This window comes from Desmodus rotundus, chromosome 12 (genome assembly GCF_022682495.2).
Source record: "Desmodus rotundus isolate HL8 chromosome 12, HLdesRot8A.1, whole genome shotgun sequence".
Taxonomy (NCBI): Eukaryota; Metazoa; Chordata; class Mammalia; order Chiroptera; family Phyllostomidae; genus Desmodus; species Desmodus rotundus.
Genome location: NC_071398.1, coordinates 71,410,289 through 71,531,269, shown reverse-complemented (window position 1 = coordinate 71,531,269; position 120,981 = coordinate 71,410,289). Strand labels below are relative to the sequence as shown.

General features: G+C 45.6%; 5 protein-coding genes and 1 pseudogene across 5 annotated transcripts; 4 read left to right on the top strand and 2 right to left on the bottom strand.

Annotated features, from left to right (window-relative positions):
- Positions 1-31,333: 31,333 nt before the first annotated feature.
- IL19 (interleukin 19) lies at positions 31,334-36,898 on the top strand. The gene is made up of 5 exons (XM_024572594.2): positions 31,334-31,513; positions 31,669-31,734; positions 34,218-34,370; positions 35,345-35,416; positions 36,815-36,898. Exons 1-5 carry the CDS (start codon positions 31,370-31,372, stop codon positions 36,896-36,898), a joined length of 519 nt encoding a protein of 172 aa, XP_024428362.2. The 5' UTR covers positions 31,334-31,369.
- A 14,386-nt stretch (positions 36,899-51,284) lies between these two features.
- Positions 51,285-54,299, top strand: IL20 (interleukin 20). Its single transcript, XM_024572600.4, has 6 exons — positions 51,285-51,318; positions 51,482-51,669; positions 51,951-52,016; positions 52,135-52,287; positions 52,985-53,059; positions 54,072-54,299. The coding sequence occupies exons 2-6, from the start codon at positions 51,511-51,513 to the stop codon at positions 54,147-54,149; spliced, it is 531 nt and encodes a 176-aa protein (XP_024428368.2). The 5' UTR covers positions 51,285-51,318; positions 51,482-51,510; the 3' UTR covers positions 54,150-54,299.
- Positions 54,300-68,610: 14,311 nt separating this feature from the next.
- Positions 68,611-70,546, top strand: LOC112315952 (mitochondrial fission factor-like; annotated as a pseudogene).
- Positions 70,547-74,711: 4,165 nt separating this feature from the next.
- IL24 (interleukin 24) lies at positions 74,712-80,460 on the top strand. Its single transcript, XM_053916081.2, is given in 7 exon segments — positions 74,712-74,745; positions 75,390-75,414; positions 75,814-75,997; positions 77,136-77,198; positions 78,079-78,237; positions 78,670-78,744; positions 79,635-80,460. Coding segments are annotated over 7 exon segments (624 nt in total). The 3' UTR covers positions 79,719-80,460.
- Positions 80,461-80,490: 30 nt separating this feature from the next.
- On the bottom strand, positions 80,491-95,192 carry FCMR (Fc mu receptor). Its single transcript, XM_053916080.2, has 8 exons — positions 94,949-95,192; positions 88,217-88,549; positions 87,366-87,497; positions 86,235-86,457; positions 84,703-84,833; positions 84,283-84,441; positions 83,912-83,970; positions 80,491-81,707 (listed from the first exon to the last, which is right to left on the bottom strand). The coding sequence occupies exons 1-8, from the start codon at positions 94,983-94,985 to the stop codon at positions 81,540-81,542; spliced, it is 1,242 nt and encodes a 413-aa protein (XP_053772055.1). The 5' UTR covers positions 94,986-95,192; the 3' UTR covers positions 80,491-81,539.
- A 5,949-nt stretch (positions 95,193-101,141) lies between these two features.
- On the bottom strand, positions 101,142-119,480 carry PIGR (polymeric immunoglobulin receptor). Its single transcript, XM_024575443.3, has 11 exons — positions 119,322-119,480; positions 112,107-112,202; positions 110,840-111,181; positions 108,857-109,510; positions 107,265-107,603; positions 106,387-106,710; positions 105,302-105,479; positions 104,772-104,899; positions 104,015-104,146; positions 103,832-103,890; positions 101,142-102,703 (listed from the first exon to the last, which is right to left on the bottom strand). Exons 2-11 carry the CDS (start codon positions 112,147-112,149, stop codon positions 102,608-102,610), a joined length of 2,295 nt encoding a protein of 764 aa, XP_024431211.2. The 5' UTR covers positions 112,150-112,202; positions 119,322-119,480; the 3' UTR covers positions 101,142-102,607.
- Between the last annotated feature and the right edge of the window lie 1,501 nt (positions 119,481-120,981).

Below are 120,981 nucleotides of genomic sequence, written 5' to 3'. Positions count from 1 at the left end.
TGTGTGTGTGTGTGCGCGCATTTGGGGACTGGGACAGGGGAAAGAGCTAGGAGTGACTGTGATCAGACCCTTCCAGACAAACACACACAAAGGAGATTTCAAGCATTATGAAAGGGCTGCTGTGTCTGGAATATAAGGAACATGGAGGCAAAGAATGGTGAGGGTGGCGGAGACCTTGTCTGGTCTTGTGGAGCTAAGCCTAGCAGGTGATGAGTAAGTACTGACGGACAGCTGCCCTGGTATCTAGAGGGCAATAATGCTGGCTTCTTCAGGCATGGGGCCAGGCAAAGCCTGGAGACCAGCAACAACATGTGGCCAGGAACATTTTCAAGAAGGCCCTAGGGTGGGACATTGTGCTGAACCAGCCCTGGGGTTGACCTCTGGTTCACAGAGAGAGAGGGATGGCTGGATGGTGAGGTGAAATTTTCACTCCCAAATTGCAACCTTCTTCAGAAAGTACGGAGTCTTCCAACATTCAATCCCTCGTGAGTGGAGTGGGGTTTTCTAAATTTTGCAATTGAATTTAAGAAATCAAAAGGAAAGTTGTCTATTTCTATTTAAAAAAATATCAGCAGAAAGGGGCCTCCATACCCTCATGTCCTTATGAGACAGGCTAGGAGGCCAGGACAAGTGACATAAAGAAACAGGTGGTAGTTTACAACCATCTACCACAAGATAGAATATAAACGATCTCGATACTTTTACATTGGTTACATGTTGAAACATGACGATACTTTGGATATACTGGGTAAACTAAATTATTAAAATTACCACATTTTTCCATGTGTAATGTTCATTGTTTTGCCCAAATTTTTGAGGGAAAAATAAGGATGAGCATTATACATGGATATAATGGTACAGACCATGGGTATAATGATAAGTGTAATAATCCCGTGTATAATGCACACAAAACTGTGGGTGCGCATTGTACATGGCAAAATAAGGTAGTAAATCACACAAGCCTATCTTGCCCAACCACAGACTCTTAAGAGTAAATGGTTTACACTTCTCCCCAACCAGAGGGTAAATAGCTTAAATCGTCCTACTCTGGGAGGTAGATAAAAATCCAATTAGTGCCATTTGTGCCAACCAACACCCAAGGAGGGATGAAGTCAGGGGAATAAATCTTATTAGGGTGCATCAACATAAAGCTGATGAATATTTTATTGATATCCTCCCCTAAAACCTCCCCTAAATCCCCAGCCTTTAAAACCCTCAAGATGAAGGACCCAGCATGTGCTCTCCCCCTTTAGAGCATGCTGCACCTTTCCCTTCTCCTTTTTCTTCCCCCTAGGCACATTACCTTTGCCCTTCTCTCTCCTAAGCTCCAAAGGCCCTAGCCTACACAGCCCACCCGGCTCATTTCTACTACCTTTGTAACTTTCTGAATAAACTTTCTCTTATAATTTGAGATCTTGTCTCTGAATTCTTTCTTAGCTGAACTCAAGAACCAAGTTGCAGTTTTGCCACCTACACTGCCGGTAACATGTTGAGTTCCAATTCTGTAGCCCATGGCCCCTTAGTTAATGTTATGATGAAGGCTAGAGAGAGGTGATTTCTTGAGACCGCTCCTGCCCTGGGTGGCGTTTCTCATGGGACTCCAGGTCTCCTCTGCTCTGTCCCAACACTGTTTATACTGTGGTCCCTTCCTACCTTTCCAGCTCTGTCTCTATCCCCTCCTTACTCCAGATTAGCCTCCAGTCATGCTGGTCCTCCTGTCTAGCTCAGATGTTTGGGGTCCAGGACAGTCTTAGGCATCCTTTTCCCTCTTCTTTGCCTGTCAGACATCACTTACCCTCCAAGTCAATCCAAAGTTCCTTGTCTCTGTGAAGGCTTCCCCAACCCATTTGACCCAAAGCTTTCTCTTCTGTACTCTCCCAGCACTTATAGACTTTTGTTGCTACTCTCACCTCATGGTGTTATAGTCATTTGTTCTTAGTCAAATGAATTTGTTGACCTCTGGGACAAGATCTGAATTATCTCTATAACCCTAGGCACTAGCATCAGTGCCCAACATATAAGAGACTCTCAATAAATACTCTATTTGTTAATGAAGGATGGTTTATCTGGGCATTTGTCTGTTGTGGTTGGGTAGTATGATGACAGCTTTGGGAAGAATTCCAACAGGCAGAAAATGGAGAAAAGGCATTCCAGGTAGAAGAAGCAGTATGAGCAAAAGCACCAAGGTAGGAAAGCTTGAACAAATACAGAAACCTGGAGGGCAGGAGAGAAGGAAGGAAGGATAGAGCATACTAAGTGCCAAGTATAGTGCTGGGCTCTTTACGTGCATTGTTGCACTATGACCTTACCAAGACTTGGCAAGGTGTTTCTTGTTCCCAGAGAAGACTGAGGCCCAGAAAGGTCATACAGCTCATGGCTTGGTGACAGAGACAGGATTAAACCACTTCTGTTAGACTCTAAAGCCCATGGTTACTGGGACCTCTGAGAACAGCAAGTAATTCAGGTTGGCTGGAGCTTACAGTAAGTGAAGAGGAGCAAGAGGAGGGAAGTGCAGAAAGATGTACATTACAGGGTTGTGTTACTATTAATATCTAGTGTTTTCTGACCGCCTATCATGTGCCAAAACCTGTGGTAAGCACTTAAATATGTCACCTCATTAAAACTAACAGCAGCTCTATTAGGTGATCACCCCCATTTTATAGATAAAGGAAGTAAATCTCAGAGAATTTCAATAATTCACCTAAGGTCTGATAGCCAATAAGTGAGAGAGCTATGACTAAATCCAGATCTTTTGATTCCATAACCCAGGCTCATTGGGAAGAACTTAATGACTGAGTCATCACTTAAAATTCAATTCTGAATGACATAAATAGGGGTATTTTTTTTTTTTGACATAGCAAATTCCACACCTGGGCTTCTCTTCCAACACTGTCCTTTCCTCCCTGTGAATTCTGGCCACTTGTCCTGTGACCTCTACTCAAATAGACAGAACTGGAGCCCCATAAAAGCTAACTGTTAGTCTTTAAAAAAGACCAGTCTTTTGGCAGTTAAGAACTCTTTTTGAGAAAAAGAATGGATAGAAAGGTGAGGGGTATGTAAAAAAAAATTAATGAGACCTGGCCAAGATTTCAAGATGAGATGGAGCAATGGAGCAATGGCACTGGGAGGGCAGAGAGAAAGTTGTTCCCCTTTCCAAGTACTTTTCCATATAGGGATTCAGTCCTGAATGGGTGCAGTTCAAAATCAGCCTTGCTCAGAATTACCTGGGACTGCTTGTTCAAAGGCAGATTTCCTGACCCCACCCAAGATATTCAGAAAGTGTTTTCGTGGGGCCCGAGTCTGTCTTCTTTAAGAAAAAGCGCTCCAGAGATTCCACAAATTGAGAACCCTGCCTTCTGCAGTGCAGTTACACCCATGGGCTTTAGCCATTGGTGCCAAGAGAACTTGAAGTGCCAGGAACTTGGGGCTGGATGCCTTCCAGGTCCCTGCCCAATCAAAGCCACTGGCCTGGAGACTGTGTGTAGGAGTCCCCATCTTTCGGAATTAGTGATGTGGTTAGAGTAGCAACGTGACTCTGTGGACGGAGGAAGGTAGGTCGGATGTGAGAGTCTCCCTCCGTGAACCTGTGTGCGTCATCTCAGTCATAGCTTGTATCTTTACTCTCAAAAACAAGTCATTTTGTTCCTGTCAGCATCTTGGCAGGCCTGAACAAAGAAGGCAAGCTGAAATGGAGAGGGCCAGACACAGGCCTCAGGTGATGCTTTTGGTCATGGCTGAGATGGTGAGAGCAGGAAAGCATTAAATGGCTAGCTGTCAGCAGGAAAAATATATGATAACAGAAAACACTGCTAGAGGATGGAAGAGCTGTCTGCTTGCATGAGTTTTAGGGACTATAGCACTTTTGTTTTTGTTTTATATCACCAGGGATGGGGTGATCTAGACCAGGGTTCTTTAAAGAAGTGAATTTCAAGCTGGATGCACTTCAAAATAATCTGAAGCTTTAAAAAACAAAGATGCCCAGGCCTTATCCCATACTTATGGAATTCAGGCTTTCAGGGGTAAGACCTGGGAGTCCAATGAAAGATCCCTAGGGGACTGAGGAGCAACCAGCCTGGCGTTTCATTGCCTAAAGAGGACTGGCATCTGGGAGTCATGGAGCTGCGTCAGATGGCATCTGTCCCAGCCATGGCACAGAGGGTCCCTGAACTGGGAGAGTTAGAGCCAATGAACTCTGAAGTCCTTCCCTACACAGGCATTTTCTGGCCTCATTGTTAACCATTTCAATTTGTTTTTCTAAACCTCCTTAGATTTCTTACCTGGGGATTACCCCCCAGGTGGGGTGCATTGAAATCATATGGGTAGTGAGAAGCTGAAAAGGACTAGAGATGGAAAGAATTAGGGTGTATGAAGTCACTCCCTAGTGTGCATCTTTTGAGTCATAGGCTGCAGCTCAATACCAAGCTTTTATTGATATCAGTGTCTTTTTAGTCATAGTTCAAGCCTAGTAAGGAAGAGATTTGGTGCTTAAAAGTGTTCCTAATCAGAGATGCCTGACATCATAACCCAGGAAATCAAACACAGACACCAGAGAGCGACCTGCGAAAGAAAGCAGTCTCATTTGGGGGGATGGGGGAGTAGAAGATGGGCTGGGATTTTGCAATCTAAAATTTTGTATTTGTTTGGGTCCTGACATTTTGTTACTTTATAGGAAAAGTAGCTGTGTCCTTGATGGATTGAATGGGTGCTGATTCCCATGGGAAGAATGATCTGCACCCCAGAGGAATGCTTTTTGGAAGAAGACTTCACCAGTCCCCTTCCTTTCCCAGTCATACCCTGCTTCAAAGTTCCACTCCGTCCTTGACTCCTCTGTGGACACTGCTCTGGTTATTTAAGCACTAAGTGTTGTCCCCTGCCCACACTTGGCTGTGACTCCAGAGTACACTTGTATCTGTACACTTCATGCGGTTGTTCATTGTGTATGTATATCTGGTAGTTCTCAATTAGCTTCCTTGGGCTGTTATTTAACTTTGTGTGCTGGTCTGATATTCTCAGGGATGCCCTGAGCGAATTAGTGCACTTAGAAAATCCACTTACATGTCTAACAAATAGTTCTTGAGTGCCAGCTGTGTCAGGCATTGTTCTAGGTCCTGGGAGATTATCTCTCTATTGGACTCCTGGGAGTCTATCTATTATCTATCTATCTATCTATCTTTCATCTATCATCTATCATTATCCTCAGATGTAGGCTAAGGGGAATTATATAATATGATAAGGAAAATAACTGATCAGAAAAATAAATAACAACTCTATTTTTAGTCAATTTATATGCTAAAATATTACATCTGAGTGGAAGAAGTATGTTATTAGGCTGGAAAACATGGCTATTGAAGGAAACACTAAGATGGAAGCCATGATTTGCGAATGAACTCTTCACAAAACTAAATTAGTGAGTAAAAGATAAACCGAAGATAAATTTCCTAGAACACAGAAGCAAAAGATAAAGAAATGAAAATGAAAGAATAGAGTAATTCTGAAAAACAGATATCAAAGAACCAACTCCCAAATAATGAGTTTCTAAACTAATTAACATAGTCATTTCGAACAGAAGCTATATGTAGAACACTTACTGGTCTTAAGTAAAATCTCATTCTAAAAATTGAATCTGCTTACTGTATTAATCAGGAATCTTCAGGTTGTGTCAGAGTCCCAGCTCAAACTGTCTTAAAAAAAAGCATTTTAAAGTTCACTTAATGAAATCCACGGGTTCACCAGAAATCCCTCTCTTCAGCTCTGGCTTTTCTCTGGGTTGGCTTCATTCTTGGGTAAGTTGTTTCCATGAGGTGATACCTATTAGCTCTGGGCTTATATTCCTTTAGTTTTCCAAATCCAATAGGAGGAAAGTTTTCCTTTTCTGATACTGTAGCATTAACCTTAGATTAATTCTCTTTGACTCTGGTTGGCCTGGTTTGGGTCACTCACCTTTGAATCACTTTAGGCAGCTGAGAAAGGGTTGTTGCATCAGTTTCATTGGCAGTGCACTCCCTCTCCTGGAGTGAGAGGTGATCGGCTCTAGCCAGTGTCTACTTGTACTCCAGACAAGGGGGAGACAGTTTCCCAGAGGAAGACAGGGGTGCTGACTGCAGAAGAAAGAGGAATGGAGGCTGGTTAGGCTATGTAACTTTGTGTTGGGCAGATTAAGAAAAGAACTATTCTTAGACCTATTCGTGTAGAAATTTTAAGCCTAAAATATTACCAAATCCTCCAAAGAAATATGCAGGAAGAGGAAAAAGGTCACACTTGCATCAGATTTTTCTTCCCACAACTCTAAATGTTAAAAGACAACGGAACAACCTTCTGAATTGTGAAGGAAAGAAAGTGGTTGTGTGACCCAAGAATTCTGTACCTGAGCAAAGTGTCACTCATAATATGTGTACTCAGAAAATATAATTCCCAGGATTCCCCTGGAGCAAACTAGTGAGAAATGTGTTTCAGAACAGAAAAGTAAGGTAGAATCATCACCAGGTCCCGTGATTCTGCCTGTGAAATCGGTCCTCTTTCCATCATCCCATCTATTACTGCCTGAGTCCAAACCACCATCATCTCTCATCGGGACCATTACCACAGCCTTTTAACTAGCCTTTCTCTCCCACTCTTGACCCTTCTAAGTCATTCCCCACATGTTCTCCAGTGATTTCCTAGTAAGCTAGATCGTGTCACTTCCTTGTTCAAAATAATTTATGGCTTTGTATGGCATATGGAATAAGTTCAAGCTCCTTACTGTGGCCATCAGGACCTTGCCTGATTCAGCCTCTGCACATTATCTGCAGCCACACTGTTCTCTGCTCACCTCACTACAGTCACAGGGCTACCTATTGGTTCTTTCTGTGAATGCACCAAGCTCCTTCCCCTCTCAGGCCTTCACACATGCTGCTCCCTCTACTGGGAACTCTCTTCTCTCAATTCTCTCTTTGGCTGGCTCTCTTTCTTTTATTACATCTCAGATTACTTACACCACTTCCTCAGATGTTCTCTGAGTGCACAATCTAAAACTAGCTTTCCTGCTATTTTTCTTGGCACTCTTATTCAAACCAGTAATTACAATCTCTAATTACATATTTTCTGTTTACTTGTGTTATGTCTGCCTTGCCCTAAAGTGTGGACCCCATGAAGGCAGGGAACATATCTCTTTTGCTCACCACTGAATTCCTCTGTCTTAGCACTGTGTGGGACACAGTAATGGTGCATAGTAAATATTTTTAAGAGAAAGACAAAACATGAAAATGAGGTAACTATAAATACTCATAAATAGAAAAAAGTTGATGTAGTTGATTTTACTTAATTTCTAAAGTGGTGGCAAACTTTTTTTTTAAGAGATGAACTGCAATGTTGAAAAGTGTAGCAGGGGGCAAATTTTAAAGTTTTAGATTAAATGAACAAACACAGTATATACTGCTTTCTGTTCCTGGTTTAGGGCCATGAGAACTGATATGACCTATGTGATGCAGAAGCTCTGAGAACAGAATGAGCTGTGCATGTTGAGCAATGGTAACCTTGAAGAAAGGATACCATTCAGAGAATCAGGGAGAGGTAAGAAGGGTGTTTCCTGGGTGTGTGTCAGTGAGTGTGTGTGTGTGTTGTGGCAGGTAGGAAAAGACTAAGTAAGCAGAGATCTAGAATTGAGACAGAGTAAGAGAGTGGTGAGGTGAGAGATGAGGAGCACAGCAGGACTTCCATGTACCAGAGGACTCTCAGTAGGTTAAAATTCAGAAGAAATAGGGAAAATGCTGCCATGAGGACAAAGCTTTCTCCTTGGAGAGACGGTGGTCTGTGTGTGTGTGTGTGTGTGTGTGTGTGTGTGTGTGTGTGTGAGAGAGAGAGAGAGAGAGAGAGAGAGAGCCCACATGCACGCCAGCAGTAGCCTGAAGATTTTTGGTCTGTGAACAATAAGGACACCTTGTGGCACAATAAGGAAGGGGTGAGAAAGATGTAACAAAGAGGCCACAGGCACTAGAGGTGCTGTCCCCAAAAAGAAAGCCTGGGGGCAGCTGCATCACAAGTAAATGGGTGCATGAAGATCCTGGGTGACAGAAAAGAAAGGCAGAAAACTCGAAACAAACTTGCATGGCTCCCCAAGAACCCAGGAGCATGTCTTTTTTAGGGGGAGGGAGCAAAGTTTAGGTTGCTTCCTGGAAAGCAACCTGTATGTTGAAAATGATGTACCTTGAGGTTGGTCCCATGGGTGTTGCTGCCAGCACACTAGGGTGCTTAAGGAACAGAGGAGAGAAACAGATATAGCATTCTTAGGCAGAAGACCTGAGCAGGCTTACCTGTCTCTGCCACCTCATGTATATGTAACCTCAAGTTAGTTCAGTATCTTAAGACTGCTCTCATTGAAAAGAAGGGGTAATATTTAAAGATTCCACATCCCTACGTGTGATCCCTATATTTGTTAGGCTTTAATCTGTATGGTCAGTTATACTTGGTCCTGAACAGTGTGGGGAGTAGATGGGTGTGGGTCTCTGGAAATGCTCTCTGTGGGTCTGACCTCTATTGGCTTTTTCTGCCAGGTCCTCACTTTACATCAAGCTCAAAGTCAGACCCTGTTGGCCAGCTGAGTAGACTATTGCTCTGCCCAGTCTGCAGCAATGGTAGGGAATTCAAAAACGATTTTATCTTTAACCCAGTCTCTGAGAAAGTCTGCAATGCATTCATATCAACCTCTGGACATTCATTTATCTAGTTTCTAGGAGAATGACCAGGAAAGGTGTCCTTTTTCACCTGTTAAGAGCATGTGAGAAAATAAGGTTTGAAGAGTACTAGATGGCCCCATAGCAGGCTCCATTCATCAGGTGAGAACTACTTCAGACAAGAAATATGGTAGCTGTGGGAGTGGGCTGGGGTCAGTGAGAAGGATATATTTTCACGAAATGACTTGCAAGATACATTCCTTCATTTCTAATGAGATTGACAGGGATTTCCCCAGATTAATCAGTGGATGGCATGTTGTGGTTCAGCAATCGCCAGGTAGGGAGTCATTCATGCCCCCCATGCTTTTGAACACTTCACAGCAACTTCATCCTTTGAAGGAAATGCTCACTCTTCTCAAGACCCATCTCAAACACTCTTTATCACCACGAGACTCATAATTAGAGTCAGATCACAGCTTTCTCTGATCCAGGAGAAAATAGTTTATACAGTAGAAGTGCAAGGTTGTGTGCAGAAACTTGGGAAATAAATGTAGGAGTATCTTCTAAGGGTGCTAGACCAAAGATGATGAAATATAGCACTGCATCAGATAAAACTTATTGGGTGTATTTATTAGATATACTGGGTTTAATGTATTAGCTCTTACAACTGGAAGTAGCTCTAAAAATTTCTTGGTTGGCTGATCAAACCTCGGACTCAATGGTGGCATAGGTTTAATAAGGTAAGAATGTTAAAAACTACTTTGACATGATGTGGAGGAAGGCATTTAGGACATACGTCCGATACAGATGATAACGACTCATACAACTCAACAAAATAGGCAGAGGATCTGAATAGACACTTCTCCAAAGAGAACACAGAGTTGGTCAATAGATATATAAAAAGATGCTCAATGTCACTAATCATCAGAGAAATGCAAATTAAAACTACAATGAAAAGTATTTAGATAAGATAAAGAAAAGTATTCAGTAAGATAAAGAAAAATACCTCCTGCCTTTCAGGAGGCTGTCATTAATAAATCATCAGACAACAAGTGTTGGGAAAGATGTGAAGAAAAGGGAACCCCCATGCAGTGTTAGTGGGAATGCAGACTGGTACAGCCACTGTGGATAACAATATAGATGGTCCTCAAAAAATTAAAAATGGAACTACCTTATGACCCAGGAATTCTAATTCAGAGTGTATATCTGAAGAAACCCAAAACACTAGTTCTAAAGAATATATGCCCCCATACGTTTATTGCAGTGTTATTTACAATAGCTGGGATTTGGAAGCAAAACGAGTGTCCATCAATAGATGAGTGGACAGAGTTCTGGCCAAGATGGAGGCGTAGGTAGAAACCCTTCATTTCCTTGCACAACCAAAAGGAGGATAGCAACCAATCTAAAATCAGTAAACAACCAGTTTTGCTAGACAATCAAAGTGCATGGAACTCCGACAACCAAGGAATTAAAGAAAAAATCAACCAGAACAAGCAGACCAGTGCACCAAGACAAAGAAATATGCAGGTGAAAGAACAGAACAAACTTCAGAAAGAAAGCTAAGTGATAAGGAGATAACCAACCTATCTGAAGGAGAATTTAAAGCCCTGGTAATCAAAATGCTTACAGAAGTGATTGAGCTTGGTCGAAAAATGAAAAAACAAATGAAAGATACTCAAAATGAAATAAAGCAAAATATTCAGGGAACTAACAGTGACAGGAAGGAAACCAGGACTCAAAGCAATGATTTGGAACTAAAGGGAAAAATAAACATCCAACCGGAACAGAATGAAGAAACAAGAATTCAGAAAAGTAAAGAGATTTACAAATTTCTGGGACAACCTGAAACATTCCAATATCCAAATTATAGTGGTGGCAGAAGGAGAAGAACAACAGCAAGAAATTGAAAACTTATTTGAACAAATAATGAAGGAAAACTTCCCTAATCTGGTGAAGGAAATAGACATCCAGGAAGCCCAGAGAGTCCCAAAGAAGTTGGACCCAAAGAGGACCACACTAAGGCACATCATCATTAAGTTACCCAAGATTAAAGATAAGGAGAGAATCTTAAAAGCATCAAGAGAAAATGAAAGAGTTAACCTACAAAGGAGTTCCCATAACACTGTCAGCTGATTTTTCAAAAGAAACCTTGCAGGCAAGAAGGGGCTGGAAAGAAGTATTTGAAGTCATGAAAGGCAAGGACCTACATCCAAGATTACTCTATCCCGCAAAGCTTTCATTTAGAATGCAAGGGCAGGTAAAGTGCTTCCCAGATAAGGTCAAGTTAAAGAAGTTCATCATCACCAAGCTCTTATTGTATGAAATGAAAGGGAAGATAAATAATATGAACAGTAAAATGACAACAAACTCACAACTATCAACAAATGAACCTACAAAAAAAGAAAAACAATGAAAACAAAAACTAAGCAAACAACTAGAACAGGAACAGAATCAGAGAAATAGATATCACATGGAGGGATTTCAGTGGGGTGGGGAAGGGAGGAATGGGGGGAAAAGGTACAAGGAAGAGGAAGCATAATTAGTAGGCATAAAATAGACAGGGAGTTATAAAAATGGTATAAGAAGCAGAGAACTTAAAGAACTTATATGTACAACCCATGGACATGAACTGGGGGGGGGTGCTGGAGGGTTGGGGGTTGCAGGGCAGATGGGGGATAAAGGGGAAAAAATTGGGGAAACTGTAATAGCATAATCAATAAAAATACTTTAAAAAACAGATGAGTGGATAAAAAAAGCAGTGGTACATATATATAATTGAATATTACTTGGCCATTTAAAGAACAAAATCTTACCACTTGCGACATGGATGGACCTACAGGGTATTATACTAAGTGAAGTAAGTCAGTAAGATAAAGAAAAATGCCATATAATTTTACTTACATGTGGAATCGAAAAAACAAAATAAATGAACAAACAAAATAGAATCAGGCTCATAGATACAGAGAACAGACTGATAGTTGCTAGAGCGGCGGTGGGATTGGGGTGTTGGTGAGAAAGAGGAGGGGATTAAGAAGTACAATTTGGTGGTTATAAAAAAGTCACGTGGATGTAAAGTACAGCATGGGGAATATAGTCAGTAATATTATAATAACTATGTACGGTGCCAGGTGGGTGCTGGAAGTGTCAGGGGGACCACTTCATAAAGTATGTGATTGACACTGTGCTGTACCCCTGAAACTGAGACAAAGTAATATAGAGTGTAAACTGCAATTGAAAAATAAAATTAAAAAAGGATTTGGGAGGAAAGGAATGAAGTGATTTCATCACATGAGATCTGCACACCTACCCCCAGAAGCATCAATCAGAGGGCCCAAAGGACACTGTATTAAGACATCAAGAAGTACATTGCTGATGGTGGCACTTGCATCTTTGAAAAACTCATGGTGGCTCTTTCTGTGAGCCAGTTGTAGTGGTGGAAGGTACTTCTTTGTGTTGGGCTCCCTGATTGCAGGGGGAATGATGGCAGCCCGGTATAGCAGAAGCCAAAGGACAGAACTCAACCACCAGAGACAAGGGGGCCACATATACTATAAAAGGAAGCTGGGACACAGCGGCAACCAAACTGTTTAAACACCTGAGGATCTTAGTTCATAAGGTATATAGATGCCCAATCACCATGTTGTACACTTGAAACTAACAGTGTATGTCAATTGTAATTGAAAAATAAAATTTAAATTAAAAAATCTAAGGATCTTTAGTGGGACTAATTGATTGTGGTGCACCTAGGAACCAAAAGGATTGATCTAAATAAAAAGCCCAGTGGCCAACAACCTAACTTGCGTGGCCTCTCTTTCCATTTCCAGTCCTAAGCCAATTCCAGACTCAGAGTCCCTTGACTGAAGGGATGCAACACGACCCACCATCCTGCGGACTGCAGTGAGCCTCTCTCCCCAGCTATTCCAGGGCTTGCTTACTTATACACAGTCTACAGCACCTGTGTACAAAGTGGCAGTAATGGCGGAGTGGCACTGTGTGTAAATTCCCCTGATCCAGGCTTTTCTATCAATGCTGCTAAATGCTTCCCTTGCCAACTGAACTAAGCCCCTGACGTGACACCATTGCTTAAGAGGCCCAGCCAGCTTCCAGGGGCAAGGTGATTACATTGTATCCCTTCCATCATGGAGGGGAGCAAAAAATTTTCCTCACTGGAGGAGACATGTATTCTGAGTAGTACATATTTGCTTTCCTGAACAAGAATCTTCTGTCAGCACCATCTGTGACTACAGAATATGGTGTACTATAAACAATATTGTTCTTGATCAAGAAAGTCATTTCAAAAGAAGCACAGCAATGGAATGAACTGGTACAGGCACATAACCCACCACCCAGAAACAGCATCACTAGCCATCAGAGAGATGCGAATTAAAACCACAATGAGGTACCATCTCACACCAGTCAGAGTGGCCAACATAAACAAATCAACAAACTAATGTTGGAGAGGATGTGGAGAAAAGGGAACCCTAGTACATTATGGGTGGGAATGCAGACTGGTGAGGCCACTGTGGAAGACAGTATGGAATTTCCTCAGAAAACTAAAAATGGAACTGCTTTTTGACCCAGCGATTCCACTGCTGGGATCATACCCTAAGAACCCTGAAACACCAATCCAAAAGAACCTGTGCACTCCAATGTTCATAGCAGCACAATTTACAATAGCCAAGTACTGGAAGCAACCTAAGTGCCCATCAGTAAATGAGTGGATCAAAAAACTAAGGTACATTCACACAATGGAATTCTATGCAGCAGAAAGAAAGAAGGAGCTTATACCCTTTGCAACAGCATGGATGGAACTGGAGAGCATTATGCTAAGTGAAATAAGCCAGGTGGTAAAAGACAAATACCACATGATCTCACCTATAAGTGGAACATAATCAACAGAAGAAAAAAGCAAACAAAATATAACCAGAGACATTGAAGTTAAGAACAATCTAACAATAGCCAGAGGGGAGGGGGGAAGGGACAGTGGGGAGAAGGGTTTTCAGGAACTACTATAAAGGACACACGGATAAAACCAAGGGGGAGGGTGGAAGCAGGGGAGGGAGGTGGGTTTGGCTGGGGTGGGGTAGAGGAGTGGGGAGAAAATGTAGACAACTGTAATTGAACAACAATAAAATAATTTTTTTTTTAAAAAGAAAGAAAGCTGGCTTACTCAAGGTACTAGCTGGGGGGTTACACCCTAAGAAGACAGAAGTTCTTCCTCAAAGGACGTAGATTATACTTTGACTCATAGACAAAATATACAGTTCTGTGTTTCCCATTGACAAGTTACATGAGTCTGGGAATTAGAAATGGACATTGACTGGCTCTTCCCACTATTAAATCTCATAGCCTGCTCATGAATGTTTTGCTTCCAATTCCTGTGCTTTTGAGAGCTTACTGGTTTGGAGTCTTGATTCCCAGCTTCCCCCCGCCCCCTCCCTAAAATGCATCTACCAGGACATACACCAATATTACATTGATTTGGAAAATGAGATTGTCACCTGGCCATTTTGGGCTCCTTATGCTTCTAAAGCAACAGGCAAAAAAGAGTTACTCTGCCGGCTGGGTGATTGATATTGATTACTGAGGGATAATTGGATTGCTGCCATTCAATGGGGGCAGGGAAAACTCTATCTGGAACCCAGGGTACTCTCTGGAGTGGCTTTTAGGGTTTTCAAGTTCAACAGTAGAAGTTAATAGAAGACAATGTTCTTACCCCGTGCTAAAGGCACAACCAGTGATGATTCAGATCCTTCAGGCGAGATGCATTACCACACTGTGTAAAAAATCCCCAACCATCTGAGGCACAGGGTAAAGGAAAAGGAAATGTGAAATGGATAGTGAAAGGTGGAAGTTACAAATATCAATTATGACCTCATGACTAGTTACTTGCTAATTATGTGTGTATATATACACACACACACACATATATATTTCATTCTTCCCTTGCCTTCTTATTCTGATTTTTACAAGGTTTTTTTGAACTTACCTTTATAATTTGGTTTTCAGAAAGCTATGAACTGAATGAATACAAACACACCCCACGTGCCAGAATTTGTGGAATGCTACTAAAGTAATACTTGGGGGACAGTTAACAGCACTTAATGCCTATAATAGAAAAGAATTTCCTTAATCTGCCAAGGGTATCTATGGAAAACCTATAGATAACATCACACCTAATGGAGAAAGGCCAAATACTTTCTCCCTAATATCAGAAATAATACAAGAATATTCATTCTCACCATTTATATTTAACATTGCATTTGAGATGTTAGCCACTGTAATAAGGCAAAAAATAAAATTAGTAAATAAGTAAGTAAATGAATAAAGAAATAAAAGGCATCCAAATTAAAAACAGAGAAAAAACTGTTTTTATTCATAGTCTACTTAGAACATTTTATAGAATCTACAAAAAGCTTACCGAACTAGTAAATGAGTCAAGACAGGTTGCGGAATGCCAGGTTAATTACGCGAAATTGACTGTGTTTCTACATGTGTGAAGATCACTTATATTTCTACACAGCAGCAATGAACAGTCAGAAACTGAAATTGAAAAATACTACTTACAACAACAAGAAAATGTGAAATCTCTACTTAAATTTGATAAATGATGTGAAAATTGTGCAGTGAAAACTACAAAAAATTGCTAACAGAAATTAAAGACCTAAATAAGTGGAGCAATATACCGTGCTCATGGGTCAGAAAACCCAATGTCGTTAACATGGCAATTACCTTCGAATTGGTTTATAGATTCAACAAATGCCAATCATAATCCCAACAGACACTTTGTATAGAAATTGAAAAGCTTATTCTAAAATTCACGTAGAAATTCAAATGGCTGAGACTAGTCAAAAAGAACTTTGAAAAAGAAGAATAAATGTGCAGGGCTAACACCTCCTGATTTCAAGACATATTCTAAAGCTGTAATAATAAAAACAGTGTATAAATCTACACAGTTCAGTGAAACATAACAGAGAGCCCAGAAATAAACCTGCATACATCTGGATAAGTAATTTTTCACAAAGCTTTAAAGGTATTCAGTGAAGAAAATGTAGCCTTTTTGGCAAGTGGTTCTGTAACAATTGGATATACCTATTTTTTAAGTTTTGGAGTTGATACTGTAAGAATAGTTAAAATATGACAACAATAGCATAAAGGCTGGAGGTAGAAGTTAGATTCTTACCACACGCCACATTGAAAAATCGATCATAGATTTATATGTACAACTTAAAATCGTAAAACTTCTGGAAGAAAACATGGGAGAAAATCTCTGTGGCCTTGGCTTAAGCAATATTCCATAGATATCACATTAAAAGCATAATCCATGAGAGAACAAGCTGATGAATTGGAATTCACCAAAATTAAAAACTTGTGCTTTTCAGAAGGCACTGTTAAGAGAATATGAAGACAAGCTACGGAATGGGAGAAAGTATTTCCAAAGCATAAATCTGATGAAAGACTCGTACCCAGAAAATATCAAGTACTTTTAAATTTTATAAGAAACAAACAATTCAATTTAAAATGTGGGCAAAAACTTTGACCAGACACTTCACCAAAAGTGTTACACGGATGGCAAATAGGCAATGGGAAAATGTTCAACATCATTAGTCATCAGGAAAATGCAAATTAAAACTACAATGAGATACTACTATGTTGGGATTTATTAGAAGGGCTAAAATTTTAATAGTTTCCTATCACTATTGGTGGGCATGTAACATGGTACAACTGCTTTGAAACACAATTTGGCATTTTCTTTAAAAGCTTAAACAGACTACCACATAATCCAACCATTTCCCTACAAGGCATTTATCCAAGAGAAAAGAAAGCATGTGTTCATATGAAAACTTCTACACAAAGGTTTGTAGCAGCTTTACTTGCAATAACTTAAACTGCAAACAGTCCAAATATCCATTAGAAAGTGAATGGATAAAGAAATTGTGACATTTCCATACAATGGACACTGCTCAGCAATAACAAGAAATGAAAATGAAAAATATGTCTTTTATTTTATGGAAAAGACTAAACGGACTTTTTGGCCAACCCAATAGATTGTAGTTTTTATTTGCCTGTTTTTTCCTACTAGACTCTTAGCTCTTTAAGGGAAGAGAAACTATTGTGTTTTGTGCTCCCAGTGTGGGGATAGAGTATATGCTCCGTGTGTTCGATCACTGAAAGGTGTGACGATAAAACAGATTTTTGTAAGTCAAAATGATGTACCAAAATACCAGATTCGCAGCAGAACCCAGCACCTGTAAAGGGCCTCAGTAGTCAGATTCTCCTGGACCCGAGATTAAATGAGTTCAGGTATGTGAAGCATTTTAGTGCCTCGCCCATTGTAAGCGCGAGGTAAGTGTTTGCTGCAACCATCACTGCTACAACGATGACGACTTCTGCAGCTTTCGGAGGTAGAGCTGTCCTTGGCCAAAGTCAGTTTTGTTCTCCCACTAGGCTTTTCCCGTGAACAGGACATTGAGTGACCTTGGCACCCTCTCAGATGCTCCTCATCCTCTGCCTCCTCCTCTGCTGTGGGAGTTCCTTGAGGTTACAGTTCCCGAAAGAGGAATCCTTTGGAAGAGACAGTGTGCTCAGGGTTAATAGAGTTTGGGTGTGTCTTTTGGCAAAAGCTTGGTCCCTGGTCCAGTGCCAACAGCTACTCTCTTATTAGCTTCCATTGTAGCAGGTGGATGCAACTATCGTCACCTCCCAGGCGTGTCTTAGCTTCTCTAGATCTGGCAAAGCTAAGGAGAGGCAGACGTGAGTCAGTGACAGACTTCTCTGGTATCTGCCACCCTGGGATAAGTATCCACCTTCCCTTTGCCCTTTGAACCTGGGTTGTTCGGGAGAAAGCTGGAGGGAAAGCTCACCCATTGGTAAAGGCTAATTACCCTTGGGGAGAGGCTTGGTCTGCACCTTCACTTGAAGGAGGTAGCCAGGTTCTTCAAGTTCCCTGAGGCTTTGCTATTTCCCTGCCTTTCTGGGGTGGCTGGAGCTGAAAAGTCCCAGATTTCTACTCAACACATCCTGGCCCCACCCTGCCCGAGATCTGGGGGAACTTGAGCATTTTTAAGCAGAACTGTGATTAATATTTGGTGCTGGGAAAACTGCGGTTCTGGGATAAGCTTGAAAATTTTGAAGGGGAGAGGGGAAGGGAAATTTCCAAGATACCCCTGAGACTCTGAGACAGGACAGAGTTCTGGGTAAGAGGCTCAAGAATGGTGTGAACTGAGAAGGGTGAATGGGGAAACATCCCAGAATAGAAGGGCTGAAAAGCAAGACACGTGAGGACTGCAGATACAGAGTCCTGAAAAAACACATTTAGGGGCAAAGACAAAGCAAGAATCCTCTGGCGGATACTGGAGTCTTGGGGCTGGTCTGGGGGAAAGAATGGGATTTAGATTTTTTCCAGTAGTCTTCTCATCTTTCCAGTAAAACCTCACTTCCTTTGGGAGGCCTTCCCTGACCTGTGGACCAGGTGAGGTCCTCCTTTTGGCTCTACCTGGGCAGCACTGTCATAACCCCTGCCCCACTTCAGAGTTGGACTCTGGGAGTCCAGACCCCAGCTCCTCCCTTACTAGCACAATGCATTTAAGCTCTTTTTCCCTAGATTCCCTCAATCTGTGTACTGTGGCTGAAAATAGTACCTCCTCACGGGGACTGTAAAGCTGAAACAAAAGAATACACTGAAAGTGGTTAGTTAGCAGGGAGGCCAGCTCTTGAATGGTCATGGAGGTGTGATGACAATGACTGCTTAATGGCATTTCCCCTACTACTGTGAGGTCTGTGGGGGGCCGGAACTGTTTGCTTTGTCCAGCACGGTGCTCCCAGCACCTGGCATAGTGCCTGGCACATCGTAGGGGCCCTGTGTTTGTTGAATGACTATGTAAGTGACTAAGGTGGGCTCGAGTTACAGCCCTTTGGGGGCTAGGGTCTAGGGTTTTAAGTCACTGTGTGTGCCCTCTAAACATTTTTCTCAAGGTGACCTGAAACAGACACCAAGGTTATTTCTGGATGGATGACTATGAGCGACCATTTGTCTTTCCTTCTATTTTTTGTAGTCTCCAGAGTTTTTCTATACCAAACAAGGATGACTTTTCTAGTGGTTTAAAAAGAGAAAATGTTCTCAAACAAACATCACACTCTGCATTGTCTGGAAAGGAAGAGATGTGGCTAAAGGGTCAAAGTGGGTAAATGATGCGGGGGACGGCTTGGGCCTCTGCCCTCATTCCCACCTGCCTTCTCAGCCCTCCCCTTGGAGATCTAACAGGCTGTTCCTGCCAAGGGAATTCTCAAAGCACAAGTGAAGCTCCCGCTTTTCCTAACCTAAGAAGGATCTGAATAAGCAAGTTAGAACTCTAACAGTATCTCCATATCTTCAAAGAGAAAAAATATTCTTAATATCTTGTGGTGCCAAGAAATCATCATGAACCATAAAAGTCCTAGAGGAAAACATTAGCAGGAAAAATTCAGACATTCCATGTAGCAACATCTTCACCGATATGTCCCCTAAAGCAAGGGACATAAACGAAAGAATAAACAAATGGGATCTCATCAAATTAAAAAGCTTCTGCATGGCTAAAGAAAACAGCATTAAAATGAAAAGAGAACCAACTATATGGGAAAACATATTTGCTAATGATACCTTGGACAAGGGTTTCATCTCCAAAATATATAAAGAACTCGCACGACTCCTCTCCAGGAAGACAACCAACCCAGTTAAAAAAATGGGCAAAAGACTTGAACAGATGCTTCTCCAAGGAAGACATACAGAGGGCCCAGAGACAGATGAAAAGGTGCTCAGCATCATTAGCCACCAGAGAGATGCAAATTAAAACCACAATGAGATAGCACCTCACACCAGTCAGAATGGCCATCATAAACAAATCAACAAACAAATGTTGGAGAGGATGCGGAGAAAAGGGAACCCAAGTGCACTCTTGGTGGGAATGCAGACTGGTTCAACCACTGTGGAAAACGGTATGGAATTTCCTCAGGAAACTAAAAATGGAACTGCCTTTTGACCCAGCAATTCCACTGCTGGGATTATACCCTAAGAGCCCTGAAACACCAATCCAAAAGAACCTATGCACCCCAATGTTCATAGCAGCACAATTTACAATAGCCAAGTACTGGAAGCAACCTAAGTGCCCATTAGCAAATGAGTGGATTGGAAAACTGTGGTACATTTACACAATGGAATTCTATGTAGCAGAGAGAAAGAGCTCATATCCTTTGCGACAACATGGATGGAACTGGAGAGCATTATGCTAAGTGAAATAAGCCAGGCAGTGAGGGACAAATACCATATGATCTCACCTTTAACTGGAATATAATCAACAGAAGAAAAAAGCAAACAAAATATAACCAGACACTGAAGTTAAGAACAATCTAACAATAGATAGAGGGGAGGAGGGAAGGGACGGTGGGGAGACGGGTTTTCAGGAACTACTATAAAGGACTAATGGACTAAACCAAGGGGGAGGGTGGAAGCATGGGGGAGAGGCGGGATTCGCTGGGGTGGGGGGAAGCGATGGGGGGTAACTGCAGACAACTTAATTGAAAAACAATAAAGTAATTTAAAAAAAAAAGAAACCATCATGAGTACGTGAGCTGAGGGTGGAATGTCTTCCCCTGGTGTTCACCCTGGCACTGTTGCTCGATATCAGTGGATGGCAGAGGCCTGAAGACCCCAGGATGGAGGGAGCTCTAGCAGCTGCTCCATGGGGGAGAGAAGGAGAGTAACCAAAGTTCTTAGCTGTGCCTGGCTGCATGAGCCTCCAATCACTGAGCCTCAGTTTCCTCATCTGGAAAAAGGAGATAAGAACATCTTCCCTACCTAGGTGGGATTTTGAGTATAAGGCAATACCATGTGTGGAAGTGCTTTAGGGAATGAAATGGTGGACAGGCGATATTTGTGAATGGGAGGAGGACTGGGGGAGAAGGGGAAAGCACAGTCTTTCCTCAGTGAGTTGTGTGTCTGTTGCTTGCATTTTTAGATGAAAAAACATTTACCGAGTTTCCCCTTTTACTGAAGTGTTCTGTACATCATAATGTCTCATCTTCCTTTGTCCCATGTTATAGATGAGAAAACTGAGGCTAATAGAAGAGAGGCTGATGGGACTTGCCCAAAGTCACTCAACTAAAGAGGCAGAGCCAGGACTCAAACCCAGCTCTTCCTTCGCAGTCCTACTGGTGGTGACTGACTTGTCTCAGATTGCCCAGGACTTTCCCATCTTTAGGACTGAAAGTCCTGTGTCCCAGGAAACCCCCTCAGCCCTGGGCATCCCAGGATGGTTGGTCATCCTAAGTCTAGTGCTCATTCTCTAACTCAGTGTCATTTGGCTTTGCCAGTCACAGTGGGGCTGCAGAGCTAGGGGAGCCAGAAAGTCTTCACCCCTGCTTTTTCCTCAAAGTCGATTTAAGACCCCAGCCCTGGGAAGACCCTTCCACAGGAAGGACTAGCCTGAATAAACCCAACAGAAAGACCCTGTGGGCAGCTCCTTTCTAGCATCAGATCTGTTTCCTTGTTTCTGTAACTTCCATCACTGAGCATGCTGTAACTTGCTCTTAGGTAAATAGGTAGAGAAGAGGCAATTCTTCCTTTCTAGGTGAATACTCCTCCCTATGTGCTAGTAATTTCTGACACATGTAGAAATCATACATTTTGTAATGTAGGAGGGCCGGGCAGGAATTATCATCCCCATTTTCCCAAATGAGGAAACTGAGGCACAGGGAAGTCGACCTGTCCAATGTTATACAGCCAGCAATGGCCCAAACTACCCCCAAATCCAAGTCTCTGAAGGTTTTTGATTTGGAGCTCATGGACTCCTGAAGGTCCGTAGGTCAGAGGGAAAGTTGTGTGTCTGTGTACTTTGGGGGAAGGGTCATTCTGCATATTTCATCAGTTTCTCAAAGAAATAAATCAGATTTCTTGCATCTGTAGTCTGTGTATGATTAGCCTTTTCTATGTTTAAACATTAATTGTGTTACAAGAAAATGTTCAGTGACAGCAAGTTACTCTGGCACTTAAAATATGCCTGAGTGTTACAGTGCTTCAAGGGCATTAGGCAAAATGAGTGATTTTACTTTGATTCAGCTGGTTAAATTGAATTTTTTCTCTCTCCTTCTGTTTGGTATTTATTCAATATTTATAAAAATGTCATGTTCAGAATATTTTCTTCTGGTACCATGTTTTGTTTAATCCTCTGCGTAAGTGAACACACTGAACGAAATCCAACTCTTCAATAGCCAGAGTTTCCTGCCTCGAATCTTTCCTGCGAGCTGGTTCTTTTGGACACTGGCAGAGAAGCATGCAAACTCTTAACTCTGATTTTTCTATGAAAGGCTTCACCTAAGGGGCAATAAAGAATAGTGTTTCTATGGTAAAAATCCAGCCTCCCCCCACCCAACCTGGCACCTGGCTTAGAAGACAAGCTGTTTGTGTTGAACTCACCAAAACTCTGTACAGGTGGGTGAAACACTGTACAGGTGGGTGTGGGAAAACACCAAAGAACTATGCAATTGCCTGTGCCTTTGGGAGGTCCCATTCTTTGTCATTCATTCCTTCATTCACTCAATAAACATTTATGGAGTGCCTACTATATACTATTTTTAGAGGTAATGAACATAACATGCAAGATCCCTGCCATTACGGAGCTTTATATCCAAGCAAGAACTTGACCTTAGACTCTCAAACTAAAAGGTTGATTTTTAAAAAGGAGCCATCTGGTCACCAGTTAGAATGGAGCAGACACAGTCTCAAGCCTCCTCAAGTTTCATGTCTGATGGGAGAGAGATTTTAGAATGGTTCAACAAACCTAAAGTGAAAGTGAAGAGTACAAGTAAGTCCACCAGTGCTGAAGGGAGCCCAGGGGGAAAGAACGCCATGAGGATGGCCAGAGAGGGATTCCTGGAAGAGCTACATCTTGCTTTCAGTTTGAGCCCTAAGCTTAAAGTTCTAGCTCACTGCTAAGAGATGACAACAACTGGCTCCCACTCAGCTTGCCAGATTGAGTGAACCTGTTCCTGGAGTAGAATGGAAGTTTAGCCATCCCAGGGGAGAAGGTCCTCTAGAAAAGAAAGGCCAAGTGAAAGGACAGGAACCTAAGAGCTGGCATAGTACCACTGAAGAGTGCTCCTAGATGGGGTTTCCTCCAGAAAACAACAGAGGCAAGATGTAGTCCTTGTGCCTGGCCTGCTCTTATACCTCAAGTGTTTCAGATCTGTCAGCTGTGGCTCTGCTGCCCACGTACTACAACTGCATGGACGGCCTCCAGCCCGACACCCTCCTCCTCCCAAGTCTCCTGAGGGGAAGATCTCCCCAGGAACTCCCTGGCTCCCAGTGCCCCTGGGAGCAGCTCTTTTCAAGTGACATGGTTCATTTTAACAGTAAGGGAAAAACCACATCCGATTTCCACAGAATCACAGTTTCTGCTGACATGCCTGGATTTGTTGGTTGGAAAGGGTGCTCTCAAGCTATACTCAATATTATTTGCTGCTGTGCCTTTTCTTTGCTTGATGGGAATAGGAAGACATTTTGAAGTCCAAAGAGGTGACAAAGGACAAAAAAGAGCGCTGGACTGAGAGTTCAGGGATGTGGGTTCTGGTCCCTGATCCACCACTATTCAGCTGTGTGGCTTTGGGCAAGATGCTTCTTTCTGAGCCTCTGCCATTTCTGCATCTGTAGATGAGAAGGCTGGACCAGACACTCCTTCATGTCTGGTAGAGTGAAATGGCTAAGAATAGTGGGATGGAGTTGGGCTGCCAAGACTGCGTTTAGCTTTGCCACATACCTTCTGCCTGGATTCCCTTGGGCTAGCTAACTGACAGCTCCCTCAGCTCTCTCTTGTGCAGCAAAAGACACAAAAACTGTCTTTCTTGTGGAGCAGGTGTAAAGATTAAAAGAGATACCACATATAGGTGATTCATATATGTGGGCGAACATATAAGTGCCTGGGCGGACATATGTGCTCAATACTTCTTAGTTTCACTGTTAGTTGAACTCCTCTGTCTACAAATACTGAGTTTGTGACCATGAGAAACACAAGATAATAGGATGAAAGGAACATGAAGCATTTGGACCTGATTCCATTCTTCCGATTCTCCTGGAGCGAGTTGAGACACAAGTGCAGGAGAGCAGGACTTTGCCTTCACCCAGTGGCTCAGGCCTCCATGAATGGACTTGAATGACATGTTACCTCTGGAGAGGTGTTGTTGTGATATATTTATATTGGCAGGATGGGGGAGGAAAGTGAGCACATTTGTTTGGGGTCTTATAAAAGAATTAAATCTTTTTCTTCCATTGTAGTAATCTGATAGATCATTTCTAAAATCAAGAAATCAGAAATAGCAATAAAATGTGTTCTGGAGCTAAATAGCAGAAGAGGAAACTGAATGTTGAAAGCTGTTACCTACAGGGCATAGGATGGGGTAGGGAGGACTGGAGCAACTGGCTGCCGTTTTTCATCATATATATGACCTCTAGAGTTATATAAGAGCAAATCTTTGGTTAAAAATAAAGATAAAATTACAAAATACAAATAAATACAATCTATTATCCCAGGGTCTGTGGCCAGGGGGGATTTACTGCTTAGTTAAGGAAGTTTAAGCTTTGGGCCCCTCACTTGCATGGTCTCCCTTCAAGTTCCTGGAGGGACCTTAGCAATAGATTCACATGTCATATGTTTTTGTAAAATTCACAAATGAAGGTACATCAGCCTTAATCAGTTAAGATCAGTGTTCTTATTGATTCTGACTTCCGCTCTGTCACACTTCCTCCCAAGTCAGGTGACAGAGAGGCCACAATATCTAGGGGATCTGACTAAAGAGTAGTTGACTTGAGGTGCATTTGGCCTTTACAGAATTATATTTCCATGGCTTGTAATCACATCCGTGTGTGGTTAAGATATTGCTACCCATCTGGGGTAAGAATGGCATCCAGGAACGCTCCTTCCCCACACTGTGCTGACTCGTTACTGTAAGTGAGCAGGCAGTGGGAGAGAAGGAAGGTTTGAGATGTGCTGAGACAGAAGGAAGTGTGCTGAAGTTTCTTCCAGGCATCGGACATGTCAAACTGGAAGCCAAAGATTTGGTTTTCATTAAAGTCTAGTCAAAATGGGGAAAATTAGTTAAAAATGCAATACATACGATTAGAAATGAGTCATATACTTTTTCCTCTTTAGATGGGAATCTCGTGGAGCAGAATTTATCAGAATTTCTGTGTTTGTAGGTCACAAAGCTATAGCATGCGTTATGCATTTCAACTATCAATAGCAATAACCCAATTCTGAGCAACCATATCAGAAAAAAGACTGACTTATTTTTTACCCTCTTTATAGAAAATAAGAGTTAAAAATCACTGTCACAGAAGAAGCCAACACAGAAGTGTCAAGTAATTAATTTATTAAAGCATTGAGTTGTTTTTCTGGATTTTGTGGTACTTGTGGTATTTGTCAGCTTTTAAAATTTTGCAATTTGTTATAATATATTTCTCATTCTAAGTAAATATTCACTTTGTCTCTAATTTTGTACTTCTATTTTAAAATCCTTTTCTTAAAAAGCAACCCATGAGCTACAGGCCCCATACAAGCCGGGTCTGGCCTGACTGGCACTGGAGTCTGTAGAGGGCTCAGGACAGAATTGCCAGATTTTGCAAATAAAAATACATGGCATCCAGTTCACTTTGAATATCAGATGGATAAACACTGAAATGTGTTTATCTGAAATTCAAAGTTAATTGGGTATCTGGTATCCATCTAGCAGGACTATGAAAGAAATAGCAGTCAGGTCAATGTGGGTGGGGTAGGACAGCAGTCCCCAACTTTTTTGGCACCGGTGATGGGTTTTGTGGAAGACAATTTTTCCAGGGATCGGGGCTGGGGGAACGGTTTCAGGATGATTCACGTGCGTCACATTCAAGCTCACCTCCCACTGTTTGGCCCGGTTCCTAACAGGACACCAATGCTACCTGTCCATGGCCCTGGGGGTTGGGAACCCCTGGGTATGGAATCAAAATTATCCATAGAGACCTAATCCATTTCATCCAGAGTCACTCAGTAGGGCCACACCTTGCTCATTTCCATGGAGCCTCAACCTCAGAGAAGGTAGTGGGCACTGTGCCCTCTGGAATAAGGAGGAGGAGGGGAGGGGGGAGGACAGGGGGAGAGAAGAGATTTTACAAAGCAAGTCACACTGTCTTGAAAGTCTTGCCAAGTCTTGAAAGTTGGGTAGGTGCTTGCAAGGCAGAAAAGCAAGGGCAGTGCTTTGTAGGTGAGAGAGGACAGTAAGGGGTGTGTGTGTGTGTGTCGGAGGGGGGGCTAGTTAATAGAGATGAGGTTGGAGATGGGACAAGGTCAGGATTACGATGGGTCCAGAGTGCCCTGGGAAAGGGCTTATCCTTTATCCTGGAGGCTCCCTGGGAGCCATGCTGGGAGTTTTAGGCTAAGGAGCACCAAGACTGGGTTTGCATTTTAGAAAGTCTTGTTGCCTAGGAAAGGATGGGTGGTTGGGTGTGCGGAAGGGTCAGTGATCTGGGAGAGGCGGGCGGCTGGTTCACAGCTGCATTTGTCCATTACTCTAATGGGAATGCTGAACTGGGTTCTCTCTGTTATCTTGTCTCTCATTTCTAAACCCCAATCAGATGAAAAGTTTTTAGATTTAAGGTCTCCCAGACCCAAGAAATTTATTTTTTGCTTTATTTTTAAATCTATATACACATTCCAAACATGTCATTTCAATCCAGATATATTTACCAAGTAATTTAATCGATTGCATTCTTTCTGTTTTTAGGTCCATGTTTACTTTCTGAGAGCATATGCATCCATTATATCAACATCTCTTTCTTTCACACACCCTTTCTCTATACTGCTTTCCAGTGTTGTATAGTTTCCACAATGATGGGTTCTTCCTCTAATGCAACTGAAATTACTCACGTAAACCTAACCTGTTTCATCGAGGTCACTCAGAAGGGCCACACTTTCCTCCACCCATGGAGCCTCATTCCCATAGAAAGCCGTGGAATGGTGCCCTCTGGAGTTGTGCAATGCCTGGCTCATTTTTGTCTGAGCTCCAGGACTTAGCACTTACGAGAGTGCAGCCTCCACTCTTTCGTAAGGAGGAAATTATCCTGGCACCACTGAACGATTCATGAAGTTGGAGTGGATAGTGGGGGCGTGGATGGGAGTGGGTTTTGGAAAGTGAGAGAACTGTGTCCAGCATGTGCGCGTCAGCGCTTTCTTTGTTCTGGCTCTCTCGTCTTCCTTCATATTCTTTCTGCTTCCCCATTTAACATGGAAAACAGAGCTCGAGTATTGCAGGTGTGGGTCAAGTAATTTTAAAATACCCAATTGTAGGGCTTGTCATTAGTCTGATTTCCATCCTGGGAGACATAACATTCCATCTCAATCTATTTTCTTATTTTTTATATTAAGTGTTAGGGAGCAAGGTTTAGGATGGGGAGAAATCACTTCTTATTGTGCTTTCTTCCTCTCAATCTAGGGGCTGTAAAATTAATAACAAGGCTTATCATTTTCTAATCTCTTATTATGTGCTAGGCACTGCGCTAAGGTCTTAATCATTTAATCTACACACATGCCTACGTGGTCAATATTCAGCAGGCATGATTAGCACCATTTTGCAGATGAATGAACAGAGGCACAGAGATGGACTGGCTTGCCTTCAGTCTGACAGTCACAGGGAGTAGAGGCCATCAGCCCAGGCTGGGCTGACTCCAGAGCTATAGTCCCAGCCACCAGGATACCCTTCATGCGGGAGAGGAGCTGTAGATACCTCACATATTTTCCCTTCCTCTGCAAGCTTCCTCATATGACACCTTTGCCCTGAAATGAAAGCTGGGTCAGAACATACAGTCTGAGCACAAGGGGATGAATGTGGGGTGAGAGTCACACGGAGAGTTATGCAATCGTCTCACATGTGGGTCTGGGCCACCATCTGTGAGCTGTGAGCCAGGCAGCTCAGGCCCAGCTGGGAAAACTGCACTCAGTTCCCCTGCCATCCCCCTCCCCAGGGAAGCAGGGGTAGGGAAGGCAGAAATGTTTCTCCCCAGAAGGAGCAGAAAGACATTTATGTCTTAACTCCTACCAAAAGTGTCGTCTACTTTCCAGGTGCCTGGCACACAGCACCAGAATAAGTAAGATTTATGGAGTATTTATTGTGGATCAACTCCATTAGCTCATTCAAATCCTCACACTTGATTTTACCTGTTTTATGGCACTTAGGAAAGGTAAGTAGCCTGTCCAGTGTCTAACAGAGAAAGGAGAGCCAGGGTTTAAACCCAGAGCTACACTGTAACCACTACAGTCTCCTGCTCCCCTCAACATGTATTATTATTTCATTTTGTCCAAGATGCTGGACAAGAACACTTCCGTTCCCTGTCCCTCTTCCTTCTCTGTGCTGTATCCACTACTCTGTCCCCCACAGTCTGGCAGGGCAGAGTCTGAGCCAACCTCTTGTACCAGCCCACTGCTCAAAGGGCCTGTTGGGGTCTCTTGTCATTGTACCCCATTCCAGAGTTGCTTCATTTGGTAAAAACAAGGTCTGCTTATTTTGAGAGTTTGTGTTTGAGGGAGAAACTTCTTACGCCCTAACTTTCTATCACCATCATCCCAAACCCTGATCCTTGGAGAATTCATGGTATAGAGTTTGTGTCAAAAGTAATTTAGTTTCAGGGTCTCTGGGCCCAAGAGCAAGGACTCCACGCTCTGACTCTGTGCTCCAGGCCCTCTACTCCCTGGTCTCAATTTCTGCCTCTGCATCTACGGAGCATGAAAGACCCTCCAGGGGCAAGATGAAGAGGAATGGGATGAAGAACAAAGAAATCCTTGCATTCCTGAGGTGTGTGTAGGGGGGAAACGTTCCCCTTGAAGTTAAACAAATTAATGCACGTAAAGCATGTAGGGAGTGCCTGACACCTGGTAGGTGCTCAGCTGCAGGGTGAGCCACAGAGTCACTGCACCTGCAGTCTCATAGGGCTGACTGCTTGCAGGGTGTGGCTATCAGCAGAGTGTTTTCCTGAGTTTGCCTGCCAGGTACAGTTGATGGCATGCCACAGCTCTCCGGAAAGTGACCTAACTTGGATTTTTCTGTATGGACACAGAATTGCAAGAAATTCTCATTTGCATGGAGATAGGAAGTTTATTTTTCCTAGAATCTGCATGTCTAGACCCAGAGAAAGAAGCATTTCTTCATAGTGATTAATCAACAGTATTGCAAAGGTGAAAGAAAAGAAGACAATTAAGGCACTGAGAGCTAAGGAAACAAGAGGAAAAAAAATCTCCCAAAGGTGGATCCACCCAGTAAACCTTGACAGCATTTCCTCTTATCCACCTGCATAAAAGTGACCAGCCCTTTCCAGGTGGCAAAGAGCACCGAGGAAGAATAGACACAGGAGCAGCCCGAGCACCCAGGGACAGGTGAGCCTCATGTCAGCCTCCGTCAGAGGCTCTTATTCATCTTCATCCTGGCCCTCATCCCTTACAGCTACAGAGAGGTGACCTGTCACCACTGTGTATGGCCTATGATGTCCCAGGAGCTGGGTATTTTGTAGAATGGGGAGGGATACTCAATACAGAGGGTGAACTTTCTGGTACCTTGTTCTCAATAAGAAAAGGTGGAGAGTGGAAAAGAAGGAAGGAAGGGAAGGGGAGGGAATCTAACATTTACTATAACCTTCTTGTTCTAGGAACTGCACTGACACTTTATAATATATCTTCTTTTCAATCCTTTATAGTATTAAGTATCTTTTTAAATGTAAGGGATACTTCTAGTTCAGTCTACCCAATCAGAAATGCATTCTTTCCATCTAGTATGAGGGCATCTGTGGGGATCTCCAGTGAGATCCCCAAGGAAACAGAGCTGTGAGTGGGGTGGTGCAGTGGTGAGGACAGATGGCTCAAGGGGCCAGCCTGGCTGCCTTCTAATCCTGCCTCTGCTCCTTGGTGGCCATGTACCTTAGGCAAGTTCCTTCACTTCTCTAAGTCTCAGTTCCCTCTTTGGTAAAATGGAGATAAAAACAGAACCTACCCCACAGGGAGCTTGTGAGCATTAAATAATTATATCAAATGCTTGGCACCATGTCTAACATATGTGGCATGTCTGATAAACATTTGTTATCTGAATCTTCCAAGATGTCTGGAATTCCCAAGCTAAGGAAGGCATCTTTCTCCTCCGACAAGGTGTCCAGGCCTCCTGGCAGCATGGGACGAGCAAGGAACGTCCCACTGCTTCTGAGAGTTACCTTGTCAGAAGAAAAACTGTGCTCTCTTTGTAGTCGCTTGGCTTCTAGAGGCAGCCCAGTTGTCTTTAAACAGGAGATCTCTCTGAGGGAATCTACAGGCTTCCTTGCCAGTGGGGTCTATATTCTTGTTTTGTCACGTAGAGAGGGGTTGGAAAAAGAGAAACGAAGCTCTGTGGCATAGTGCCTGCTGTTTGGTGAGGTCTCATATACCTGTTCTCTCACTGGGAATGATGCCGAGTTAAGGGGAGATTAGGAGAAATGGTTTTCTAAACAGGGCTTTCTGGAGAAGAGCCTGGGAATCTCAAGGCAGATCTGGAGAGTGGTGGTCGGGAAGAGGGGCTGCTGTGGCCCACACTCTCAAACCAATGGATGTGCTTTATAGTGAGAGCCACTATAACTAAAGGTAGGAGGTGGGGGCGCTCTGCAGCCCCCTCAGCTGGCTTCCTATCTGGGTGCCTCCCACTCATCCACTGTCACAGGCATTGCACATATCCCAGCGCACACACAGCTGGAAGGGAGGGCGCTCCGTGGGCACCATGGAAGATCATGGGCAGAGGGTTGCTCTATTCATACACATTGTAAGACTTATCTTTAAGGTTAATGTTTCTTTGTGAAACTTGGGCTACTGCTGAGAAAAGTCAAAGAATGAGGACTCAATAAGCTGTACAATTGTGTTCTGTGCACTTTTCTCAATGTGTATTATTTCACACCATTTAAAGTGGTTACATGAGAAAAGCAGAGAAAGACGGCACAGGAAGGGTGGGAGCATTAGAAGAGGCAGCGAGCATCTCAAGGTCTGGCCCTTCCTAGGGACCAGACTGGCAAGCTGCAAACAAGGCGGCCAACTTGCCCTCTGCTGCAGCAGCCTTCCTCTCTCTCGTTACTGTAGCTAATTAGTTATTGGGAGATGGCTTGCTCCTCCCTTTCCCATCTTCTCCAGAAGGCAACATCTTCATAGTTGGCTTCAAAAGAGTGATCTTAAGCAGATGCACAGTGGGTGTTTATAATAAAAGGGTGTCACCTAATTCAGGGGTAAATATAAAAAAACAAATGTGCTTTTATGGTTTTTCAGATCTGTTGCTTAATTCCTAGGGCATATTACAACCCCGTTTCTCCTATTTAATTGATTAAAAACAATGCTTTTCATCCCTTTCGACAAAGTGAGCTGTGTTGAGTCATAATAGAATGATATACACAAGAATGCACTCTCTGGAACTTAGAGAGAGCACTATATTGCGCTTCCTGGGGTGGAGGTGGGAGCTTGGGGGGAAGGGGAGGGATCGTTCAATTGATTCAAGAAAACCAGAGGAGGAGACACATGGCCCTGAACTCCACAGGCCGAGGCATTGAGTCTGTTCTCTTGGCTGCCGCCTGGTCCGCCCTGTGAGGTGTAAAGGGGAATTCAGTCAGGGGTCTCTTTCACTGCTCTCCAGTCCTGGCTGGCAGCTGACTTCCACCCTTCCTGCAGGACATGAAGGCCCAGCATGTTTCCCTCTGGCTCCTGAGCACAGTGCTCTTCCTGTGCTCAGTGCACGCCCGAGGTTTCAGGAGATGTCTGATTTCCACGGACATGCACCATGTCGAAGAGAGTTTCCAAGATATCAAAAGAGCCATTGTGAGTATGGACTCTGGGTGAAGGTGTGGGTGAGCAAGGGGGGCTTGCCTCACTGGACATCCTAACTTGAAGAGCAAGAACCTTCTCATTTACTGTGTCTCAGGAAGACATGGAATACTCATCACTTGTATTTGTTCTTATGTCTTCCTCCACAGCAAGCTAAGGACACCTTCTACAATTTCACTATCCTGTCTGCATCGGAGACCCTGCACAAGATAAAGGTAATGGTCTGTTTCTGCTCTTTCCTGTACTGTCATTTTTTACAATGAAGTGACCCTGGGCTGAGAAAGAAATCCTTACCCTGTCCCCTTCTCTCTCCTAATCTCCAGAGTACTCTAAATGTTTCTGGCTTCTCAATAATTAACTCATCTGTTAGGTACACTCAAGTCTCGGGGACTCTGAAAACCCTGGGAGCCACCGTTCTGTTGTCTGTATCTATGAGGATCTTATTTGTTTCTTTTTGTTTTATATCCCAACAGATATAGACAGCAGAATAGTGGTTACCAGAGGGGAGAGGGAGTGGGGAGAGGACAAAGAGGGTAAAGGGGGTTAAATATACGGTAACAGACTGAGACTAGGTTTCAGGCGGTGGGCACACAATAGAGTATACAGATGTCATATTATAAAGTTGTGCATCTGAAATTTATATACTGTCATTAACCATTGTTGCCCCCCAAAATTTAACTTTAAAAAAGAAGCCCCTGGGAGGAATTAAAGAAGGGCCACTTACCTAGAAAGTGACTTAGGTGCCACATGTTCAAATGAGATAGGACATCTATGGCTTAGGGTGATTCTAGAAGGTTTCATGCGGAAGCCAAGAAAATGAGCAGTGACTTAAAAGCTGGGGAGGCTGTGGGCTAGTGGATAAACAAAAGAGAATGGGTGTAGAAGACCAGGGAATGTGTGTCAGGGGAGAGTAAAGTAACCAGGCTTGTGGCACAAGGGACGTAAAGGTGAAAGAGGATGAGGTGGAAAACTACACTGGAGTCATTTTACCAAGAACCTCACATGTCAGGCTGAGCTTTGACCGTATACTGAAGGCAACAGGGAGTCCCTATAGGTTTTTGAGCCAAAGGCTGTGTGACCACAAAACCTTTAGAAAGGCAGTCTGATGGTGTTCTTCACAGTGGACAACTCGAGGCAGGCAAGTCAGTGAGATCAGTCCAGTTGTCCCGACGAGAGTGGTTAGGGTGTGTTACGAAACAGTTGGCTTTGGGGGTGAGAATTCCCTTTATAGAAGGGGTCACTGAGAAGTGCCCTTAAAAGTGAGCTCCTTCAGTCCTTGTAAGAATTCTAGAAAGGTCCATTTTTTTCAGTATTTATGAGTATGAGGCATACCTGCAATGTTTTACTTTTTCCTTGGGCTTCTCTGAATGAGATAATTCATCTAGTAAGTATTAGGCCTGATTTATTTGTGGTAAACAGATGTGTAGCCTTTTACTGAATGCTATTCCAGCCAACTGCATAAGAAACTCCTAGAAGATCACAGCTGCAAGTGATCCTGAAGACTAGTTGTTCCAAAACCATAATTTTCAAATGAACAAACTGATACCTTGGGAGGGAGAATGGCTAGTTAGTGGTTGGGCCAGGCATAGAGCCCCACGTCTCATGCCTCTGTCTCCAGATTCTTCTCCTCTCAAGGCTTAGAAATGGCTGATGGGGCTTAAGGAAAAGGGTCCATGAGGATGCAGGTCTTAATTAATTTCTCTCTTCTTCCTTTCCTCCTTGATAAAATAAAGTTATGCCACATTGCCCCTTTGGTTGAGGGAACTGGCAGGAGTGATGAAAGGGCAGTGGGGTGTGGGGGGGGGGCAAAAACAGTGTTTGCCATCTAGGAAAAGCTACCCCTGGGGCCATGGAAATTTTGTTGCCTTAATGTTAATGAAGATGAAAGCTCTATCCCACTGTAGACCCCTCCCTTCTCTCTCTCCATATATAATCTGAGCTATATATAAATCTCCTGCAGAGATCACTGATCTCAGGGCGGGTGCCAACTCCAGGAAGAAACCGGCCCCACCAGCTGCTCTGAGCTGTGCCCTGGGAATTCAGGAGCCCTCTGCCAGCAGCGGACCTGTCCAGGTGTTGACATTTCAGCAGCAGTCAGTTTCCATTCTTGAAAATCTCAACTCCCTCCAAATGATCCCTGTAGTTTAAAAAGGACAGACTGGAGGAGAGCCGAGCAGGGTGGCCAGGGTGAAGTAGTGTCATTGTAGTAGAGGGAATATGTGCCCAGCATATGCCTGGCAAGCAAGTCATTGAATAAATCCACGTTCACAGATGGGAGATGTTACAGACAGGCAGACTTCAGCACAGTGTAAGGAAGTACTTTTCAAGAAAGCTGCTCAAACATCGGTCCTTTCAGAGGGGAGATGTCTGATTCCTGCAAGGGTTTAAACAGAAGTTAGTGATGACATGTGGGGATGCTGTAGAGAGAATTCTAGTGTCTGACTGGGCTCTATCTCTTATTAATGTATCTCCTGGCCCTTTAAAAAGAGCAGTGCACCCACAATCTCTCCTCAGTGCCTTTGTCTTAAGTAGCTTCAGGGTACCAAGGGAGGGGCACTCTAAAATCAATATGAATTTAAAAAAAAAAAACACTTTTAATGATCTCATTCCTTGCTGTTCTTACTCAAACTGGCTGCTTTGGTCTCTAAGTTAATAAAGAGAGGAGGGCCCTGGGGCTTTCTCTAATTTGTGTCTGTAGCCCTTAGATGTGTGCTGCGTGACCAAGAACCTCCTGGCATTTTACATGGACAGGGTGTTCAAGGACCATCAGGAGCTGGACCCCCGGATCTTGAGAAAAATCAGCAGCATTGCCAACTCTTTCCTCTACATGCATAAAGTCCTGCAGCAGTGTGTGAGTCACCGCATCAGCACTCCACGCATCTGTTCCTTGTCTGACCCGGGGAGAGCCTAGGATGTGCTGGTCCAGCTGCCTCCTGAAATGGTCCCTGAAGTCAAAGGAAATTCCCGCCCCTGTCTTCCAAAGAGAGAACCATCAACAGCCTCCTCCTGTGGTCACTTCTTGCTTGCCCAGGGCTTCCTCCCTGCTGACACCTTACCAGGCCCAGGTTTCCTCAAGGATAATCCCCCTGGGATGACAAATTAGGTCAAAGTATCCCTTTGGTGATCCCAGGACTGGCCTGTGAGAGGGGCATGCCAAGGATTCCAGGCTTATCAAAGCATACCCCTAGTTTCTTAGTTTTTGGCCCTTTGGTGTTTCCATACCGATTAACCTCTGGGTAGTTCCCTGGTGTAGCCTATCCCTAAGGATCACCTGCAAATTCATTGTTATCTATTAAAATTAAACATCAGAAATAAAACCGAACTCAAACAAACCACCAAAAACTTAGGCCAGGAAAAAACAATCCGGGGCTCTAGATCCATCCCTGCCACTGATTTCTTTGTGACGTTGTGGCAAGTTCACCTCTCTGTGTCAGATTCTGAAATTGTTAGAAGAATCTGTGACCCCTGTCCCGCCTGCATTAAGATTCATTGAACCAATTATTTAATGAACCAGCCCAACAAATATTTGAGTGCCTGCCTTGTGGTGCTGCATTTAGAAGGGGGGCAAGACAGATTTGGCACCTACTTTCCTTGCTCTTCCAGTCTGGCTGACTGTCAACCCAGAAAAGCAAAAGCCCTAGTCAAACACAGGGCGACTCTCCAAACAGGCTTCACTCCCCGCCTGCTGCTCCAAACGGAGTTCAATTACCTGACTCCTGCCTTGGGAGGAAGGAGCAAAGTCACTCCATGAGGGGCGGGGGTGGAAAGGGCGGGCCAGGACGGTAAGGTCCTCTGACGGGTGCTGCTTCCACTTTCTCACAACAGGAACAGAGGCTGTGTCCCTGCCGGCAGGAAGCCACCAACGTAACCAGAATCATCCACAACAACTACCATCAGGTAAGGGCAGAAGGGAAGAAGAGCGGGGAGATGGGGATGACAAGTAGGAGCCTGACTGAGGAGAGTGCACCAGCCCTTCTGCCTCCCCTCCACTCAAACCCATTCATTTACTCAACAAGTTCTTAATACAGCCTTTCCAGTTGTGTGTGTCTGCAAAGAGTATGTTGTCGGTCTCTCCTCATTTGCTAATTTCCTGGGACCCCCTCACTACTTTCCACCATTTTCTTTTACCCTTACATATCAGACCTAACGTGTATTAAGTTTTGAGGGCAAGCACATACTGTTTGAGAGGGCGGTGATACAGAGGAAGCAAGATTCCTGGTGAACTGGAAGGTGTAATGCATGAAGCATGTTACCTGCCAGGTGTCACTGTGGTCAGCAACTGTCATGAGCATTCTGTATGGTGCAGAAGAGCATGCTTCTCATGGAGCTACAGATGTGTGCTTCACACACAGGTGGAGGTAGAAGTGATGCCTCTTAGGTGCAGCATTTGGAGATTTTGTTAAAATACTGATTCTGGCTCCATAGGTCTGGAACGAGGCCTGGCATTTTGCATTCCATCCACACTCTCAAATGATGTCAATTATTTGAATAGTGAGGAGGCAGGGAGAGCTGTTCAGAGCTCGGCTTCTTTGCGAAGAGGTTACGCAGGATAATGTCATAATGATGGCTAAGAGTCATATTGTCCTTACTATGAGCCGGGCAGGCATCGTTGTAAGCACACAGCAGGTATGAACACATTTGTGCCTTACAGCGTTGCTGCGACTCATTATCCACACTTGACAAATTAGGAAACTAAGGCACAAACAGGCTAAGTAACTTAACCACGTTCGTATTGCAACTAAGTGGTGAAGGTAGGACTCGATCCCATGCTATCTGGCTCCCCAGGACATAATTTTAGTATGCTGAAGAAGAGGTAAAGTAAGTCAGGAGACTTGGGTCCTAGTTCCATCTCCGCTACCAACCAGTCGTGTGGCAATGGGTGGGACACCAATCCTTAGGGACTTTGGTGCTTTAATATGTCAAATTGGGGACAACAAGCTCTCCCTATCCCCTGCATAGAACCCTGGGATTGAGACCGTTTAGAGCTAATGCGAAAAGGAGAATAAGCAAAAGAACTGCCCAGAAAGGCAAGTTTTTCTGTGAAAAACAGGAAAAAGAGAAACTGAGGACAAAGAATGAAGAATTTTAAATTTTTGTTTCTAAGTTGCTGACATGATTTAACTGCTCGTTTGTGAAAAACAATTTGGGTTGCTTGTTGGGAAAGTAATTTTGTGTGCTCTGCAAGTACAATTGATGAATAAAAGGAAAACCCTGCGGGGACCAGAACGTGGAGAAAGCGCTTGGAAAATGATTGCAGCCTGAAAAGGCAGGTTCTCATGATTTCCCTGGTTTCAGCTGGAGGTCAGATCTGCTGCCCTCAAGTCTCTGGGAGAGCTGGACATCTTCCTGGCCTGGGTTGACAAGAACTCCCCGGCCTGATGTGGAAGACTGGACTACCCAGGGGCCCGCAGCCCTGTGAGCCTTTCAGGAGGAGACAGCCTGCTTTGAAGGCAGGGAAATGCGGAAGGCCCTATCTTTATGCAAATCAGCATCATTTTGAAGAGAACTCTGCCCATTTGGAATTTTCTCCTCTGGGCCTGAGGGATTGTAGGTCAAAATCTAGGTTTGGACAGATCTTACCCTGTAGCCAAGAGTCCCACTGGCTGGGCCCAGGCTGTCTGATCCCACCTGAAAATAGCCCAATAATCTACTGTCGTATTTATAATGAAATGTGTCCTTCCAAAGGTTTTTCTGGGCCATCCTGGAGGAGAAGGGTTGGCTTCCCCTTAATTTATTGTGAAGTTGTTTATCCCATGTCTGCGATGTGAGCTGAGCGATATCCTGTAGTGCATATTGTACTGCCTAATTTTTCTGAATAAACTCTCTCTTTTACCAATTAGTGAAAGTGTCTTCTGATTTGGGGCGGGGGGGGGGTCACTTAAGGAATCATAAATGGTGGCTATTAAAAATGAATGGGGCCTTAAAGGACATAAATAGATGGGGAAACTGAGGCCTCCGGAGGGATAAGAATTTACTCAGCGTCCCCAAGTGAGTTAGTGCAGAGAAGGGTTCCACACTGGGGCTGCACAGTCTACCCAGCAGACTGTCCTCCACATAACGATCAAGCAGATGGATAGAGGGCTTCTGACCACTGACTGCTTGACTTCACTCTGCTTCTGATCTCTTCTTTCGATGTGTCTTCACTTTGCTCTCTGTCTGAACTTCTCCATCTTTGTCTCCCTCTGTCCTTTCTTTCTTACTGCTCCCAATCTACATATATCTTCTCTGACCCTGAGTGTTCCATGGGTATATATGTTGGGCTAGAGAAGAGTGTTTCTGACAGAGGGATGGTTGTCCTGGTGACAAAGCTGACATGGGGCATCCTGGGTAGAGCGGTTTGGGCTCAAGCTACAGTGGAGAGAGGCCAAAATGGCCATCAACTTCTAGATGGACACTGCTTAGATGGTTAGTGACAATAACAGCTGATGCTTAATGAGCATCCGCCATGTGACAGGTGCTGAAATAAGCACTTTATACTCACTACCCTGGGTTGGTATCTACTGTGACTGACTGGCTGAAGCATCCTTTCTTATGTCTACCTGAGAAAGAGATTTCTCAGAGCATGCTTTAGTGGACAGAGCAGGACCTCTCAAGTCAGACAGACTTGGTTCCAAGCCTATGTGACTTTGAACAAATCACTTATGTCCCTAAGTTTCAGTGTCCTCCTCTGTAAAATGGAGATACAACATCAGTCTCAAAGTCTTGCTGTGAGCGTCAAGTGAGGTGAAGCCCCCCTCAATCCCTATTTCCCCCACTGTAACCCCAGTAGGGGGAGGCTGCATGGTATAGTATGAAGAGCACCAAGCTAGGATCCAGGTCTGGTTCCAAGGCTTCTCCTGCCATGAATTGCTGGGGGCAGGTCACTATATTTCTTCAGTCTTTTGTAATCTGTATTGTAGACACTGACCCCTATACTATCTATTGTGTATGATAATTTAAAAGCCAGAGTCATTCCGATGGCCTAGGGAGCCCTCCTATCTGCACACACCGCCTGCTCCACTCAAACCCTGCACCCTCCTGCTTGCCTGGTTCACTCTGACCCAGCCACATGGGCCCCTTTGTGCTCCTCACACACACCAGCTATTCTCACCTTGGGGCCATTGCACTCTGCGGGCACACACGTGTAAACTGAGGTAGGGTTGAAAGAAAAGTCCGATGTTACATTTTAATGGGATTAATAGACTGTTATGAGAAAGCCAGTCCTCTGCAAAAGACTCAACTTTTTCCAAGGCGACCTTGGATAGACCTCCATCCTGAGCCTGCTGGAGATGGCGGGACCAGCTTCATCACTGCATTTCTGTCTCTCACTACTGTGGCGTACCTCCTCCAGACACCTGCATGCCCTTTGGGCTTTACTAACGAGGTATCCTATTGAAGCATAAAACCCCGCCCCCAGCTTCAGCACATCTTATGCCACTTTCCTGCTTTCCTAGTGCCTTATTTCATGATCTGTTCCCTTTCTCAGATGTAAGATCCATGAGGGTGAGGATAGTTTGATTTCTTTACTGCCTGGCACTTACAGCATTTCTTGAATAAATGATCTGATAAAATAAAACAATACTAGGAAGCATTTATATAGTGCTTTCTATGGGCCAGGTGATAATCTAAGAAATATGCATATTATGGTATGAAGATATATATCTTGTTTAAATCTCATGATAATTCTACAGAAGTTCTGAAGGTGAAATAAAATAAAAAAGGCCATGTCAGTGAATGCTAGCAATAAGATAATAAAACACCGAGGAGGAAACCAGGGCGCAGAGAGTTTAAGTAACTTCCCTGAAGTCACACAGCTCATCAGCAGCAGAGCCCTGGACTTCGAAACCAGGCAACCTGGTATCATAATGAACTATAATGTCAACGACAATGTACACATGTTGAGCACTCAGAATGTGTCAGGCACTGAGGTGAAAACCACGCCTTGTCCTTTATTCCTCATGATAATCCTCTAAGGTAAAGGTTGTTGACCATCCAATTAAACAGATGAAGTCTGAAGCTTACTAAGCTTCGACGACACACCTCGGGTCACACAGTCCTAGTTATGGGTCGGGATTTGTGACATAAATTAAACAAGGAAGTCATTAGATGGAGGCAAGACTCGTGCCCTGGCAGCCTATGTAAGCAAACTCAAATCTAAGCTTGGAAGTGCCTCAAGTTGTGAACTTGAAGTGCCAAGGACAGCCATTCCCGAACAACCAGGAAGGCTTTAACTGTAGCCAGTCAAACCTGTAGCTTCCTTTCTGTGCTTCTGCACCTTTTCTATATGAGTCTTTTCCCCGGCTTCTGTTGGCACAGCACTCCTAACCTCTTCTGGTTTGGCGCTGCCCGATTCGAATAGATTTTTGCTCAAATAAATTTGTAAAGTTTTTGATATACCTCAGTTTATCTTTTAACATTTCCAAACTCAGAGTGTCCTACTCCAAAGCCTGGGCCCTCAATCACCATGAAATGTGACCTGAACATCTTGCGTGCATGATGGGAGGCTGGGAGAGAGGAGCCTTACTGGCATAATGAGCTGTGCTCACATGAAAGAAATATTGTTATGTCAATGACTGTAGAGGAGGAGGAGGAGAGGGGGCAGGAGGGGGAGGAGGAAATACTAAAGGTGTCTCTCTCTCTCACTTTCTCATCTTTTGCCTGCTTACTTCACTTTGACCACTTCATTTGTCTACCTGCACTTTCTCTCCTTCCAGACTTGAAGAAGGTGTCGTGACTCTTGTAGTTCTGAGTTGTATTTTTGTTTTTGGTGGTGTTGTTCTTTCTTGTTTTTGTTTTCGCAGAGCTGGTGCTTACTAAATACCTACTAAGGAACCAAGTGTAAAATTCTCTCCCAAATCATATCTTCTCTGTCCTCCATCAGCCCCTAGCAGCACCTTGAGAGATCTACGGTTCACCTTCAATTGCTTAGGTGCAGAAGGAAGGGAACCCATAGCTCGTGTAAGACTGTGCCAGGCACTTTCAAGCCTCAGAGTTGCTGAGGAGGTTAGAGGTTTGATTCCCATGTGAGCAGCGAAGGCTCCTGCGGCTCAGGGAGGTGGGGGATGCAGTGACCTGGCTCAGGGATGGCAGATCCAGAAAGTGAGCCCACATCTGGTCTTCCTGGCTCCAGTGCTCTCTCTTCTTGCCCTTGGGGGGAGTTCACTTTGTTGTGGCCAAAGCTGTATAACCCAGGGCCCAGGTGACTACACTGGAAGCCAGCAACACAAACCATTAAACCCACAAGCACAAAAAGGGGCCTGGACTTACTGGCAGCAAGTCTGTGAAGTTACATGTGAATTTATGGACCAACACAGAGCAAAGAAGCAGAGGCTGACTTCTGAGTGTGTTACACGATATTCCTGCCCAGCTGAGCATCTGGGCTCCTCCTGGAGGACACTCTATTTTCCCTCCATCCTCTCGAGCAAGTTGTTGACAGCCACACATGCTCAGCTCAGTGTTGTTTAGCACTTGCCCAGAAATTTGGGCAAATGGATCAAAGGATGGGTTTTTATGTGGAATCCTTGTCCTGTTACTTACTGTGTGACCTTGAGCAATTTACTTAATCTGAGGCTCATTTTTCTCATCTGTACAAATGCAGGGGAGAGCTGCTTCACGGAACTGCTTGAGGATTTGAGACCCACTTGTAGCAGATATAGAGCAGGTACTCATTAAAAATAATGGTTGTCGCTATTTAATGATTCTCAATTTTTCTAATCTTATTTCCCATAAAACACTGTTGTTTTGGGAAAGCCTTCCCCTTATAAACTCAAGTGTGTCCTACTCCACTTACGTATATTTTAAACTAGCAAGTGCGACAAAGCATAAGACGCTGGCCTGGGCCAGCAGGGCTTTCCTCAAGGTCTGCATCTCCAGGAGGCCCTCGGCCAGCTCCCTGATATGCGTGCTCACCATTCTGTGTGGTCAGTCAGGCTCCAGGCAGCCTTTCTGATTCTCCCTGCTTCTTAGACACCCCTCGACAGGCTTGCCCGCTCTCTGTCCTTCCTCTGTCACAGACTCATCCCACTGTAGGACTGTCCCTTGTCTCCGCCTGAACTTTGCTTTGCTTATGCCTAGCACAGTCCCTGGCAAACACCAATCACTTGATACTCCCTATGCAGCCGTGAATGAATGTCTGATTGTGAGTGGCAGAAGCAAACTGATGGTTGATGGAGGTTTAGGGGTCAGCGTATCACATTTGGTCAAGGAGTTTGGGGGAGGATGAATTCTTAAAAATTGTTATGAGCTCTAGAGTCTTATAGAGATAGTCTACCTTCAGTTCTATTACTGAAAGACACTCAATTAGTCCAGCCGACTACAAACAAACAACAAAAGATCCTGTGGGGTGGCTGTCCTAGCTCTGCCCCAGTCTAAATTTAACCTCCTAAGAGCCTTCACCCAACCCCCAGGGAAGGAAGCAGTTCCTCCTTCTCTTTCTTCTCCACCCCCACTCCTGCTTATGTTCCCTGAGACCCAGAGTAGTTTTCCAGTTCTTGACATGTCAGAGATATCTCAGAGTTTGTTTCCTCTCTCTAGACTGAGCTCCTCAGGGACAGTTACTTTGTGAATGGTTGCACTCAGTAAATAAATGTGCCTTGAATAAATGAATGAATGAATGAGTGCATGCATGAAGCAAAGGCAAGCCCAGTTGTCTAGGCAGTGTCCTTCTGGAGGAAACCTCCAGGTGTGTCTTTTGGATTTAGGAATCTCTCGGGCTTCCTCTTATCCTCCACTGGGACTCTCTACCCCTTGTTTGGTATCCCTGTTTCTGGCACATATCAAGGAGAGTTTTCCCTTCTGTTTGACCTTCCTGGCTTTGGTTTTGATTTGTCCTTGATTGTTGTCTTATGGTCTTTAACTCCACATCCTGAAGCCCAAAGGTCAGTGCCTCACACTCTTCTACCAGCCTTTTGGTTATCTTGCTAACCTGGGCCCCAACTCACCTGGGAGTGATGTGCTCCCACAGCCCTGTAAGTGTGGAGAAAGAACTCAAGAAGCACTGACATCATCTCTTCTTCCTCACCCCCTCAACACCTCCAAAATATCCCCCACACCTAGCCCAGAAAGAGCACGGTGCAACTGTAGGTGAGATACTTCTGGGGCAGAGTACAGATAACGTGCCTGTGTGCAAACCTCCGGGGTGGTTGTGCTGTGGCAGTGGCTTTATCCCCAGGTGGCTGGGAATGATGTCATGTGAGAATTGCTGGGTATGAGGAAGCTCAGTCTTTTCAGGGAACCAGCATGTTAAAAAAGTACTTTGAATTTTGTTAGGGAAATGCATCGATAAGCAAGTTTCGAGCTCCTGTGGGCTGTGACATGTTGATCTAGGGTCTAGGCAGGTTAGCAAAGGAGAGCAGTCATTCGTTTTTAGAACTGCCAAGCCTCTGAGTGCAGCTTCCTCAGAGTGACTGTATTCACCCTCTTCAGCCACCTTCACTCCCTGCCCCTTTCCCCATCTCACACCCACAGGAGCCTCATCCTTCAGGTACAGAAGTGTTCTCTGCTCTCAGGACTTTTGTTCCAGGCCTTTTTTTTTTTTTTTTTTTTTTTTTTTTACTGTAAGGAACAAGTGTCCTTCTGCTCCTACCATAGTTTCTCCTCCAAAGCTTATAAAAACACTTTTTCAAAACCTCCCTCAAACCAGACTTTCTCCAAGAAACCAGCCCAGATATCCTCCTTGTCCCTCAGAAGTCACCTCAGCCTCTCAGCCCCCACCCCCAGCCCACCCCTCAAAGCCCCCGATGAACGCAGACTCTGGATTTAATAGCCTCATTTTTCTCAGACTCTGTGTCACAATTGGAAAAGTATGGTTGCCATACCCATGGGCCTTTGTGCCTGACATAAGAACCAGGAACCTTAACCTTGTGTGTGCCACGGACCCCTTTGGCCCACCAACAAAGCCTGCAAAGCCTACTCAGAATGTTTCTAAATGCATGAAATAGAATACATAGCATTACAAAAGAAACTAACTTTATTAAAACACAGCTATCAAAACATGGAAATGACGATAGGTAGTATACACTAACAAGATCCAGCATTAATGAACAAAACCCAGCAGCAGGCCCACCGAGTACTGACATCTCCAAGTTGTGAGGAGCATAATGATATTCTGAGGTGTTTGAAACAACTGTAACACGATATAAAACATCTGTGATTTTTATCAGTGGCAATGTCAATGTCGTAGGGACTGCTAACACTACCGCGGTTTGCATTTGTTTCCTGGCCTCACAACCAAAGAAAGTGCTTTGAACAGAGGTTAGTGGGGCAAAGAAAGGAGCTGGGTTTTTTGTCCTTCTACCTTTTCCCACATTAAGAACTCCTGCATTAGACAGAAAATCTGTTCCCTTACAATGCTCTGTGGTCCCAAGAGACTCTGGATTTAAATAGCCTCATTTTTAGCTGTGGGTCATTTAGCTCAGGGCCCACACATGGAGAGTCTCCATGCCTGTTCATGGAATTAAAAGGAAAAGAATTGCATATACCACTATTCTCTGAGGTGAGAAAACTGTTAATTCAAGGGTACATCTGGATTTCTGTTCCTAGACTTCATGTCCAGGAGAGACTTTTCCAGGGGCTCCTCCTTTGAAGGCTGGGAGCAGGGGGAGTGAGCCAATTTTGGGGACCCAGTTATGTCGCAGGAGTTGTCAGGAGAAAGAATGACAGCAAGTTGAGCTGGTTAAACAGAGGACGGCGGAAAAACGCAGGAAAGGGAAATGACGTCACTCATTTTGCTGCCTTTGAGGACAGGGAACTGAAAACGTACACTTCTGATAGAGTCGGCTGCTCCGCCCATCCCCACCCTGCCGGGCGGTGGCAGGGGCTGTCCAGCAGAGCTCCCAGCACTGCCTGTCTGGCAGTGGGAAGGCCTCTACCTGGCTACCGGTGAGCTGAGGTTCTTCCTCCTCAGAACCCAGAGGCCAATGTCTCCCTGCAAAGTGATGCAACTGGGCAGGAAAATCAGATGCCAGCAACTGTGACGTCCTCGCTGTAGACAGGGAAAACCCTGAACTGCAAACTCAGGACTTGCCGTGGGAAAAAAGGAGTGGCTGGGTTTTCGTCTTGGTTTCTAGAAAACTATTTCCTGCTCAAAATTGGCTTGCTTAGAAAGCTGAGTTTATTTCATAAGAAGGGATTCTTTTTCTCTCTTCTCTGCCCAGCTCATCTATTTAATTACCTGGCACTAACTCTATGCTGACCCCAGTTTTGAAACCCTAAAGTTTTACTTCCTAAAGTTTGCTTCGTGTGCTCACGAAATGCATCTGCGTTTCTCCACCACAGCCACATCATCCCCCTTCCATTCCGTGCGAGCACAAACCATGTGCCGAGCACTGTGCTGCCCTTGAAGACCTCATGGTTACTGCACAGCTGTTACCATCTCTCTCCCTCACTGTAAACCCCTTCATGGCTCCCTAGTGCCTCAGGAGGGAAACAAAGATAATAGAATCAAAAGGCCAAGCTGAGTAGGACTTAAATAATTTATTTCTCCAGAATTCACAGATGGGGAAACTAAGGCCCAAAGAAAGGAAGTGATTTTTTTTTAGGACCACACAGTGGGCTGAAGGTAAGTCTAGAGCCAGAATACGGGTTTCTAGACTCCAAGTTGAATTTGCATTCTTTGGCATGATATTCTTGGTCCTTGGTGATAAAACCATATTTTCAACTTGATTGCCCACTGTTTCTCCACCCAAAATCCAGCTCCAGCAAAGCTAGTCCTCAAATACACTGTAAGTTTTGTTAACCTGGTCATTTCTGTCCTGAATGCCCTTTGTTGGGCCCCTTCTCCTCCCTGCTTCTCTCCAGCATCTTTGTCCATTTAAGCTCTTTCATCCTTCAAGGCTCAGCTCAAACTCTCCCCTCTGTGAGCCCTCCCTCCTGTCTACTGCTCAGCACATGCTTTCTGCTCTCACCGGATACTGACTTTCTTTGTGGTTATGCAAGCACACGCTTTATGCCTCCATGAGACTATAAGCAACTAGGGGCCAGAGACCTGACTGAGGCATAACTAGTCCCCGCAGCATCACTGATCCTCACAGCATCCAGCACTGTCTTGCACATAATGAGCATTTAGCAAATGTTTATGGAAAGAATGGCTTTTAAAATCTGTTTTATCAGACAGGAGTAAATGAAAATCACCTGTTGTGTTTAAAGGTTTATATAACTGTGCATATATATAAAATCCTCCTGCCAACCCAGTGAGCCAGACAGGCAAGGTAGGTTTTACTCTCCATTTTATTGATGAACCAGTGAGCTCCTAAAATGTATGAGGATAGGTCTTCGGTCACCCAAAGTCACCCTGGAAGTTGGTGGTAAGAAAGTGAGTATTAGAATTGGGCCTCCTGACTCTCGGCCCCATGTGATCTTAAGTGCCAACACCTTCTACATGCTTTCCACTGAAGAGACAGTTTTTTCTGCCAGAATTATGGTAGGAAAAGATTCTCTCGGTCTCGTTTTCAAAAGACAATGCTTTGTACAGGAGAATAGTTCATAATGAGTCAAGAGTATCCTTTATGGGGAAGAACACTTGCTTTAACTCCTAGGTCTTTCAGCCAGAGGGGCCTTCGGCAAACCATAGTTTCCCCATTTGTAAAATGAGGGATCTGGTGCTGGATGCACTTGAAGTCACTTTAGCTCTAACGGTCTAGGAGTGATAGGCTATCATTAGATAAGGAAATCTTGCCATTTCTTAACCCAGAAGGTCCATACACCCTATAGGTCTTACTGGAGAGGATATTGTGTAGGGGAGTCCCTGGGCCCCCCACAATCAAATCATGGAGCACAGGCACTCAGGCCAGTGTCTTCTCCAGAAAACCTGGGATTGTACCAGCAGGCAGGGGCAGAGACTCCCAATAATCCCCTGTTTTACTTTTATCTCTCCATGACAACTTGAGGTGGAAGGTCACATTTGGGGAGGTGTGCCAATTATTTCCGGTGATCATTTGCAGCACTGTATTAACTCGTTCTTAAGCATGATATGATCAGAATTAATTTTCTAAGAAGAAGGCAGTACATTTCCTTTTATTGGGAAGTTTGAAAACCTTCTGATTTCAGAACTTGAAGTTATTGTTTGCTTCACAAACTCCATAACTACATCCATCCTGTTTACCGCCTCTGGGAGAGGCCCTTAAGCATCTGGGTATTGCCCGTGATCGCGCAGAATTATTCCAGTGATTCAGGGTTCCTAGAAGGGATGATGGAAAGTGCTAGAGGGAGAGGGGTTCTTTCTGTTCGTGTAGATTCAGAGCATTAATTCAGAGGTCCTCAGTCAGGTGAGATAAGTGGTCTGTTCTCTTAACCAAACATCATATGGGGACTCTTTCTTATATGTAAGCCCAGAAATAAAATTAGGAATCTGTTTCCTGGACCCCCTTTCCCACCACTTTTCTAGGGCCCTGTTGTCCCTGAGGACACACAGAAAGGGTAGTGCATTAAAAATTAGGAAACTAGGTGAAGTTGCCATTCTGCTACCATCTCACCTTAATCTCCCTGTTGCCCCCTGGACCTTATTATCCTCACATCAACAATAGGAAAAGATGCTACATTTTTAGTACATTCTGTTACTTATTGGGTGGGTGAACTTGGGCAAAACCATTCAGCCTCTAAGCTTAAGTTTCTTCATTGGAAAATTGAATTATAAGATGTGTCTCATAGAAATAACAATATAGTCAACACAAATTTATCAAAAGCTTATCATGAATTAAGATCCAATCCAGGTGTTTGTAATATAGGGGTGGATGAGACAGACACAAGTACAGCCCTCCAGAAGCTTATATTCTTAGTAGGATTTTACGAAAATTAAATGAGAATATCTACATTAAATATGTATTAGTAGATGTACATTGTATGTTATATACTTATATATCCATTATGTGTGTGTGTGTGTGATTACACTGTACACAGTATTTAATATGTAAGCCCAGGTAGTAAGTAGGCTTGGGATACTCCATGTATTATCATAGTAATAATTTTTAGGTTGAACCACATGACAGTGCTAACTAAAATCAGACAGTTTCGACCTACACAGGTGGAAACTGCATGTAGTTAAACCTAGTTTACATTTAATTAGTCTCTATTTTCTTAAAATGTACTCAAATTCTCTTAAGTCCACCCACATCTACGTCTCTATTGCTACTAGTTCAGGCCATAGCTAAGTCTCTTTCTGGGAAGGGCCATTTTTGCCTTTGGAATTGGTGGTGAGATAGAGAGAATGGTTAGGGGAAGGTACGAAAAATTCTGTAGAGGAAGTGAGCTGCATTGGTGTCTGTGCAGAGAATGGAATGGGATCTATTCAATGGATTTTAAAAGAATAAAGTATTTGAAATAGGAAAAGGAGACACTTGATTATTCAGATAAAATTGGGATTGAACAAGAGTAATTAAGTTTAATTCATTGTTACAGGTAACTTAAAACAAAGCAATTGGGTTCTTCTTGGCTAATGAAAAGGAAGTGACTCGCATGGGCACTGCTTATACTTCCTGAAAATCTTGATTTCAAATACACTTGTCAGGTCATATTTCTCAGTTTTACTTTAATCATTTATAGATGACTATAAGAAATTGTTTACTCAGCACCAATGATGAAAAAAAAACCCACACCAGGCATGAGCTCAACAGATATTTAGAGGAGATATTCATACATATTTTCACCACGCATCAAACATTAGAATGAAAAGTTGTGGTCTTCATTTCAAGGAACTTTAGGAGAACATTCAAAGACGCCAAAAGGAGTGTTCTGATCCAAAGGTAGAGAAGCAAAGAATTGTAGTGAGATTGAATATCAGAACTAGAAAGGAATTTATAGATTATTTCATGTATAAAATTTTATAAAATATAAAATATTGCTCTCATGTTACAAGTATGTGAACTGCAACCCAAAAAGATGAAATAATATGTTAAAGTCATCCTGTAGACTATGGAATCCTGAGACTCAAATACAGGACTTTCGAGCTATAGGTGCTGAGTTAGAAATAACTTGGAAAGGAATATATTATAATCTCTACCATCTTGATAACTTTTAGAGCATTAAACGTGACATGCAATTCATCTCAGTGCTTTGATTTAATCTTGCCAAAATGTGGTCCTACCAGACAGATTAGTCCCTCTATAAAAAAAAAAATCTTTCGGTGTCCTCCGGGAGAAAAAGCTAAAGCCCGTGAAACACAGGGCAACATTAGACTTTCTCACGTGCCAAAGAAAAATCCGCTATTGGAGTCAGAGAAGGGCAGGGTTGGTGTGGTCTGGAGTAGTGCAAGAATAAGGAATTGGAGCCCACTCTTTAATAGTGAGTGGGGGGAAAGAAGGTGGCCATTGTTGGAGCAAAATGGTGGTGACAGCAAAAGGAGAAACAGCAGGTGTGTGCCCACTGTGTCTCGGGTTGGGGAGAAGCCTGGTTAAGGAGGATTGACATTAAAGGAGACAACAAAACGCCTACTGGAAGACTTCTCTTCCAGTTCTCTAATTCAGTGGTCTTTTCTGTCCTAATTACCTTTGGGAGGGAGCCAGAAAGAAAGAGCGCATCTTTTATCCAACTATAACCAATAACCTCCTAAGAAGTGCTTCTTAGAAGTGTTGAGGTAATAAAGCCACCAGTTAAACTGTCTTTGGATGGGAGGAAGTGCTGTGCACCAGAGAAATTCCAGGGGATTTTCAGCCCTCACCTATGTGAGCTCACTTCCTTCCTGTGTCACATATATAAATAATCAGAAGCCTCTTAGCTTTGAAACAGACTCCTGGGATATCGGAAGCAACAGCCCGTTCCAAGCTCAGGTAAGAGAACTTTCCCTCTACCTACACTGTCTACAGTGCTGGGGATCAGCCCAGTTCTCCCAATCGTCTACCATGATGTGCTCAGGGTCACATCTAAAGGAGCTTTTTCCATTAGGAAAAAATATCCTAGAGAGTAGGGAATTGTCATGTTTATCTTTGTACTTCAGTACCTAGCCCAATATTCAAGATAGTAGGTGCTCAATAAATGCTGATTAAATTGTTGGATTTATCGTATATTTACTATACGCCTACTACATTCAAGGCAAACTAATGTCATTCTTTACTTAAAATGAATTAATCACTCATTATGTGCTAGGAATATAAATTATACTTTATTTTATTTAAATGTCAAAACGAATTCTGGGGTAAGTTTAATTATCACCATTTTGGGGCTAAGAGAAAAACTCAGAGAGATGAGTGGACTTGTCTAAGCTCCAGAGATGCAGGGTGGCCAACTAACTCATCCTGGTTTACCTGTGATTTCTGGTTTTAAATGGAAGTCCTGTGTCTCAGGAGTGCCCTAGGTCCTGGGCAAACTGGGACAACCGATGTTGTGGGGACTTGTGGGAACAGGGATATGAACCCAGTTCTCTTGTCTCCAAACACAGAGTTTTTTCTAGTTCTTTTGGTTTGGTTTGTTTATTCCTTTTTCCTACTTTGGCAGTATCTCAGGTGGACACGGACATAAAATTTATCTAGCACTTTGCCTGGCGCGCAGGGAAGAGTTCAGTAAGTGGTAATGATTATCGGTGTTATGCCCAGCCATACTGGAGCTTGAAGCAAAAAAGGAAAGATGTACACTCCTAAACAGAAGTTTTTAATGTATTTTATGTATGTTATTTTCCCCAAAACATTAAACTAGTTGAAAAATATTGAAAAATTTAAAAGTAGCTATATTACAACTCACATTGTAAGTTTAAATCCTTTATTTAAGCCCCACACAGAATTTATTATGATTTTACTCTCCTGGTGAAGACTCATCATTAATATTTTCATCATATAGTTCTGGGAAAAAGTTAATCACTAAAGATACATAAAAACATATACTGTATGTAAGTAGATAGGAGCACTCGTTTTCCCTTTGGTCTTGGGTTCCAATACAGCTTAGCACGGCACTATCAGATTCTGTCTTCACTTAAAATATTGATATTTTGTTTATTTTTTTTCATTAATTTTGATATTGCATTAAAACATTATTCATATTGACCAGAGACTTTGTGCCCCCTAAAATTTTGTGCCTGAAGTAAATGCTTCACTCTCCTTGCCTTAATCCTAGCCCATTATTATTTCATCTTAAAACTCAGCGAAGACTATAAAGTGCCACCTTACAGACAAAGGCTCACCCCAAGAAGAAATGAGTTTTTCTCTGTCTTTCTTCTCTGTGTTTGGAATCATTTGATCTTCAGCGGGATTTAAAGGGCCAGTAAAGGGTGTGCTCTTGGATTCATCCCAGGTGTGCCTGACTGCAGTCTTCCTGCAGAGGGCACTGTGGAGTAGACACCGCAGGAGGGTGGGGAAGTGTTAGGTGGAATTGGGCCCATTGCCCATTTGATCTTGCCTTACCCTGGCAGTAAGACTATTATGAAGTCATTGACTTTCTATTTGCCTTCCGGGCTGAGATATATGGGCTCTCCCCAAATGAGTGATTTGATTTCAGACAAATGTCAAACAGAGCTAAGCTCCTCTGCCCCGAGGTGGCCATAAAATCCAGTTTTCTCCAAGTGTTTCTGGTGGCTTAGCAACAGCTTCTGTGGGTTCTATTTTCCCCCAGCTTCCCTGCGGGTCTAAAGGGATCCGAAGAGTGAGCTATACTGGCATTCTGGAAGGGAAGACGATATACGTCAATTCACAGAAACAAGTTTTGACATTTTCCCTGAGATGTCATCCTCTGTCTACTCACTGCTTGCTGCTCCAGGCCTTACCTGCTTGGCAATGATGATGGGGTTGGGATGCGGACAGAATAAAGGAAGAAAGAGCAGGGACATGTAGCACCAACTCACACTCAGATCCTGAGCAAGCAACGGAAGGCTCTTCTTTGAGGAGGCTCAGCAATTTTTCTCAGTAAGTTAGATGAATGCACCAGACTGTAGGAAGCCAGATAAAGCTATTAAGTTTCACCCTCATGAGACATCTGGGGGAGGCATGTCTCTGGTGACCAGACTGGCTTCTTAAGGCATGAGATGGGGGAAATCAGTAAGTCACGCTCTTTCCTTTGAATTCCTAGCTCCTGTGGTCTCCAGATTCTGTCACAAGATGAAAGGTTCTGGACTCCTTCCCTGCTTTTTCTTGGCTGTGTTTTATCTCTTCTGGACACCTTCTGCTGGGCTGAAGACACTCCATTTGGGAAGCTGTGTGGTCACCACAGACCTTCAGGAAATGCAAAATGGATTTTCTGAGATACGGGACAGTGTGGTATGTGGGGGAGGCAACTCCCAATTTTGTAGCTGCTTCTCCCCTTCTCTACTTATCTTCCTCTGCCTCTCAGCAACATGGTCACAGAAAGAGGCGGGCTGGTGACTCCTCACCAGAAGAATGCATTCCCAAGAAACATCTGTAGTTCATGATATAAAAGTGTTTTGGAAAGGGACACTGCTCACCGGGTCAGGGCACGGAGGGGATGAGAGGTCTTCATGTCGAAGTCCCTGGCAACCATCAATGACCTGTCATTTCTTGCCTTGCCTTCTTCTATTTAGCAAGCCAAAGATGAAATCATGGATCTCAGAATCTTGAGGAAGACTGAGTCTTTGCAAGACACGAAGGTATGTGCTGGACTCATAGGAGTTCTGGGAGGAAATATGAACTAAGGGCAATTCTATCCCCCTGAGTCTAGTCCCTGGACACCCTCCCCCCCACCAACATGCCAATCTTTTTCTGTAGCCTGCAGATCAGTGCTGTCTCCTCCGCCATATACTGAGACTCTACCTGGACACGGTATTCAAAAACTACCTGACCTCTGACCACCATATCCTCCGAAAGATCAGCAGTCTTGCCAACTCTTTTCTTACTGTCAAAAAGGACCTCCGACTCTGTGTGAGTAAGGGTCTAGACTAAAAGGATTCATCTCATCACACAGCTTTGGTGACTTAGCCACTAAACTCTTTTTGGCTTCTGTTTAATAGATGGAAAAAACTGAGTCCAAAAGTTCTAATAATGGGTTGAGCCATATGACTAGGTAATAAGGACTCAGTTTTACTGACTTTTGGATATATGCTCCATGTAAAAAGTCTAAAGAACTATAAAATGCTAGCTGTTTAATGTTACTGACAATTATCTTTTATTTATGGAATTAAGGGGAGGTATCCGATGGTATGTGTATTATTAGTGCATACTGGGTCCAGGCAGCCAATCATCAGGCCACTGGATTCAATCTCAAGATAGGGCCTGAGTAGTACTTATTAACTCAATTTTCTCTTTCATGGGGGCTCTCTGGGAGAGGGTAGACCAGAGCTGAGGTGGGGGTTACAGGCCAGATGGAATACTGTGATCACCAACTCCTTCAGAGCTACCTGTTTCTAAAAAGAAACAATGAACTCTGTAGTTGAGCCTAAAAAGCTGGCTTCCTCTTCCGTAGACGATTAGGTTAATGGTCGCAAATGCTGAGGCCTGAAAAGACTTTGCTGTAAGAATGGAGTATCTATACAAAGAGGAGAATTCTCATCTCTTTCATGTCTATGGCAGGAAATCAGAATATTTAATAAAACCTATCATTCTCTGGCATTCCTTTCAGCATGCCCAAATGATATGCCCTTGTGGGGAGGAAGCAATGAAGAAATACAGCCAGATTCTGCATCACTTCGAAGAGGTATGTGCAATTTTGGCCTTGGCTGGGATGAGTGTGTTTTTAGAACTGAGGTCATAGAAGGGTGGGATGGGTACTCATACTGATAGGAATCCAGGAGCCCTCAGATTAATAGCCCTCTGAGGTCATGTGGACTATCTCTCTGCTTTACCTCAAAGACACCCATCTAGGCTCCAGGAGTGTGCTTTCTCTGGAACACGCTTTGGGAAATAAAAGGGAATGGCAGTGATTCCATCAAGTTGCTCCAGAGACATGTGATCTTCCTTCTGCACAAACAGGAGATTATAGTTTTCCAATATTCACACACTCGTACATACCCTCAAATACAGTCACTCACAAGTTCCCACAAGCCCACACCATGCTGTTTCTCACACCATGTTATACATCTGCCAGGAAGGCCTGGAGTCCACTCCTCACTGACTGAGTCCATGCATCCTTTAAGACTCAGTCTAGGCATCACCTTGAAGAAGGTGCTGCATCTTCTCTGAGTTTAGTGCCTCCACTGTCATCCTGTGTGGACTCCACCACTTACTCACCACACCACATTTTAGTTGCCTCCTTCTGCCTGTCTCCCTCACTAGACTGTTGTACAATTCATCTCCAGATCCCAGCCCAGCCCAGTGCTCAGCACAATAAACATTTGTTCAATTGAAGTATGCAGAGTAGGCAACTCCTGTGCACATGTGCACGGGCACACACACTCTCACACACATACACACGCCTTTTCAAAAAACAGCCTCATTACTTTGACTTCTGTGGTGTAAGGAGGCTTGGGTTGCCGTCTGAATTCTGCTACTCCCTAGGGCCTCAGTTTCCCTGTGTAAGACCAGGGTGATTTTCCTTCCTCTTGTGAGATCTTGAGGTTCTTTCTATAACTTCTTTCCAGTTCTCTCATGTTGAGAAGAATGCTTTGCTTACAATCTGCAACAGAACTGGCAATGAAAGGAGAGGATTAACCTCGGGGTACATGCTGTCTCTGTGTGATTTACTCACCACATGAGTGTGTATCTTTCAGCTGAAGCCTCATGAAGCGGTGGTGAAGGCTTTGGGAGAGCTAGACATTCTCCTGCAGTGGATGGAGAAGGCGAGATAGGAGGCAAGCGACGACGCCGCTGACAATGTTCCTGGCTAAGAGTCCCAGTCCTGAGTTCTGTGGGACGTGACCCCAGACTACCGTCTCCTTGTTATATCATGTAGTGCTGGTCACTGTGTAGATTGTTTATTTAATATTTGTTTCCTTACTGTGGTTGTTTTCATGTGTTTCCTCTTAATCTAAACCAAGGTTTTATAAGATTTTGGTAATATCTTTTGTACTGTTGGATATATTTATTAATGTATTTATTTATTTTTGTTATTTAACCTATTTATTTTTGTACTTGAACATGTCTTTTTTAAGAAATGCATGGATTATATTTATAACCCGACTAGGGCATGTTATATATTTTCAAACAGTAAACAAACTCTAAATTCTAGACAAGTGGCTGGGGAGGAGTATTCATTTTTATTAAATTAAGGACATACTGACTGCCACAATGATTTTATAAACTGAAACACTGGTTACTAAGTGGGGGTTGTAGAAGAAGTTCCAATGTGAAATTTATTCTATGAATAAAGTTTTATTTACATAATATCTGTTTGGAGTTTTTTTTTTAAATCCAGGAACAGAAAAATGTTGGGGATGAGCTTACCTCTTAAATTATCTGAGGATCACTTGCTCCTCTGGGGAAGAAGGATGCAGGTGGGGACCTGAGCCTTCTCTCTCCTCCTGAACACCTTCCCAGCTCTATCTCTCAGTTCATTCACAGCTCTGATCTCATGGCTCCGCTTTCCACAAAAGGGGACTGTGAGGGAGGGAGGGGCTTTAGCCATCCTTGCTTTCACCTTATTGGCTTAAGCACTGTCCTCTCTGTACCTTGGTTTTTTTTCTCATTTCAGATTATCATACTCTTGAATCTGAGATCTTGATTGCAACACAAATTACAATGAGCAGGAGGCTCTATTTATATGGGTTAAGAACACACACGTGCAAAGTGTAGTTACTGAGCCTTGCCCAGAAAGGTGCATGAGCCCTCTTTTGAGGCCCTCCCACTCTGGACTGTGTCCAGCCCCAGGATCTTGGTTATTCCTGGATTGAGTCTTTGTCTTCATGACCAACTATTAAGTCAGTGTTCTCTTTCCAGGCCCCTTTCATGTCGAGATGTTGTGCTTCTCTGGGCTGTAAGGAGCTGGAATTCTGCCCTGGGCTGCTTGCCTCCTTTCTCCCCACCTCACTCTCAACAGTACCCTCAGTTTAACAGTTCAGTTTTCCCGATTTTGGAAACAGCAGACTAGTGTTCCTACAGACAGCTCTCCTTACTGCCTCTGGTTTCGGCTCCCAGCCCTCAGCCTGCACCTTGGTTTGTTTAAATTACTTCACTATTTTTTTTCTCATTATACAATTAAGAACTACCCAATAGAAAAAAAATCTTTAAAATAGAAATATAAGGAAGAAAATTGAAACCATCCATTACTCCACCACCCATAGATAACTACTCAAACATTTAGGTGTCTTTTTATTTTTATTTTTTTTAAGATTTTATTTATTTATTTTTTGGAGAGGGGGAAGGGGAGAGAGAGAGAAACATCAATGTGTGGTTGACTCTCATGCGCCCCCTACTGTGGACCTGGCCTGCAACCCAGGCATGTGCCCTAGACTGGGAATCCAACTGGACCTTTGATTCGCAGGCCAGCACTCAACCACTGAGCCACACCAACAAGGGCAATGGGTGCCTTTTTAAATATATATAAATATATAATATATAATATATAAATATATGTATATAAATATATAAACAAAGGTGTCTTTTGTATATATATATATACACACACACGTGTGTGTGTGTGTGTGTGTGTGTGTATGATTCAAATCGTGACTTTACCCTTATTACCTGAGTGATTTGGGTTGTAAAAGTTAACATTCTTGGAATTTAGTTTCTTCCTCTGGAAAACAGGATGATAATATCTACTTTTCAGGGAAGGGATGGTCTTTTATGTCCTCTGAAAACAAGGCATTACCGGCTTTCATGCTCCCCACTGGACTCACTCATTTCCTATGAGATTTTCACCCTATGTCACCTTTCTTCTGTCAGACTTTCCAGTCACGTGTCTCCTAGTTTCTTCTAACTAGTCCAACATGAACTTAGCTTCAACTATCAAGAAGGAATTGAGAAGTCAACTTCATTAAACTCAGTGTTAAACTTAGAGCTGCCATCTCCAAGAGACGTCGGATGACAACGAAGAGGCTCATTTTACCTGCCAATGGTGTGAGTCTTCCAGATGGGTGTGTCTGAGGTTGACTCACAGACTGAGGACAAAGCTCCTTCATTTGTTTTTCTGGGAAGCATTTCTGCATCTTCTTAAAGTCTGGGCCATGGAAGGCGTAGACTTTTTGCAACTCTATTCCATCACTGACTTGTCACGTCTTTACCTCTTGGTTACCTCTTTGACTTTGCTACCTTTATTTGCCTCCCCTGAAGGACGATATCCTCCTCCGAATCATTTGTTTTTTTTCTGCTTGACCTACCATTGTACCAATGATGGGAAATTCAGTGCTGGAGAGGTCAAGCCAGGTTAGGGGTTAAGGAAAATTCCATGAAGGTGCATTGAGGGACAGATCCTAAAGAATGGTTTACAACTGTCACGTCCAATTACAATAATTAAAATCATTAAGTACTCAGCATGTGTCAGGAACTGTGCTGGGAACTGCACATATATCTTAATTTTTAATCCTTAAAACAGGTCTTTGAAATAGAAGTATTGTTACCAGTTTGCAAGTGATAATGCGCTCAGAGGTGGGATGCAGTCTGTGCAAGGGCAGAACCAAGAGTTGAATGTGGACACTCTGACAGCACAGCCCTCTGTGCTTTTCGACTTTACTTTCTTCTTTCCCAACAGTGGCATCTTGTGTTCAGAAGCACAGTAGGAGGAAAAATGAGCTTTGGCTTCATAGATACCTGAGTGAAAATCTTGACCTTGGATAAGTGAGATAGCCATCCTTTGTTTATTTACCTGCAAAGTGGGGATTATACTACTTTCCACACTGGGTTGAAGTGAGGACTAAATGAAATTGTTGCAACTAACTTGTACAAGCACTTGTTATGTATCAGGCAATGTTCTATGCATGTTGCAAATGTCCACTCATTTAATTTCACAAGAACCTGATGACACGTGTGCCATGGTCATTCCCATTTCACAGATGTGGAAACTGAAGACTAGAAAGTTAATGTATCTCGTTCAAGTTCACACAGCTAACAATAGCGGAGGTGAAATATGAATATAGTAGACAGACTGAAGAACTATGCATTTAACCACTTCACTTTGCTGGCTGGTTGGAATGCCCAGTTACAGAAAGCATTGTTCAAGAGAGTCTCTGCCTGTAGCAGCGGTTCTGCCTGGAGAAGAGAGGGATGAACCTTCCGGCCAAGCCATGGCACCAAATACTGAATTACTGGTGCACCTTATCTCTACAACCTCTGTGTTGAACTTCATTTTCCTCTGGTTTCCTCAACAAGCAGAATGTAAATTCCTTTGGAGATGACAAGATAAAAATGCTAAGCGTCTGGTTGATCTCTCACCTCTGGTTACTCTTATCTATTAGACCTTGGATGAGCCACTCTCTGGGCCTCAGTTTCTGCTGAAAGACTGAATGTAAATATGGACAATGACTAGTCCGTATATAAAAATAGAACTCTGATCCGCAGTCTGCAGCAACCAGCCCAGGAAGCCAAACCATATCTTCCGTAGCAATTGGCCCCAAAAGGCCAGAAGTTGATAGCTGACAGCTTCCCTAATTTTTGTCTCCACTTCCAACTTAGCATGAACAGGAGAAAGCCAAATATGCACCCTTAACCAATCTCACAGGATGCCTGGCTTCTAGTTAGCTCACCGACAGCTCCCCCTGCCAGCAGCCTCCAATCAAGGCATACCCAAATGCTTCCTTTTTTCCTACTGTAAAGCTTTCTCATCCTTGCAGGTTATGGCAAGCTCTGAATAAATTGCCTTTACTTGTTCTCTTTTGGGCAGTCTTTGTGTATTCCACACTGCACTTGTAAAATAAAAGAGCTGGAACAGAAGATTCTGAATTTCAGAAATGGGATTGCTACCATGGTCTCAGGAGACCCAATGTAGCTGTTGCTGCCCTCCATTGCCTGACAGGGTTTGCATGGTTCCTGTATCACCAGCATTGGATTCAGAACGTGAGGCGAGCACATCTGATTGGGTAGGCCTAGGTTATGCTCTGGATGCCAGGGAAAGGACAAGCCTTCCCCCTGATGGGAGATGGGCTGCTTCTCACAAGGAAGGGCATCTCCCAAACCTGGGAATGAGATCCAAATGTGTGGGGACTCAGAAGAATAAAAAAGTCTGCTATGTCTTTCATTCTCACCATGGCTTTGCGGATGAAGAGCAAACGGACCATTCCCCTGCCGGACTTTTAAGTTCCTGGAGGACAGGACTTTGTCTCTTTAGCTTTTAAGCCTACCCTATTTCAGCAAAATATAACCCTACATTACCGATAAGGTCTAAATTCAAAAGAAAGACAATAGAATGTATTTAAAAGAAAAAAATTAAGAACTAAATGAAATTGCTTTTTCTGCTTATGTGACCCAGAGCTAATTTTTTCATGAGTTGAGAGGCTTTGGGTTTTGCTAGAAAACGGATTGGGCCTTGCCAACAGGAAGCTGCCGAACAAATGGTGAGAGAATGACGGAATACAGCCACTCCTCTGTTTCACTGGAAGGTTGGGAGGAGCAAAGGTAATACTCCCCAGTTCAACCCAATTGTCAGGAGCTCTGAGCCAATCCTTAACTGGAAGAGGGTAGGACTCAAAGGCCTAGGGGCAGGAAACTGTGGATACCGAAGAGAGTGCCAACACCTTTCAGAGTGCATTCGTTGTCTCACTGAATGTCAGCAAGGGGAGAGTACATTCAGATCATTTTACAGGGTAACTGGTGTTCAGAGAGGGAAAGTGATTTACCAAAGTTTTCGTAGTGAGTCATGGCAGAGCTGGCGTTAAAACTCAGGCTCCGACAGAGAGAAAGCTAAGATGGCTGACTAGGTCAACACGGCTCACCTCCTCACACAACCACGTCAAAATTACAACTAAATTACAGAACACCATTATTCAGAACCACCAGAAACCGAGCTGGATGAAACTCCCCCAATTAAAGAATTAAAGAAGAAACCACATTGAGACTGGCAGGATGTTCAGAGATGAGGAATGGGCTGGTTCTAGACTCATGTGTGGCATATAAAAATCAGGAGGGATATCTTGGGAGCAAGGGGTCCCAGACCCACACCAGGCCCCTCAGCCCATGGTTCCAGTGCCAGGAAGATAAGTCCCCACAACTTCTGGGTATAAATACCAGCAGGGGCTGAGGCTGTGGAAAACAGAAACTGATGGATTCCTAGGCAGTCCCTCTTAAAGGGCTTATGTACAGACTTACTCAAACTCACTTCCTCTGAGCTCCAGCACTGGGGCAGCAGCTGGAAAGGCACCAGACGCATACAGGGAAGAACTGAAGAATCTGGCATCAGGGCAAGAGCTGTGGGGCAGCTTTATTACCAAACAGAAGCGCTGGCAGAGGCCATCATTCCTTTTCTGAGCCCTTCCTGCACAGAGCTGGCAAGCAGGTGCCATATCCGAGACTCCATCAACCTGCCTCACACTGTTTGCCCCACCCTCCAACCCCTGTGATTCCCTGAGACTCTCCCGAGCCAACCTTTGGACCTACCCAAGCTCTTTCCAGCGACTTTTCCATATGAATGGTTTGTCTTGGCTCACACTTAGGTTATCCTAAATCCTCTCAAACAAACAGCACCTGGCCTCAGGGAGCCCCATACCTCTTGCTAAATGGTCCCAGTCCTGGCATTAGCAGCAGCTGGCCTTGGTTCACAGCCTGGCATCACTTGGACATTTCTAAGCCCAGAGCAAGTAGTAGCCATCTGCAGATTGCTTTGTAGCTTATGCTGGGTGGCCCTGGGCAGAACACAGGTGATGGCTGACCTTGGCCTGTACCTCCAGGGATGTGCCAGAGACAGTGCACACAGTGGATAGCTACAGACTATGTGAGAGCACCACCACCCAACCACATCCACAAGCAACACACTCAAGGGACAAACTCAGCAGGCGCCAGAGTCCTGCTGAAATATGTCCTGCTTTGTGGAGGTGGCCCCTGCACGGCCCAACTATCCTCCATGGTAGTTGGAGTTGGTGGTCAGTGGTCACAGCCAGTCCTTGCAGCTGATCGGCCTAGGTAAAATGCTCCCATTGACTTGCCAACAGCAATCAAGGCTCAACTACAAGAAGAGAGTATACACAGTCCACACGTTGGGCTCACTTCCAGTATTCAGCTTGGGTAATAGGGGAGGCTGTGTCAAGGGACTCTACAGGACACCTAGTATATTAGGCCACTCTACTGAGCCAGGGAGTCATAGCAGCTCTACCTACAGAAACAATCACAGGGAGGCTGCCAAAATGAAAAAACAAAACAAAACTCCAGAAAAAGAACTAAACAAAAATGGAGATAAGCAATCTACTAGATGCAGAGTTTAAAACACTTGTTATAAGGATGTTGAGTAAACTTAGCGGAAGAGCAGATGAATCCAGAGAGAGCTTCAACAGCATTAAAAAAAGACATGGAAACCGTAAAAAAAAAAAGAACAAGTCAGAAATGAAGGATACACTAACTGAAACGAAGAACAATTTACAGGGAATCAACAGAGAGTGGATGAAGCCAAGATTCAAATCAGTGATTTGGAATATAAAGAAGCAAAAAACACCCAATCAGAACAGTAAGAAGAAAAAAGAATCCAAGAAAATGAGGATAGTGTAAGGAGACTCTGGGACAATTTCAAGCATACCAATATTCACATCGTGGGGGTGCTGAAAGGAGAAGAAAGGGAGCAAGAAATTGAAAACCTATTTGAAAATATCATGACAGAAAAATTCCCTAACTTGAAGGAAATAGACTTGCAAGTCCAGAAAGCACACAGAGTCCCAAAGAAGATCAGTGCAAAGAGGCCCATGCCAAGACACATCATAATGAAAATGCCAAAGGTTAAATACAAAGAGAGAATCTTAAAAGCAGCAAGAGAAAAGAAAGTTAGTCACCTACAAGGGTGTCAGCTGATTTCTAAAAAGAAATTTGCAAGCTAGAAGGGAATGGCAAGAAACATTCAAAGTGATGAAAAGCAAGGACCTACAACCAAGATTGCTCTACCCAGCAAGGACATCATGTACAGGTATGAGGAGGGTACGGAGGAACCGAAACTGTCATTTACCATTGTTAGGAATGTAAAATGATACGACACTTTAAAAATGGTTTGGCAGTTTCTTAAAAATCAGGCAAACATCTACTGTATGACCCAGCCATTCCACTCCTAGGTTTATCTAAGAGAAAAAATCATGTGTCGATACGAAGACTTGTCCACAAATGCCCATGGAAGCTTCATTTTTTTTTTATAGAAGACAATTTGAAACAACCTAAATGTCCACCAATAGATGGTTTTAAAAAAAGCCATGGTGGATGTGTTCATTATTTTGATGTGGTGATAGTTTTACAGATGTATATATGCACCAAAACTTACCAAATTGTCTTCCAGTTTACATCAATGTTGCACGAACTGTTCTCATTATATTAACAATGGCTGGACCTTGTATATAAGACCTGATGTGCTTAGGGGAAGACATCGAGGTGAGGAGGCCAGGGAAATCTTTCTGAAGGAGGGATCCTTGGATTAGACCTTGAAGGATGAGCAAGGATGTCAGCAGGTGACACGAGAAAACAAAGGACCTTGAGGTCTTGCTACCCTAGGAAAGTGATTCGATCTTGAGTGAATATCAGTATTCTCTGTCTCATGTACAGCATGTAGCAGTTCCAAACAACTCTATTTAACCTTCCTCTTTTACTTTTTTATGTCCTACCTCCTATTAAAGAGATATAGAGTAGCTTATAAAGATACATGCAATACAACAAGATTTAAGGACAACAGATGAAACCCTTGGATCAGAGACGATACCCTGAAGCTGAACAAAGATTGTTCCACAAAGGACAGGTCATGAGGTTCTGAGCTGAAAGTTGTCAGATGGATCAAAATTTGGCTCAGAGCTTTACGGAGTCTGGAACAAAGCAGGGAATATAATTTCTACAAAACCCACTCAGCGCTTGGCTCAGGCTGCCTCGCTCAGCCCTCACAGACCCCGCACAGTACGTGTGCCTCTCCCACCAATGGCAGAGTGCGGTGGTTGTTCTGCAGCTGTTGGGGAGCAGGTGAATACGGAGAAGGATCTTCCTCTTCATCTTGTCTGCCTGAAGGAGGAAACAGCTTCTGGCTTTTAACTTCTCACTGAGAAGAATTCAAGAAAAGTTGGAAAAATCAGAAAACATGAAGAAAACAAAACCTGTTTGAAGGCATTAGAGAAATAACAAGACAGACATAGTTACAGGGCCGAGGTCTGGGAGCTGGGATCTAGAGACGTGAGCCCAGCTTTGGGGGCAGCTTTTCCCTGAGGAAGTAATCCAAATTCAGAAAAGTTGATAAAAGGTTGGGAGGCCGAGAAGATGTACAGAACTTCCCACAGACTTACAGGATCGGGGCAACAACAATCAGCGTTCAGAGCCTGGTGAAGAGGGTCCCTAGTAACCTCCCTGACAAGCTTCAGGCTGAAATCCCAAAGTGCTACACCTGGCCGTCACGGTCATCCCTAAATAGACCAGCCTGAACAGGGGCAGAAAACCAGCTTTGCATCGTCTCTGTCTGTGCTTGGATTAAAGTAATCTGAGTTTATCAATCCCCTACTCTCCTTCTGGAAGTAAATATAACTCCACCTCAGAGGAAGATAATATTTTAAGCATGAAACTGTTTTTATAATTTTCAAATATAATGTCTAGAAATGTTTGGAATAGACAAATGCATGGGGACAGGAAGTAAACTAGTAGTTTCCGGGGGCCAAGGGCACAGAAGAATGGGGGAGTGACTGCTAATGAGTACGAGGCTTTGGGGGGGGGGGGAATGAAAATGTTCCAAAGTTAGAAAATGGTGCTGGTTGCAAAACTCTGTGAATATACCAGAAATCACTGAATTGTCCACTTTAAAAAGGTAAATTTTATGGCATGTGAATTCCATCTTAATAAAGCTATTTTATTTTAGAAATGAAGATGAAATAAAAATTTTTCAGATCAACAAATTTCAGGGGAAAGTGGAAATAGTTACGTAAGACACAATGATTTGAGGACAAAACGATTTGGCTTGTTAGGAAATGAGTTTGTTCCCATTACCTTTCATTGTTACTGTTAATCAAGAGTCCTCTCAATGAATTCTGATCCGGAAGTTTTCATATCATATTCTCATGTGACTTCTCTTGAGGCCTGAGTATTATCATTTTAAAGCAACTTCACAGGCTCCCTAAACAGACTGATAAAAACTGGGATTAGCCACAGTAAATTCTCCTTTTTACATGGAGGACTGTAATCTGCACTTAATCAGGTATTTTCCTGAAAGGAAGATCATGCAATTAAAGTGTAAACTGTTGTTTGTAGCCATCTCAAGCTCTTTGAATTAGTAAAAGGTATTAAGCATGTCATGGTAATATATAAGATATTAGTAATATTTTAATAATAGCTAACTCTCACGCTTACTAATGTGTCAAGGTCTCTTCTTGAGATTCGCATGTATTTTCTCATTTAATGCTCACAAATACTTACGAGGTGGCTAGGATTGTTCTTCTCACTTTACAGAAGGAACCGAAGCCTAGAGGAATCCAGGGACTTACCCAAGGTCAAAGCGGCAGAGCCAGAACTCCGTGACTGCACACTCTCAGCACCCTGGGCTGCTCCTACACACCCAGGTTGGGAGTCAGAGACCTGGGATCAAGTCTGGATTTTTGTATGAGCTCAGGCAAATTGCTAAACTTCCCTTTACCTTGGTTTTCTAATCCATAAAATGGATATATGCAATCTGCTCTATCTATATCACAGAGTTTTTGTGGTATCAAATTGTGGAAGTACTTTGTAAACTATTATATATAACAATCTGGCTTTGGCCTAGAGCTGAGACCCACCCCTAATTCCTCAACCCCCATGAAATGATGGGTTCCAGTCCCATGCTACCACGAAGTGTCCCAAAACAACCACTTTCAAGGTACGTGGGCATCCTAGGTCCAAGAAGTGCTCTGAGTATAAACTCGGAAAGCTGTTGCACTGAACACTGTAATCCTTTGGGCCCAAACACCTTATAAAGGGTGAATGTGACCTTTTAACATCTTTTGGCTGCCGCAAGTTGTCACTGAGAACCTGGTGAGGAGATTCCCATTCTCACCACCATGGGGGCAGCAGTTGGGGCTTGCAGCAGCAGGCTTGCAGGCCCTGACGGCACCGGTTGGTTCACGGGCACACCAATGGGAACACTCCTTTGGGGATTCTCAAAAACGCTCGAGGGATGAACTCCTCAAGAGCCTAATCTGTTTATGCGAGCAGATGGGGCCACAGAATTTTGAGATTTTTAATTTTATTTATTTATTTTTTTCTTTTTATTGTTATTCAGTTACAATTGTCTGCATTTTCTCCCCATCCCTCCACTGAGATTTTTAATTTTTAACTTGTAGTCATAGGCTACTGAAACCTGGACATTCATGTTATACTATTCCGGGTTATTATTATTATTATTTTATTGTGGGAAAGCAGAATTTACTTAACAGGATTGAGCGATTGGATCAACTTTCTTAGGGGGCCATCTCTCTAGCCTGGGAAGAGGGGTGGTGACTTTTCCAGGCAGAAAATATTCCACAATGGGAAACACCCTTTTTCATGAGCAAAGAGGATATTTTCCGGAAGTTGAAGGCAGAGTCTAAATGGAGAGAGCCCCCCGCCCCCCGTTGCTGCAAGCAGTTTTTACTTTTCATCAGTCTTTTGACTTTTGAAGATTCCCTGGATTTGATCATTCAGGTGGGTAAAACCTGGAGATAAGGAGCCAAAACAAACAAACAAACAAAAAAGATTTTGGTTGACCAACCCAACTCATTTTGCATTTCAAGCATCATGTGTAAGCCTTATTAGGAACAAAATCTCCAGTTCCTCATATTCTGAGGCAAAGTCAGACCTGCCAGGTCCTAACCTGCTTTTCTTTGCCAATTTGAATATTGATACTAAGTGAGTATGTGTGGTGGAGTGCATTTGTGTGGGTGTGTGTGGCTGTTGGCTTGTTCGGAAGGTTTACTGGCACCTGCTAGTAGAAGGATCATTTCCGTCCCTCCTGCCAAGAACACAAGACTCTCTCCAGCAGACAGGGTTTCCTCCTCCCATGCATCCTTCGTTACAGAGCTGTTGTCCCATTATGTGACTCCTGGGTGACTGTGCTGCCAGTTGCTGGATCCCAAAGTGGTTGGCCTCTGGCCATAACCTGACCCCATCCTGCTGAATGCATTGTTCTCATTGTGCTCAAGGAGAAAGCAGTGCTTTCCATCAAAGAAGGATTTTGAGAATCTCTGTGATTAGAATGAGTTGTCTAAATAGCATGTAGAATCTCAGTTTTGCTTATAGCAGAGTCTGAATTCATTTTCTGAGGTTCGAAAGGAATTTTAACGGGATTTAAATCCCTCTCCCCCTTAACATTCCTTATGTACTAGTCTGGTTAGGCTAAGCTATGCTGCAGCAAAAAAACAATACCTTGATCTCTCTCAGTGGTTTATTACAACAGAAGTTATCTCTCACTTATTTCACGTGTCCAGTACATGTTAGCATGGGGGCTCTGAGCATCCTGGATACTCAGAAACCCAGGCTGATGGAAATGCTTCCAACCTGTAATCCTGCCATCTCAACACCAACAGGATATGAGAATATGGTTTTAAATTCTGCCACCCGCAATGACACATGTTTCTTCTGCTTATATTTCACTTGTCAAAATAGTCATGTGGCCATGCCTAACTTCAATGGGGCAAGGAAGTGCATTTTTCCTGTGTTCCATGAAGAGGGAAACTGTGAATGTGAGGAGCAGCTGGGGTGTTTATCGTACCTTCAAGGGGAAATCCAACCTACAATACAATGCTTTCAGAAGTTGAAAATTCTTTCTTCATGTGGTGACAATAACCCAAAATGCAGATTTCAAATCATTGTGAATACTTTTTAGGTGGTGTATCTTATTGTGCATTTATTCAGCAACCTACTCTGCTGGGCTGAGCAGTGTTAAGAAAAGAGAAGTACATAAGATTTAGTTCTCTGCCCTCCCATGACCTTACTCTAGGAGGTGGGGCAGAGGGAAGAAGAAGAAGAAGGAGAAGGAGAAGAAGAAGAGGAGGTGGGGGGAGAGGAGGAGGAGAGTGGAGAGGTGGGGTGGGTGGAGAAAGGAGGAAGGGGAGGAGATGAGATGATGAGATTCAGAGCAACAAAAGAAGGTCAAATTGCTGTGGTATTCAGGGGTGATAGAAATTCTTTTCAACTTTTGGAAACAACTTCAAGGAGAAGACACTGAAGAACAGTTAATTTTTTAAATTATATTTTATTGATTATGCTATTACAGTTGTCCTGAGCCTTCCTCCTTTGCCCCCTCCACCCAGCACCCCCAACCCCATCAAGCAATCCCCCCACCATGGTTCATGTCCATGGGAAGAACAGTAAAATTTTTAATGCAGATCTCTCCCTCTCTCTCTGTAGGTGTTTACTGAATTCTTTTTATGTCAATCATACGAAATAGTTTAAAGATTAAAAGAAAATTCTACCTAGCCTGTAATCTTACTCTTTCAAGATAAGTATCCTTAACAGGCTCTGTGTGTGTGTACATACACAATTTTATATGTGCGTATTATATGTACATATATATTTGTATACATGTATACATATGTGTGCACACACACATACATGCAATCTGCTTTTGACAGTCGACAATGTATCTTGACCATCTTTCTACGTCAAAGCAATAAATGATGGCGAAGACATCTCAGGTTCTGTGAACAGGAGAGAGGAGGCACGAGGTGGACATGAGCAGCTCCGTTTGGCTGGGAGCACGATGTGTAGAGGTGTGGCGGGACATAAAGCTGGGGAGGTCTCAGAAAATATGCACTTCCAGATAAGAGAATTTCAGTAATGTTCAATGGGCAATGATAAAACTAATGATTTATTTAAATTAAAAATAAATTTTTTAAACATTTGCACTTGTACTTAAACTTTTTTAATCTTGGAAAATATAAATCAGCTATTAGAGAAGGAAAATACTCATTACCTCACCACTCGAAGGTATTTATATTTCTAGATCACTTTCAATACATATGCCCATTTCATATTTTTTATGAAAATGAGATTATATTTCAAATGTCATCCTGTTATCTGGTTTTTAACCCTAAAATGTTATAAGAGCTTTTTAAAGAATGTAAATATAAATTATTTTTAGTGGCTGAATAGCAAGCATTCCATTACATGAACTTTTACCCATAGAAATAACCAGCTGAGAATCACACAAAAGTAAAATCAACTTAACTTATCCTCCCCTTTAAATGCAATCCATTTACCTGGTTTTGAAATTAAGAGCTGATTTGAGAGCAACCACGTTTACCGGACATCAGATGGGTTGTCAGCTCTGCACTAGGTGCTCCAGGGAGGCCAGAAAGGCAGAAGAAGAGCAGTGGATGAGGGGAAAGAGGGAGGACTTTCCTTATGAGAAACCGAAGATGATTTGGGGGTTGAGGAGTAATATGTTCAGAGTTGGCATTTGGGAGTTTCTTCTGTTTTAACGAGGGATCAGTCTGGAGAGAGTCTACAAGACTTTTTCCTTCCCTTCTTCCTTTAAGAAAAACATCTTTAAGTGAACAAAAACAGATCAAAAATGATCATTTAGTGAAAGAACAATCAGTGGTTGTCCCTCTTCCAGCAGCCTCCAGAACCTCTTCTTAGTCCCCCCCAGTAGCTGTATGGCCATAGAGTTTGTGGCGGTCACAGTGGTCTCCAGCAGCACCCTCCCTTTATTTTTGCTGATAAACTCTGTTCAGGCTTCCCACCGCAGATCAAAAGGCACCTCCACTGGACCTCCTCTCCATGCCTTCTAGCACCGTTCCAGCACTGTGGGCGACTCTGCCTCACCTCGATGTTTCCGGAGGCTCCATCCTTCTGTTAATGGCCCTCAGACAATGTGGCAACAGGTCTGCTTGCCAGGGTACCTCCACTGTACTAACTCATTAGAGCCTAAGGATTATCTTAGTTCATTGTTAACAGCTTTATTGAAATACAATGTACACACCACAGAGTTCACCTGCTTAAAGTGTACCGCCAGCGGTGTTTAGTATATTCACAGACTGCATCCCCATAGTCTAATTTTAGAACATTTTCTTGGTGTTCTGCCCGGGCACCTCCTGAGCTCTCTGCCAATGGCCTTGTCAGGGAGACAAACATAGCTATAAATTCAGTACGCGCACATTGAAGCAAGTTAAAGGATTTAATATGAAGCACAGGAGCAGCTAGTGCCAAATGGCAATTAATAGCTGGTAACCCTTAGTAAGTGGGACAGCATTTCCTTCTCCCACCGCAGCTGAGATGGCAGACAGCAGTCAAATTAAGTATGAAATGGAATACACCAACGGTATGAGTGGATTAAAGGCAGCCCCATCAAAAGCTGACCTGGAACGAGAATTCCAAGAGGGAGTCCCCAAAACTAGTGATTATGCAGGCTCGAGAGAGGACTATCGTAGCAGGAAATAATGAAGACATTCCATTTTCAAGACCAGCAGATCTTGGCCTCATTCAATCAACTTCCTTTAAACCTCTGGCTCTAAACACACTGCCTCAGGTCCTATGTAAGTGAAAGACCACTACTAGATTTTCTGAATTTAGAAAGACCTCCTCTAACCTCTCAAAATGAAGAAATCTGTGCAGTTGGCATCCTAAAACAAACAAATAAACGAAAACGAAAAGCACCCTATGAGTGAAAATGTTGTTCGCCAAGATGGACAGCTGGTCAGAACGGACGGCACACCTGTGTTGCGTGGTGGGTCTCCCGCCGCCACCTGTAATCCTCATCGTGACAACGTCGTGTATGGCATTCCAAATACAGATGCAACAGGTGAAGGAACTTCAGATGACATGACTGTTGGAGCTGCAGCTTCATTAAGATGGCAGATAAATAAATTTTTATTTACTTCCACATTTCCAACATTAATACTTCTGAAGTCATGGTCTGGTGTCAGAATCGATCAAATCAAGCCACAGCGTGTTTCAGGATCACCTTCATGAAAATACATTTTCAGCAGTTAAAAAAAAAGCATTTTCTTAACCCCCGAAAGACACTTTGTACTCATGAACAGTCACTCTCATTCCAGCCACCCACCCAGCCCCTGTCTGACTCCAAGCCCTAGGCAACCACTGCTCTAGTTTGAGTGTCTATAGATTTGTATTTTCTGGACCTTTTACATACACAGTTTCATATTAATTCATTTTCTTCATAGCTTCTTCTGACACTCAGTATGTGCTTAGCAAATATTTGCTCAGTAAATAAATAAGTGGATGCAAGATTGAAAAGTTGCACAGGGGAAAGAATACTACACTAAAACCCAAAAGACCTGTACTCTAGTTGTGATTCTATCATTTATTTATGCGATTTAGGAAAAATTATCAGACTTTTCTGGCTCTCAACTTTCTAATATACAAAGAAATAATATCTCAAAGGGTTATGGTGAATATCAAGTGAGAACATTCACTGAGAAGTATTTCATATACCTGAGCATGATGTAGAGATGCAAGAATAATTTGTGTTTGGTTTTACTTTCATCCTTTGATGCACCTGTAGTAAATCGCGCAATGGGCCTATGACGGAGGAGAAAGAGGAATGGCAGCATGTGAGGCTAAGGGGCCAACCGGTGGACATCACCTCTCATCTCTGCTCCTGGCATAGTGGCAGCGAATACAGGGAAAAGGGTTGACCAAATGCCCAGGTATCCCACATCTATTACTGTATGACTTTCCCAGCCAACAGAAAGATAAAAATCTTTTTAGAGTGAAAATCAAAATCAATTCAATGGAAGAAATTGATAATGTAATTTTCTTTTATCTCTGGACTCTCAGGAAATCCTAATTAATAAGCTCATCACTTCTCTCCTGCATGGAATTTTCATCAGTCAGATGCAAGAGTGAGCACCCCCCCTGGAAGTGGAGAGGGAGCCTTCTCCATCTGCGTAGGTCCCTTTCTCCATAGGCTTAGGGGAGTCTGTAGAGGATGTGGGGTGGGAGTAGATTTCCTTCTCAAATGGCAAACTCCTGCTCTGCAGATAGATGTACACGACAGAAGTGGCATGAGATTATCAGAATAAAAGCCCTGAATTTAATAAGGTGCATTTTGGAAAAGAAAGTGGCCTTGTAAAGAGAAACTTAACCTTCAGAGCAACTTTCTTCCACCCAATATTTTTGTAAAGAAAATTTCCCAAGTTCCAGAAACCACAGATTAGAGAGATTAGAAGAGCCTCAGGTTTTAGTCTAGTCCAGGATGAACTTTGTATAAAAATATATGGATCTGGACAAAAGGACTGACCTCACTTTCTCCAGCCTCTCAAAACGCGGAGCTTGCCTGGGGTGAGCCAGAGGCCAGTCTCACCCGTCCACTCCCACAGAGGAGCACTTGGGCTCTGCCTTCCAAGTTGCCATCTTGTTTTCCCCTGACCATCTCTTCAGTCCACTGCTCCTTCCTCATCCTTTCCTATTTCAGCTCTTTTCCCCACAGCCAGTACTTTCCTCTAGTCCAGGGTTTCTTAGCCTCAGCACTACTGACATTTGGGGTCACGTAATTCTTGGTGGTGAGGGCCCATCCTGTGCGCTGTTTAGCAGCATTCTTGGCCCCTTCTACTACACATCAGGAGCACCTTCAACCCACCCCCACCCCACTCCCCTTCACAATGTGTTACGACAGCCAAACACATCTCCAGGCATTGTCAAAATTCCCCTGGGAATTCCGCATCGAGGATCACCACTCTAGTTCTTTCACCTTTCACTTGAAGCTTCATTTGTTAAGCACGTATCACGTAGAACACTGGGTTAAATCCTTCATTTGTTTTATGTAGATGCTTCTCAAATTTTAGTTCACATAGGAATAACCTGGGGAGTTTCTTTTCCTTTTTAAAAAAATAGGGTTTTTTTTTTATTGTACTTTTTTTGCTAGCATTTATCCCTGAGGAGTTTCTTAAAACACACATTCTGGTTTAGTAGCTTCAGGGAAAGGTTTGAGACTCTGTGTTCCTCAGAAGCTTCCAGGCACTGCTGTTGCTGCTGGTCCTCGGACCACACTTCGCACAGCAAGGCTCTATGCCATTGTGTCCTTTGGCACGGCGAGGACTTGATTTTACAGATGAGGAAGCTGAGGCTCAGAGAGCTCGTAGGTAGCTCAATAACATTCGGAATCCAGGTCTGCCAGCATGCGAGGCTCATCCTCATAACCAGCAGTCACAGTTGATGTTGGGCCATGGTCCTCGAGGTCTCTCCTTAGCCTCCTTTCCCAGGTAATTGTGCTACGATAAGTTCAGGGGAGCCTGAGACTCAGGCACGTGTTTGCCTGGAATGTCCATATTTTATTAATCCTTCCTTAGACAGAAAGAGCTACTCATGACCCCGGGTGGATCCCCTGGAGCCTCTCCAGGACCTCACTGCTCTGTTCTAGCCTGCCCTTCTAACAGCTCATCCCTCCTGCCTATCAGTAGGCAGTCATCTAGGATTGCATCTGCCCTGGGGGCTCGAATTTTCTCTCAGCTTCCTGCCTTCACTGTCTAGTCTTTCCAGCTCTCTCCTGCCTCTCTTTCATCTGTTGCCCCAGGAGTCTGACTTAGTCTTCATTTCTGCCTCATCTACGCCTCTTGGCATCTTCTTCCCATGGAAGTTAGAGATTTTTAGTAATATTTTCAATCCTGAAGGGAAAGAATCGTGTGATGTGGGGTCTTGCCTACGACTAGAGGGCAAAACTCCAATCCTCCTGGAGCTAAAGACTCAAGCTTGGTTCTTGCAGAGGCAGCGGCAGCAGGCAGCCTGGGATTGCAGACCATCTGCTTAAGAAAACAAACAACACTGTGTGTGTGTGTGATGGAGGGAAGGGGTACCGGTGCCTACTTGAGAGATTGGGAAGGGTTGTTCCTCCCAGTGTCTGCTGTCTGCACTGCACTGGAGAAAGTTGTCTTCATAGCACATCCCACTCCTAGACCCAGGCTTTAGGAGACTCTTAGAATGTTTGTGCAGGAAGGTAATTTAGAGCAGGGCTCAGCAATCTCTCCCTGTGAAGGGCCGGAGAGCAGATATTTGTGGGCCACATGGTCTCAGCCACAACTATTCATCTTTCCCATTGAAGCCCCAAAGCAGCATAGACAACATGTGAACAAATGGACATGTCTGTGTTCCAATAAACTTTCCTTATGGACACCGAATGTGAATTTCACAAAGTTTTCATGTTTTACAGAACACCGTTCTTGTCCTGGCTGGGTTGCTCAGTTGGTCGGAGCGCTGTGCCCTATACCAAAGGCTGCGGGCTCGATTTCCGATCAGGACACATACCTGGGCTGCAGGTTTGATCGTACAGGTTGGGGCCTGTACAGGAGGCAACCGATCAATGTCTCTTTCTCACATCCATATTTCTTTCTCTCTGCCTTCCTCTTTAAAATCAATAAACATACCCTTGGGTAAGGATTAGAAAAAAAACAATATCGTTCCTTTGATTTTTTTAATTATTAAAAAATGTAAAAACCATTCTTAAATTATAGGGCTAAGCCACTCCTAGCTTATCCTTGGCCTGAAATTCCCAATCCCTGATTCAGAGTCTAGTGTTTGCCCAAATGTTTCAATGGAATGTGATTAAATCCTCATGGGAAGTGCTGGGTTAAACAAAGCTGAACACGTGTCCCGCCCCGCCCTTACAGGACTTGTCGGAGTCTAGTATTCTCAGGGCCAGCGTACGGCTCTCAGCAGGGCTGGCACAGGCCAGGCTTCTCTGATGCATTGACAACGAGGCTCTTGTTTTGTGGAGTGTCTTACAGACGAACATTCCCCAGGACTAGGCTCTGTGGAATACCTTGGGAACACGGCTGCAGGCTACCCCTCATTTTACGTGTGGGCAGCTGAAGTCTGAGTGCTTTGCTAGCTGGGCATCCATCCAGGTCTTGGTCAGGTCTCACGACTGCACTGATGCACCCAAAACGCCACACTACTGTACCCTCTGGGTGAGCCCAGGCAGCACCGTGCAGTCCGAGGCTATCCCACAGGTCACCAGCACTCCCCACCCCCCTGCAGCTTCAGACCTGGCTATGTACATGCATGAGCCTAAAGAGGGGCATATTTTGGTTGAGTGTTTAGAACCCTGGGTGGCTGAATGTCAGGAAACACTCCTAAAATTCCTGTCTCTGACTGTCTAAAGAAGTGCTTATGGGCTATCTTTAGCCTTTGGGTTACGGTCTCATCATTATAGGCATAATTATTGAATGGTTTGGGCAGTAAGGAGACTGGTATACTCTGCACTGCAATAATGTACGAACATGTGTCTAGAATTGACAAAGCACCTCTGTGTCGTTTGTTCCTTTCACCAGCCTCTGGGTGAGGTAGGACAGTTTCTTTTCTTTCTTTTCTCTTTTCTTTTTTCCTTTCCTTTCCTCTCCTCTCCTCTCCTTCCTCCCTCTCTGCCTTCTTCCCTCCCTCCCTCCTCACTCTTTCTTCCTCTCTTCCTTCCTTCCTCCCTCCCTTCCTTCTTCCCTTCCTCTCGCCCTTCCTTCCTTCCTTTTTCCCTCCCTCCCTCCCCCACCCTCTCTTTCTTTCTTTCTTTCTTTCTTTCTTTCTTTCTTTCTTTCTTTCTTTCTTTCTTTCTTTCTTTCTTTCTTTCTTTCTTTCTTTCTTTTTCTTTCTTTCTCTCTCTCTCTCTTTCTTTCTTCTCTCTCTCTCTCTTTCTTTCTTCTCTCTCTCTCTCTCTCTCTCTCTCTCTCTCTCTCTCTCTCTCTCTTTCCTTCTTTCTTGCTTCTTTCTTCTTTCCGGCTTTTAATTTTATAGTACCTTGAGGTTCAAGGTACCTAGAAAACTTGCCGCTGCTCACACAGACAGTGGCAGAGCCAGAACTCAGACCCAGGTCTCATCTCACCTCAGGGGTGGCTTTCTCCATGGCCCCATTGTCTTAAAGTGAAGGGTGAGTCGGCAATGAAGTAATTCTTTAGGAAAGCATGACCAATTTCCCTTTCTCCACCTCCCTCTTCTCCGCCCCTCCCCCAGTCCCCCCATATATATGAATCTCCACAAAGCCATGCTGGCCTGTACACCTTCACTTTTGAAACAACTTGCGCAGCTGGGATAGGAACCTTCCACCCACAGCTACACTCCTGATTGGTGAGTGGGGAGGGCGCCTGCCCAGCTTCCCTTCTGTATCAGGAGCCCGCCTCCTCCGAACAGCAGACCTCAAGCGTTGCTTCCAGACCCCGAGGTGAGTGATGCGGCAATTCCTGAGCGCTTTGCTTTGAAGCAGCAGACTGCCGCCTCATTGGGAACGGGGCTTGGGGATGGCAGAAGTCAACTTTCTAGTGTGTGTGTAGAATAAGTTGTAACTGTGGATGAGGAGCCACTCTCTCTGACTTAACACTAAGAAGAATTTAGGCTGGATGGCAGGAAGAGCTGGAGAATTATGAGGCCCAGACATGAATTTTCAAGAGAGGCTTTGAAGTCTGTGGAGTTTGAAAGAACGGAATGGGAAGACCTTGAGGGAGTTGCTGAAGCTCAGACTTTCATGACAAAGGAGATTGGGCACTGGGCTTGGGCCCCACTGAGAGATGACTGTCGGTATGTTGACAGTCTTACTGGAGAGAGGTCTTTTCTCATCTGCCTGCCCAGTGTTGGGTGGAAGGCTGAGTGTCTTCAGGTGTGAAACCAGTGCCTGGAATATGAAAGATTCTTCAATGGGTGTGGAAGGAAGTAAAAAAGAGAGGGAGAGAAAAAGAAAGTGGGGGGAGGAAAGGAAGAAGAAAAGCAGAGAACAAAGAAGGCAGGGAGGAGGAATGCTCTGCATGCAATTATGATAAATAGATAATGGGTCATCTTCCTCTGGCTTGGGGCCTCTTCACACAGTCATTCCCAACTGGAAATAGAGGGGGAGGTTTTAAGGTGATTCATCCAGAAATGTGATTCTTCCCCCTTGTTCAGTTACCTGAAAAGCTAATTCTTAGGGTCAAAAGTGAGTCGTCAGTTGAGGTGGCAGCGTTAATCCCTCAGATACCTTGTGACGAGGAGTCAGAGATGGCCTGGGATGAGAAAAAGACCTGCCCAGGTGTGCCTGGTGCCTGAAGGGCAGAACTCAGACAAGCAAACACTTAGCTAAGCTCTATCCTCCCGGGTTTGGGCTCCCAATACATGTTCTTTGGCACATTGTAATACCCGCCTCCCCCACACATTTCTTCACTCTTCTTGATCAAATTCTTACCAGCATGTTGTTAGCTAGAGAGAACTGTATGGGGTAAAGAAGGAGGTGCTGAGTGTGTGTGATGTGGATGGGCATTTGGGGGTGGGTACATAGTGAGATAGCGAGACCAGCAGGTAGGAGATGAGGGCAGACTACCCTCCCACCCCCAGTGCACCACATGTTTGCAATATTCTAACTCTGAGAAACCACAGTCCTCTCATGTTTCCTGTCTGTGGGTCCAAGGCTGGCTGAGGCAGATCAAGCAGCGTTATTTCTGGGTCTACCACTCCTGGGCCAGAGGACCTGCCTCAGTGGGCTTCCTCCCTTTCTTCCAGCAGGGTCCTTCCTTTGCTGTGGATGGGCTCCCCAATGCAGAAGGCTGCCCTCCCCTGCCTGAGTCTCATCCTGCTTATCTGGAGCCAGGGTTCAGGTGTCCAAGGCCAAGAATTCCGATTTGGGCCCTGCCAAGTGGAGGGAGTAGTTTTCCAGGAACTGTGGGAAGCCTTCCGGGCTATGAAGGACATTGTGGTGAGTGAAGTGTCATTCTGGACCCAGCTGTGGGGGTTACTGTGGGGGGGAGGATAATATTTTATGATTATGGAGTTCTTTGTACCATGCTAATTATTTTCCTACAGAATAACTTCATGAAGTTAGATGCATCACAAGCCACATTTCCTCTTGTACATGAGGAAACTGAGGCTCAGAAAGAGGTAGTCAATCTATAGGAAAATAAACACAGCCCAGGAGGAATAAAGAATGGAGCCTATTCATCCAGGCTTCATCTGCATAAGACTTCACCAATGGGAAGTCATGGGAAGTCATGAGAAATCCTTTGAGCCCCGCCTACTGGAATTTTTACTTACTCTTTAGCCAGGATCCTGCTAGTCTGTTCTGGGTGCTTACACCTTGGCTAAAGGTAGAAAGAATGGTTAATGCTGAGGTGGGTTAGGGCAGCTTGTGTAATGTGACTGTGGATTTCGCCTGTGCCTGCAAGTGCTCTAATATACACCCTCACGAGTGTACTAAACTCCTTAAAGGACAATCCAGATGCAAGGCAGAAAGTGGGAGCTCGATGGCGCAGCCTGGGGAGGGGAAAGTGCTGCACGGGGGACAGGAAACTTATGTATGATCTTGACCTTGAAACCAACCCATACAACACCCCAGCCCCATCAATTTCCTTATTTGCACAATGAGGAGGTAGGACAAAGGAGCTCGAAAGCTCCTTCCTCTCAATGATTCTTTGACTCAAATCCAAGAATTGAAATGAATGAGTTACTGGGCTGCAGGGGAAACTCCATGATGAGAGAAGCACACCCCCACTCTCAGGGAATAAAGAGGTAAAAACTTGCCCCTAGAGGCCCTTAAACCAAATAGTGTTATTTCCTCCTGTCTCAAATGACCAAAGGAATCAAACAGGTCCCTGATCAAGGCTCTAAGAACTCCTGGGATTCCATCTGCCCCTAGGGGCCAAGTTTGGTGATTTTCTGTGGCTGAAACCCTTTCCTCCACTCGAGGGGCCAACTCAGCCCAGCCCTTCCTGGGGCTCTGAGATCTCACAGACTGCAGAGATTTATGGGTCTGGGGAAGCAGCATGCATTTCCAAGGTTGGTTTCTATGCTGCCCCTAACCCCTAACCTGGAGATATCTCTTCTTTCTGTTCCCAAAGCAAGCTCAGGATAAGATCACGAGTGTCCGGCTGCTGCGGAGGGAGGTTCTGCAGAACATCTCGGTAATCAGATCTCCTTGGGGGAAGACTCTGGCTGGTCTTCTGGAGGTGGGGGTAAGAGGTTGTCTGGAGAGGCTGACAGAAGACTTCACTTCTGCCCCAGACTGGGCCTACACAGGACAAGGTTGCTCAGTGGGCCAGTAATGCATGAGGCCATCACCCAGGACCTGGGTTATGTGGGCATGTGTGTGGTGGCATGGGGAGTGGGTGGAGATCAAGGCTCCTACACATCTGTCTCCATGATTGATATCAAAGAGTTGCCATCAATCTTTCTCTTTTGCATCTGCTTGGGTCTTTTTTTGTTTCCATCCTTTTTTCCTCACCCATTTCTGTCTTCTCGTCACCTATCTGGTTGGTCAGTGAGCACACGGGTACTTCCTGGACCCCTGAAGTCTGTGTGCTTGAGGGGGCTGGGGAGCAATCCCTGTGCTCAGGATGCTGGGGTATTTCCTTTTTCTCCTCATTTCTTCTCCTTCCAGTCCCTTTTCCTGCCAACTCACAACCACCAAGGTCCAGGTGCTTTTCAGGGTCTATCACCTCACAGGTCTATCACTCACAGGACTATTAGGGAGGTCATGGGGTGGAGAAAAAAGAGTTTTAAGCAGATGGGGAGTCAGAAGTGCTGGCAACGAGGCCTGTGCCTGCCACTGACTAGCTGTGTGATCTTGGAAAAATCTGTCTCTCTGGGTCTGTGGTTTTTCCTGGAAACCAAAGGCACCACTCTCTATGCCCCTGAAGGCCCTTTCAGATCTAATGTTATTAGTATCTCCTAGAGGATCCCTTCCTCTTTTGTGCTTATCTTGCCTTGGCAACACGTGGGTTGTTTATCCAGGGCTGGGGTGGGCAGAGGCCTTGGCTCCACCCTGACCTAGACCCTCCCCAGGATGCTGAGAGCTGTTACCTCATTCGTGCCCTGCTGAACTTCTACCTGAATACCGTTTTCAAAAACTACCATAAGAAGGCAGCTGAATTCAGGATCCAGAAGTCGTTCTCTACTCTGGCCAACAATTTTATTGTCATCCTGTCAAAACTGCAACCCAGTGTGAGTAGAACAAAGCTAGGATGGGGGCCCATGGAAACGGTGTTTGGAGAAGACTCCTCTCCCTGTATCTGGTCCTGGCTTTTATTCCACAATCGGGAAAAGGGCATAGGCTTTGGACACCAGCAGTCCTGGGTTGAAGTCTAGCTCTGCTTCTAACCAGCTGGTTAACCATTTGCAAGGTGCTCAACCTTTCTGGCCTTCAGTTTTCTTACCTATAAAATGGAATGATCATCCCCACCTGGCCAGACTGCTGTGGGAATTACAGGAGGCCCTGCCACATGGCGGGAGTTCTGCGTGGGCTCCTTGAGGATGTGGATTTGGCGCTATCCTCCTTGGCCTTGGGGACCCCTCTGCCATCACTGGGAAGAGTGGGAGGGAGGTTGCCTCTGCTCCTACCCAACACTTGGCGCAACTTTCTTTCCTGTTATCCAGCAGGAAAAGAAGATGTTTTCCACGAGTGAGAGCGCCCGCAGGCGGTTCCTGCTGTTCCAGGGAGCATTTAAACAGGTAATTAAGGCCAGGAGCTCAGGGCTTGCTTGAACTGTCACAGAAGGGTGCCTCGGAGACCAAATGCAGAATGCAATGCAGGTGACTCCACCAGGCTTGCCCCAAAGCCCCCTGACTTAGCAGGAGCACAAGTATATTTACATGAATTAGCATTTACTTTGCTTACGCACCACAAATTACATGCTATATTTCCCTGCCAGTTTTCAAATGAAAATGCTATTATATTTCCCTCCAATTTGATTTCACAACTGCAGACTTTTCCTGTGAGAGAGCTTATGGGTACTTGAGCTGAGCAATTGGAGTTAGAAGTGAGGGAGAAAGAAGGGAGACTACCCCTGTAACCTCCAATACACATCCCCATGCACGGTATTTTCCACAATGCTCAAAAGGTCTAGTTTGTAAGAAAAAATATCATGAGAAAATATATGACCTTTTCCCAAATTAAGACAACAGAGAAAATCTGAATTTCATCTCAGCCCACAAAACATATGATTTTGATCACTTTTTAAAGAAACAGATATGTCAGCCTAAAAATAAATAAGGAGTGATAACACACAAAGGAGAGGGACCACCCGGGCTTCAGTATCCTCATCTGCACAGTGGACTCAGGAGGTGGACCAGATCCACCCGCACTGGGATTCTATGGCTCTTGTTGTCAGGGCTCCGAGTGCTTTTCCCTTGTTTCTGACCTGCTGCTACCCACCGGCCCGTTGTCCTCAACCCCAAAGCAGACAACACACGTAGCAGGGGACAAGTGACATGTGGCTGAAGCTGACTCCATCAGAAGCCATCCTGTGATGTGGAGCCGGCCAGCTCCAGGAGTGGTGGGTTGGAGGAAAACCTGTTGTTGTAGCTAACATGGCAGATTTTCGACTCTTCTTTTCCCTTAGCTGGACATAGAAGCAGCTCAGACCAAAGCCTTTGGAGAAGTGGACATTCTCCTGACCTGGATGCAAAAGTTCTACCAGCTCTAAATGCCTAGGCCAGAATACTCTCCTTGTTCTCCATGTCATTTCAAAAGAGTATCCCTTCCTGTGATGTTTTCTGGGCGCTTCACACCCTTGACCATGGGTCCCCTTCTTGGTCCAGGCTTATCCTCAGAGACTTCATTCTTTAAGTGGCCCCAACAATGGTCATGGAAGGTTTCTCTGGATGCTGCAAATAATCTACGAAGATTTCTGTATTTATTGCAAGTCTATTTAATTCCTGTCAGTGTTTTAACTGATGTTATATTTATTTGTGAGACTAAGTATTGTGAAGACACCAGAGACAGTGCCCCATGCTGCTTTTTTATCCTCCATGATCCTTGAAACCATGTGGGGCTCAGTAAATGCTTAATAAACTGGATTTTTTTTTTTTTGCCGTCTTTGAATTGTTGAGGAACAATGAGGGATGCTGGAATACAAAGTTGAATGTTTGGGCATGGAAATCACATTGTCATGACACCTCCAGGAACAGAGCAGTAGGGTGGGGGTGAGGGCACCAGTTTGAAATGTAAATGATAAAAGATATAATGTGTTAAGTGCCCAACACAAAGCAGGCTCACTAAACCTTACAGTTCTTGCCCACATTCCCCACCATCCCTTCCCCTTGGGTGCCTCCTTTTTAATCCTACTTATTCTTCCCTTATCTGCCACTGGAGAGGGTGCCAGGGTCATGCTGACATTGCTGATGGTGTCATTGTATGTGGATGGACTCTCCAATCCGCGATGACATTCCCTGTTAATAAAAGGCAGGGAACTCAAGTCTGGCAGCCTTTCCTTTATTTTTATGGCTCAGTGAGGCTAAGTGTTGTGTCTGGGAGAGACCGTCTTCCTAACTGCAAGACTGGGCATTCTCTAGTCTCAGGCTCTGGCTGAGTTTTGTAGTTGACTTCAGTCTAAAGATACAATGTCTGCCTATGCCCTTGCTCAGAAAGTTTAAGTGCAAGAGTAGGTGGAGGAGATGGGATGCCTCTTCCTCCATGATATAGTGCTATTTCAGAGCATCTGGACCTCTAGGGATCCCAGGCCACTTTCCCCAAAGAGATAAGGTGCATTTCTGAATGTAATGGTCATTGATAAGATGGTTAAGATATGAGCACAAATAGCAGTGCTGGGGAATGGAAGGATAAAGAGGAGATAAAAATTATTTCTAAAAGAGGGGCAATGCTAGAGTCAGGCTCCTTATGAGCATCAAGGAAGGGAGGCTTAAAGAGGATTTACAGATATAGGGAGAGATATATGGTTCTAAAAATTTAGAATCCTTCATCACATCAAAAGAAATCGCCCTTATCATAGGACAAAAGATGAGTAAAGCTCACTAGCAACTGCCATCCTTAAGATTGGGGCAACGATGTTGCCAGGGGTGTTTCTTTCATACCAGGTCCCTTCCGAGCTCAAGGGCCGAGGCATACCCTCATGGTGCAGTCCAGGGGCCTTCCATTGGTATGAGGCCCAGGCCTGGGAAAGGTTCCAGAAGCAACAGCTATGCCTATGCTCCAGCCTAATGCCACATGCCCTAGAGCCAAAGCAGCAAAAACCTTGTGATCAAAGATAGTCTGCAAATCCCATAGCCTGTTACATGACTTGAAGGGGAATCAGGTGACATCAGAACAAACGCCCTGCCTAGCCAGAGCCCACCTGAAAGCCATGGGGGTCTTGCAAAGATGTGCAAGAAGAGCTGTGGGGACTGAGCTATGCTTAGGGCGACCAGACAAGGAGGGAGACTCAAGGTGGGATGTGGGAGGTAATGAGGGCTCCGAAAACAGATGGAGCTGGTGTTGGAAACCAGCAGACAGACAAGACTCATTGGCATCAAGGTTTGGGCCCAGGAGGACAGCTGGAGGGGTGAGTCAGGCAGGAGACATTGATGTAGTCATCTGAATCGGTGTCCTCCACCTTGGCAGCAGGCTGGTAGTAGATGCTCATATATTCACAGCTGGTCTTCAGAGACGGCACATGGGGCCAGGGAGCTTCGGACACCTGGGAACAACCAAAGAGGCGTCACTGGATCTAGGTAGGGAGATTTTAGTATTCCTCCAGATGGATTCCCTCAGCGGGCAGCGGCAGGCATGTTTACGGCTGCTGACTTCCAGAGGGCAGAGACACAGAGGTGGCTGAGCTCCATCGGGTGTGTCCGCCTTGGGGATTTTCAGGGTGGCATCTCACCTGAGATAACTGGAAAACACTTACTTTGAATGTGGGCAGGAAATGCCTTCAATGGGGCTCAGACTAAAGTCACATGGCTAAGCACCAGTCTGAAGGAAACCCAGCTGCCAGAGGAGTTTCCTCTCTGGGATTGGATGATGTGATTTGTGGGATAAATATACATCCTCTTAGGGTGTTACTCGGAAGCGGGGTGAGTCACCCCGAGCACCTCTGTAAGGGCTCGGAGAGGCAGTGACGTGGCGTGACAGTGTATTCCAGAAAGGGGCTGGGTGGTGAAGGAAAGTCAGGCAGCAGGACACGTGGGCACAGTAGTGCTGTTTTCCCCAGACAAAAACTTCAGCATCATCTGCCTTCAGAATGGGTCAGTTCTCGGGGGACACGGCTGAGCCATGATCCCAACATGGTGCAGTTATGGTAACATCCACCCAAGAAGGCTGCGGTGGTGATGGGTCACCTGTTTAAACACAAGGGCTGAGAACTAGAAGCCCAGCCCCCAAACACAGTAGGCATTCAGGAAGTGCTCACTGGAAGGACCTGTTAGTTTTTGTACTTATCTCCCATTGTCTGTTACAGTTTGCCAGCTGAGATTAATTTATTTGACTTAAAAAAATTAAAATATTCCTTGTGAAGGTTAAAATATTCAGTCATTAATCATATGCACCTCGTTGTGAACTTGTTCCATTGAGATTTTTGTCCCCAGTAGTGGGAATAAGGGTTTCAAGTAAGGAGGAAGGGTAAAACTTGAGCAAGCTATAGTCCCAGGTGAGGGCACAGGGGGTCACAGGGAAGTTCAGGGGCGAAGGGCATGGGTAAGGGTAGAGCGGGTAGAGTAGATGGGCACTGCTGGACCTACCTACGCTACTGGGAACCCTCTTTAGCAGGGGAGAGGGACGGCAAACTCAAGAAGCTGGGAAGGATCCGGGCAAGAGCAGTCACCGTTGCTGGGCATCAGGCTGCCCCTTTCAGCAAGGCACATGATTGCCCCGCCAGGGACTACAGTTCTCCGCCAATGGGATGCGAGAGGAAGTCATGTGTGAAGCCTCAGGATCCTGTCTTAAAGAAGCAGCTTTCTTTTTCTCCCTCAGTGGGCTGGATGTGACTATCGAGCTTTGACCATGGACCAGACAAGACTCCAGAGGATGGTGGGGCAATAAGACAGAAGGTATTTCAGTCCCTAGATGACCTCCTGACTCAGGCCACTTCTTTCTGCCCCCTCCCCTACCTTTACTTGGGAGGAAACAGCTTCCATCTCGTGAGCCCTCTGGTTTAGGGTCTGTTGCATTAGCTTAGTCTACACCCTAATTTTGAAAGGGGCATTGGCCACACTTAGATTTTCTTGGTTCCTAAAGAAAGTGTTTTAGCTACTGTGGGCTACTTTAGGAAATAAAATCTTTTTTTTTCCTCTTAATTTAAGAAAACAAAGATGAGTGGACAGTTTAAAGGCTTTTTACCCATCTGCCCATGACCATCGATAGAAACACGAGTTCCCTATGTCCATTCCTCGGTTTCAAGAGGAGCCCTCCTCACCCCAGGTGTTGAATCCTCTATGTCTTGGCATTGGGCAGGTCATCCCCTGGGCCAGGCTTAAGTGCCTCCAGTGGTGGGTAAACCAAGTCCTCTCATCTTCGGGAGTAATCGAAAGGTCTCCCTCATCTTAAGGTGAAAGTGTGTAGCTTCTACCTCCTTAAGGCCTCCTAGAAATCGAGTCTCTCCCGCACGAAAGTCCGTCCTGCACTGTGGAACTACCATCTATCAGCCTCTACTAAGCACTCGGGAAAAATGCTTGGCTAAAAGCCAGGTAACTCAGTCTACCACGTTGTTGGGTCGTCTAGTCTACCTACGGACGCCGGTGAAGGAGGAAGCTGATACAACTCGGGTCCGGGCTCCGCCTGGGAACCGCGCGGACAGCCGGCGCCCAGGAGCTGCGCGTGGCTGGAATGACTGCCCTGGGTCCTAGCCCAGCTCTAGGGTCGCGGGGTCCGGCCCCTGCTGCTGGTCCAGGCCGGGGCAGAGCTTACCTGCGGCGGGGCGGGTGGCGCAGACGCTCCGGGGTCCGGGACAGGTGCCTCCCGCTCACCTGCGGGAACCCGGGAGGCCGGGATGAGGGCGTCGCCGAGGGTCTGGCCTCAGCCCAGCCCTGCACTAAGCCCAGGGTAGGAGGGGTCGACCCAGCGGCCCCTGGCTTTCCTCCCCGCGCTGAGCGCTGCTTCTGCCGCTCCAGCTCGCCGGACTGACGGATTGGTCCGGCCACCGTCCACTCACCCGCCCCCACCCCCCTGAACCCACCTTCTGCTACTCGTACTAACCACCCCCCACCGCGGTCACCCGCACCCCCCTTCACCCGTACCCGCCCTGCTCGCCAGCCGGCTCGCTCGCCACTCCAGCTTACCCGCTGCGTGGGCCCCCCGATCGCGCCGAGGACAGGCACTGTACACGTTGTTTTGGGAGCGTGGCCACTGAGACACCGGAGGTCGCTGCGACAGGGGCCGCTGGGAGGCCTCCAGGGCTCTCATCCTCAGGGCCAGTCGGCGGACCCGCCTGGAGAGAGCTTTTCGGCGAAAAGCCCCAGGGAAAGAGGAGAACGGCTCAGAAGGTGCCAGGCACAGTCTTGCCCTCCGCTGAAGACCAAAGGGCCCGGACGGTTCTCCTCGTCGTCCCCCTTTCCCGACCATTTACCCCCATCCCTCGCTCCCCAGACACCAGGCCGCTCATCCAAAGCTCAGGAGTTTTCCCGGGAATCCACGGGGGTCCGAGTGCTCCGGGCTCTTTGGGTCGCTGAGTTCTCCCTAACCGAGCCCCAACCGCTCACCTTTCTTCCTTCGGATGACCTTTTTCACCACTAGCCCTAGAACTGCCAGCAGTATGAGGCCCAGGGCGGTGGGGATCAGAATGTGAAATCCTTGGCCGTGCATTCGAGACACTGGGCCGTGGTTGAAGGCTCTGAGGAGGGAAGGAGAGGGAGAGAGGAGGGAGGGTTCAGTGGGGGGAGGAGGTTTCAGGAAGCCTGTTGAGTGGTGACTTTTGGGAGATGGCTCAGTTTGTCCTTTGTTAACTGCAAATTTTTGCCCCTCACAACAGACCCTCGTTTCTGGAGCCAGGAAACCAGGGTTCAAATTTCGACTCGGCTTTTTCCTGGCTCTGTGATCTTGAACCAGTCTCCTGACTTCTCTGAGCCTCATTTCCCTGTGAATGAGTCTAGTTAAGCCTACTTCACAGAACCGTGTGAGGATGCACCGAACAGCGGATACACGCACCCGGTCGAAGCAGCACTCAACAAACGTCAGCTCCCCTCCTAGCTTTCTGCACCTCAGTTTCCTCACAAGATTATTGCAAATATTAAGTGACTTCATTTCTTTTAACTGTGGAAACGAGGATGTTTCTCTCATGGGGCACCCTCTGCCTAGAAGGTCTTCCCTCCATGTTCTCCCCAAAGGACCAATGCATAGGTCATCTTTTCTTCCCTAATCGTGGTAAATCAGGATCAATTCTTTCCTCTCTGTCCCAATTCTTGTGTGCATAGCAATTATAATGCTTGTCACAGCCAGACTTTTACTAGTCAGACAAGACCTATATATTTCATGTCTTCACTGTTCTACATCTTGAGGACATAGCACAATGCCTGGCACTCAGTAAGAACATGTTGATTGAATGGACTTGGATTCTTCATTAGTAGGCTGTTGTAATTTTCTGAACTAATAATCAGGAATCCTGGTTCCATTTGAAACCACTTAGATCTCACGGTCTCCATTTCCTCACTTATAGAACCCAAATGATGTTGAAGGTCCCTTTCTTCACTAACACGTTTCATCTTTGCTTAGGCAAAAAGAATTGCAATTGTTATAGCTTTTCTTTGGCAGCTGCTCTAATGCTGCCCCCTTGTGGTCCATTGCAGCACTTTTCTGGAGTGCATCCTGCCTTTAGACCAGTGCTGCCCAATAGAGATATAACATGAGTGAGTAATTTTAAATTTCCTAACAGCCACATTGAAAAAGTAAAAGGAAACACACAAAAGTAATTATAATACTTCACTTTAGTAGTACATTTTATTCTCACTTAGTTTTTCCCCATCAAGACAGGTCGGAATGAATGCTGAGTGACTGAAAACTTTGGGTCTGGCTCCTGCAGGGTCGCCCATGGGGCACTGACTCGTGTGCTCGTGGTAAGAGCGCTGCCGAGTTGATGTGCTATACCCATAGGTAGTCTACCTCACAGGGGCCTCCTGGAGACAAAGCCAAGTAGGGTCTTGGTTGGTGGACATTTCAGGAAGATTTCATTGGATCTCCTTACTCCAGACTATTTTGCCTGGTGTCTAGCCCATCGTGGAGGGTGGAGGCCTCTTACCTCTGCCTATAAAGCCTGGTGTGATGGTCGTAGCTGGCTGTCTGGGGCCTGAGCAGCCCTTTCAGGGTTGAGGTCTTTGAGTCTGTGGTGGTTGGCAGGAGGGTTGTGGGCTTGGCAGCAGCCACCGAAGATGATCTGGAAACTCGAGGGAGGTGAATGACTGGGGTGGTCGGGGAGGAGTGGCGTGTTGGAGGGGCCTCTGTCCTTGGAGCTGATGTGGTTGCTGCAGGAGACAGCAGGAAAGAGTGACCTTCCATACATACATTCCGGTCTCCAGCAGGATGGGGTCACCATCTCTTTCCTGAGCACACCCTTCCCTTCCACCCAGACTACCTTCGTTCCGGCATTCCTCATGGCCTGAACTGCCTTCTTAACGTGCCGTGCACACGTGGCAAATTCTATCCGTATTGACTGCAAACCCCATTTTCTCCAGGAAGCCTTCCCTGACTTCCCAGGCAGAACAGTTGCCTTCCTCAGATCATGGAAAACCTTGTTTGTAGTTCAATTCCGCTCTGCCATGTGCTTATCTCTTCTTCCCTGTCCCATACCTGTCAGTCACAACCTGGGCTACTGCTACACTATCTCTGTAGTGACACAATGTTCAATTAGTGTATGTACCTTACAGGGTAGATGTGTGGATGTGAGGAAAATATTGCATGTCAAAATACATGTGAAACAGGAAAAGGATATGGAAATGTAACAGTATCGTTAGTATCATCATTATTTTTTTCATTTCAAAATAGAGTTGTTAAAAAATCACTGTCTGCCAGCAACTGGCCCACTGCCCTGAGGGCATCAGGAATCATAATTAACTCCAGCTGGGAACCGGCTGCCCAATTTTGGTTTCCGTGGTCATTGTGAAAGAGCTAGATTTTGTGAATGGAGCACAAACTTAATTACTTGCGGTGCCATCTAGTGGTGATGTAAATTCTGGAACTCGGGCTGTGGGCTGGGCTTGAAGGACAGGGAAGCCGATCTCAGGGAGGAACCTTCTCCTGAGGCAGGAAAACAGACACCTGAGACTCAGCTCTGCTCTGCTAATCACTCTATGAACTGAACACAACCCCTTTCCATTTTCACAACGCCATAGCACCTTCTCCACATCTCCTACCCCAGCTTTGGGAAACTGACCTTTGGGTATGAATTCAAAAGGACTGGCATGTGCAGGATTCCGGAACCAAGGGGGCGTCGCCACCTGCTGAAGTCCCTGAAGCCATGGTGGAATCTCAGGCATCAGCTCCTTTTCCCAGAATGTCTCATAGTCTAATGGAGGCAAGAGGAATACACCGGTGGGCTCTGGGAGGAGAGGAGGCCTGAGGAAGGGACGGGAGTAGGAGCTGAAGCAGACTCAGCCAGGGTGGATGGCAGTGAGGGGATGAAGGCAGGGTCCAGCAAGAGGAGCAGGAAAATAAGGGGGCCAGGGGCTTCCCTGAAAGAAAAAGCTCTTTCAGCCTAACCTAGCCAACAGTCCCTGTAAAGCCGTCAGAGGCCACTGGGTGTTAGACTGTTGAATTAGAGCTGCATATGTGTGAGGAAGTTGATGGAAAAAAGGAGGAAGTCAGGACTTGGCAGAAACATGGAAAGGGTCAGATCATAAAGCAGAAAGTTTGACCTAAAAATTAGGCTTAAGAGACAACTGTCTTTCCTTTATATCAACCCCTGATATTTCCAATGGGACAATTATGTCCTTTTGCTTCCGATTTCCTCCTCAGTCTCAATCCCCACCCCCCTCATGTCCTGGGTAGGATGATACAATACAACATAAGGAGAGCACAGTCTTGTTTGGATAGAAAATTCTGTGGACCATGAGTTTAATCGACTCTATGAGGTTTCAACTACACAAGTCCCATTTATCATCTGACTGGCTAATATGGCGAGAGCATAAGAGTCTGGGGGACTGCTATAGCTCGACGGCTGCCCCAGCCTTCCCGAGTGGAAGCGTTTTCGGGGTGGGCTGGGTCTCCATCAGGTCAGGCACCTACCACTGTGGACCTCTAGGATGACTTTCTGGGTCTTGTCCCGGTCCGTGTACATGCCTGCCCCACAGGCATAGACTCCGCTGTCACTCTCGGTCAGCTCTGTCATCTCCACTATGAACAGATTCCGGTCTTGAAACAGATTCAGGGTGGCTCGGTGTTTGTATTCCTCTTTGACAAATGTTCTGGACACCACGGTGATACATGCTTCAGCTTTGGCCACCTCCCGGCACAGATACACCCTCACAGACATTTTAGGAAGTGGACACTCAATGGTAATAGATCCGCCCAGCATCCCCTCCAGCTTGACTTCTGGGAGCCTCCTCAGAGCTCCAGATACTGCAGGGAGAGGGAGTTAATGTGTAGGAAGCCTCATCCTCAGCCACACCCCAACTCCAGCCCTCTTTCCCGCTCAGTCCCCAGTCCAGCCTCATGCTCATCCCTAGAAACAGCCCCATCCCCTTTATCAGCCCAAGCCTTGGCCAGCTCTCAGCCTCAGTCCTATCCTGATCTCTAGCCCTAGCCTCATCCCCAGCTTCCTCCCATGCTCCCTCTTGTTTACATCCTCAGTCCAACTCTGTGTTCATCTCTGTGCCCAAACTTGTGTCTCAGCCACGCTTCTCCCTAGCCCAAGCCTGAGCATAATGCGCAGCCTCATCACCAGACCCATACTCATAAGGGCCCAGACACCAACCCCCCAAGAATACAGTCAAAACTACTCCAAGAAGAGAGGATATTCCACGGTAACCCCCAAAAGCACATAGCCCCCAGCTGACTTCAGTGTGGTGTTAGGATGCTTGGTACAGTTTTGCTCAACAGGTCTCTCCATCCAGTTTTGTTTTGCTCAGATCCATTCAGTCAAAACAACCATTCACACCCAGTTCTGTTTATTAAGTCATCCAGTAAGCATGTACTGAATGCCTTTCATGGGACGGTAAGGTAGTTGGCATCCCTCCCCTCACAGAAGGGATCATTTAGTGGGTTATACAAATGGACATCCACTACAGCACAGTGCCATGGTCCCGTGAGAAGACACAGAGATGCACAGGGTTTCTTGGAAGCATCAAGCGGGGGCACCTGATCCAGGCTGTTGCAGAGAGATGGTGTAGTTTGAGGAAGGCTTTCTGGAGGAAGTGATACCTCAGTTGTGACCGGAAGGACTGGGCGTAGAGGGCAACTGAGGGGGAATGGTTGTCTTCACTGCAGAAGGGAATGTACAGGGAAAGCAAGGGTGTGCATGAGTGCTTGGCATGTGTGCACGGGTGTGTGTGTTGTGTGTGCACTGGGGAGGGTGTGGAGCAGGGAGGGACAAAAGATATGGTTCATGAGTCCCTGACATCAAAAGTTGTGCTGTGGCTGAAGAAGGCAGGACTAATGCAGTTGAACCAGCTGGTGAGGAAGAAGGTATGACTGGGTATGGCTGTCAACTAAGAGGATCCAATAAGTGTCTGCATATTTCTGGGAAGAGGGTTCCTGGGGTGACATGTGTGTGTTGGGGTGGTGCTGGGGGACTTAGATGGTGGAGAAGAGATGCTTCCAGCAATGTAAACAGCTGCCACCAAGGCCGGGATATGAGAGAGAACACAGGATGTTCATGGGCTGGAAAGAAGTTCACAAACTTTCTGAAATTCATCCAGAGACCACACATTAAGCATAACTCCTGGGAGTTTGGCAAAATGAGGAGAGTCAAGGGAAGAAGTGGGGCGTGGGGCTTCTGGGTGAACAGAGAGAACTGAGGAGGACGTTTAAGGAGAGGGAAGAGCATGGAGACGTGTCAAGAGGCAGCAAGTCTTGGGGACGTGAAGTGTGGGCAAAGAGGCTGGAGGGGGGCTGGAAGGGAACATTTCCAGGAGCGTGTTGCTATCTGGCAGTGCAGCTGTTGTAACGGGGTAGAGAGAAGCAGAGGGGCCAGCTGGTTATGTAAGATCTGATATGGAAACCCTTACACGAATAACCCAACAGTGCTTTAAATCCCCTGGCAGTCTTGTGACTGGAATGTGGCAGTGGGAGGGAACCCGTGCAAAGGACACTGACCCAATCAAGGGGGCGGGGAAATCCCCCTGTGTGTCCAGATGCTCCCCACCGGCAGGTATTTGTAAATCCCAGCACCTGAGAGTGAACACAGGAATGTGTCTGGACCAACTCAGCCAACAATGGGCATGAATGCTGCTTCCCCAAGAGCAAGATGCTATAAAATGGTCAGATGTGTGACAGAGCAGGGAGGGGTTATCACCTAGGCAGACACTTCCAGTGGCCTCACACCATCCACTGTTATAGGCTATACATTTGTATCCCTCCAAAATCCACATGTTGAAACCCTCACCCCCAATGTAATGGTGTCAGGAGGTGGGGCCTTTGGGAGGTGATTAGGATTAGGTGAGGTCAGGAGGCTGCAGCCCTCATAGCAGGATCAGTGTCCATATTTCCTCCATGCACACAAGAAGAGGTCACGTGAGCACACAGGGAGCTGGTGGCTGTCTGCAAGTCAGGAAGAGGGCACCTGTTGGCACTTTGGTCTTGAGCATCTAGTTTCCTGAACTGTGAGAAATAGACACCTATTGTTTAAGCCATGCATTCTATGGTGTTTTGTTACAGCAGCTTGAACTAAGATATCCTCATTGTGCAAATGCTGGACAGATGAAGCACAAGAAAAGCTGCTGGGGACACTGAACTCTGGTCCCAAGGAAGCACTAGTGGACAGATGAAACTGAGCAGATCCCAGCTCTCATGAGAGTTCAAGCTTGCATCCAAGGCTTAGAAAAGCAGATTTCCCTAACAAAGGAAAGAGAGTTATAACCTCCTGGCTTAGAACTTACACACAATGTGCTAAGATTCATGTGGGGGGAACTTGCCGGGATGCAGATACCTTGTCCTACCCTTAGGCATGGTGATTACATCGGTGCACATTAGGGCCTAGGCATTTGCAGTGTAAATAAGCATCCCAGGTGTCCTTAAAGTTTTGTAATTCTGGGCTGTAACTACGGCACATATCCAAATGATTCCGGGAAGAAAGGGAGGGGTGGAAGAAGCTATATAAAGGAAACAAGATGTTTAATGGTATTTTAGAGATGCTACTAAGTGACATTAATCTATAATTTGGTGACTTGATTTACAGTGATGCTAGCTATAGGGGAGGAAGGGATATACATGATTTCAAAAGTCACTAATTATACAATTAGACATAAATAGATGTTTGGAACATGGAAAAATATACTTTTCGTAATGCAAATAAGGTTAAGGATCACATGGTCTTAGCTGGTGACGGTGCTCTGGAGATAGATTCTGGCTTCTGTATAGCGATGCTTCTCTAAGGGGCGAGTGGTGATGAGGCGTTTATAACTCAAGTCATGGCAGAATCTCTGGAAGAAGGAAGCTGGCCTGGGACTTTCATGTTTTTCAGATGGAGCATGGATGTTTTCAAAGGAAGAGAAATATCCAACCTAACTTTCCACCTCCTCATATACTAACCTATGCATGTCCAGACCTGCAGTCTGCCCTTTGTTCCAGCGGGTGGAATGCTCCCCTTCCTCTCAGAAGCCTGTGCCTTCACCTGTATCCTGGGTCCATCCTGTTCACCTTTGGAACTTCTCTTTTGTGATTATTCTTTTCTCTGCCTGCCTCATTGCTTTCTTCTCTTCCCTCATCGGAGCCTGTGTTGAAAATGCCTCGGTCTGCCTCCCCTTTGGCTGCTACCTTTGTCTGTGCTCTTTCTCAAGAGAGTCATCAAAATCACTGAATCCACTTGCACACCTGCCAATTCCTCTTCTACCTACACCTGTCAGAATTTTGTCTCTAACATTCCACAGAATCTACTCTAATCAAGGCCACCCAAATTTTCCTTATTGCCACGTTTAATGGTCACTTCTTTGTCTTTGTTTTACTCTCCTTCTCGGCAGCATCTGATGAAATTGAACCTTCGAGACACTTTCTCCTGGCCCGGGCTGCTGCAGCCAGCAAGTACGACCACAGGCCAGCAGAGGGGCCTGGAGCAGGAGCCTGCCCTGGGATACCCTGGCCCCCATCCCTCCAGGATTCATCATTGTGACTTTGTTTATTTTTTCTACTAAAAAGTCACCCATTCAAAAAAAAGAAAAAGATAAAAAGGAAAGAAATACTTTCTTCTCCTGGCTTCCCTGACATCACACTCTCAATGGCTGTTGCTTTGCCATCTCCTTACTTACTTCTCCTTCTCTAGCCACCTCCCATTGTTGAGCCGCCCCAGGGCCTCCTACTTGGGCCGGTTCCTTTCTCCGTCCTCCCTCAGTCTCGCCCCACACTAGCTTATTTACTCTCACCAGTTTTAATGCCAACTCTATACAGATTTCACCCAAACGTGTATCTCCAGTCTTGTCTTTATCTCTGAGCTCCAGACTTGCCTTTCCGAAGTCTCCACTTAGACTCCAACTGGATATCTAATATGTGTTTCAAACTTACAATGGCAAAAAAAGAACGCTTGATCTCTTCAAAAACCCATTCCTTCACAAGCTCTTCGCATCTCAGAAAATAGAACCAACATCTATGCAACCGCTGGAGCCCAAACTTATCCCCATACGAAAGAATCGAGAACAAATTGTAGGTTTGTGTGTGTGTGTGTGTGTGTGTGTGCTGGGTCAAAACATGTAGTGTACACGTGCATGTATGAGTGTGTGTATGTATGTATGTGTGTATATATGTATGTATTATTACTATTATTATTGTTCACGGTAAAAATGTTTGAAAGTCTACAGCACATGATACTACCTTGCTTTATTACTCAACACCACCTAAGGCTCCAGGCAGGGTAGCCTAAAGCTTGGGCCTCATGCATTGTATTCTAGGGAACAGCACCACCACCCCAACATTGGCAGAACCTGGGGCATGAATACAAATAAAGGCCCAAATATCATATGTCTAAATATTTTAAAGTTATAAGTCAAACTAATAAACTGTTAACTAAAGTATATTCTATGCCTTTATTTGAATGATGGATTCCCTGGCTTGCAGGTAGAAGCTCCATTCATCTCCTTCCCAAACAGCTACCTGTGCCACCCTTTAATAGACCAAGGGGTCATGTTAGGATAGAAGACCCAAGATAGAGGCTCACATCATCATTGAAAGTGGGCCTGGAGACATTTGGACAGAAAACTTGAGGTCTAGAAGAGGGTGTCTGGGTGTGGGTTTAGAGGGGGTATATCCCTTTGGGCCTGTGAACTTCTCACCCTGTGGGGATGGACACAAATGGAGGAGGACCAGGACCAGAGCCTGGACCTTTGTGGTCCAGAGAGAATGATGGTATTGCTTAGGAGAGATGAGTGTGGTGCAGTTTAGGTACCTTTCACTTCTGGAGACCTGCTCTCACCCAACCCTTCTTCCCTCTGAGGCCTAAATTTAATTGTACTCACATTGTGCTCATGTATGTCCTACCACCTCTCATCAAGTCTGACGCTTCATCAAAACCCTATTCCCTTGGGCTTTTAGGATTTTTCAGTCTTAAATTTGGTAAACATTTGACTTTCTTCCATACTCAAGCCATCACAAAGAAAGCAAGTATGAATAAAAATCCATTTTGACCCTCAAGATTACCATTTAATCAAAAAAATAAGGTAGACAACACCCCAAACCACACTACAAGGCAGAATGGGGTCAGCTATTGGGGTTCAGAAGAGGGGGTTGTTGAAAGCATATAGGAAGGAGGCGATGGTTGAGATTAGCTTTGAAAGACCCACAGAAGGTGAAGGGGAGCATAAGAATGTTCCTGGCAGAAGGAATGGCAGGAGCAAGGGCTGGTGGCAGGAAGTCTAGCACATGTTCAAGGAGAAGTTCTGTTTAGGTGGAGGTTAGGGAAGTTCGGGGGAATGTGACAAGCTCAGAAGTAAAGAGGAGCACAAGGGAGGGGTTTGTGTATCATTCAGTAGCAGTGGGAAGGGCAGTCCAATGGTTAGAATCAACCTTTTAGGAGATGTAATCTGGGACTATTGGCAGGTCAAATTGGAGGAAGTGGAAATGATAGGTAAGAGGTGACCATCTGTTCTTTTCTTTTCCATTCCCTTTCTAGTAGAGGCTGCCATTGCTTCTCATCCTGGTAAATGAAAATCTAGAAAGTACAATGGGTTGGCCATTGATTGGATCAAAATGTAGTTGGGAACAGATGGGAAGAGGTGGTAAAGAGCCATTCTAACATTTTATGGCTGATATCAGAGATAGTTTAGATAGATTGTTTGGATGGTGACCAATGAGGAATTTGAAGTAAGCTGTTAGGCATGTTGCATTTCAGATCTGGGTGGGATATTGAAGTGGGGGTGCCCAGGAGAAGGTTGTGAACTGAGATAGGGAGCTCGGGAAATGGACTAGAGCTACCGAATGGATTAGGGACTCTTCGTTTAGAGTTGAAAGTTGAAAATCAGGAATGAAAGAGATTCAAAGAAAGGGAAGGTAGAGATAAGAAGAAAGAACTTTGGTGCCACTTACTTTAAAATCCCATATTACTAAGCTGTATGCCTGGGAGAGGTGACACCTTCAGCCCTTATTGGTTAATATGTGAGCTGAACGGGAGATGTGTCTGGAGTGGAGAAAGGGCCACTAGCAGGAGTGGGGAGGGTCTCCAAAGCCTCCTTCGGCCTCCATCTGTGTCTTGCCCTAGGTACTTGTTTGCAACTAAATCTGTCCAGAAACATCAGAACTGGAGACGCGAGATACTCCTCTTCCTGTGGCCAATTCAAACCTCCTAAGATGCGCAAGCTCTTTCCCCACGGCACTTACCTGGTAGGAAGTAAAGTAACCAAAGCCAGAGGTCCATGGCTCCTTCCAGACAGCGCAAGGTCCCATCCAAGAGCCCCAGGACAGAGGGACAGAGACTCACTGCTCACCCAGGAACCTGTTACAATCTGGAACTTGAAAGATATTTAAAGGTATCTTATATAAAGATAACAAGAGGAACCTGCCACAATCTGGAGCTTGAAAGATATTTCTGGCCCATGTGAGAGAATCAAGGCTTGAAAATGAGGAAATGACAGCCCCTCTTGTTTGCGTACTAGTCTTAAGACTTAAAAAAGAAAACATTAGCAAACCACAGCGGAAGTCAGGAGTTGAGAAAACATGTTGTGTTAAATAAGAATGGGTCACCAGGGTTCAGAGGGTTTCTAGGTAGATTTTAGAAACTACCAAGCTCACATTTCTTCGTCTCGGGCACTTTTTCTTGGAGGAGGCTCCCATGCTTTATGCTTATTCAATGATGTCTTACCCAGAGTCCCTTGACTTTTTTCCTTGTCCTCAGGATACAAGGGCCTCTTCACAGTTTTCTGCGTCTGAGGAAGGCTGTGTGGACAGAGCTTTGGCCTGAGTCAGAGGTACTGGTTATAGCTTTTGTACTCATATGACAAATGTTTGAACACACTGTGTGGGAATACTAGCTATATTTTGAACCTCGATTTCTTTATCTAGAAATAAAGGTGAGAGTAGATGATCCCTGGCATTCCCTCCTATGCAATATTATTCCTGGGGTCTTAACCTCAAATTAGCCACCCTTCATCTCCCCTAACTGTCTTCCTAAGGTGCTGCCTTCTGGCAGGGGCCCCTGTCCAGTGACTGCAGGCTGTGACAGGTTACACAGAACTCTGCCTAAAGACTCAACAGCCAGGTGCAGCTACCCCTTCAAGACCTCAAGGGTCCAAGGTCACAGCCTAGTAACTGATGGAGAAGAGAGAGACACTGAGGGAATTAGCCGTGGGGTATCACGGAAAGATCTCTGAGCTCCAGTCAGGAGTCCTGGGTTCTAGGCTTTGAGCTTTAGCATTCTCATTGATAAAACAGGGATGGTTCCTTCCAGACCATGGCCCTGCCTTCCTCACATGGCTTTCACGAGGCCCAGCAGAAACCACACTCATGGAAGTGCTTTAAGAGCCCTTTACCACGGATATGTGTGGGGGTATCACTTAGGGGAGAATTCCCAATGCCTCATTCCTGGAGGTTACATCCTAGGTCGGTTCTCAGGGCCACAGCTCCAGGCACTGCTGCCTCTTGTGCCCACGGAGGACTCAGGCTCCTCCCCACACCCTCCTGGGATGCGGCTAACAGAGCCTCCAGGCCCTTCACTGCACACTGCTCCCCACTGGCCCCCGCACACCAGACTTTCACGTGCCCTCCAAAACACTGAAGGACGACATCCGCAGTGGAATTCAAGTGTGAGGCTCAGCGCAGGTGCAGAGGAAGTGTGTGGGGGGGTGGCAGCCTGCCCAGCCCACTCTTATCTGCGCCTCCACCAGCCCAGAGTAGCTGTACTCCTGACTCCCTCCAGCCACCCTGGGCCGAGGTGTCATTGAGCAGCTTCAGGCCTCTGGTTACAGTGACTGCCAGAGGTCTCAGGACCCCTCAGCCTCCACCCTTCCCGACTTAGAGGGCTCTGCTTAGTGTCCTACAGCCGTCACACAGCTGGGCTCTGGCATGTGCTGGGTTCCAGGCCTGGGATTGCCTTGGAGAGAGAGAACAAATGAATAAATGTGTTCTGGGAGTGACTTTGGGCCTGAGCGTGTGAGTGTGAATGTGTAGTGTGTGTTGTGTGAGAGATGAGTGGTACACAACTGGGATATGTCTGTGTGTAAAGTATGTGTCGTGTGTGACAGTGTGAGGGGCAGAGTGGGAATGTGTTATGTGTGACATGCTAGTGTGTGATGTATGATGTATGTGTGGTGTGTAATGTGTGACTATGTGACACGTGGCTAAATGTGTGTGTGACATGTGAATGGGTATTGTATAATTTGTGAGTCTGTGTTGTGTGGCAGTGAGTGTGTGATGCGTGGACATGTGGTATGTGAAGATGAGGGGTTTGCCATGGCTGGGCCTTCCAGGAGGTGCTGGGGATGTGTGGGACACGCGGGGAGGAGAGATTTTCACATCACGTGTGGCCCAGATAAAACCCTCAGAAACATCACATAGGTTGTTAAGAGCAAGGATTCGGGCTCTGAAGCTTTCCAGGCAGGAAGGAAATGTTTGGAGTCTGAGGAATCAAAACTTCCAGACCGTGGCTTATCTAGTTCCTTTGTCCAAATGCTGCCCCGTGTCTCGGGGTTAGGGTCCCGGGGAACGACCGACACCTGGCTAAACTGCAAAGTGGGAAAAGTTTCCTGTCCTTATTGTCTTCGCCCTCTCTTATTTGTCCCCCGTCTAAATTTCATTTCTCCTTCCTGACCCAAGGGCTGTTGTACTGCCTTGGTGCGCCTACTCCCTGGAGAAGGCCTAAGGAGCTCCAGCGCGCTGATGGAAGGGGCTTAGGGGCCAAACGCCCTCTATGAATGATGCCTGATCAGAAGAGATGAACCTGGTGGAAAATTCATAGACCGATCACTGGTAGATAGAAGCAATAAATAAGACTGAATACACCGGGGAGTGCTCTAAGTCCTCTGGGTAAATTTAATCTCTATAGTAACTTAGGTTTTATTACCCTCCCTGGTTCCAGATGGAAAAGGAGGTTGCTCCAGTTGAAGTTGTTGTGAGGACTGCATGAGGTCAGCATTGCACAGGGCTTAGCGCAGTGCCTGGAGTACAGTCTCAGAGCAGTGGGGATTAGCCCTGGTCGTTAAGGTGGAGATTGTCATTACTGGTACTGCTTGGTTACTGCATCACCCTACTTTGACCTCCCAAGTGGCCTGGCGCCCAAGGGCCATCTCCTGGGCTTTTCCAGACTGAGGTCCGAGATTCTCAAGTGCCCTCTCCATGCCAGCACTCTCCCCAAAGCCAGTCTGTGAGAATCCCCCACCTATTGGACTCACCAGGGAGCCCGCCCAGGCAGAGGCACGTGGCTCAGCATCCCACAGTTCCCTCTTTTCAAGTACTTGGATTGTAGACCCGCCTGTCCCAGGGTGAGCCCCTCACAGGAATAGCACTTTGTAAGGGTTAACCTGCACAGCAAGCTTCCTCATGACTCTCTGCTACAAGGTATGGTAGAATTTTGGTAAGATTTCTCTCCTGCATGTGGTCATATTCCTGTTGGCATTTGAAGGTTAGAACCAAAATATGTGAGAATTTTGGGTAAACTTTTAATGTGATTTATCAGTGAAAACCTGGATTTTAGAATATCCACGTTCACACATTTAACCAAAGACTTTTGGCTCTAGTGAGGGTGGACTTGCCACACGTTTCTTCATCAGCCCTAGGACAGGCTTACCCAGCCTCCAGTCCTACAATCGTGTGGCTCAACCGTCTCCTTTCCCTCTTGCTTCACTTCTCTCAGCCTTCTGTCTTCTCTGGGCGTGCCCTTGCCTCCTTAGACATGCAGTCTTTCTGAGGTGATCTCTTGTGATTTTTACTGTGCAGACTCCTGGGTACAGTTCATTATTTCAGAAGAAGCTTGGGGTGGCAGGGTCGGGGGACCCCACTTTGTTTCTCTGTCTTGGGGACCAGCTTCCCAGACCATATCTCAACAGTCAACTATTACCATAAACAGACTCTTAGCCACTGATGTGCCTCAGTAATGCATAGTCATTATTACATAATGGGTTTTTTTAAATGAACAACAACAACAACAAGATAATTCAAGAATTTGAGGAAGATTGTTTTGTCATCAGAAATACTTAAGTAGATCTCTGAATGGTTGCTGGGCACCAATCATTGCTAATTGGTTCATCATCATCAACCCCACAGCTGATTTGTTTCTGCCTTGTCCTGGGCCGAAGAGTGTTCCTCCAATATTCATGTCCCCCTAGAACCTCCGAATATGACCTTGTTTAGGAACAGGAACTTTTCTTTTTTTTTTTTTAATCTCAAGTTGGGCTTTTAATTGGGTGTCCTGTGTTTTTTTTTGTTTGTTTGTTTTGTTTTGTTTTGTTTTGTTTATTGTTATTCAATTACAGTTGTATGCCTTTTCTCCCCATCCCTCCACCCCACCCCAGGTGAACCCACCTCCCTCCCCCTCCCCACCCTCCCCCTTGGTTTTGTCCATGTGTCCTTTATAGTAGTTCCTGTAATCCCCTCTACCCACTGTCCCCGCCCCAGGAACTTTTCAAGTGAGGTCAGACTAGATGAGGGTGGGCCTTTAATTCAATGACTGATGTCCTTATAAGAAGGTCGTGTGAAGCCACGGAGAGACACACAGGAAGAATGCCACGTGGCGACGGAGGCAGAGAGGGGAGTGATGCATCTGCAAGCCAGCGAGGGCCCAGGGTTACTGCAACCACCAAAAGCCGGGAGAGAGTCATGAACAGATGCTCCCTCAGCTCTTCCAGAAGGAACCAATCCTGCCGAGGCTTCTATTTCAGACTTCTAGCCCCGGGAACAGTGAGAACATAAATTACTGGTTTTAGGCCACCCCAGTTTGTGGACTTTGTTACAGCAGTCCTAGGAAATTGATACACTCCCTGGTGGTGACCTTTTTAGTATCTCATGTTGGCTACAGACCAGCTTCCTTCTTCATAGAAGAGTTTCTCTGTCCAACGTGCTGCATAAAAAGCAGGTGGACTTTGGACGGTACACTTTACACTTGCTATTACCTATTGGCAGTACCAGTCAAGAATAATATAAAATTGTTTGCAGCTTTAGTACATTTCTTTGCCTTTGATTCTAGGCACTGTAATAGGCCGCCTGAGCTCAGGATTGCAGGTTATTGACATTAATACGGAAGCTGCACCTTAATCCTCTGCGTCAGGCACAACCTAGCGTCCCAGGGGTAGAACTGTGATAGGTTTGACACACCTTGTAGTTTTGGTGCTCCTGGAATGATTTGCTCTCATTCCAGGAGACGCTAGACATGTATCCCTAGTACAGAGATCATAGCTATATTCCGGACAACCACCTCTCCTGGCCAGTAAGGAACCCAAGGCTCGGGACTGGGCACTGAAGTTGGTGGGGCTGCAGGGGAGACTGAGGAGGCCTGACGTCTGAGTCCCGTCAAGAGCAGGCTTAGGAAGCATGTGGTGTTGAGAACATTATGTTCGAGGCTGGGGTAGAAGCAAAGGTTCTGCCTCACCTCATGCAGGATAGAAATCTGGGAAGAACTCTCTCCCAGAGAGAGCTCTCCACACACAGAGGCCCCAAAGAAGAATCTGGAGTGCGATGGGGGCTTATAAGATGACAAGTTTCTGTGTCAGAACCGAGGAAGGTCCTTTATCTGACCACTGTCCCCCAAGAGACTTTGGATCAACTGTTCTACAACCTAAGTTACCCTTTAACTAGCTTCTAGGTGATATTCCTATGGAGGGAGTTTGTTCATTTGATTACTTGAGTTTTGATTAATAGCAACTTAATCTTGGAGGATATGCCAGGAAAGTATGAAATTCAAGGTCAAGTATTCTATGCATGTTTCACCAATAATTTTTTTTAATGACAAGAGGAACACTGGTTATACCTGCTTATTCCATTACAAATAGTCTTTTTTTATTCTATTAAATGTATTGGGGTGACATTGGTTGAAACAGTCAAATAGGTTTGAAGTGTACAGTTCTATGATACATGATCTGTGTATTGCATTGTGTGCCCACCACCCAAAGTCAAATCATCTTCCATCACCATATATTTGGCCCCCTTAACCCTTTACTGCCCCTCCCCCGCTTCCCTCTGGTAACCACCATACTGTTGTCCATCTGTGTCTGAGTTTCAGTTTTATATCCCACATAAGAGTGAAGTCATATGGTTTTAGCTTTTTCTGACAGGCTTATTTTGCTTAGCATGATAACGAATAGGCTTAATTATGTTCTGCAACACAGAGTGTTGAGGTCTTGATGATTGGTGTAGACCCCCAACTATTCTTTTATTGCAGATAACCTCAGCCCCACCTACAGGCAGCTTCCTGGCCCTCATCAGCCTGGTGCTGGAGGTGGAGGAAAGTTTGGTTAGATACATATTATGGGGTGCCTGGAAGTGCGACCCAAGTGAGCTGCTCTGAAAGGGTTCAAACAGAAGGTGTGGGGGAACAGAAAGTATGGGGGAACAGAAGGTATGGGGGACAAATGCAATCTGAGCCTCCTTGGTGGCAATCATGGTCTTTAATTATTAATTAAGTCACATTTTTGATTTGTTAGCAAGTGCCAGCTGGTTGAGGTACAGAACTCAGGGAAAATGACCTTAAACCTTAACCCTTTTTTTTTTAATATTTTACTTATTTATTCATAGAGAGGGGGGAAGGGAGGGAGAAAGAGAGGGAGAGAAATATTGATGTGAGAAACGTCAATCGGTTGCCTGTAGTACACTACCCAACCTGGGACAGAACCAGCAATCCAGTCCCGTGTCCTGACCAGGAATCGAATCGGCGACTCTTTGCCTTGCAGGATGACACCCAACCAACTGAGCCACACCAGCTAGGGCAAATTTTAGCTCTTTGGAAATCAGCCCCTCCTTTGCACCATCAAATATCCTCTTTTCTTCCCTTCCACTAAGAACTCTTCCAATACAGGGGTTACGAGTATTTGACCATTCTCTTATCCTCTTAGGTCCCTGTGAGTGACAGAAAGGGAAATGGCTGTCTTCCCTGAGGTGGGGCCTGTGAAAGACCATCCTCCAGGTACAGTTTTCCCTTCCTCCTCCTTCTCTTCCACCTCTTACTTCTCTTCATTCTAGAATTCTCTGCTCACCAGGACAGCAGGGGCCTTGATAGAGAGATCCCTGGCCAAGAAAATAGGAGAGAGCAAATCTAGTTTTGACTCTAGTATATCTCACTTAGTGGTCCTGAGCAGACCTCTTCAACTCTCAGGACCTCAGTTTTCTCACTTGTGAAATGTTAAGAATGTGTGTTTATGATTCATTGCATGTATCCCTCAGGCCTTAGGGCTCCAGACATTGTATGATTTCTCCCAATATGGGCAGAGAGGTGAGTATTCTTGATGAGGATTTTAGGTCGTAGTGAGTACATGTACCCTGAGAGGAGCTGTGGCTTCCAAGGACTCAGTGATGTTCACAGAAAGCTGCAGACTTGGTGTGTAGCTTCTCTGTTCATGCATCTAGCAGAGTACCTGGTGCTGGTGAGGATTCATATATGATGTATTTTCAGTGAAGGAAAGAAGAAGAGAGGATGAATGGGAGGGAGGGAATGGGAGATGGAGGGATGCAGTGAAAAAGAGAATCTTACTGACATCCCATAATCAGGGTGCAAAGAAGCACCAAATGGTCCTCCTTTCTAAAATTATCTCCCTACCCATCCTGGGCTCTCTTTGTTCAACAAGGCCTCTCTAAAAATTCCATTCTCCTTCCGCACCTTCATTGTCTTCTGAGTAATAAGTTCCCTCAGGGGGGAACTTCCCACCCCCAATAGGAATGAGGCCAGGCTGGGATGTCACTAAGAGGGACCAGCACACTCTCTGAGGACAGGTAGAAAAAGCCTAGGTGGGATGTGAGTGTAGACAGTGAAGCCCCTGGAGCTGAAAGCCCTAAGAATCAGTGTGATTGATTCGGAAGGTGATTGTCAACCATGGAAGGAGATGGTGGCCAGTGCTCTGCCTAGGCTTTGCTGGGGCTGTCCTGGCCATCGGTCACCATGTTGTTGGCCTGGATCAGGAAGGCAGTGTAGGCTATTTCGGCTTCTTCCTTGGAGGACTGAGAGGGCAACAGGAGAGCAGTCAGTGTTTGGAGCAGTGGCTCAGCAGGTGGGGGCCAGGGGGAGAGGATACACTAAATATCCTGAATTCAGAATTGTGGCCCAGTGACCCAAGCCTGTGATGACCCCATGCTTACCAACAGGGACTAATTTTGAGAAATGGAAAGTTGTAGCTTCTAAAAATATCTCCCTCTGTCTCACTACCTCCTTCCGACACATGGAGTGGAACCCTCTGCTGCCTGGGCCTGTCCCCGGAAGCTCTGCCCACACAGTTCAGCGAGGGCAAGGGGGCCTAGGCTGGGATCAGCCACTGTGGTTCAGGCTTTTCTTTCTCCACCAGCCCATAGACACAACCGAAGGCTAGAGGGGAAGGCTGTCTCCAGAGCTAACTTGCCCTAATTCTCCCTAATGCTGGGGTCTCTTCCTCTCTGAGGGAGAGTAGATATAATCAACACTATTACCTTGGGATTAGGAAGGCAGAAGGGAGAGTAATACAGGGCCTAAAGGCAGGAGTGGCCTCTGATAGGATTTCAAGTGAAGTTGCACTTGGTTGGGGTGGGGAGGCCATGGGAACTTCCTCCTTGGGGGACTGAGGGGCAACCAGAGGGTAGGCAGTATCTGGAGCAGTAGCTTAGTGGGTGGGGGTTGGAAGGAGAGGATACACTAGATATCCTGAATTCATAATCTAGTAACTATCAAATTGTCCACCACTAGTAAATGTCTCCCAGGACCAAGCAAAAGGCTAGTCTTGAGCAAGCTCTCAAGGGAGGGTAGGGACATAGAGTCCATGGGTGCCACAGCCCAGGAGGAGCACCCACCTAATCACCAACCTTTGATTTTTGACCTTCCCACCCTGTGGCCGAGTCTTTCCTGCACTTGCCTTCCTTCTCCCCCCAGTCTTCCTCCCTCCTGCATGTTTATAGACTGTAGACATAGTTCACTGCCTGCCTCTACCCCGGCCACATCAGTGCCACAACCAGTAAAATACATCTCACCCTCAAACGTTTTTCCTGAACGCTGCTCTGACATCAGCCCCCACTTTGAGGCAGTTTATTCTGGTGTCTAACTGCAGTCCCTCTTTGTCACCAGAGGGAGAGGGAGGTCTGCCTCTCCCTCCTCATCCTTACCCTCTTCGCCTTCTTGGGCTCTTCAGTCTCCACAGTGTCCTCAGTGGTGGCCATGAACTCTGTACAAAGAGAAGGGGATGAATTAACCCTCATTAGCCTCATATTCCCGCTTAGCACAGAGTCAACTTTAATTCTTGCTCTCCCAGGGGGCCAGGAACCCATCCTCTCAAGTGAGGGACGTACCATCTTTTCTTCCAAGAGATGTCTCTTGAGTGACCGGAGAGGCTCCTATGTTGTCATTGGCTCCAAAATCCCTGGAGTTCTCAAAGTCCGACATGCTAATGTCTGTCCTGTAGCTTCTAATTGAAACCCGGTCTGTCCGGGAGAAAGAGGAGTTGGTGTAGGGATGGGAATGGGGACATAGGAGAAGAGGACATGCTGCTTCTCTCAGAGGGAGCCCCATAGGACAGCTGGGGTGGGGGACAGGGTCTATGGTTGCTCTTCTCTGACTATGACCCAAAGCAGATTGGAAATATTCTGAGTATCCTCCCCAGTCCCTTTTCATGAATAACCAAGACTCAATAATCCCTGACCTGTTTGTCACTCTGTGACCTTTCAATGCACAGCATCTCATTTTGTCCTCACATTAGCCCTTTGAGGTGGTATTACGATCACTGTCTTGAGTCCACAGCTCAATGGGGACACCCAAAGTCATACATCCAATTAGTTCCCAAACTAGGGTGGAAGTGCAGGCCCCCCAGCATCCTCCTCTCCTTTTCCGGGCAGCCCTGCCTCTGAACTTAGGCCTGGGCAATTGGGGATGGCCTTCCAGAGATAGTATTTGGACAGCAGCACTTAGTTTAAATTTTGGGTACCTATAGGTTTAGCTTTCCCCACCTTGCTTTTTCAAAGTCTTTCTTGAGCTTATGAAAGAGTAGGGACCATGGCAGCACCCCCCAAGGGGCTGAAGACGAGGGGCAGGGAGCACCCCAGGGCTCACCAACATTCCTCCTGTGCCGGGCTCTCACCACCCCGATTGCCATGGCTCCCAGTGCCAGCACCAGGGCCAGGGGCACCAGGGTGGAGACCAGTACTGTGGAGTTCCCTCCTTGTCCCACAGAGCTGGAACTGGAGGAAAGATTCAGTTAGTCAGTCACTGAAAAGGAAACCTGGGTGTCCCATAATATGCTGGCAGGTTGGCTCTGGCTAGTTCTTCCTCCCAGGTTAATCCAGTTCCGCCTCCTCTACAGCCCTCTAGCTCCATTTTTCTAAGTAACCTTCCCAGACTCGGGAAAGGCAAGGGCTGGGCCTTCTCTGCATCCCAGGCCTGAGAAATTGAACTGGATGGTAAAGACTGTCCCAGCCAGCACAGAAGCCCAGAGAGCAACCCCTGCCGCTCCTGAGCACAAGCAGAGGCCATGAGGGCTGCCCCCACTATCGGTATGCCGTGCTCAGATCTGGTGGCCCAGCTTCAGGTCTTCTCCTTCTTTAAGGCGTTCTCTGAGTGGGGGGCCCCGAATCCTTCCTTACCTGCTGAGGTCTGCAGATGCTCTGCTCCTGACGTCTAGGTCTCCAGCATCCTTCACTACTCCTACTTCCTCTGCAAAATCTCTGGGATCCTGAGCGACTTTGTTCTCAATCTCTCTGACACGTTGTTCTGCTACCTCCTCACCAGGAGCTGCGTTCACTTGACTGACATCTTGGGACCCTTGGAGAGAGCAGAGTGGGGTGGATTATGGCTCTTTCTCTATGTTTTCACTCCTTGAGGTTAGGGAGTCTGTGGAGTTAGACTTTACTATGGGTCAGAATGAGAGTTCAAAGCTGTTAGAGGGTCCCAGATAATGCTAGAAATAGAGTGATGGTCTTCTCTTGTTTGCCACAGATGATCTCTGTCCCATTAACACCAAATTCATTCTTATCTACAAGGCTCTGTATCATAGATCCAACTGTGCATAAGGGCTGACAGACTCAACATTTGGGGACAGGGAGATTTTTCACAGCTTGAAAAACCCTACCCAAGGCCTCCTGACTGTAGAGCTGGGTGTGACAGTGCTGGCCCTGCTGGTAGCTTGGCACTGGGTCCCTCAGTGAGGCTGATCAGCAAGACCCAGACACAGGTGCATTTCTAGAGGGACTAAAAGTACCCTCATTGGTGATAAAACAGCTCAAGTGACATTCTAAAAAGAGGTGTGAAATGCAAACGTACTAGAAGAGACTGCCTTAAATTTCTTCATCAGACCTTGTAGGAGTAGGGCTCTGGCTGTCTTGCAGAGCAGGCTTTGGCAGAGTGTATTGCATATACAGTGACTTGGAAATTGCTATATAAAAGGGAAGACCTCTACATTTAAAAAAGTTTTCAAATGGCCTGAAGGGGCAACTATGGGACTTGTCTTGAGGCTGAGGTTAAATGGCAAACTTACTCTTTTTTTCTTAGTTTGTGTGTTTATTTGGGTTGCCTTTTTGGATGGCTGAGACTATGTGAGGGCTAAATCTCCCCCGCCCCAATCTCTTAGAGCCAAACCTGCCCCCTCACCCCCAACCTGATGGAGAAGCGGTCAGGCAGAAGCCTTTCCCTGGGGTCCAGGGAGGAGTAGGCCTTGGCCTTGGAGACTCACCCTTCACCTTCTCCTTGACCTCCACATAGACAGCTGCGGTCTCTCCAAATCGGAGGCCCTCCTTCACCCCGCACCAGTACCAGCCCTCGTCCTCCTTTTTGACTGGATTCAGGATCAGAGAGATGAGCTGGCTATTCTGGTCACAGCTCACGGAGGGCTGCTTGGTGCCCTTGTCTTGGCTGGGCAGGGCCTTGCAACCTTTGTCGCTCCACTGGCACCAGTATTTCTCATATGAGAAAAATTTGCATGGCGAGTGGCAGGGCAGCTCAAAAGTCTCCCCCTTCCATGCAATGGCATTCTTGGGTACCTTGAGGTTTGGCTCTCCTGGAGCAGGGAGGGAGGGAGGAATAGGCACAGAAGTTGGCACTGCTGACGATGCTGCAGGGAAATGACTGTGGTGGGGACCTTTGTCCACAGACCATTTCCTCTTTGAACAGCACTAGAAACAATAACATTATCCTGAATGCATAGGAAATGTAATTTTGCACCTATGTAATAATTATTAGGAGTGACCACCATGAATCAATCAGCCTATCAGAGAACATAGAACCTTGCCAACTGGCTTCAGCTTGCTTTCCTTGCTCTTCTTTTCCGGACTCAATGCAAAGAGCTGTGCTCTACTTCAGATGGGTCATGCTATGTGTGGTGGTTTGAAGAGGGAACGCTGCATGCAGGGAAGGGTGCTTGTGGCAGGTGTGAAAACACGGCCTCTCCACAGGTAGGCTCGCTCCTAAGGTCTGTCTCATCAGCATGGAGGTGGGTGAAGTGGAAGAAAGAATGGTTGGGGGTGCTGATGCTGCTGACTGGGGTCGGGGGCGGGGGGAGGGGGCGGTGTCCTGAGCTGTCTCCCTTCCCTCTTGCCCCAGTTCAGCCCTTACCTTCGACAATCTTGAGCTCCACTGTGAACCACCAGTGAGTGTTGCCGGTGGTCAGACACCAGTAGAAGCCGGCATCCTGGTTGGTGAGCTGGTTGAGTATGACTGTGTAGGTGCCATTGCCTGGCTCTTCGTGCAGGACGAGCCGGCCCCTGTACTGTTTGGACTCCTCATTGTTACTCAGCCCCATGCTGTTCACCACCTGTGGGCAGCCGCTTTCCGCATTCCAGTGACACCAGTACTTCAGGCTGTCTCTGTCTTTAAGGTTGTAGGGACAGAGCATGGCAACAGAGCCTCCTATCACACCTTTCACCACGGAGGGACTACGGGGGATCGTCGTCTCTAGAAGGACAGACAGAGATGGGATGGAAGAACCCCAACATGGTCAGAGGCAGGCTCTTCCCCCTGGTCTCAGCCAGGTGGGGGGTGAGGTTCAGACTAATTGCCTCACCCTCCTCGAAAACGAGACTTGTGATGTCATAGAGCCTGTAACTGGAACCACCGAACCAGACCCTGTAAAATTCACCGCTAGTCAAGACATCTCATTCCCTTCCCACCCCATTCTGAGCAGAAACTGGAAGGAGTTAAGGAGAGACTATCAGCTCCTCTCTTTGGGCTTCCTATAAAATCTTCCTCCCTATAAGTTTTTGCCTGTTTACTAGTTTGTCTCACAAAAATAGCCTGATGGATTTTCCCCAAATTAAGAAAATACATTTAGAACAGTATGATTTAAAATGTAAACTATGTAGCACAGGTAAGTTTAATTGCTGAGGACCCCGAGGGCCCTTTCAAAGAGAAAGACAGCCCTTCTCTGAGTAGTTCATGCTGAGGTTCAGTGAGAACCCTGAGTGACTGTAGTTGCTGAGGAATGTGGTAGAGACCCCAAGCCAGACAGAGAAATGATGCCCAAAGAATGTGAGCCCCTTCAAAGTCACAAGGGCAGTGACATTGAACTGGAAGTACTGGCTGGTGGTTTCTTACAAGGACAAGGACCACTCTATGAAGAGTGGTCCAGAGTGGGAAGGATTTACGTATTCCACCACAGGGATGGCTCGCTGAAGTAGAGCTAAGTAAGCCAGATCTTGCTGAATGACGATTAACCCTAAGAGATGTGAAGGAGGAAAATTTAGAGGGCATTGCCTTCCTGGGAAAGCTTGGAGAGCAAGACAAACCCCTCTTTCTGCCATCTGAGTATAAGGCATGAGGCGCCATTCTGCTACGGGTAAGGGAGAAGGGACAGATGACACCTGCAAGCCCAGCCATGGCACTGGGATTCCGAGTTATGTCCTCACTGCGGCTCTCTGAAACCCAGACAATGTATGTGCCTTGCTTCAGTCAGGAGCTTGACTCCCCTCATTTCTATCAGCCAGGGCAAGCCATCAAGATGATGACAGAGAAGAATGAAAAGAACCCAAGGCCGAGGCTGTGTTTTCTAGCTGTCCTGAACAGCTACTCAGACAGCATCCAGTTCAGAGCTCGTCTGTAAGCAGGTGTTGTTGACTGACTGATGGACACTGAATAGATTCACAGAGAGCGAAGTAGGCACTCACTTGCCAGTCACCCCACCTCTTCCCTTTCTCTCTCTCAAGTCTTACCTTCATTGACGAAGAGCTGCCAAACCTGGGTGGGCCAGCCTTCTTCAAGCTCACCATCAGAGTGGGCTCCACAATGGTAGCTCCCTGCATCCTCTTTCCTCAGGCCAGTAATATGCACATCGAAGAAGCCCTTTTCCTTGGGAGTAATCAGGATCCTTCCATCAAAGGCCTGACCTATCTTCCCCAGGGTGTTGATGACCAATTCACAGGGTTTCCCTTTGATCTCTCGGCACAGAAATCTGGGCAGATGTGCCACCTCTAAGCCCACGTCACACTCAAAGGTCACGGAACCCCTCAGGTCTCCATAAAGTAGCTCAGGGTCGGGCTTCAGCACTTCCAGGTCAACATTGCTTTTGTCACCGTTAGAATCATCCCCAGCCTTGCAAACATATGTCCCGGCGTCGCTGAGGTGGAGTCGGTTGATGACAAAGCTGAAGGCTGTTTGGTTGGTGCCCTGAGTACTGATGCGAGCTCTGTTATTGTAGTTGGGGTTCACATACCCATTGGAGTCGATGACTAGGACACAGGTGTCGTCTGTCTTTTTGCACACGGACTTCATCTTATCAGCATTCTCAGGCTTGAAAGGGCAGTCGATGGTCACTGTTCTGCCCAGCTCTGCTGTATAGACTTCAGTGTCATTTCGGTGCCCAGGACCTGCAGGATGAGGGGTGGGAGGCAAGTTGTGATTTCACTTTCTTGAGACATAGGACAACTCAGCATTTCCAGTGACGGTCTGGGTGTGCCTGTCACCTGGAATGTCCTCCTCAAAGGGACAGTGTCAGAATGTCTTCTGAAGCCCAGCTTTACTGCTGTTTCCTCCACGAAGCCCTCCTCAGGCTGGCACTAATCTTTACCTCTTCTGTGTTCTCTGTTCTTACATCTGTACCGTATACATCCAGTCTGGTTATAGGTAATTTTGTTCCCCACAGACTGGAAGTCCTTTGAGGGCACAGACGCTTTATGCATGTTTGACTCCCACGCACAGTAGGTGTCCAAAATAATGTGTTGAACAGAATAAATGTAAGTACAAGGGGGTGGACTTCAGTGTATTGTGAGAGAGTTTCTAAAATTTACAACAATCTAAACATGGAATGTGCTTCTTTGTGAAGTAATGAATTTCCGCCAAAGGTAAACACAGTGCTTGATCGTAAGGGCATACCCATTGTCTCCAGTGTTCTTCTGAATGTCCTACACAGGGTCAACTCCAAGCTCTCCTCGGATCTCAAGACTTTTTGACTTTACGAATCTCCATGACCACCTAAATGAACTCTGTTCGATCCACAGATAACACTAAGCCCAAAGGGCAAAATGTGTCTTTGGGAATCCCTCCAAATTTCTTCCCTTAGGCTTTCCTCTTTTAATTTCCCTTGGTTATCTAAAATGCCCTTGTCATTGAAACCTTGTCACGAAATCTTTATTTTTTTTCTTCTCCCAATTAGAATAGCCTTGTTCGGGGGCCCACCTTTTCAAAGCTCTGGTCTTTGGGCAAGAACTGGCTATTTAGTTTATGCTGAGAGTGTTGATGGACTAGTGGATCCCAGGTAAAAAATGCATTTTCAAAGAAGCCTTCTGGTGACCGGAGGTCTTGATCTAAAGGGTACACTAGTGGCAGGGATTTAAAGATTCCTCTAAATCTCTCCCTGCCTTTTCTATCTCCCTCAGCTCATAGACCTCCTGTCCCACCTGCACCAAACACAATGAGAGAAATTGTCCTCCTGATGCACTTCTAAGCTAGGGCCTCTGTAAAACTCAAATGTATAGGCCCTGAAGACCTAGAAAGGCCCACCTGCCACCCCAAGTAGGTACCATCTGTCTCATTCTCATGTTCTGTGAAAGGTCCTTGCTTCTGGAGGGAGGAGGACCCACAGCTTCCCCCACCTCCTGCTAGGACACCCTCTTTCTCAGGACCTTTTTCCTCAAGCCCTTCCATTGCCCCTGAGATGATTCCCTCTCACTTCCCCACAGAAGCCCAAGGACCCTCACCTGGGCTGACCTCCAGTTTCACTTCAAAGAATAAGCCTTGGTTAACAATGCCCAAACCACACTTGTAGCGCCCAGAGTCCTTCTCGGTGAGATGGCCAATGTCTACCACAAACATATTGCTCTCTGGGAAGTTGGTGATGTTGGCTCTGCCCTCATACTCCTTGGAGATGTAACTGTCTGAGATGAGGGTTGTGCAGCGGCCCTTGGCTCCCTGCTGGCACCAGTACTTCCGGGAATGCCGGTTGACAGAGGTATCTGGATAGTAGCATGTGATGGACGCTGAGCTGCCTTCCACTCTCCTCACCTCCTGGGGACCAAAGATGGGACTCTTCATGGAGACCACTGTGGAGACAGAAAACAGAGGCTTTCTAAAGGCCATGGGAGGTAAAGCCTACTGAAAGGATCCCAAGAGCCCACCTCAAGGAGATACAATTTATACCTTAAACATGGGCCTTCTGTGGATTATTTACATGTCCTACAGCTAGACAGTTGCTGCTGTTGGATAAAAGAACTGATTAATCATTATTAAATTCTAACTGTAATGTCTTAATGACAACCATTTAAAGGACAGTGGAATGCAAAATTATTTAACGGTATCCCTTGTTTATTTAGAAAAACACTTTTGGCCCTGAGCAGTGTGGCTCAGTTGGCTGGGCATTGTCCTGCAAATCGAAAGGCTGCTGGTTTCATTCCCAGTCAGGGCACATGCCTAGGTTGTGGGTTCGGTTCCCAATCAGGGCATCTAGGAGATGCAACCACTCGGTATTTCTCTCTCACATTGATGTTTTTCTCCCTCTTTTTCTCCCTCCCTACCCCTCTCTCTAAAAATAAAAATTAAAAAAAATAAATAAACAGACATTAATAAAACCACTTTTGTAGGTTGCTACACTTTTGCATTTGCTGTCTGTTATTTCTTTATATTTCTAAAAACACTTCATAGATTATTTTCTTTTTTTCCCCAGGTAAAAATATTGAGAGCCAGGAAGGATAAGTCATTTTCCCCAAACCCCAAAGCAGCTCATAGTTCAAGGTCAAGGTCTTTTTATAATTCCCAGTGAAGACCAGACCCTGGCCTTGAAATGAGAAACTGCCATTCTTGTTTCTGATCCCCAATCCATTTTCAGACACGACCTTTCTGAATCATCTGTGTGATTCCTTCTCGAGGGAGTGCATCTTTTGAGAAGGGCATTCCTGGGTATGGGCCAGATCTCAGTGTCCCCAGGGGACTGGATCCTGCAGGGAGTGGGCTGTGACCTGGCAGACGCACCTGGGAGGACAGCCAGCAGGCAGGCGAGGTAGAAGAGAGTCATCGCTGGTGGCTCCCTCCGGGCTGTGTGGCCCAGTCCAATTTCTTGCTTGGATGCTGGAAGACAATAGCATGAAGTGAGGAAGCCCCTAAGTCTTCCAAGTCTACCTGACCTTAGAGTTCCTGGTGCACCCATTCAGTTTTGTGTCTCTAGCAAAGGACATAGATTCTATTGAAAGAATGAATGGCTCCGCCTTTCTCATTAGAGTTCAAAGCCCCATCATCCTACAGTGCTTTTTGTTCATCAGAAGTTATAAAGTAGATTTTTATCTTCTCAATTAATCTGCATGTTCCTTTGGGAGAGGGACGCAAATGCCATTTCTTCTGCATTCCCACCTGGGCACAAGCTGTAAGAGCTCGGGACAGCTCACTGGGTGGTTGGTTACTACCAACACATGGTCCCATTTCTGTGTCTCAGCTGCCATCCCCAGAAGGTGGAGGGGGGCTGGCATACTTTATGGTATGTTCATATGAGTAAGCCAAGACCCACAGAGGAATCCTAGTAAGTTACAAATTTAACAGTGATGGGCATGACCATCTTCAATTGTTTTCTCATGTTCCAGACACTGTGTGAAATAATGTAGGTATATTATCTCATTTAAACTTGACATCAGCCCCTATAGGGTAGATCTTCTTATCTACCCTATATAGGTAGATATAGGTTTTATATAGGAAGAAATGAAAGGTTAAAGGGTAAGTGCTTCTCTCAAGGGTGGGTGGGGTGGGGGTGGGGAAGGTGGGTGAGATTTGAACCCAGCTTTGTTGGACTCCAAAATCCAAGCTCTTAACCTCTCCCACTGCACTGTATTACACCTCAAATAAAACAGCATGCTTATCCTGCGTGCTCATTCCTGTTATCTTAGAGCCTCCATTGCTTATCAAAGCATTGTCCTTTACACTATTTCACTGGAGCTTTATAATTTCCTTTTAAATAAGACAGAACAGATGTAATTATAACCATTTTATGGATAAGAAAATCAAGATCTTGAGATTCTGAATGATGTGCCACAATTTCCCAGAGACTTGGTTCTGGGGTCAGGTGTTACGGCCTTTGTTATCCTGCCTGGGTAGAGCAGGCAGACGAAGTTGGAGAATCCAAGACAAGGCCACTCAGAGGGTTCAGTGCACAAGGACCTTGTCCCATCTGTGAACACAGCCTAGGGCTGGGGAGAGCTGAGGGTCCCAGGGCCCAGCCTGACCACAGCTATTTTCAGGACACAAGCTGCAGCCCACAGGAGGAGAGGGGAGTCCCCACTATCCCCCAGGCTTTGACAGGCTTTACACTTTGGGATGAGCTTGAAAACAAGAGTTTAAAGGAGAAATCCATGTTGACAAACCTGGGCAGTAATGAGCCCCCATAAAGATAAGAAAGCTCAAAGCAGTAGAGGGTCAGAGCAGATCCTCCAGGCTCCCCTTACTGCTTCGGTCCCCACTTCTCTCCCAGCAACTCCCACTGTTGTTAGCTTGAGCCAAAGGCAATATAGCTATTTATCTTGGTTACTTCTTTTCCGTAAGGGAATTTCCCAGCAAGGAACCTTTTTATTTCCTTGTGGAGATAAAGGTATTCTGTTTCTCTAGTTCTTTGGATGAGGAAAGGGAGCAGGTTGGGGGAGGTAAGAACAGATATGGGTGTCAGGTGGCAACCTGAGGCTCTCTTGATTCTGGTTAATTGCCCCGGACCTTTCACACCAGGCCAATGATTAACCTCTGGAGTGAGGCCTTAGCCAAATGCCAGTGTCAGCCCTAAACTGGATGTGCACAGGGGATGCTGGCTGGGGGACCAACTGATTGAGCAACTTGAGTCACCATGAGGGAGGCTCCCTCATGGGAGCAGGTGTCAGAAGGCTGAGAAGTCTGTCTCCTCGTGGGATACATGGGATGGCTGGCTGCTGAGTCCTGGGGAATCTACCACCTGCCATTCACAGTGGCATTGGGTTCACTGGCAGATGGGAGGACAGACCATCTAATGCTGTTTTAAGAGCCTAAACCAACCATGTCTCTCCTTGGTTCTGGTTCCTGTTCTTCCCTTTAGATAAGCAAGCTTCCTAATATTTCTTTGAGGCAAGAATGGGTCTTCCCATGGACTGAGTTGGGGGATGCAGCCCTCCTCTGGATTAATAAAAATGATTTGCCCTGGGTTACAGAGAATCAGATGCCAGGTTTTCCAACAAGGGTCCCGACTTCTAGCCCAGGCTTCCTCTCATGTGTGACATGTTTGGATGGCTGTTGGTGTCCATGTGGGGGGAGGATACACATGTGTACCCATCACTCTTTTCACAGCCTTGGGCCAGGGATGAAAGCATCCCAAGGTCAAAGCTGGCAGAGAGTGATCTTGGTGATGAAACACATAGTCTAGTCCCAGGGGAGAGGGCAGGTCGGCGAGGTAACCCACACTCTCGGGAACAAAGCTTTGCCTAAGGCTAAACTAGAAGCATGACTTCTCTGTTAACAGGTGAAAGAACTCTGGGCTTAGAGGATTATTAGGGATCTCTTCCTCTCAAAACCAGACTTTCTTCCAAGCCTGGGAGATTCAGGTCTCACAGAGGTCCCAGTGCCATGGTAAAGCTGGATTTAAGGATTTATTTAAGGAAAGAGCATCACATGTATGGGGCACCTACTATGCACCTGGTGCATTTCTGGCTTCTTATATGACTCATCTGTCCTCACAACAACCCAGGAGGTAGATTGACTATCTTCATGTTGCAGATGGGAAATCTAAGGCTTAGAGAGAGTCTTGGCCCCAAGACCCAAAGCAGAATTGGATCTCTACCCTATTATCACTGCTTGGATCAGCAGAGAGGCCTATTCTTTTGGAATATACAAAGGCTAGTACATCATGCATGAAAGCACCTCTCTAATCCTTAAAATAGGAGTTGTATTTCCACTGGTGAGGCTGGGATGTTCTAGATCATTCTCTCTTGCCGAGTCCCTGCCCTGATATATTTATAACGTGGCTACACAACTGTGGCATGGGGAAGGGACATAGGCCACGCTGGAGTATAGCATTTGTCTCCTTGTTAAATGAATCTAGCTGGCTCCCCTTCAGTTAGGATGACTGATCTTCAGGTCTCATAGCTTGAGTCCAAATTTTGTCCATCTAATGTTAGGTTTCCTCCTTTTCCAGAGGGAGAGGGATCTCCTGGACCAGGACCTGGCTTGCTGTTGATAAGCCATATGGCCTTCGGCAACTCTGGGCTCTATAGCTGTTTGGTATAGAGCAGAGGGTCAGTAGGGCCCTGACAGCCCCAGGGGCTTCAGAGGGGACAGAGAGCATGCACTGTGGGGACTCAGAGCCAAGTTCACAGTTTCTGACATCTTCTTGCAAATGTGAATTTGGAGGAGCAGGAAGCTTGGAGCTCAGAGGAGTGAAGAGCGCTGGCCTGGCTGGAGAGGCGGCTTTTCTTGGCCTGTACTGAGCAACTCCTTTCCCTATTTCCTCTACTCACTCCTGAGTCCTTTTGGGAATACACTGTCACCTCCTGTGGGTGCAGGAGCCAAGCACATACTAGAGTGAGCCCAGAATCTACAGCGCCACTAGAGAGGGAGAGCAGTCTGTGTAGTTTGGAAGGGCTTAGGCTTGTGATGACGGGTGGGAGCTTAGGAGAATTTATAGTTTATGTAAACCCTGGAGTGTGAGAGAGTCTCCAAGTAAAGGCAATGTTGAGGGATGGGAATTGGAACTCTCGAGAGCAGGTACCTGGAGAAAGAATAGCCAAGGGGTCGAAGAATGCATGAGCTAGAAAGATCCAAGACTTTCTAGTCCTTTCCTAAGTGACCTGCTATCAAGGTGATACTGAAGTAGAAATTAAGTGTTTCAAATATCAGCTCCATGAAGCTCTGGGAATAAGCCTTGTGGATTTCCACTTTTCAACAGAGACTTGGAAGCCCCGTTATTGACTCCACCCCACTTTACCTTGATATGTAGGTGTTTACCTCATCCATTCTACAAGACAGCAGTCTCCTTGAAGGCAGGGGCCAAGTAGATCAATCTCTTTATCCCCAGAGGGCCTTGCAAGAGAATGCCTGGCAAGGACCTGCTGCATAGCAAAGACCGATGGGACAGGGTATGGTTACATTCTCACATCTCCTTCCTGAGAAGGGGAAAGTCAGAACTGATTTCTCTCTCTTTGCCAAAAGCCTTCTTGATTTGGGATACTATAGGGACAGTAACGTGAAGAAGAGTCTGGAGGGTGAGGAACAACCCAGAGTCCAGAGTCCTGCTCTGTCACAGGCTATAGAAGACCTCTATCACTTGGGCTCAACTTTCTTACTTGTAAAACGGGCTTTGCAGTCCCTGACTCTTCTACATTGAAGGGCTACTGTGGGATGGGAAAATATGGAGGGGGATAATGGGAAAATGTACACAGAAGCACTTTGAATAGTATAAAGTGCTCTTCAACTGTAAGAGGTTGCCATTTCTTAAACACAGAGGACTGGGATCCATGGACTTGACTTTCGTGGTTGCTGTGCAGTTGGAGAGTGGCACAAAGCGTGGACTCATCAGCTTGGTTCTTAGCTCTTTCACTTCAGGGCCATGTGATTTGGGGGACAGGAGGTTTAAGCTCTTTGACCCCCAAGTCCTCATCTCTAAAGTGAAGGTAATTGTGCCTAGTATGGAGAGTTGCTGTGAGGATTAAATGAAACAACTTTAGTGTGGCATCAGGATTTAAAAGATGTTAGTTTCTTTTACATCTCCTCCCTAAAATCAACAGTCTTCTCTTTTTCTCACCTTAGAGTGAGAAGTGAATAGAATTCTATTTACTGGGCATCCTTTGAAGGTGGATGGCAGTGGGAATGAGCTGCTCAGATTGGACCAGCATGGCCTGAAAGAGGAGACATGTGTTATGTAGTAGGATAGAAATGGTGGGTGGGTGCTATAGCTAGCACATACTGAATAACTTCTAAGTGCTTTGCATGTATTAACTCATTTGATCTTTGCAGATGCCCTAAAAATAGAATTAAATGGGCCAACCCATTTCACAGAGGAGACAACTGAGGCACTGAGAGTGGAAAGTTTGCCCACAGTTACACAGTTGGGAAACGACTGCGACGGGATCCAAATGCAGTACTCTGGATAAAGAGTGTAAGCTCTTTGTCACTATGCTATACTGCAGAGGGTCTTGGAGTTGCCGGGAAACAGCTGGGAGAGGATAGAGAAGGAAATCCAGTCTTAGACAAGGTAGTTCAGTTCTCTGTTCTCCACCTTTCACAGAAAACTTACTTCCTGCAGGGACACCAGAACCCAGAGGTACGTGCCAAGAAAAAATTTCTTCCGGAAAAATAATAATAGCTGCTATTTATTCGGCACTTACCATGTGTAAAACATGTTACATTTGTGTCCTATGACCAGACACATTGCCTCCAAAGCTTCTTTCTACTATGTCATACTGTGTCAAAGCCAGGGACTTGGGGACCCTGGCCTCAGCCCTCAGAGATAGGCCAAGATGTGGATGCGGGGAGTCTCTGCTCAGCACATGCATGGATAATACTACCTTTAAAAAAGTTGGTTATTTTGCTTTTCAGGGGATATCAACATGTCCCCATGACCAAATCAAAATGGCTGTGCTGAAATGTTGTCATTTGTACTTGTGGGTGACCTTACACCACCCACCTTAACTCACGGAGTCTTAGTTTCCTGACTGTAAAGTGGGATTGTGATACCTACCTTGCCTGCCTCCCAGGCTTGTTTTGGGTGGGAATGAGACTGAAGCCAGGGTAGGTGGATTTACCATGTGGAAGCTGCTGCTGTCACCCTCTTTATTAAACAGTCCCCGAGATCTAGAGTAGGGGTCCCCAGCCCCTGGGCCATGGACCGGTACCAGTCTGTGGCCTGTTAGGAATCGGGTTGCACAGCAGGCAGGCGAGCGAGCGAACCAGTCCCCGGTGCCAAAAAGATTGGGGACTGCTGATCTAGAGGGGTTCAGGGACAGGCAATGATTACAGAGCTAGATGCTCTCCTGACTTCTGGTTCGTGGCTTTTTGTGCTACAACACTACATCCAGGCCAGGAGAAGGCTGGATGGAGAGTTCCAGAGCTGGTGGTGGGCAGACCAGACGACAGTCTTCTACCCTAACCCATGAATCGGCACATCCCCTCTCCAGATGTTAAGGAAGCTGCGATTCCCCTAGTGAAGGCGAGAGTGATGGCGAAAGCCGTGTCCAAAACAGCGCCAGCAGCTCGGGCGGCCCCAGACATGAGGCAGCAGCAAAGAGGGAACTGGGACAGTGGGCCATGGAGCTTGTACAGCTGTGCTTGTGCTGGAGGGCCTGTGGCTGACTTGGGAACACCGTCAGGATGGGCAATGAGAGAGCACAGAAGGAGGAGAGGCCTTTGTCTGAGGCCTCCTAGCTGCAGAGCCTGGGGGAGCACAAAGACTCCAGAAAGCTGCCTGTGCCTATGAGGGATTCCTGACTACTTTACTTGCTTACCCTGGGAGGACCTCATTTTTCCTCACCTTAGCAAGGGCAGGAGGATACGGCAATATACATTATGGAGCAAAGCTGGGGTGAAATTGGAAAGGCTCTCAGAGCCTGCTCGAAGCCCAGGGAAAGGCGCTGCATGAACCCTCGCCGGAAAGCTGGGGAGGGGGAGAGAGTCAGGCAGGGAGAGTAGCCAGGCACTTTCTATGCATTACCGTATCCAGGTCTGGTGTCCAACAAGTCCTTGAGTAACTAACTAAATTGAAGCGTGCCAAGCAATTATTTTTTTGCTCTAGAGTTTTCAAAGCAATTTCACACATATCTGAACCTCACATTTAAACCTCTCATCCACCCTAATGATAGGTGCTATTTTTATCCACATTTTACAGGTGTAAGACTAAAGCTCAGAGAACAGTTAGGTGACTTGCCTAAGGTCACACAGTTAACCCATGGAAGAGTTAGTAGGGAATTCAGCAACCAAATTTAGAGAATAACTACACATGCTCACCACAGACATTCCTACTTCCCACCTGCTAATAAAGGGGCTGGAGGCTTCCCCACATGTTTGCCCTTACCCATCTCTCTGGGAGATGCACCTCTGCTCCCCAAGCATATGATCAGTCACACGGGCTGCAGCCCTTGTCCTCACTCTACTCTGGAAGCCTGAGAGTTGTGAACATAGGTGATTGCCTAAGCCACCATCCCAGACCCTTCCAGAGGGCATGCCATCTGGAGATCCCAGAGTAGCCATACTTACTTTTAGACACTTCCTTCTCTCCCGTTGACTCAGTCTTGGGGGAACAGCCTGCTGGCCAGTCCAGAACCCCTGCCTTCCTAGCAGCTGCCAGCAGGACACTGGATACTGCTGCCAAACTGAAACTATGTTCAGTGCTTGACCCACACCTGGGTTCTTAAAGGGACACTCTCCCACAGGCATGGCGGCCAGCCAGGTGCACGTGACTCACAGATCCCTTGCTTTCCTTCCCTTTGGACTTTCCCGACTGCCTCCATTTGCTTCCCCCTGACCTTGGGGAGACTGTTTGTTGGGAACCCTCCATCAGTGCAGCTACAGGGTTTGAGACACGGTACCCAAGCACGAGAGCCTTTTCTGCCACTTTCTAGCTGCAAGATCGGAGGCATGGCAACTTCATGTTTCTTTTCACCTGGAAAACAGGAATAGTAACACTAACCCTGTAGGCTGAAGATATAACCAGACAGTAGAGATGAAACATCTGTTCCAGGGCATGGTATGAAATGTATATGCATCAGATGGGGCACAGGTATCAGTAATTGGTCCCATTCACTTGGGAACACTGCCGTCCAATCTCTAGGACACTTGGCCTGGACTGAGCCCACTCTATACATCTCCTTTGGTGCCCCTTGACCAGCTCCAGTGTTTCCAGGCACTTGGGGGACCACGGCTGTTTTCACTCCCTGGAGGAATGAAAGACACCAGCTGCCTTACAGCTCCCCCCAAAATGGCAAACCTCCACGTCTCGTCAAGACCTGGGCTCCAAGCCACATCGGAGAAGGTGCAGACCTGTCAAGCTGGGGTAGGAACCTTCTTCCCTACCTCAGTTCTTCCCTGGCGGTATTCTGCAGTCCACGGTCACAGAGTGAAGCCCACTCCCCAACACACACACTCACACACACACACACACACATCCCCACCCCTCACCCGGCTCCACACAGAGTGCAGGGCTGACCCAGGCTCTCCCTGAAGCATCCTACAGGCCAAACGCCAGAAGGGGAAGGAGGAAAGGAGACAGAGCCCTGGAAAGCACAAGGCAGTCAGAGCCTAGGGTCTTATTTTAGCTCACCACTCACTCACTGTTTGGTATCCAGCCACAATCATGAGTTTGGATAGCAAGTAAAGAAATCATATTTACCATTATGGAGCTTAATTTCAGACCCTAAACCCACAATCTGACTAATGTAAGAAATAAATGACCTAGTCATTTCCAGGCAAACTAGTTACAATTCAATGGTATTTCAGTCACGTCATTCCCAATTTGAAACTCAGTCTTGTTCTGGATTTTCTTTCCATTTCATCTCCTCTCTTCTGGAGTTTATGTTAAATCTAGGGTAAGTGGGCCCACTGAATCCTAGGACAGAAACTAGATGAGTGTGGGGAGGGAAGGAGCACACCCATCAAACTATTGTTTCTCATGCTGCCTCAGGGGTCCCAGATCTCTCCCCATGTTCCCCTATTCTATGATGGTGGGCAGTTTCCTAGATTATGTCCTGGTGTGTGTTCCCAGGAGTCCCCAAAATTATCTTAGCAGACTACGTCAGACACACACACACACACGCACACACACACAGACTCTGAAGCCTACCTGGCCTACCATCCAGCTCTGGTCAAGGGGAAAATGAGAAATAGAGCCCAAGTAAGAACAAGGAAGTCAAAACCCTGT

Excerpts from the sequence above, each read along its gene's own strand:
- IL20 (XM_024572600.4), top strand. The coding sequence starts at position 51,511 with ATGAAAGGTTCTGGACTCCTTCCCTGCTTTTTCTTGGCTGTGTTTTAT. Across the intron at positions 52,288-52,984 it reads AAAAGGACCTCCGACTCTGT|CATGCCCAAATGATATGCCC; the intron begins GTGAGTAAGGGT and ends CATTCCTTTCAG. Across the intron at positions 53,060-54,071 it reads TTCTGCATCACTTCGAAGAG|CTGAAGCCTCATGAAGCGGT; the intron begins GTATGTGCAATT and ends TGTATCTTTCAG.
- PIGR (XM_024575443.3), bottom strand. The coding sequence starts at position 112,149 with ATGACTCTCTTCTACCTCGCCTGCCTGCTGGCTGTCCTCCCAG. Across the intron at positions 109,511-110,839 it reads GAAACTGGAGGTCAGCCCAG|GTCCTGGGCACCGAAATGAC; the intron begins GTGAGGGTCCTT and ends CTCATCCTGCAG. Across the intron at positions 102,704-103,831 it reads AGCCCAAGAAGGCGAAGAGG|TCCTCCAAGGAAGAAGCCGA; the intron begins GTAAGGATGAGG and ends TTGCCCTCTCAG.
- FCMR (XM_053916080.2), bottom strand. The coding sequence starts at position 94,985 with ATGGACCTCTGGCTTTGGTTACTTTACTTCCTACCAG. Across the intron at positions 88,550-94,948 it reads GTTACTTTACTTCCTACCAG|TATCTGGAGCTCTGAGGAGG; the intron begins GTAAGTGCCGTG and ends CTCTCCCTGCAG. Across the intron at positions 84,834-86,234 it reads ACCAGGCTTTATAGGCAGAG|AGCCTTCAACCACGGCCCAG; the intron begins GTAAGAGGCCTC and ends TTCCCTCCTCAG.
- IL19 (XM_024572594.2), top strand. The coding sequence starts at position 31,370 with ATGAAGGCCCAGCATGTTTCCCTCTGGCTCCTGAGCACAGTGCTCTTC. Across the intron at positions 31,735-34,217 it reads AGACCCTGCACAAGATAAAG|CCCTTAGATGTGTGCTGCGT; the intron begins GTAATGGTCTGT and ends TTGTGTCTGTAG. Across the intron at positions 34,371-35,344 it reads ATAAAGTCCTGCAGCAGTGT|GAACAGAGGCTGTGTCCCTG; the intron begins GTGAGTCACCGC and ends TTCTCACAACAG.